The sequence below is a fragment of the Grampus griseus genome, assembly GCF_964374135.1.
Source record: "Grampus griseus genome assembly, chromosome: 5".
NCBI classification, from domain to species: domain Eukaryota; kingdom Metazoa; phylum Chordata; class Mammalia; order Artiodactyla; family Delphinidae; genus Grampus; species Grampus griseus.
This window is the reverse complement of record NC_138998.1, coordinates 25,595,180-25,733,257: the sequence shown is the minus strand read 5'-3', so window position 1 is coordinate 25,733,257 and position 138,078 is coordinate 25,595,180. Positions and strand designations below refer to the sequence as shown.

At 44.4% G+C, this 138,078-nt stretch overlaps 2 protein-coding genes across 7 annotated transcripts in view; both read left to right on the top strand.

Moving 5' to 3' along the window:
• The first annotated feature begins 16,903 nt into the window (after nt 1-16,903).
• Nucleotides 16,904-92,936, top strand: ZBTB38 (zinc finger and BTB domain containing 38). 4 transcript variants are annotated; one of them, XM_082654924.1, is made up of 5 exons: nt 16,904-17,169; nt 18,380-18,451; nt 36,404-36,469; nt 51,091-51,195; nt 86,368-92,936. In XM_082654924.1, the coding sequence occupies exon 5, from the start codon at nt 86,368-86,370 to the stop codon at nt 89,959-89,961; it is 3,594 nt and encodes a 1,197-aa protein (XP_082511050.1). In that variant the 5' UTR covers nt 16,904-17,169; nt 18,380-18,451; nt 36,404-36,469; nt 51,091-51,195; the 3' UTR covers nt 89,962-92,936. The 4 variants fall into 4 exon arrangements, with proteins under 4 accessions (XP_082511050.1, XP_082511049.1, XP_082511051.1 ...); XM_082654923.1 differs by lacking the exons at nt 16,904-17,169; nt 18,380-18,451; nt 36,404-36,469 and adding an exon at nt 49,561-49,669; XM_082654925.1 differs by lacking the exons at nt 16,904-17,169; nt 18,380-18,451; nt 36,404-36,469 and adding an exon at nt 50,112-50,317.
• Nucleotides 92,937-125,974: 33,038 nt separating this feature from the next.
• The window catches only part of RASA2 (RAS p21 protein activator 2), a gene marked incomplete at its 5' end in the record, with an annotated part of 116,869 nt that continues 104,765 nt past the window's right edge, over nt 125,975-138,078 (top strand). For all 3 annotated transcript variants that reach the window (XM_082654515.1, XM_082654514.1, XM_082654516.1), the window contains one exon: nt 125,975-126,098. In XM_082654515.1, coding sequence (XP_082510641.1) covers nt 125,975-126,098 — 124 coding nt within the window. The remainder of the gene's footprint in view (nt 126,099-138,078) is intronic.

Sequence of the window (138,078 nt, the reverse complement as noted above, 5' to 3'; positions counted from 1 at the left end):
ACAAGAGCGATTTCAGTTTTCCAGTGGGTGGGGATGGTGAGGAAGGGAGAGGGGGAAGAAGGAAAGAGAGAACAGTGGCTCTGAGCTACCATCATTCCTGTGCATGTCTGTCTCATTCTTGGAGTCTGCACCTTCCATAGCGCCTTAGTGCATATGAATACCTGAATGAAGGAGTGCATTTGAGTGAATGAGTGAATGAGCAAGGTCACATGCAAAATCAGACAGTGCAGTGAGGTTGCTCCCAAGTGCCACTTACTCACCTTTAGCTGGGGTGGTTTCTCGGAAGCTGTGCTGGACTCCAGCAATTGTCTCCAGGGACACTCTCTTTATTCCTCCTTCAAGTGTGGTCTTGCAGAACAACATGGTCATCAGCCAACTTCCGCAGTTTCTCATGACCACCTTATGAAGTTAACACTGGGGCACTTGGTCTTAGGCTAGTCCTCAGGTTTCTCCAACCCAGACCCTCCTGATTGGACTTGTTGATTTCCTAAATCAACAATCCCTTTACTCTCCTTTACTAATAGTACGGATTAAGTCACATCAAGGAATAAACCTCTTTAGAAGTTCTATGCACAACACACACAATGCTTGCGTCTCAAAGTCAACTTTTTTTTTTTTTTTGAATACCAGGGGCATCATTACAAAAAAATCGCTACTAACCCAGAGAACCTCTAACACTTGGCATCTCTCATGAGAGCTGCCTGCTAATCCACCTTAAACTCTGCTTTCATCATATAATTCTCGTGCTGGAAACTTAACCACCTCATGTCTGAACTCTGCTGCCCAGCATTGAAAGCCATCCACGATCTGGTCCCACCCTCCAGATCGAACTCCTGTGTTCCCCTGTTACTCCCAACATCACCGTCTATCTCACAACCAAGCAGTGAGCATTCTCACCTCTGTCCCTTTTTCAAGTCCCTGGAAACTTCTCCTTCCCTTTCACCTCTCTCTTCCAGCCAACTGAAATCAGGAAACTGGATGGGACAAGGGTTTCCTCCCAGGACGCCTCCTCCAGGGAGACTTCCCTGACTCATCCAGTCTTTGTGGCTTCCCTGGGCTCCCTGTGTTTTACCTATCACCTCGGCCCCATTCTGCATTTCATGGCCCATAGTCTTATATCTCCAATGAGCTGGTGCTTTTTTCCTGGAAGGACCATATCTTTAACTTCTCTGTATCCGCAGAGTGCGTACCACATTGCCTTTTTGTGCAGTGAGTGTTAATTTAAAACTCTGACTCAAAGGAACTAAATCCCTTTGTGTAGGGACTTGCAGTTCATCCAGTTGTCCCCAGCTGTACCTCCTGGGCAGTGGGAGAGTTACTAGTGTCATCAAGATCTAGGTCTAGGCTGGTGTCCCCAATTCCAGACCCCATTTTCATGATTCTTCTCACTCTCTTTTTATTTTTTTTGACCGCGCCGCGCAGCATGCGGGATTTTAGTTCCCGACCAGGGATAGAACCAAGGCCCCCTGCATTGGGAGCGTGGAGTCTTACCCAATGGACCAACAGGGAAGTCCCCTGCATGTTGTTTAGACAAGAGAGAATTTCTAAGAGGTGAAGATTATGATCAGAGGAAGGAGTTAAGGAAGCTCTGGTCAAAATGTAGGAGCCCCTCTCATTCCAAGGGGAAATTCCACAGATTACATTTTAGAGAGAAATGCAGGTGACAGGTAAGAATTGCTCCACCATATCCAGGTGCAAAGGATGCTACATTTTTCTATTTCTCTAAAATCAAATTCAACTTGGCTTCAAATTTCTTACTCACCAAGGTTGGGGAAGAGTCCAATATCATGGTTATTGGGTCTCCCTGTCCCTGGCTCCCAGACTCTCACAGGCCCGGGAAAGAGGGGATATCCTGATTCGTAGGCCATGGAGGGCGCCATGGTTACCACTGCTTCTTCTGCAACCCCATGTGCTGGCCTTTTCTGGCTTGGAGGACCATGGAGAGGCTTCTTGTTGCTATGTTCCTCTTGCCACTGGCTACAGGTATCCATGGAAACCCCCATCCAGGTTCTCAAAGCAGGAGTGTGTGGTGTCCAACCCCCGCTGGCTTTCAGGTAGCCTCTCACCTGAGTTCCTACAGGGATGGTGGGACACAGACCCTCCTGCCACCCTGGAAACCTGCACCCACTACCTCTACACATGCACATGCGCGCGTGCGCGCACACACACACACACACACACACTTCTCCATCTCAGGGAAGCCACCAATAAGCCTGGGCCAAATATCCCTCCTTTCAAAACAGCAACTGTTTCCGCCATCCTGAAAAATTCTTCTTAATATGACTGGTTTCCAACCGAAGATCTGAGTGAAGGACCTTCACCTGGGACCTAGAAATATCTCTGTTTAAGACTCCGAAGCACAAAGGACTATTTCTTTTCCCCTGAGGAAGACAAGCCCAGAACTTAAAACCGAAGGCTGAGATGAAAATTACCTTATCATTCTTTTTCACTGATAAGGGCACAACAGTAAAAAGGATAAGACACCGATTGACTTCTCCGTCACTCTCTGTTTCATGGGTGAACACTGAGCCTGTGTGTGTGTGGGGGGGGGGTGTTTGTGTGTGTGCTGGGGGGAGCGGTGAAGTGGCTAAAAGCATTAACGCAGGACATTGGGACTCCTGATGAAATCTCAAAGGGCAGCTTAGCAGGAGCAGCCAGGAAAGAAACCCAAGCCAGTGTCTGCAGCATTAACTGTAGCAGGTGCCACTGTGTCCTGTGACCATTCGAAATGAGGAAACGGCAATTTGCAAAGATTTCCTGTGCAGCCGTTGGTCTAGGGCTGGTGTGAGGAAAAGGGCTGCTAGCATAGTGGCCCGGGGATCAGGAGGGCCTGAAGACCCCCTGTGCTCCACTCACAGAGCCCTGCAGCCTGGCAGGGGGCTGTGCCTGAGGGGACACCCTTTTCTAGCTCATCAAATGTGTTACAGGACTGATAGGGCCCTATTTAGGAAGGACAGTGGGATAAAGGAATATATCAGGCTCAGGAAAAGTCGGCGTACTGGGTGGACCGTAAAGATTATAAACCTCTTTACTGAGACCCAACCTTATATTAAAGCAGGGAAACCAACAGCAGGGAAATGAAAAGCATCCATACAACTGACCCTTGGTCAAGGGAAGCCAGGCAGAAGGAAATTGGGACACAGTAGCTACCCCATCCTCTCTTCCCTCTCTTCCCCGGTCCCTCCCCCACCCTTGCCCCTCCCCACAGAGTCAGTCAGTTGGTTATGCACCATATTAAGAAGAAGCCAGGTAATATGGCTAATATCAGTTCAGGCAAACAAAGGAGAATTTTAAAATTAAATTCTCACTTAAAGAAATAGAGTAGGGCTTTTCAAAACGATTAATCCTGCCAGGGTTCCTTATTCAGTATTGTAAGCAACCTGAAAATTATCTTTAAAAGTGTACTTAGGGGCTTCCCTGGTGGCGCAGCAGTTAAGAATCCGCCTGCCGATGCAGGAGACACGGGTTCGAGCCCTGGTCCAGGAAGATCCCACATGCCGCGGAGCAGCTAAACCCATGAGCCACAACTACTGAGCCTGCGCTCTAGAGCCTTCGAGCCACAGCTACTGAAGCCCATGCTCCTAGAGCCCGTGCTCTGCAACAAGAGAAGCCACCGCAATGAGAAGCCCGTGCACCACAACGAAGAGTAGCCCCCCCCCCCCGCCACAACTAGAGAAAGCCCGCACACAGCAACAGAGACCCAACGCAGAAAGAAAGAAAGAAAGGGAGAAAGGAAAAAGCGTACCCAGTATAAGCCTCTTAGAATGGGGAAATTGGGATAGGAAGGATTTGAGATTTCCTTCATTAACCATCAAGAATGGTTTTTTAAAAGTTGATTTGGGAATTATGAATGTAATACCTGTTCGTGGCGGAAAATAATTAGATCCTACGAAATTGCTCTTTAAAAATTATACATATTAGGGGCTTCCCTGGTGGCGCAGTGGTTGAGAGTCCGCCTGCCGATGCAGGGGACACGGGTTCGTGCCCCGGTCCGGGAAGAACCCACATGCCGTGGAGCGGCTGGGCCCGTGAGCCATGGCCGCTGAGCCTGCACATCCGGAGCCTGTGCTCCGCAACGGGAGAGGCCACAACAGTGAGAGGCCCGCGTACCACACACACACACACACAAAATATACATATTAAAATATATATGCAACACTACTATATGTTTGATCTTTTCCCCATATGCTTGACAGTTATGGATAGTCTCAGTCTTTTCCATGGTGGTCCATCTGACAAGAAAAGACCTTCATTGCATTGTGTCCATTTCCCTGATGCTAACGATGTTGAGCATCTTTCACACACTGTCATTTCTGTTTTTTCTATGAATCACTTGTTCATATTCTTTGCCCTTTTTAATGTGTTGTTTTTTAGTTAGTACTGATATTCATCTTTTAATTATTATAACTCTTGAAAATATCTTCTCAGAGTCTGTCATTTGTCCTTTAACTTTGTTTATGGTATATTTTGCCATCCTGAAGGCTTAGGTTTTTATGGAGAGAAATCCTTTCACTGACTTTTTTTCCCCCATATTTATTTATTATTTATTTATTTTATTTATTTTGACTGCGTCGGGTCTTAGATGCGGCATGCAGGATCTTCATGGAGGCATGCCGGATCTTTCGTTGCGGCATGTGAGCTTCTCTCTAATTGTGGCCCGCAGGCTCCAGGGCACGTGGGCTCTGTAGTTGTGGCATGCGGGTTCCAGAGTGCGTGGGCTCTGTAGTTTGTGGCACGCCGGCTCTAGTTGAGGCACGCGAGCTCAGTAGTTGTGGCACACGGGCTTAGCTGCCCTGCAGCATGTGGGATCTTACTTCCCTGACCAGGGATCGAGCCCTTGTCCCCCACATTGTAAGGTGGATTCTTTACCGCTGGACCACCAGGGAAGCCCCCATCACTGACTTTCTTCATGGCACCTGGGATTTTGTGATTTATTTAGGAAGGTCTCCTCCACCATAGGATTATAAAAAATATTCTCTTTTATTTTTTTAAAGGCTTTTATAGTCTTTAAAAATGTGTGTATAATCAACCTAGCTTTTACTTATGTGGCATATAACACAGGGGTTCATTAACCACCAGACCATTCATTAACACAGACCATTCATTAAAAGCACCTAAGCCCATTTTTCCATGCATCCTGGAGAAAAAGGGAAACGAAGCTCTTTCATCCACCTGAGAGACAGTGGTGAACACTCTGCAAGGGAGGAAAGGATACATAGCACTAGTCTATGTCTGACAGAGATGGTCCGCTCTCGTGGGAAGACTATTAAGGCAACCGCGTAACTTAAACTCTCTGAAATGGTCTTGATTTGCAATATTCTTTCTTCCTGACACATTGTTACCACCCAAATTTTGATTTGGAAACTGTGGAGCTAATACAGTCAATGAGGTTGTGTGTCCATAAGCCTGTAAAAGGGACAGATAAACATGAAGTATGTTGAATTCTGTGAATTCAGAGGAGCAAGGGACAATTCTGCCTGGGAAGATGAGGGAGAACATTTGAACTGGACCTTGAAGGCAAGTTAAATTTTGAGAGACCAAGGTGGTGGGAGAGGTTCTAGGCCTCTAGGCCAAGAGAACATAGCAGCAAAGGCAGAGAAGCAGAAAAGCATGGGTTGTATTTCTGGAACCACTCATGATCTGTTTGATTGTCTGCCTTATAGGGAAGTAGTGAAGGATTAAGTTAGATGGTAGTTTGAGGCTGGAGGATGGTAAGCCTTGAATACCAAGGTAATGAATTCATGCTTTATTCTCTAGGTAATGGATGACCACTGAAGGTTTTATTTTTTTAAATAGCTTTACTGAGATATAATTCATATACCATACACTTTAGCCACTTAAAGTATACAGTTCAATGTTTTTTAGTGTATTCACAAATATGTACAACCATCATCATAGTCAATTTTAGAACATTTTCATCACCTCAGAAAGAAATCTTATACCCTTTGTCTGTCGCCCTCTAACCCTCCATTCCCATCCTAGACCTAAGAAACTACTAATCTATTTTCTGTCCCTATAGATTTCCCTGTTCTGGACATTTCATATGAAAGGAGTCATATAATATGGGGTCTTCTGTAACTAGCTTCTTTTGCTTGGTATAATATTACCAGTGATGGTGTAAGCAACAGAATTCTCCAATCAAAGTGGCTCTAGAGAGAATGTTCTAGATGCAGGATGGTAGAAGGGGGCTGGAAGGCCAAGGAGAGCCATTATGAGACCATAAAAGTAAGTAGCTGTTATGGGGTCATGTGAGTGCTCCGTAAGGAAGCTTTGGGCTGCAAGTAAGAAGACACTGAACTATAAATGGCTTAAGTAACAGGGACATATTATCTTACTCACAGGAAATCTGGAGATGGGAGTTTCTAGATTTGATCCATGGCTTACCAGTGTTGCCAAGGACCCACATTCTTCCATCTTTCTATCATCTTAGTGTAGTGGCTTTTGCGCTCTGACTTTTCTCCTCATTGTTGCAAGATGCCTTGTTGCTCTTTAAGGTGTCACCTCTTCATATAGTTGCTTATAAAATATGCATCTTTGTTTTATAAGAGAGCAAACTTTTTCCCTGTAGCCCACCCAAAAGACTTTCCCTCATGGACCACTGGACAAGACCACAGCATATACCTGTGCCTTAGCTTAGGTAGGCCGAAGATGTGCCTATGTGACATTATCATCTTCTGTGATGGGTGGTGGTCTCTGCCAGCAAGAAGGAAGGGAGATGGAGGTGCTCTTGGGTAGGCAAACAATGATGTTTGCTATAAGGGCCAAAGAAGAGTCAGGATAGACCAGCATCTTTAGTCCAACAAAGGACAGTGGAGATGGGAGTGACCAGTAGGGTCAAATGCCACAGTGAGGGCAAGAAGGATCAAACCAAGAAAAAGGTGATGGAATTGGTTAGTAGTTGGTTACTGGTAACCTTTAATTACTATCTTCCAGTAACAGGAAAGAAGAAGATAGTAAATTAGAGTTTTGAGAAGACAGGAGATAAATGGCAAAAAAGAATGGGACCTTTTAAAGAGAAAGCAGGAGAGAAATCGGGCAACACGATCAAATGAAAAGTGTTTTTAAAGATGGGAAGATTCCTGTGGATAACAAGATAACTTATTGAGACGCTAATTTGTGGTTTTTGTTCTCACTACCATAGGTCATGATCATGGAGATTTAAATAGTGGAGTAAAATAAATAATTAAAAATATATTTCCAAATTAGGAGTACATTTGTTTAACATTAAAAACAAAAGGGATCTTAGGCAAGAAATGAAACACAGAAGCCATAAAGGAAAGTGTTTGACTACATACAGATTTAAATGTGTTGTATATGTAAATATATACAACACACAAAGTCAAAAGACCAATGATAGGGCTTCCCTGGTGGCACAGTGGTTGAGAGTCCGCCTGCCGATGCAGGGGACACGGGTTCGTGCCCCGGTCCGGGAAGATCCCACATGCCGCGGATCGGCTGGGCCCGTGAGCCATGGCCGCTGAGCCTGCGCGTCCGGAGCCTGTGCTCCGCAACGGGAGAGGCCACAACAGTGAGAGGCCCGCGTACCGCAAAAAAAAAAAAAAAAAAAAAAGGACCAATGATAGAGAAAAGTGCATATTTGCAACACACAGCTAATATGTGCCTAAAGATACCTATATTAGGTATCAAAGAGCACCTACAAATTGATAAGAAAATGACAAACAAATCAACAGAAAAATAGGCAAAGCATATGGAAAGGCAATTCACAAAAGAGACATAAAAATGGTCAATAAACTTACTATAAGTTATTCAAACTCACCCATAATACTAACCCCTATACAGTGCTCATTATAAGCCAGACACTTTTCAGAGAGCTTTACATATATTTACTCACATAATCCTCATAGCAACCCTGTAAGGGGGTACTTCGATTATCTCCATTTGACAGATGTGAAAAGTATCTTAAGACTCTTGATTAAGGGAATACAGCCATTAAGTGTCAATATTTGGGCTTCAGACTCTGCTTTTAACCACTATACTTAGAGTCAGGGAAATGCAAATTAAAACAAAAGCAAGATGCCAATTTTTACCCATCAGATTGGTAAAACTTAAAAAGAGTGATAATACACAGTGATGGCAAAGATGTGAGAGAATGTTCAGTCTCATATACTGCTGGTAGGAGTATGACTTGCTTCAGCTTTTTTGAAAACCATCTGGAAATATCTATAAAATTAAAAATACACACGAAAAAATTGAGTCAACAATCTCACTTTGGACAATCTATTCCGTAGGAATAAAATATGAAAGTATAAGTGCAAGGATATTTATTGCAGCGTTACTCTAATGGCAAAACAAACAAATGAACAAAAATATCTGGAAGAAAAACCTCTTTGTCTATCAGAATGAGTGAGCAACATATGATTGGCCATACCAAGAGTTAGATCACTGTTTCCCAAACTTGAAAGGAGTTATATTATCATATATATATATAGAGAGAGAGAGAGAGAGAGAGAAAGAGAGAGAGAGAGAGGCAGAGAGAGAGGCAGAGAGACACACAGAGAGAGAGAATTTATTATAAGGAATTGGTCACAGAATTATGGGGGCTGAGAAATCCCATGTTCCACCATCTGCAAGGTGCAGCCCCAGGAAAGCCAGTGGTATAGTCCTGAGAACCAGGAAAGCCCACAGTATAGGTCTCAGTCCAAGGGCAGGAGAATATCGATGACCCAGCTCAAGCAGAAAGTCAGAGAGAGGCCAGATTCTCCCTGCCTCTGCCTTCGTGTACTATTCAGGCCCTCAACAGATTGTCTGATACTCACCCACACTGGGGAAGGCCATCTGCTTTACTCAGTCTACCAATTCAAATGCTAATGCTAATTTCATCCAGAAACGTTCTCACAGACACACCCAGAAATAATGTTTAGCCAGATATCTGGGCACCCTTCACCCTGTGATCCGGTGAAGCTGGCACATAAAGTTGACCAGTACGTGGGAATTTGTTATGAAATGAAGTTTTTATAGCACCAGAGTCAATAGAAAACCAATATTACTTGCTGTAACTAGGAAGTATCTATAATAATTAATACGACAACAACAAAAGGATGTTATTCATTTCTAGTTAGATAGCATGGCCTACAGAAGATCTTAATGCTGAGCCCAGCTCTCTACAGAACAGTGAACTCTCAAGTGTCAGAGAGATAGTAAAGACACACACCACGTGACGCAGTGTCATTAAATGCCCTTTTATAGGCCATCTAATCTCCTTGGAGCCCACAGTAGCGAGCATCCCCACTTCTGGAAACATAGAGGAGATCCTTATCTGAAGGCTCTGAAGAGAGATTCACAATTTACTAAATTAAAAAAAAAAAGCAAGTTGTTGTCAATTCCAGCTTTTGTACAACAAGCAAAGTTAAAAGAACCCTCCGTATATGGATTGAAGTTTGTCGTGGTAAGCACATGGAGAAGTGGATGAATATCATTTTTTTAAATATGATTTTTTAAAAGAGCTTTTATTTATTTATTTATTTTGGCCTCTCAGCATGCGGGATCTTAGTTCCCTGACCAGGGATCGAACCTGTGCCCCCTGCAGTGCCCCCTGTGCCCCTGGAGGCATGGAGTCTTAACCACCGGACCGCCAGGGAAGTCCCATGAATATCTTAAGTATTACCACAGGACCTTGCCATTTTTGTAAGTCAAAAATGATCTAAAGCTGGCATTTTAATATAGTCCCACCTAATAAACCACTAAGGATGTTAACATTGATTATGTGCAGTGATCGAAAATCTTTTATTACATTTGCTTTTAATGATAAGCGTGTATTGCTTTTGAATTTTTCTCAATTCTAATAAAAACGCTTTAAAAGGAATGAATGAGAGCACTTAGCCTGAGCTGTCAAAAGCTGTGAATAAGCTGCAAGTCTTTGTTTATGTGTCAATTATATCTCAATACAGCTGGGGCGGGGCGGTGGGTGGGGGGAGGAAAAAATGCAAGTTCTTGGGAGGGTCACACCATTTCTCTAATCCACCTCAGCACTATTGACATTTGGGGCTGGATAATTCTTTATTGGGGGTATGGGGGAGCTGTCCTGCATATTGTAGGCGTTTAGCAGCATCCCTGGCTTCTACGTATCCCTGACAGTAACATCCCCCCAGCCCCAACCAAAAAACAGCCAAAAATGTCTACAGACGTTGCCAAATGTCCCTTGGGGGCAGAATGACCCTGGATGAGAATCACTGCTCTAGTCCTCAATTTCTCATCAGTGACGGGAGATCTTGAACCAAGTGCTCTCCACGCTCCCTTGAAGCACCAGCATTCCCTGATGGCATCAACATGGATGGAATCTAGAAATGTGCTTTCCAGAAGCTGTTTTCCTCCAGAGCCACTAGGGGGAGCACTCTGCAATACAAAGGCCAAAACAGAGCCTGGGGGAACTTGTTTGCCCCTCCTCCTTGGACTTTGCTGTCGGTTCCCAACGCCCCAGCCTTTAATAAATAGCCTTTGATGTTGAGAGTGATAACCCTTAACCACGAGGCATGAAGAGCTATTTGTCTTGTGATTTGAGCCATAAAAGTCGTTGTTTTAGATACGGTGGAAGAGTGCAAAATGTTCTTTACTTTTTCAACATTCTTTGTAAGGCAGTTAGATGAATCATACCACAAAAAAGAAGCTGTGCCTCTCCATGAGGAGAGTCTGTGGAACAACGAGGCTAAAAGGTGAAAGATCTAGTTCTCTTCCTGGTCCTGCCACTTCCAGGCTGTGTGATGTTGGCCAAGTCTCTTAACCTTTCTGGTTATATATAAGAGAGCTGAGGAGATAGGCTGAGAAGTTACTTACTTAAGGTTAAATACTGAGTTAAATGGTCAAGCATGGATTTGGATCTGACCTGTCGACTTCATGGAATAGTGGTGAGAATCAAATGAGATGGAGTAGGTGAAAGAGTTCTGAAAAATAGAAACCACCATGCACGTTCAGGGTGTGGATTTGCAGATACTGTGGGAGTGAGAAGAGGTGATAGCTAAGAGATAGCCTGGTGGGGGTGGAGGATGGGGGGAGGGAACTGGGTGAAGGTAGGTCCAAACAGGTTACAGAAGATATTCCTCCATCAAAGTGTTATAAATGACAGGAAAAGCCCTCAATGTCCCCAAATCTTTTACTACTGACAGGACATAAGGTTTCAATCCCCATCAAAATGAACAGGCCACTTGGAGGGGTGTTACTTTACGCTCTTATGAGATATTTAAACACCTTAATGAAAGTGAAAAATCTATTCCAGGGGACTTCCCTGGTGGCGCAGTGGTTAAGAATCCGCCTGCCAATTCAGGGGACACGGGTTCGAGCCCTGGTCCGGGTAGATCCCACATGCCACGGAGCAACTAAGCCCACGTGCCACAACTACTGAAGCCCGCGCACCTAGAGCCCGTGCTCCACAGCAAGAGAAGCCACCACCATGAGAAGCCCACGCACCACAACAAAGAGTAGCCCCTGCTCCCTGCAACTAGGGAAAGCCCGCGCATAGCAACGAAGACCCAATGCAGCCAAAAATTACTTAATTAATTAATTAAAAAAGAAATCTACTCCAACACTGATTTTTAAACTTTGTAAAAACCCTGAACCACAGTAAGAAATAGGTTTCGCAGAGAGACCCAGCTCACACACGTTATAAAACTGAAACAGAAGTCTTACGTGTAATGCACTTGGAAATTTTCTATTCTGTTTTCTTTTATTCTGTCACTGGAAACCAATGCTCGTTTTGACACAATAGACAGTGGGTCTTGACTTCCAGTTTTAAAAGCATTGTACCAGAAGTTTTCATGGGAGAAGAGGAGGAAACATAGGGTCCTGGTGCTGGGTAAGGGAAGAAATAGAGATATGGCCCCCAAACATGACTCAGGGAGCCTCAAAGATGAACTTTTTACATTTTTCTAGGGCCTGATTCTTTGAGGAGGAAGAAAAAAGAGCAAAAATCCCAAATTCACCTAAATGAGTGAGGATGGGCCACTGAGCAGTAGCCTCCAGGCTTGATTCTCAGAGGTCCTGATCTAAACCCCATACCATTAACCTTTATTGAGCCCTTCTTATACATCAGACATTGCACTAAACACTTTATATAAGTGATGGGACAAAAATTAAGCTTGAGTTCTCCCTGATTTTCCTTTCTTCCTGCTCACTAAGAAGAGTTCTGGCTTTGCCTGTTCAGTTTGTTTTCCTGCCCCATCAGAAGAAGAACTGGACAGAAGTAGAGGGACTGGAAGAACACTGGTTAGGGCTGGAGAAAAAGCTTTGTAGGGAGCTTGGGAGAAAGAAGGGGAGGCTAATGCTGTGGGGTATAAAGGGCTTGGATATGAGGGGGAAAAGGCTGTTAAGAAGAATTGCAAGGGCCTCTGTATGATATTTGAGAAATGCAAGTATTGAATATAAGTTAACTTGAAGTTACTTTTTGGTGACTGGGCTGGATTTCTCAGACTATAACATCATCCTGACACTGGCCCAGGTGGGTCATGGACTTAATAGGGTTACATAAGCACTATCTTATTTAATCTGCATTACAAACCCATGAGGTGTTGGTGTTTTTTGGTTTTGGGTTTTTTCTTTTTTTCAGACTAGAAAAGGAGGCTGGTATAGGCTAAGTAACATTAAACTCATATAGCTAATAAATTTGGGAATATACTCCCCAAGTTGATCTATAGGTAGAACACGATCTCCATCAAAATCCTAGCTGGATTTTTTTGCAGAAATTGAAAAGATAATCCTGAAAATCATATGGAAATGCAAGGGATCCAGAATAGCCAAAATAACTGTGAAAAAGAATAAAGTTGGTAGACTCATACTTCTGAATTTCCAAACTTTTTATGAAGCTACAGTAATCAAAACAGTGTGGTGCTGGTGTAAGAACAGACATCTAGATCAGTGGAACAGAATTAAGTGTCCAGAAATAAACTAATATTTGTGGTCAGTTGAGATTTGACAAAGGGGTCAAGACAATTCGTTGGGGGAAAGAATAGACTATATTTAAATAACTTTTAAAATTCTAGATCTGTTTTAGATATACAGAATTCTTGTGAGAATAGTCTTTTCAGCAAATGGTTCTGGAACAACTGGATATCCATGGGCAAAGAATGAATTTGGATCCCTACCTTACATAAAAATTAACTTCAAGTGAATCATAGACCTAAATGTAAGAACTAAAACTATAAAACTCTTAGAAAACTCAGGTGTAAATCTTTATGACCTTGGGTTAGACAACAGTTTCTCAGATGTGACACCAAAAGCACAAATGATAAAAGAGAGGATAGATAAGTTGGACTTCATCAAAGTTAAAATTTTTTTCTCCGTCAAAGACTACTATAAAGAAAATGAAATACCTAGAGACAGGGAGACGTATTTGTAAAACATATAACTGACAAAGGCTTTGTATCCAGAATATATAAAGAACCCCTACAAGTAAAAAATAAAAAGACAAATAATTTAATTAAAAAATTAATAAAGGATTTGAATTGTCTAATTCTCCAAGGAAGATATACAAATGGCCAATACGTTCATGGAAAGATACTCAACATCATTAGTCATTAGGGTAATGCAAATCGAAACCTAAATGAGATACTACATCACACCTAGTAGGATGGCTAGAATCTAAAACACAGACAATAAGATTGTTGGTGAGGATGTGAAGAAATCAGAGCTCTCACACATCACTGATGGGAATGTGAAATGGTACAGCTCTTTGGAAAACAGTTTGACAGTTTTTCAAAATGTTAAACATAGAGTTACCTTATGACCCAGCAATTCCACTCCTTGGTATCCACCCAAGAGACATGAAAGCATATGTCCACTTGTACTCAAATGGTCATGGAAACACTATTTGTAACAGCCAAAAATGAAAATAATGTGTTCATCAACTGATGTATGGATAAACAAAATGTGGTTATAGCTACACAATGGAATATTATTTAGGCATAAAAAGGAATGAAGTACTGATATACTCTACAACATGGGCAAACCTTAAGAACATTATGCTGAATGAAAGAAGCCAGACACAAAAGGCCACAAACTGCATGATTCCATTTATATGAAGTGTCCAGAAGAGGCAAATCTACAGAGACAGAGAGAAGATTAATGTTTGCCCAGGACTGCTGGGAGGTGTAGGCAAATGAGGAATGACTGCTGGTGGGCACAAGGGTTCTTTCTGGGGTGATAAAAATGTTCCAACATGAAGTTATGGATCACACACTTCTACAAATAGACTAAAATCCATTGACTTGTACACTGTAAGTAGGTTAACTTTAGGGCATATAAATTATACCATAATAATAAATTGTTTTTTAAAAAGTGATTGAGATGAGAAAAATTGGAGGCAGCAAGTACAGACAAGTCTTCTAAGTTTTTCTTGTTTTTTAACTTGCCAGTATATAACTGCATTTGTTGTACCAAAGAGGAGGGTTCTCCAGATGGCGTAGAGGTTAGGGGTGTCACTGTACTTACATCTCTGTGTCCTCAAATAGATGTTTTGCCCAGTTCTCTGATTTTATCCTCACTGTTAGAATCAACCCCAGAGCATACAGTGCAAGGAGCTGCATCTCACTTAAGCTTATTCGTCATTTCTCCTTTGCTTTATCTTTCTCCTCACATTATCCTGGTCCCACAAGGTAGACTGAAAAAGAATCAGACTCCGTTGGTCTAATGAGAGAAATAAATACCCGTGTATATGAAGCAAGCAAGGCCATGGAGCCTTTGGGGAAACAGCAGGGAGGTGCCCAGGGGCATTTTCTGCAGAGAGAAGAAAAGCATCAAAAAGCCTTTGCCAGAAATGCCTGGAACTTAAAGCGCTCTCCTCAGCCCAAGGTCAGGCTCTGTGCGGACATTGACAGTGACCCGGGTTGCTGCTGCCCTGATCCAAAGCACGTGGCTTTCTCTCTTCTGAAAGTCGCCTCTGCTAATTCCTCCTGCCTGGGGAGTCAGACTCCACAGCACAAGTGTAAGTCCTCAGAGCGGCAACTGGCAGCAGTTCCAGGAACAAAGTAACGGCGTCCCCAACGATCAGAGGGATTGATTTCCTGAGCCCAGGAGAGGGATCCCGTGACCAGACACCCTGCCCCACAGCGGAAAGGAGAGCCGCGGAGTGGCATCATTGAGGAGGCCAGAACCTCTCTGCCCACTGCCACAAGGAGCTGGAAAGTCCTGGCTTTTATCTTCCTCTTGGAATCATGGAAAAGTACAAACCACAGAATCATGAACCACAGGGGGAGAAGGTACCTCCAAGGTCATTCTTATCCAGGGCCCAGATACCCCCATAAATGGATGTTCTCTTGCTGCCAGCCCTCCTCGCCTTGGCTTGAGTACAGCCACTGATGGGACTCTCACTCCGTCCCAGAAAGGCAGCTGATTCTTGGTAGGGCGGCGCTCAGGGCAGTGACTGCTGTTGTCACGTCCAGCTCCGTTTCCTGTCACTTCCAGCCCCTCCTGGTGCTTTGAAACCACGTGGCAGTTCCAGCTCTTTCTCCAAGTCTCGGGGTCTTTGAGAACGCTCTCGTGTCTTTCTTCCCCGTTGTCTTCATGTCTGCCGCAGGCTTGTACCTTTAGCTGCACTCACCCTCCCACCCACACTCCTGAGGCCAGGGGGCAATAAAGACAAGTCTGGGCCTGGCTCCTCTGAGCTTCTCTGTCCACTGTGCTCTCAGACACTGCATCCACCACGCACCACCGGACCTCCCTAGCTTTGTCTTCTGGTTCTAGCTCCTGACCGCCGCTTGAACCCGACCAGACCTGCCCGCCCCCTGCCCCATCCCCCTGGCCACTCTGAGTTATCCAAGCTTCAGACATCGTATTGACCCATCAAAAGAGCTTGAGGCCTACTACCCTAAACAGATCATCCCTAATTGCTCTGCTATTTCCTCATAGGATTTGGTTTCAAGCCCCATCATTACCCTCATTTCCCCTCACCTGGACAGGCTACTTCTGGTCAATATTCATTCGTTCACTCAGCCACTCAGCATCATGGTTGAGAACACAGGATTTGAGATCAGATGATGCAGACTCCGCCACTAACTAGCTATGAGACTTTAGAGAAGTGTCTTAATCTCTCTGAGCACCTCATCTGTAGAACTAGGAATAATAATAGTACCTACTTCATAGCTTTGTCATGATAAAAATAAACGAAATAATCTCTAAAGCACTTAGCACAGAGGCTCTAACATTCACTGCAAGTATTCGATACATGTTCTTTACTATTTTATTTTAAAATGATCATTCACTTATACATCATGTGTTTACTGTGCCCCGTGGCAGGCACTGGGATATAAATACCCCTCTTAAAGAGAGGGCTTCCCCTTCAATCCAGGATGTACAAGCTCACACTGCTAGCCAGGGAGCAGAGCGCGGAGGCCCAGTGTCATGGTACGAAGACAGAGAATAGACACTGAGCTCTGCTTGCTGCCCAGGGTGGGTGACAAGAGCACTTGCTACCTTTCCAGATCTCTCTGAGTACCACGGCAACTCCCTGCGTAAGGTGGTACCACAGGGAAGCGGGGTGGGGGGGGATGCTGGAGGGTGAGGTGAGAAATCCCCAGAGAAATACCCTCCCCTGCTTCTTCTTTGGCAGAGAGCGGCCATGCCTCTGCCATGCAGGAGGGCGATGTCCCCTGGGGAGGCCTTGCTGAATCTGCCTGGGATGGTTCCGGAAGTAGGAAGGGCGGCCGGGGGTGGGGAGGCGGCAGGAATGTTCTGGCCTGCTGCTCGTCCAGGCGAGTGTCCCGAGAGGAGGGCCTCTGGACATCAAAGATTCCTTTTGTCCCCTTCCGAGTGGCAGGGCAAACCGGCCACTGGCGATGACTCAGGCCTGGCCCTGACGTCACCCACACCCGGCCACTGGCCTCCCTCTGCAGCCAGGAAACTGGCTGGGGAGTGGCACTCGCAGGCTGCAGCAAATCTCAAAATAAGGAGGCAACTGCCTCTCTCCTCCTCCTCTCCATCGCCCCACAGCACACCTTTCTTTTCTTTTCTGCTGCTGCTTTTTTTTTTTTTTTTTGAAGCCTCACGGAAGGTTTTACTTATAGATCAACTTTCAAAATGTAGGAAGTCAGAATGGGTGACATCATCAGAAAGATATGTGGAGCTGATCTCGACAAGAAGTGAAGAACCCAGAGCAAGAAGGCGGTTATAACTCCTGAGTCCAGGCAGTTGGCAGCGTCTGGGTTTCAGAGGAGCCAGCGCCTCCGAGTAAGTGAAGGCCACCCCCAGACCCCCTCACTCAGCACCCTTCACTGTGGGGCGCCATCTTGTTCCCTGACACCTGTGTCTGGCAGGCCCCAGCCCGGAGGGGGGGATGAGGGCTGCATCTGGGAGACCCTCCAAATACGGCACCAAAGGGATCTCTCTGATCTTTTTCTTCTCCACAGGACCAGACAAGAATGCGTTTCCTCTCAGAAGAAAAAAAAAAAAATACATATATATATATATATACACACACACACACACATATATATATATCTGTGTGTGTGTGTATCTGTGTACACACACACACACACACACACACACACACACTAAGGCTGAATTCTGGGGAAAATGGCCCACGTCGTGCCTCCCACCCCGTCACTGCTCTTGTTTTGTTTCCTCTTCCTCCTTCTGCCCTAGTGCTCTGTTTTGGACAGCCAGAATGTTTGTTCAGTTCTGAACTATTTGCTTCCTGGATCTTATACCAAGTAATCCGACACAAAAATAAACCCTGTTCTAGGCAAATACGTGCCCTATGCCGTCAAATGGTATTTTCGCACCTAACCTGTTAAAAGATGGCAGCTCTGGTAAGAAAACGACCACAAGCAGCTGCCTTTACCCAGCGTGTTTCTGGTTGCCTGTGGTTGTTCTGGTGTGTACACCTCCACTGTCTCACTGCCCCGTTTACAGAGAGCTTATTTTCATTTCTACGTGTGCCATCGCATCTGGGATGATATTAAGCACAAAGACAGATTATATTGTATCTTTGGTGTCTGTTTTAATTTCACCTAAAGAAATCTTAAGTTTTTGCATAGCCTATAATTTTACAAGCTCTGGAAGTTTCTACCCAAGAGAGTTAAATTCCCGAGAGAAAAGTTTTAACGTGTACATAAGAACTGCAGAGCACACAGAGATAGAAATCATGCCCAGTTCTGGCTTCCAAAGTCATCTCCTGAGTCATTATCTAGTCTTTGTACAGCTTACTTAGCAGAGGAGAATTGTTCTTTATAAATTCAGTTTTATAATGATGGGGTGGGAGGGTATTTTAAAATGTATCTTATGTTATGAATGCAATAGGGAAGCTCGTTGCTTACTGAAAAAGAGTGGCAGATTCCTTTACAAACTGAAAACACTCTTTGGAAATGAACCACGGCACACCAATATATCTGTTTTGTAGGTCTTACATTTTACTTTTTGTTTTATTTTCGTATATCAGGTTGTCTTGAAGTGAGGCTCTGCTAAACCACTCTTCTGGCTGTAAGAGCTGAATGCTGTGACCATTAATTTGGTGAGTGTCATTTGTCCCTAATGGCTGCTTAGTTTACTAAATCTATTCTTTTGCTTTGCAGTAAGGTTTAAGGAAAGGGGAGAAGGCACAGGGACTTCTGCACACAGTGATAACAGCTGTATCAAAGAGGGTAATAGGAATAGTTAAGATAGGCTAATTGCTGTAATAGACCGAAAAATGTATAATGACTCAAACATAATAGTTTATTTCTTGGTCTTGTAACAGTAGAGGTTAGTGGGGCAACTCTCTTTCATGCATTCATTCAGAGACATGGGTTGAGAGAGGCTCCACCTTCTGCAGTATGTGGTTTCCAAGGTCACCTGGGACTGTTTCCACTTCCCAGTGGAGGAAGAAAAAAAGAGTGTGAAAAGGTGCACATGGAGACTTTCATGGCCCCTGCCTAGAAGTGGTGCACAACACTTCTACTCATACTCTATTGGCTAAAATGCCAGTCACATGACCACATCAGACTGCAAAGAGGTCTGGGAAATGTAGTCCCTGGGGTGGGGAGCAGCCCCTTGCCAGTGACAGCTCAGGAGAACTTCTGGAGAAAAGAGGTAGTCCTCTCTGGCAGAGCATAATAAGGAACTTAGAGATGCTCAAGGATAGGACAGCAGAATGAAGCAGTGGGAGAAATAAACAGTGATCAGGTATTTAGAATTCTCTAACAGACACTCTTAGGTAAAGAGTGGGCAAGGAGCAGTGGGTGAGATTTTTCAAGATGCCTCGGTCCATTCTGACCCTAAGCATTTACATGAGCACCATCAGGCCACCAGTGGCCAGTGAACCACGAAGGACATTCTTCCCCCCTTTTCCCCCCCACAAGGTCCTCTTAGTCTAGGACCATTCTGGCTCAGTTTCCTGGTCCTGGGTCTAGTCATGGTTGTTTGAATTGTCCAACAGAATTCTGTTCCACCAGTGGTCACTAGGAAAGCTCATGGTTTCTTTAACTCATGGTTCTGTCTGCTCTTGGGGGTGTTGGGAAGCTACCCTCCTCCAGATCTTGGCATGCTTTTTAATATTGGGAGGTAGTGGAGGGAATTCCTGACAAGATGGGATCTTCAACTCAAGTTATTAGAGAAACATGTAAAAGCAGAAATGGCTCTGGCTGGGGAGATTAATGCTCCCCAAAGGATTTGATATATAATTCTAGCTTTTTCTTTTCAGGAAAAGTTGCAAAACATTTACTGAAATAATGAGTGGTAAGGTTATAAGCCCTGTCTGAAGAGCCCTGAACTAATTTGATATTTTATGTAGCCTTTCACCACTGTTGGTCTTAGTGCAATATCCCCCTCACTGGTAAATATCAGAAACCATATGGTGGTGCCTTTATGATGTTCCCAAGGCATCATAAAGACCTCCAATAAAAATAGACTATATGAGCTCACTTCAACAGCACACACACTGTAAAAATGGACTCCAGTCCTTGCCTGAGCTGCCTGGTACCTACTTCTCTAGTTTTGTTGTCAATATCTGACTGGACAGTCCGGTTTCTGATTATATTTTACCCCTGGACTTGACATTTCTGGCACTCACACCCACACCCTGAAGAATATACATTGTCCATTGTGCGGGAAGACCAGCTACTGGCTGGTTTAACACAGCTCTCAGGCTCTCATGCAGCCTAACGTCTGGCCTCATCTCCTATTACTGCTGCCTCGCCTCCGCCCAGCCCCCTCACATCTGGAGCAGGCTAAGGAGGAGTGGAATAGAAAAACAAGTTACGTATTGCAAAAGTGCTTCAACCTTTGAAAGTCCATTTTCTTGGTTTGGTGGGTCCCAGAAGTGTCTACTGAGCAGAGAGAGCTGGCTGGGCTAGCGGAGTAAACTAAAGATAAGACCAGCTTGAACGGGAGAGTACAGTGCCTGTAACAAGGGAGCAGCCAGGAGGAGTAAGTTGAGAACAAGTACCAGGTTTCAAAAGCTGGAGCCAAGTGGGGACGATCTGTTGCTGCATGTACAAGCCTAAAGGAGTCTGCTAGGAAGGGCAGGGCCAAAGGCCATGGTCAAGGAGGAAAAGGAGTCAGGGTCCATTCACTGGGGAGACTCTTTAGTCATCGCTTGTTAATTTCAACTGCCATGTGATAATGACTCCTCAAAGCACTAAGTATGCAGGAATTGACAAACAACCTGCTGATTTTTAATGTCTAGCTGCCTAGCATGGCAGAGAGAGGAGTGTGGCCGCCAAATCAAAATTTCACTGCCGCCAACACGAACCCTCCACAGGGAACTGGTACAGCACACTGGGTGACACCACGGACCCACCAGCAAGGCAGGGGTAACAAATACACACTTTGTAAATATTTTGATCTTTGACATTTTCAAAAAAGCGTCAAAGTAGACATTATGGGGAAAGTTAGACTTTCTTGAGCTTCCTTAACTTATAATTTTATATTTTATTTTATTAAAAAATATTTTTGTTGAAGTATAATTAATTTACAGTGTTGGGTTAGTTTCTGGTGTATAGAAAAGTGATTCAGTTTTATCTATATAAAAATTTTTTTTTTTCCGTTCTTAATTCCATAGGAGGGGTAGAATTCAAATCTGGGGTCATAGTCTTTTAGGAGCTTAGGTCATCCCTGTTGATTTGTCATACGCAGATGTGGTCTGGGCACAACTGGCTGACGTAGGCAGTGCCTGGACCAGTTGGTTATTTTTAACCCCAGAGGTTTTATACTTTTCATGGCACAGAAGTACAAGCTCCCCTCTTGCTCTGGGTCAGCATTATGAATGTCCTGTTACTCCCTTTGGAGGATTTTGCAATCAGGCCACGTCACAGACACCAAAGCGAAGAATTCACGGTAATGGGGCTTCGTAATTTCTCATGCTGAAATCCCCTGACTTCTTGTCAAGAACGCAGTTGGAAAACACCACACTGAAGACTTCAGGGTTTTGTTTTTAACTCAAGCCTCTGGTTTTCATCAGAACTTTACAGCTTCCTCCCGCTTCCGAAATGGTATTTTTAAAAAATGTAAAACTGAGATTCTGTCAGAATAAGTAAGGTAATATATGTGAAATGGTTTGGGCAACTTAGGAAAATGTGTGGCAAGTCAAGATGTTGATGAAAACAAGTACCATAGTTATGGTCAGCATTGGCGTTTGGCTTTTGATATTGCTATTAATATTGTAAGTATCATCATTTTTATTTATTTCTTTTTTTGGTCTCTCTAAATTGACTTTCATCTGAAATCCTTAGCACCACTTCCTTTATATATATATATATATATATATATATATATATATATATATATATATATGTTATTTATTTATGTTTGGCTGTGTTGGGTCTTCGTTGCTGCACGCGGGCTTTCTCTAGTTGCGGTGAGCGGGGGCTACTCTTCGTTGCGGTGTGTGGGCTTCTCATTGCGGTGGCTTCTCTTGTTGCGGAGCACGGGCTCTAGGCGCGCGGGATTCAGTAGTTGTGGCACACGGGCTCAGCAACTGTGGCTCACAGGCTCTAGAGCGCAGTCTCAGTAATTGTGGCGCACGGGCTTAGTTGCTCCACGGCATGTGGGATCTTCCCAGACCAGGGACCAAACCCATGTCCCTGCACTGGCAGGCAGATTCGGATTCTTAACCACTGCACCACCAGGGAAGTCCCCACACCACTTCCTAACTAGCCAAAGCATGTGGTGTAAAAATTTCAAGGACATTTGAAAAGCTTTGACTCTAGGCCAGAGGCCTAACCGCGAAGCTTCTAATCTTATTCAGAGACATTTGACCTGGGACTCACTAAGATCCATGAGGGAGGGTAGATTTGAGCCATCTCTCTGCCAAAAAAAAGATGCTTCCTGGCATTCGATGGGGCTCCCAGTGCATTGGCCAGAGGAGATTTTGAAAGCACTCCACAGAAGCACTGGCCCTGGGTGGCATCTCCCAAGCCGGAATAGAGCCCATCATCTGTCCAGAAGCCCCTAAGCAGAGTGCAGTCTCTCTGCTTGGTGTTCTGGGTAGGGGCCAGGGGGATTACACACAGAGGCAACAAGCATGAGGTCAACCCAAGAGCAGTAAAGATGTTGTGGAAACTGAATTCCCTTCCACATTCCAGTTCCTATAGTCTGTTATCTTCAAATGCAGCAGGAAAGTAGTATCTAGTGAAAAGGACTTTCTCATTGACCCAAATTCCTTGGCATCGACTATATCAAGGTACTTTGCAAAAGAGAATGTAGCTTAAAATTCACCCCAGCACCGGACTCAGTCTATCTGTCTTCCAAGTCCTCTTGCAGCAGCGAGGCCATGGCTGGGCTGGGCTCCCAAGAGGCCTCTCTTCCCTCTCTTTTCACTCTACATGAGGTAAATTCCTTTTCTTTACTTTTAAAAAATTTGTAAAAAGACCCATAACATAGTCACTATACAAAATCTAAATCTGGAAAATACAGAAAAATATCAAGAAGCAACCAACAATCTCTAGTAATCCAACAACCAAGCAACAATTCAATATTAACATGTCAATGTATTTCTTTTCAATTTTTCATATATATTCTTTTCTTCTTTTAAACATTTCTGAAATGGTATTTTATATGCTTTTTTTCACCCCACTTAACGTTATGTTGTAAACATTTTTTCAAGTCACTAAATGATTTTGAAAATTCGATTTTTTTTTTTTTCAGTACACAGGCCTCTCACTGTTGTGGCCTCTCCTGTTGCGGAGCACAGGCTCCGGACGTGCAGGCTCAGAGGCCATGGCTCATGGGCCCAGCTGCTCCGCAGCATGTGGGATCTTCCCGGACTGGGGCACGAACCCGTGTCCCCTGCATTGGCAGGCAGACTCTCAACCACTGCGTCACCAGGGAAGCCCGAAAATTTCATTTTTAATGGCTGTGTTTCCATTGCATGGATATATCTTAATTTATCCATTCTTTTTTTATGTACATTTTTATTGCCTCTAGTGTTCTGCTATTATAAACACAAAAACATTCTTGTAGATAAATCTTGGTGGACACCTTAGGCAAAATTCCAAGAATTGAATCAGTAGGTCAAATGACCTATTTTTAAAGTTCCTAATGCATATTGATAAATTAGCCTCTAAAAAATTACCGAAGTCTATTTCAAAACCTAAGTCCCCTTCAGTTTCTCATATTAAAATGCATGCTCCTAGGCCCCAGTGGCATCAAAAGCTCCAAGGAGGCGGCCTAGGAATATGCATTTTAATATACCCTCCCAATCCTTATGCACATTAAGGCCTGAGAATTATTGTTAATGCTGCATTCAATTCAATAAACATTCATTTTCAGCAACACTTATTAGACAGAAAATAGATAACCCTACCTAAGCTAATATATCTAAACCAGAATTTAACTTAAAGGCTCTTTTTGGCTTCTGAATTTTAATTTCTCCTTAATCGTGGTTTGGTATAGTTGAAAGATTATCAGCTAGGGAGTTAGGAAACCTTACCGTAAATACAAGGTAACTGAGCCCCAGAATGGTTAATTTACTCACTTATGGTTGTTACCCAAAGATTTAGTGGCAAAGGTAGAACTAGAACTTGAATAAACAAAGGGCCCGGATCCACCCAACCTCTGGGTAGTGTTACCAAGTCCAAGCTCAGTAGTAGTAGCAGTAGCTCGCCACACGACAGGCCAGTAAATCGAGAGACGAGGTGCTGGGGCAAAGGGATAGTGACTTTATTCAGAAAGCCAGCAGACTGAGAAGATGGTGGACTAGTGTCCCAAACAACCAGCCTACCAGAGTTAGAATTCAGGCATCTTTTATACTAAAAGGGGAGGAGATGTGGCTAGTTGTTGCAAACTTCTTGGTGCCGCAATCCTTTGGTCCTGCAGCTGTCCACGTAGGTCTGGTCACAATGTTCCCATAAACCTCCAACAAGACAAATGTTATTCTCTGTTCTGCAACTTTTTATCTCTATGTGAATGGAGAAGTGTTATACCTTTAAAGGTCAGAGCCTTGAGAATGGGCTATCACATATATTTCAGGCTATCGGCAACATTGTTTTACAAAAGGTGCAGAGCCAGCATGACTAAGCACAGGCCACAGAGCACAAAGGTTAGAGCTAAAGGAATAGATCCACTATGGAGTCAGGTTTGTTCTTCTCTGTTACAATAGCGGAGACAAGGCGCCGAGAGAAGACTGACTCCTGAAGTGAGCACCTGCTTCCACCAGGGAATTTTTATCTGCTTTCTGATAGGCAGGGCATACCTCCGGACATGTGTGGGCAGCCCAGACCCTGCAAGGGTCACCTCATGAGACCACTCTGGGCCCTGAACCCTGAGGTGGTAACACTTAGACCAAGGAGGACATAGGATAGCCACACGGATCCAGACCATGAGGGCTGAGTAGGAGGTCGGGTCCAGAATCAGAAGCCAAGAGAACAGAGCAGGGGCAGGCAAGGGCAAGACTCATACTGTGGCAAAAGTTAGGTCGCAGCAGCGTGAGTTGAAAAGACCAAGCCAGAGCTGGGGGGAGCTGCCGTGCGTTCAGCCTGGAGGATGGAGTCTCATTACCCAACTTCACAGTCAGGCAAGGTACTGCCCCAGTCTGCGCCTGCCTCATTATATCCGAAAGGTGCTGTGGGCTGGGCTGCCTTCTGACAGCATATAAGTAGGGGCACCTGGGTGAACGAGGACAATGGGCCACAGAAGAGGTACCCAAGAATGGAAACTTGGAAAATTCTGTTACACCAGAGAACATAGTGAACAAACAAAAACCAAATTTGAAAATTCTCACCACCTTCGGAGAGGAAGTGTGACTATCCACCCTGTCTGTATATCTCTGCTCAAAGCCATCAGACCATACCCACTGGTCACCTGATGGTATCTGGCTGCCCTTCCACTTGTTTTATCAATACTACGTCAACTTCTGGAGGGCCACTATCGTATCGTTTGACTTTTGGGTTCAGCCTCCACAGTCTGCTCAGCCCCCAACAGTCCCCAGTTCACGGGCAGGTTCTATATATCACCATTTAGGTTCTTCCATGCCCAAGTTCACGTCCACGTCCTGTGAATGCACCAGGTAAAGCACAAGAGACAAAAGCCAAAGGAGAACCTTCGTTCACTGCACCCACCCTGCACACAGAAGCATGAAGGAATTTGCCTAGGATCACAGAGCTTCCCTGCCTCTGTGCGTGATCTCCATGATCTCTTGGCTGTCCCCATGCAGGACCACTGCCCACCTGATTCTTGGCCTCCTGGTCCAAACCTGTGGAGCCAAGGTCATGACGGGTATGGATTCTGGGAAGGTCCACAGCCTCCCTTGAATCCGGGGTACAGCAGATGGAAGGTGACTTTCCAGACATGGCTGGGCCAACTCGAGTCATCACAATGACATTGGCCCTTCACAAAACCCATTTCCCTGGTGTCCTGAACAACTTCCCTGGCTGAGACACCTTCTGCTATGCACACAGAATTCTAATTGCTGGCAGGACCTGGATCCCTAGGCTAGGAAGATCCATGGGGTGGTGACAGCAGTGCCTGCAGATCTAACTCCCAGGAGGTGGAAGTCAGATTTCCATGACATCCAGACAAAGTGTCCACATGCTGCTGGAGAGTCTTGAGTGGTCAACAGAGTAGGAGGTCCAAGGGCAAGAAGTGTTCAGTGTGGCCTGTGACATCTGACAAGTGCCACTGGTGGTCCCATCCTTACCTGTCTGTGCTAACTCCATGTCCCCCCCGGCCAGCCGGAACAAACACACATGCTGCTAATAAGTTACCAACTTTAGGAATAAAAAGCACTTATACAGTCTCTGGCCAAAGCTGCAGGAGGACGCCAGCCCAGGCAAAGTCTGTCACTGCCCCTTGACTGTCATATCATGGCCTTATTACCCCATGGGAGCGAGTATCACTGATCTCAAGTCTGCCTGCTGGACCAAGAGGTACTGCCTCAAAGAAGCCCAGCATTCCCAGATGGCAATGTCCCACCACTGCCGTCAAGAGGAACCAGACAAACCTGAAACCTCACCCCATATCAAGAGCCCCATTTTCCATCATCGCAATGCCAGACAGTCCACATTGCTGGCATCGAAATGCCAGACAGCCCACCATCAAAAGGAGCCCCTGTGCCTCTGTCAGGATGGCTAACATAAAACATACTGATGTTACCAAATGCTGGCGAGGATGTAGAGAAACCGGATTGCACATACACTGCCGGTGGGAGTATAAATGGTTCAGCCACTCTGGAAAACAGTTTGATCGCTTTTAATAAAGTTACACATACACTTACCATACATTCCCACTCCTGGGTATTTACAGACGAGAAATGAAAGCTTAGGTTCACACAAAAACCTGTACATGAATATTCATAGCTGTTTTATCTGTTATAGCTTAAAACTGGACACCTATCAAGTGTCCTTCAGTGGATAACAAACTGTGGTACCTCCATACCATGGATTGCTATTCAGCAGTAAAAAGGCACATCCAACATGGATGGATCATAAGGGCATTCTGCTGGGTGAAAGCAAGCCAGTTCCAAAGGGTTACAGACTGCATGATTGCACTTACATAACATTCTTAAAGGGACCAAATTACAGTGTTGGAGAACAGATCAGTGCCAGGGGTTAGGGCTGGTGGAAGGTGTGACTATGGTGGGGTAGCACAGGGGTTTCTTTGTGGTGATGGAATATCTTGATTGTGTTGATGGCTTCCCTAATCTCCACATGTGATAAAATTTCATAGAGCTCTAGACACACAGACACACACACACACAGCATGCATGTAAAAACTGGTGAAATCTGAAGTAGTAGTCTGTACCTGAGTTAACTGTGTCGTACCAATATTACTTTCTTGGTTTAGAGAATGTACTGCAGCAGTATAAGATAATACCATTCTGGGAAGACGGATGACATCATACAGTTACTGTACTATTTTTGCAACTTCTTGTGAATCTTCAACTCTTTCCCCAAAAATTATTCAAAGCAACTTTTTAAAAGTTTTATTTTAGGTTTAAAAAAAGGGGGAGGTTGTTCCTCACCCCAAGGAAGGGGCATTCAGCCACTCCACTGGCTTCTCTTTCATGAGCAACTCCTATTGTTTACTTTGCCGCTTTCTAATTTATGGTTAGGCGTCTACGGCGGCATCCTGGTGGCTTTGGCCTCACCCTCTGCTTCTCAGAGTTAATCAGAGTCAGCCCATCTCAGACCCAATCACAGCTCGTCTTCCAGCACTGAGTGTGAATGTTCTCCCCTCCTCCACCCTGAGACTGTAACTTCAAAGACTCAGATCTAAGAAATGGTCTCACGGTGAAAAATCTAGGACAAATCATCATTCTCACCCTTGCACGGTAATTTCTTTTCTGGAATGGCTCTTTGTCTTCCCTGCTCTTCATACCGATTATTCTCTTCACCTTCACCAAATGGCCCCTCCTCTAATGGAAGGAGATTAACCCTTCTCTGCCCCCTCTCAATCTCATTCCGCTGAGGGCTTTCTCTCTCCAGCTCTGCTCTCTCCGGGCCCCATGCCGCAGCTGAACGCTCCAATGTGAGACGGCTGCCTTCCCTTTGAAGCATTTAGGCCTCTGTCAAACACCTTTTTGCCAGACTTGGCCCTGGGAAGACAGTTTTGAAATTAAACTTATCGTGAGCCCCCTGGGTTTGCAGTATGGAATTGCACAAGGCCCTGGGCATTTAGGTCGAGGGGTACCCGCTGTGCTCGCTACCTTCAGGACCTCATCCTAGTGAAATTCTAGCATTATTTATTCCCTTGTTTTGTGGAGGGGTCCCTAGTACCACCTAAGATTGAGGCTGTGCGTATGGGGCTGATGTCTATGCGGCATCCTGTCCGGATATGACAAGACACACACACACAAGCCACTGTCTCCCAGGACTGGCCTCAGTCCCTAATTTCCTGCCGTGCCTTATTCATTAGGGGCAGCCATCTCAAGAGACCATGGTGAGAGGGACATAGGTGTATGTGTCTTAGGCCTGGTTGTGAGCTGTCATCAGGTTGCTGCGCCAGAAAGGGGACTATTCGAATTGTTGATCTTCAGTGGGCGTTGGTGAATCTCCTAGTTTTGCACCTTCTGGTTTCAAAACCATACTGAACAACAGAAAATGAAACCTGCAACTTATTTTTAGCTGCTTATGCTAACTCATGAGATTTTTCTTTGCAAACCAAATAGGATAAAAGCCTACTTCAGCCGGCTGAACTTAATCTGATTGACTTAATATAGCAATCAAGCCTATCACGTCTGATACTTCTCAAATAACACTTGGTCCCAGGTGATATGTTGCTTAATGTTTACTATTTTGCTAAAAATTATATTTTTAAAAAATTAAGTATTCTATAACATTTTCTTCTGAGAGGAACTGGGCAAGAAGTTATAAACCCTCTATACTGGAATCTATTCATTAGTTCACTTATTCTATAACCATTTGTCAGGCACCTATTTAGGTGAAAAGTGGATTTTTGTTTTTTAATTGAGCCAGTGTGTTGAATCCCAAAGAGTAGAATACTAGGAATTAAGGAATACGGCTTTTATCCTGGTTGCTGAGGTCTTCAGATATCACACTCTCTTTGAATCTGATGTTCTCCTCCCTCAGAGAAAGGGTTCAGGGGCTTCCCTGGTGGCGCAGTGGTTAAGAATCCACCTGCCAACGCAGGGGACACGGGTTCGAGCACTGGTCCGGGAAGAAGATCCCACATGCCGCGGAGCAACTAAGCCCATGCGCCACAACTACTGAGCCTGTGCTCTAGAGCGTGCAAGCCACAACTACTGAAGCCCACGCGCCTAGAGCCCGTGCTCTGCAACAAGAGAAGCCACCGCAATGAGAAGCCCGCGCACCGCAACGAAGAGTAGCCCCTGCTCACCGCAACTAGAGGAAGCCTGCGCGCAGCAATGAAGACCCAACGCGGCCAAAAATAAATAAATAAATAAATGAAATTTATTTTTAAAAAGAAAAAGAAAGAAGGGGTTCAGATGGCATCATCTGAAGTGCCTTGCCTATCCTATAATACTGTGAAATGGGCTATGCCATTGAGAGCCCGAGGAGACGTTGAGGCACATTTTGGAGGCAGTGGTGTGGTCGTCGAGCCACCCTTATTTCTGTGTCCCCTTTCCCTGTTCTAGGAGGGACAGATGTAAACAAAGCCTGTGGTCTGCTGGCCAGACAACTTGTCCCCCCACCCCACCCCCCGACTTGGTAAACAAGTGATTAAGAACTTGAAAGACTTCCATAGGTATTTTTAGTCTCCAGATCCGTTCCTTAACTCATGGAACAAGTTCTCTAATTTTAGGAAGTGGTTTCAAAGGACAAAGCTGAAGATTCCACTGGTAGTGGTGGGAGCAGAGAAAGGACCCCTAATCTGGCGTTGGTTAATCAAGATCCTACCCATATAAGCCCCTCCATTGCACCTGGCAATGCTCTAGGTGCTGTGGGAGATACAGAGATCTCACAGGATCCCAGCCAGAGACGTGAGTAAAGGCAGGTAATTCAACACGACAAAAACATATTGTGCTTTTGTCTTTAGTCCAAAGGAAGTGGAGATTCACTGAGGTTTGTTAGGCTGCTCTGGTGAGAAGAGGTTCATGGTTGTGACCTTTCCGAACTACAAATTCATTCATCCGAGAGAAGAGAAAGCAAATGAATTTGTTCCCAGGTTGTCTTGGAATATCTGCTGCCCAGGATGAAGAAAGATATGAGGAGAGGATTATGGTCTCACATGGGGTAGATTTTACCCATCTGTAAGAATTCTTCCTTCTCCACTTTCATTGACGTCACCACCTTCCCTCTTCAACCTAGTTGCCTGCTAATCTCTCTAGAAAGAAGAAACTCAGCCTTCTTGCTGAATGTCTTTTGCCAGTTCAGGATCTAGAAGACCCTGCTGTTTCATTTGCTCTCCATCTGGGGAGTGGCAAACAGTGATGGCTGCAAATGAACGTGTGACTAGAGATGCAGGAATGCTCTTGATCTCCGTGGGCACGCAAGGTCTTTATTAGTGCCATATTTCCAATGCACTGCAAAATGAAAGCAGGGGCTATTCTGCTGCTAAAGCTGAGGTAGTGACATCGAAAATGGTGGTGAGCCATGCTGAGGACGTTCCCATGGGAGAGTCTGAGCTGAATTAGCTTGGGGTGGGATGTTGTCTACCACAGTCTCCCGGGCAACCCTAAGTCACATACCACTTTTTCTCGGTTGAAAACCACATGGTTCACATTTCCCTTCTCCCTCCAACTCTTTCCTCGAGGGTAACCTCAGTTTGGTCCCCAAGGCTTGCTGCCTGGCCCTTGCCGTCAAGTGTGTACTGCTTGCCCTCATCTTACACAAGTGCTAATGGATGGAAGTGAGAAACCTCATGTCTAAGAATTGGAGCAGGCTTCCTGGAGCTCAAACTCCTCACCCATGATCATTCACCCAAGCCTTTGTTCTACTGCCTCAGGACCACCGAGAGAGATAATCCTCCTCTCATATTCTGAGCAGGGTGGAGCTGATGGAGTTGATTTGAAAGCCCCCTTTGCAAGCCATCTGGCTGGCATTTAAAATTACTGCCAATGAGCGAGACAGTCATCTGGTCACCTAGCCAGGAGGCAGGAGACTTGGAGTCCAGCTCTTGGCCTAACCAACCTAGAAAGCAAGCAAGTGGGGCTGGATTGTTTAGAATCACAAACCTTCAGAGCTGGAAGGGATCTTAAATGGGGGCAGAATGTACAGATGTTCACATAGAGAGGCAATCATTAAAATGATGCATTTGAAACACTAAGCTTGGAAAATCTCTTACTCAAAAGTTAGGCTTTTCAAAAGTCCATTTTTAAAATATGTTGGGGAAGGAACTCATCATATGGACTTAAGTTGTCTGTTCAGGACAGAAACACTATTTGTGAGTAGAAACCAGGTCAGTCTTTTTTTTTTTAATTTATTTTTTTAACATCTTTATTGGAGTATAATTGCTTTACAATGGTGTGTTAGTTTCTGCTTTATAACAAAGTGAATCAGCTATACATATACATATATCCCCATATCTCCTCCCTCATGCGTCTCCCTCCCACCCTCCCTATCCCACCCCTCTAGGTGGCCACAAAGCACCCAGCTGATCTCCCTGTGCCATGCGGCTGCTTCCCACTAGCTATCGATTTTACATTTGGTAGTGTATATATGTCCATGCCACTCTCTCACTTTGTCCCAGCTTACCCTTCCCCCTCCCCGTGTCCTCAAGTCCATTCTCTAGTAGGTCTGCGTCTTTATTCCCGTCCTGCCCCCAGTTTCTTCACGGCCATTTTTTTTTTTAGATTCCATATATATGTTAGCATACAGTACTTGAAACCAGGTCAGTCTTGATTGTTATACTGAGTTTTCTTTGATTATTTATTTATTTATTTGTTTGTTTGTTTATTTATTTTTTGGCCGCACGGCATGTAGGATCTTAGTTCCCCGACCAGGTATCAAACCTGTGCCCCCTGAAATAGTAGCTCAGAGTCTTAACCACTGGACCACCAGGGAAATCCCTCTTTGATAATTTAGATTAGAATAATCTAACAACTGGATAACAAATTTATCCACAAATGCAGGCTTGTAGAAGAGTTTTAATACAGCAAATGGGTAAACTCACTAAGTGTGTGATCTTGGGCAAATATCTAGATCTCTCATGGTCTCAAGTTTCCTCATCTGTACCATGAAAAGACTGGACTTCATTAGGTGAAGTAGTTTGCTCAGATGGATGTGTAAGCTTTTCCACTTATTTCGCCTGATAAAACATTTCCAAATTATGACAAATCTCTGACCAAAACTGTTATCCTGTTTTCTATCCTTAACTTTCCAACATGGTCCAGTTAATTCCTCTTCTGTTATTCTTTTCCACCTGCTGGTCCAAACTGTCTCCAGTTGGTACCCACAATTCCCAGGGCTTGGAGAGTTGAGGCTGGTTCATCTAAACAGGGGTAGTCCTGGCTCCAGGGAGTAGGGTTCCCCTCTACCAGGAGTCTGCACAATCAGAAGATTCCTATCGATACATCAGGACAATGTGGATGGAGGAGGTTTTATCCTTTTAGGATTGGTGGAAAGACCCAGACTTTGGAATCAATTGGACTGGGTTTGAATCCTAGCTCTGCTATGTGTGACTGGTAATCTCAGTTAGTTCCTCACTTAAAGTTGATGATAACTAATACCCACCTTGCAGGATTATTGGGTTAGAATTAAATAATATAGCTAAAATATTGAGTACATAGTAGGTTTTCAATAAATGGTAGCTACTATAGACTTAGCTCTGATCAAAGTAGAAAGCAGAAGCCCCTGCCCTGATATCTAGGCAAAATGTAGATGTTCAAAGTAGCATTGGACTTTCCTAAAACTTTAGGCTAAAATATCATTCAGAGGCATTTTTAGTCATTGATAAATTAAGTCACCATATTGTTTCCATGAATATCCTGCAAACAAATGTAATAACCAACCTCATAAAAATGTTTAAACTTTTTAAATTCTAAGAACTTAAACAAAAATGTTACATCTGGTAAACATTTTATTTTTAAAAGTCGAGATTAGGAAAAAAAAAATCAAGATTATAGTAGCCGAACCTGATAACAAATTTTACCCACAAATGTTGAATATCTGTATTAGGTATAAACGGAAACCAGCTGTAGTTTTTAATGCAGTGAATGGAGCAAAGAAATGTGCAAACCAATCCAAATGTTTATAAACCAAGGACTCCTCGGGGACTCAGTGCCCTGACTTTATGTTTTTTTTAAACAGAGAGTCAAGCTTTGTTCATACTTGAATTATGTACTTTGCATAAGTCATGCAATTTAACTTTAACCCACAGGACTGAAAAGAGAATGAGCTCAGACTGACTGCAGAAGGAGACTGTAAGCAAGTAAGGGCATTAATCAAAGCGAAAGAGGCAGCCCTTACTGCTAGCTCTGTCCTTCTCCAGGCTGCTCCTGCCGATTACTTTGGGTTCCTTGTGCTTGACTCATCAAAGAGGCAAAAACAGGTTAAAATTTTCATCACAGAAAAGGGATTTGTCTGTTAAATGCACGTTTGTGCCTATGCCCTGAGGAGGTTGATGAGCACACAATTTTTAAAAATCATAAGTGAGTGCATACCCTTGCCACTTGTAATCATGACAAAGCTTAAGTAATTCAGGCATGACCATGGTTTTTTTTTTTTTTTTTATGTGCAAAACAGGATTTACTAGTCGAGAATGTCTGTCTAAACAAGTTCATCCATGTAAATGCTTTCAGCTACAGCTCAAATTTGTTTAATACAAGCAGGTTCGGTAAACAAGCCACATTTGCTTGCTGAATGTTTTGGAACATCACAAAATAAACCGATAACGTGGCTTTTAGGCTCAATTTGACAGACGGTAGACAGAGAACCCCACTGGGAGGTTTGGAAACCACTTGCCCTGGCATCCGGCTTACAAGCACCAGTAAGGGACCTGACCGCATTCACCATCCTGCCCCTGCAAAGCGGACATAACACTCTTCACTCATTCTGTGGGAGCCTGATCTGGATTACTGTCCTTGTCACTGTCATTTATTATCTCAGGCAGAGGAGGCAGCGACTTCATTCTATGTGGTCAGAGTAGATTCCGTATCGTGTATATTTAGCTTGCATGATAATAATTTGTGAGTATTTTAATGTGAATGTCTAACTTTCAAGTGTTACTAATGAGGACTATCTGGACAGACACCAAGGGCATCAAATGTCTGTGTTCACCTCAACCTCCTCCAGCCCCGCTTTAAGGACCCTGCTTTATAGATGACCATATATTAAATTGGTACCTTGCAACTGAGCGTTATAGGCTCACTAATTCTCAACCTCCATGGTGAAGGAGGAATTAGCCTAGGGATACTCCATCCTAATTTTCCGTCGCTGTCAATGCTAACCAGAGCTCATAGAGCAATGATGGTGGGGGCGGGGAAGATGGGTCCACCATCGGGGTTAGACCAGGAGCTACTGTTTCCGTTAAAGCCACGTTTATTTCTGGAATAGTTGTGGGAGAGAGATGTGCTCCAAAGCGAAGAGGGCTCGGAGTGGTTCAGGTATGACCGACCATCTGGACAACCCAGCTCAGAGACTCTAAAGTGTACGGGATAGAGGTGGGCTGGATACTTTCCACACATTGAGCTAAAAAATCACTTGGGTTCGGTGGAAGGAGACAGAATGAGAGCTAGAAACAAAAGATCCGGCTGTGAAACCTAGTACTTAAGTTCAGATGTTCAAATACATTTTCTCCTTTAAAAATATTCTGGGCAACTTAAATGTTTTGCTAACCTGATTATTTGCAGCCAGTTCTTATAGAAGAGAGAGACAACCCCAGAAAAGATTAATTCATTTTTGCACGTGTTAAAATTAATTAACATTAGCATATTTAGTGATGCAATAGGCAATTAAAGACTTTTGGAGAAATAAGAAGAAGAAAAACGTACGTATTATATATTCAAAATCAGTCTCATAACATTTTCTAAAAATGTTGGCTTATGTCCAGGATCTAAGGCTGGGGGTGGGTATGGTTTCTTTGTAGCTGAAGAAAGAGTAGAAAAGAATCTGTTCCATTTCCTTAAAAATAAAAGACTTCATGTTTTATACAGCATGGTAAATGAAATGCTTTTCTGATTTTTACCTGCCGGCAGGATCTGGAGGAAATTTTGCTAGCAGGCTATTCTGTTTTCCTCTCTTTGGCAACATGGTGACACTGGTTTTGTAGCAAAACAGTCTTTGCTTATTAGGCATTTCTTCAAAATCCTGAATAAGCAGCTCTTTCCACATTTTTTTGTTCCACATGTTAAACATTTCATTGCAATTTGAGCTTCGTCTGTGTGTGTGTGTGCATGTGTGTGCGTGTGTGTGTGTGTGTGTGTGTGTTGATAGGAAAGATTGAAAGGGGATGTATAAGAATTCTTGAAGGTTTTTTGTTTAAAAAATTAATTCCTACGATTATGTATTGGAGTCTCTACAGAAGGTGATTCCAATTTATTACATACAGCCAAAGTAAAGCCCATCAATCCTGAGCAGCGGCAGTAGGGAGGGGATATTGAAGAAGACATGAAATTCGGTGTTTGAGTAGATGAGATTTAATTTTCGGAAAACATTTCACTCATAAAACAGATAGCACCCCAGTGTCAGCCCTGACCTCCGTGATGTCAATGTCATCGTGGGAGCGTAGCTAAGCCTCAAAGTAAAACAAAGAAACATTGCATGTCAGCTCAACACCATTTCTTCCCTTACACTATGTACAATATATATACACAAAGCCTTTTGGTATTCCTGTGAACGGCTTGTTACTTTACGTTCTAGCTTTTGGAGGGGGAGGAAGGAGAAAAATCATTGTGCATTTCCTAGGTTCTGAGCAAGTACAGTATGCTGTTGCAAGACTTAACATTATTTAGGTCAGCGTCGTAAGGACAGCTTTTATTTTATCGTTCGTGATGGTCAGCTATACATCGAAAGGAACTCAGCATCAGTTTATTTTTCTGTAAGTGCTTTTATTCTGCTTTTAAGTTTAAGCAAATTCATTCACATTTTAATACCATTCCGACTGGGGAGGTATCTGCCGTTCTGTACAGCAGATACATTTAGCAGAATACATTTACATGGCTTGTGGTTAGAGGTTATAGCACGGATACAGACAGCTGATCATGCGTTCTTCTACAAGCCTGCCGGCACCATTTAGGATTCTGAAAAATAACCTAGAAATGCTACACCCTTTATAATATTATTCTTTACTTTGCAGTAGCTTAAAAGGTTTGTGTTTGTCATTGTTGCTAGCCATTCTATGAAATTAGCAGTCTATAAAATGCATCCCGAACCAGATACATACTGTATTGAAAGCTTTCTTCAAGAAGAAGATGTGACAGTATTCGTTCCAGCTTATTTTCTTCCTTAGCAAAAGGATTGTCTGATTCTTAGAAGCAGAAGGGCACATTCATTGTGCAGCAGCTCTGCTGAACTGTATGAAATGCCTTCTACTGTCTGGTTGCAGAATTTGGAGTTTGCTAAACAGTGTTTAGTGATTGGGCTCATCTTGCATCACCAGTTGATGACATTTTTCTTTGTTCCCTCCTACCCAGTTGAACCAAGACTCTGAGGCTGATATGCAATGTCACTTACAACATTAATCAGACACTGCATTTAAGGTGAGCTGTCCTTTGCCTCCTCCTTCCCCAGTGCTCGTGTGCTGCCTGCAGTGCGTATCTTGCTTCTGCGAGCCTAAGATGGCAGGCAGGATTAGCCGTGCTTGTGCTGTGTGTGTGCATGCTGTGTATAGAATTCATTACACGTTGCCTAGTATTTCAGATGTGAGTATGTAAATGCTCGGGATGCCATATCATCTGGTAGCGAAGACTTGTTTTTGCCTCATTACAGCCTTAGCTATTTCAGCATCACCTTTCAGCTCCGATTCATTTGCTTCCGGATGTTTGCTTTTCATCACATTCAAAATAGAATTTTACCTTTTTTTTTTTTTAACAAAGGCAAAAAAAAAAAACCCACTAAAAACAAAAACAACAACAAAACTCTGCTACCAGATGGTGTCTCCCCTTTCTTCTTGCATTTGCTGTCTTTTAAATAATGTATGTTGTATTGTTAATTAATGTGAATATCAAATTAAACACTTGAAACTTACATGTTTATTATGCGGGTAGGAGGCAAGGTGGAATCTATTTTTAACTCTTATGCACTCCATGGTGTACAAACAACTTGGTTCTCAAATTTGTATTTTCAGTACTGGTATCAGTGGTTTGATTTTCAGCAGATGTGACAGTGGCCTTTGCAGTGGTCAGCTCCAGGCTTTGAACTCTCAGAGGAGGAAGGGAAAAAAATTCAACACGCTACTTCCTTGGTTGCAGCCTCAGAGAAACCTTGGATGAGAAACTTCTTTTTTCAAACCTGTTTTCCTGTTGATAAATTCAGTTCTCGTGATCACAGTACATTCAAGCTGTTCTGCGTATGGTTTTGTGTGTGTGTGACAATTGCATCTAAAACTTGAGAGCAAGAAGACGGAGAAATCAGTTGGTCTCCATCGCTTTACATAAAAATGGCTGAATGTCTTGTGATGCTAGCACTGCATTAAGTGATACATACAGGTAGGTTGAAATTTGCATGTTTTATAGATTTTTTTTTGAGCCATGTAGCAAGAACATTAAATAGATTAAAATATGACTTTTAAAACAAATTAAATAAGACAGTTGTAATTGGGAGGGGAGGGTATTCAGTTGGATGGCCTTTCCTATTCAGATACTATACAAATATATAGCTTTTATAAACTTGTAAAATGATTCTGCTATAAAAGTGAGATGATTCCTCCTAAAAAATCATATATATGATAGGTGTGGCGCCATTAGACCACAAAAGAATTTTTTGAAAAGTCTGTGGATTCAGCTCCATTTTAGCTTGAAACTAAAAATAAATGGGTTTCTGGAGATAATTTTGAACAGCGCAAATAAGCTTAATAAGAAACATTTAAAATATTTAAATTTTAAGAAGCGGTCTTTAAACGTGTTATATGAGAGATGAAAATAAAAACTTAGAGGCTTCCAAGATCAATTTTAGATAATGTACAAGAATAAATGTATTATTTGTATATCTATTATTTGGGAAGATGAGGAATCACAATTTTAAAGGGGGAACTATTAAATATAGATGGCTCTGTTAGAAGAAAAATAGCCTCACTGAATGAAAGAGTCCCTAGAATGGTTCATTGCAAACCATACAGCTGTGGTTCTGTAAGCACCAAATTCTAGCACTTTTCAAAATAAATTCATGGGTTCTTTCCTTTGAGCTCAACTTCTCAAATAGATTTTAGTTTCAAATTAACACTGGGCCAGAACCTGTTTCTTTAGTAACCACATCTTATTTTAAAATGCAGTAACAGATATGCAAAAGATAGTCTTTAAAAAAAAATGTTTCATGAAAATTTTGCAGTTCTTTTTCCTCTTGTGTAGAGTCTGAACTGGTTTTAGACATTTATAAATGCGGTCTTCAAGCCTTAAAAATTAAGCCATATTTCTATACATAGAAACCTTGCACAGTAAGAGCTTTTTCTTTTCCCCTTTGTGCTCAGCACTTTCAAAATTCAGGTTTTCTTTGTCATGTGCTCCAGAATGCTGGTCAAGGCTTGTTGTGCAAAGGTGTAGTTTCATTATCACGAGTTCAGCAGCGCCACTGAAACAATAGATATCTCAGAAATTCTGAGAATCAGAAAATGCTTATGCTATTGTTTTTGCCTGATCCCTCCATTGGTAACCTCCGAGCTCTCAGTAGAGAAGGACCCAAACCCAAGCCCACCCCAGCCCCAACTATAAGTGCACATGGAGCCTCTGTGCAACCATCTTTGTAGGTGTGTTAGGAGGGAGATGCTGCCAAACCCAAAACCTCCCTGAGGTTTGCTCCAGTATGTAGAACATTGAGCTGCAGAACCATCTGTGTAAATAGTTGCTTTATCTTAGCAGTCTGTCTAATATTCCAAAGCACTGTCTATCAAATCAAACCTCTAATGGGCTAAAGATTTGTTGTTGTTGTTGTATTGTTGTTTTGAGGCCAACTTAAATATTTTGCTTGGAGTTTTTTCTCTGGTTCAATATATTAGAACATGATTCATCTCACGGTGATTTTGTTCTCTGGGCTTGCCATGAAATATCCTTCCTGCAATACCTTTTTTTTTTTTTTTTTTTTTTGCTGTTTGGGAGCCATTTTCCTTCTTGCCTGTGACTTAAAAAGACTAAGTACATTTTGCATATAGCATCAATCAGAGGATCGTAAACGGAAGGGAAATGTCGGAACCCTGATTCAGCATTGCCTGTTTATTTCAGTATCAGTAGCATTAACAGTTGCAGTAGGATCAAGCTAATTGTCACTCGTTCTTGAGCAAATAATGAGCCCAGCATTTGTAATTAAAACACTGTTGCTGTTCGGAAAGATTACAACTCAATGTCTTCTATTTTGATAGGCCGGTACAAATTAATCATTTTGAACCCATTTGAATCTTAATCACAAGATTAGATGGATTCAATGGAATTGTTTTACCCTACAGTTGAATGCCTGAGAGATTCAACAGTGTATTTCTTCTCTGTAAAATGTCGATCCTTTTGTTTTTAACTCAAGCGTGGTTGTGTTACCTTATAGGTTTTCATACCTCATGATTTTTTGTGGCATTATTCATTTATGTTGCTCTTGGCCTCTCCTAAAAGAATTTTAAACACAAGTCAAGGAGCTTGAAAGCCAAATAAGACTGTTGGGAAGTATACTGTACCACTGTCGTTGTAATTCATAGACCAGTGAAAGGAAGAAGAATTATCATTTATTACGTTGTTGTGTTTCGCCTTAATGCTTTGCCTTCATATTTCACCAGGCACAAAGCTTTTCTAAACTTACCCATTCACAATTATCATTGGATTTCCTGCCGGTTGTAGAGGATGGCACTTATCCCTTCTCATTGTTGGAAAGGCAGTGCTTGACCCATTTGTACTTTTTGGCTAAGGTGTTTACACTGGGCAGGCCAGAGCAGGTGCGACAGGAAGAACGTGCAAACAACTGCCTTGTTCCCACCAAAACAAAATGGGCAAATCTGTGGTTTTCTGCCTGAATGATTGGTAGTCTAAAATTCTCAACTCTTTTTTCGGAGAATAGGAATTGTTTTTCCGAGCCTTAACACAGTGAGATTACCAAGATGGCATCTCTTGCTACTAGAGGGATGTTGATCTACCTCAGCGATTTCCATGGATCCCCCATAGAGGAGATGGGTACACAGACCACATCTTAGGGCTGGTTGATATGGGGAGATGGATCTAGAAAGACGATCTTCTCTTTAATACGCTAAGCCTTTGAGTTCCTTGGTACCATATGGTTCATTCTAGCAGCTCCCCTCCAAGGGAAATGCTGTTCTTAATGTCTTTCTTGGTAATTAAACATTCAACAAATATATTGAGTACGTACTACATACCAGGCATATTCCGGAGGCTAGAAATATAGTAATGAGCAGGAGAGACCAGGGCCTGCCTCTCATAGACCCACCCCTAGTGTGGTGGAGTGGTAGGGGCCAGGGGCACAAAAATAAATATGTAAACAATTAATTGGAGAAGACAAGTGCAAAGGAGAAAGAGAAGATAAAATTTAAAAAAACAAGGGTGTGTTGTTGGGAGGCGAAGAGCCACTTTATTTTATTTTATTTTTTTTGCGGTACGCGGGCCTCTCACCGCTGTGGCCTCTCCCGTTGCGGAGCACAGGCTCCGGACGCGCAGGCTCAGCGGCCATGGCTCACGGGCCCAGCCGCTCCGCGGCACGTGGGATCTTCGCGGACCGGGCACGAACCCGCGTCCCTTTTATCTGCAGGCGGACTCTCAACCACTGCGCCACCAGGGAAGCCCGAAGAGCAACTTTAGAATGGTTGGCCAGGGAACTCCTTCCGGAGGAGTGGTATTTAGGTGGAGACCTGGATGGTGACATGGATGCAGACAGGGGAAGGGCTGATGGAGAGCGTTACCAGGAAGCGGGGTGCTCATGCTCAGACCACAAAACTCCTTTCTACGAGTAACTGCCGTTATATTGGAGCCAGCTCTGAGGACTTGGTGCGTTGAGCCTGACTTAGGTAAGCTGCCCCCGAAGCGAGACGGTGGGCCAGGCCCGCATGGCTGGTTTTAGTCAGATTCCCAGGACTCAGTGCCAGCAGAGTCATTGCCTTTGACCCAGACCCACCGCAACACGGCCTCAGAAGGTGCAGTGAAGTTCTGGACTTTGCAGTCCTAGGTGGTATTGAAATTTGGGCACAGATTCAGTGCTAGCCCAAGAAATCCACGGAAGAAAGGAATCCCGGAGCAAGGAAATTTCTGGGAAGCCTGTTGCTTTATTTTTCTTAAGAACTCCAGAACTTCAATTTGTGGCAAAACATTGCGAGAGCCACTTCCTTTAATTTTTGTTTTCAAAGGCAAGAGGTGGAAGGGTCTGTCCCACCTTGCCAGTAAATTGTCTTTGACCTCTGACACCTCCAACGCTTCAGTTTCTGCAGAACTCTGTTGGTGGCTTTCTAAAGACCTCACTGCTTGGAGTGTTCTTTCGCTACTTGAACAAATAATACTAAGGAAATTCTTCGGAACCAGAACTCTTTCATGCCTTTTAGGTTCGTCTGCTCATGAAGCTCCAAGAACAAAGGGATAGGTTTGCTCTACACCTTAGAAACCATAAGACCCTTCAGAGTCTTCTCAATGTTTCAGAAGCACCTTCTAACCCTGATTCACAATTTAGTGGGCTTTGCTTATCACAAGTTAGAAGTGGCCTGGCTGACTCCCTACACTTTGTTTGGTTTTGACTAGCCATAAAACATTCCACTGCATGAAGAATGTTCTAGTTCTTTGTAGTAGAATATTGCCCATCAGTGGGGAGGGGCTTCAACTGTTCAGTTCACTTCTTCAAATATTTGTTGAGCATCTGCTGTGTGACAAGCACCACTACAACCCAGGCAGAATGGAAATGTGACACGAAATTCCCTGTGAAGCTCATGTCCACTTTCACAAGGCTAGGGACAGGTACAATTGTATATCCTCTCTGTTCCAGAAAGAGATGAATGGCATGCTGCTCTCTTCGTGGCCTTTTATACTGTTTCCTGAAGGCTAGCCTTCAGTTTGGAGGCATCTCAACCAATGGAAAAGATGGTTCTTCCCTGGGACTCTGTGTCTCATCCTCAATCACCTTCCCAAAATGTCCTGGTTCTAATAAGCCACCGTATGTCTGGCTGCCCTTCTCCAAGCTGGTCTGCCTGGCCTAGCAGGTGACCTCCATAACGGTTGCCACTCTTTCGCGTTCATGAGCAGATGTTAAGTTGAGAAGGCCTTGAATGCAAAAATGTGAATTCGTGATGCAGGCAAGACGCTTCTGCTTTTTCACCTTCCCTGACAGACAGTGGGGGTTTCCCTGCTGGCTGTTCTGCTTCTGTGGGAAGCAGGTAAATCAAAGACCAATTGCCAAAGCCCTTGTCTTTGTTAGGTGATCCCAGCATGGCACTGCCATGGCCCAAACATCTCATTGACCAGAAAATGGCTCTTTTGATCTTGTCATTCATTTTGCATCTTTTCCTTTAATGACTTTCTTGCTTCTGCAGCTATTCCTGTTCAGGGCTTGAGACTAGCATTTGGCTCTGCAGTCACTATATTTGGCCTGTGGAGGAAGTTTGTTTTCTGGTTCGGTTTTGTTTTTAAAATGTCAGTATAAATATTTTTTCTGCGTTCATAGAATGCTGTGAAGACTTTCATGATTTTTTTTTTATGTGATTAAACAAACCTCTTACTTTACCCCGTGGTTATTGCCGCCAAATAGATATTTTGAAATTCTTTTTTTTTTTTTTTCCTGCTCAAATCTTCTACCCTGTCTGAGGCCTTACTCTAATTAAGGCCTCACAGTCCTGCCCATCTTCCCCAGCACTGAGCATGACGTAGAGTCCCTGCCCCGAGGGCCTTACAAGTCAGTGAGATGAGAAAACAAAAGCCACCAGCTGAGAATGTGGTTAAATCCCAGAAGGGCAGTGCCCTTGTAATGTTTTCCCCTTTTCTCTTGTTTCTTGAGCTGTGGAAGGGAAGCGGGGGGACCTTTAGTAGGGAAAGAGAGGGGCATCACTGAAAGATCAGAAAATGCAGGATATTCGGGAAACACTGTGGAAGGGCCATCTAGGAGGCAAAGTGGGGAGAGGGCAGCAAGGAGGCGGGGAGGGGTGTGTGGAAAATCAGAAGGAGGGAACAAAGCGGGCAGTCAGGAGGCAGGCTGCTGTGCTGCACCCCGAAGATGGGGGCGTGGGGTACATGGGAGGAGTGGGAGGGGTTGCAACGAGTAAAAGGAGGCTGGGAGAGCCCCCGAGATGCAGGCTGCGGGCCTGCTGTGTAGGGACTGGGTGCTCTCATGTTCTGTCTGGTTCGTCGGCAATGTTGGCCTTAGGGCTTAACTGTCCCACGTTGACTGTTATGAAAAGCCCGCAGATTGGCATCCTTAAGGGTGATTTATCCCAGAAGCTTATGAAGTTTCTATCCCAAGGCTCCTATTCTACATGCTGAGGATGCCAGAGACCACCCCCCAGCCCTGCTGCCGTCACTTGACCAGAGCTGGGTTAAACTTTAAATGAGCAGATTTTTACATGGGTTGTGACCAAATGCTTTTGGTTTTCCACAAAGCTCAGCCTGGAGATAGACCCCAAATACCCATTTTTAGCAGCAGACTTTAGAAACTCTTTTGCCCAAAGTCACGTTGCCCTCACAGGTGTGCTGCTCTGCTTTTGGAGCCCCCAAAGCCTGTCTTCCTTGCTCTTCACCCACCTTTCCAGGCCCTGGTCTGAGTGCCCGGTAAACCATAACCAGTGGATATTCTGATTGTTTGAATTCCTTGGTCTCCAGGAGCACCGCCCCTGCTGGCACACCAGCGCGTAATGCCGCCATCATCCGGTACTTCTTTTTTTTTTTACATCTTTATTGGAGTATAATTGCTTTACAATGGTGTGTTAGTTTCTGCTTTATAACAAAGTGAACCAGTTATACATATACATATGTTCCCATATCGCCTCCGTCTTGCATCTCCCTCACTCCCACCCTCCCTATCCCACCCCTCTGGTGGTCACAAAGCACCAAGCTGATCTCCCCATGCCAGGCGGCTGCTTCCCACTAGCTATCTATTTTACGTTTGGTAGTGTATATATGTCCATGTCACTCTCTCACTTTGTGCCAGCTGACCCTTCCCCCTGCCCGTATCCTCAAGTCCATTCTCTACTAGGTCTGTGTCTTTATTCCCGTCTTACCCCTAGGTTCTTCATGACCTTTTTCTTTTCTTTCTTAGATTCCACATATTTGTGTTAGCATACGGTGTTTGTTTTTCTCTTTCTGACTTACTTCACTCTGTATGACAGACTCTAGGTCCATCCACCTCACTACAAATAACTCAGTTTCGTTTCTTTTTATGGCTGAGTCACATATATACAATGGAATATTACTCAGCCGGTACTTCTTGCTTAGCTCTTACGGGAACGTGAAGCACAGACTTCAGTTGCTGTGTGAAACTTAGACTCACTTTATTCTGTCATTGAGGGAACTGTGGCCTGGAGAAGTTCTGATTTCTCCAGGTCACTCAGAGAGTTAAGTGGCCACGCCTAACTCCCAGTCCAGTGCACTTTCTGCTAAACCAAGGTGCTTTTAGGTCACGTGGGAAGCCCAGTTCTAAGCCAGAGGTTGGCAGGCTTTTTCCGTAAAGGGCCAGATAGTAAATATTTTAGGCTCTGTGGATCAAGGCAAAAGTGAGGATGATATGTAGGTATTTATATAACAACAAAGAAAATAAATTTCTATGAACTCTTTATTGATGAAATTAAAAACATACTAATATATAATATGAAGTATAATAATAATTATATATATTTTATATATATACACACATAGTGCCATAGATACAGAAATGATTGGCTGTGCCTGTGTCCCAGTAAAATTTCACTTATGGACAATGAAATTTGAATTTCATTTAATTTTCATGTCATGAAATATTATTTTACTATTGGTTTATTTTTTCAGTCATTTAAAGATGTCAAAACCATCCTCATCTTGAAGGTTGTACAAAAACAGGTGACAAGCAAAATTGGCCTGTAGGACGTAGTTTGCGGACCCATTTTCTAAGACAAAAGCTGCAAACTGGGGGCCCATTGGTCAGTCCAACCCATATATGTACTTTGTTTGACTTCTAACAAGAATTTTAATTGAATCCATTGCCAACTTTCTGTTTTCTATTTTTTGAATTGTATTTTTTACTTCTAATTATAAAAGTAATATATATCTACTTTGAATTAATTCGGAATGTTAACATTTTGGCGTGCATTCCTTCAGTCCTTTATCTATGCCTGGCGATTTTTTTAATAGTTGAGATAATATAGACAATTTTGTATCTTCTTTTTATTTACTTAATATCATATCATAAGCATTTTATATCATTTTAAAGTCTCTCATTAACATAATCTTTTAAAACTTTATCGTGAAAATCTTAAACACGCGTACAATATGAAAAAGCTAGTTTAATGAACCCCTGTACAGTCCTCGCCCAGCTTCAACAGTTCTCAATGGCTGGCCAATCTTGTTTCATGTAAATCCTCTCCTGTATTATTTTAAAGCAAATCCCAGATCCTATCGCTTTATTGCTAAATATTTTAGTATGATTCTCTAAAAGACAAGGATACTAAGAGAAGACGCTTTTTTTTTTTTGAGGAAATAAATGCTAAAGTATTTAGGTGTGGAAGAGAATGTTTGCAACTTACAAATGATTCAAGAATAAAAATAGCTAAAAAGATATGATTGGAGTGTATATAGTTTTTTGGTACTATTCTTGCAACTCTTCTATAACTTTGAAATAGTTCTAAATAAAAAGTTTTAAAAATATGGAATCCTAAAAAAAATATTGATTAGTAAGAAAGAAAAATAACCACATGATATTGCTTTACAAATGAACTTATTTACAAAACAGAAACAGACTCACAGAGAACTTACAGTTACCAGGGAGGAAGGGTTGGGGTAGGGAGAGTTACGGAGTTTGGGATTGACATGTACACACTTGCTATATAAAAAAAAAAAAAAGGAAGATAAAGAAAAAGAACCACAGCATCATTATCACACCAAAAAATAACAGTAATTCTTTAATAACTTCAAATATCATAGTCAGCATTCAGATTTGTCCAGTTAGGTCATTTAAAAAAAAAACAAAAAAAAAAACTTGTTCAAAGCACAATTCCAAATGAGGTCCATACAGTCCAATTAATGTTCCCTTAAATTTCACTTAATCTATAGGTTTCCTTCCCTCTCTTTCTTTCATCCTTGCTATTGTCATAAAAATTTTGTTGAAGAAACAATTTGACTCATAGAGTTTCCCAAAATCGGAAATTTCAGATTACATTCCTTGGTGCTGTTTTTTGTTGTTTTTAAATTTAATTTTATTTGTTTATTTTTTATACAGCAGGTTCTTATTAGTTATCTATTTTATACATATTAGTGTATATATGTCAATCCCAATCTCCCATTTCATCCCACCACCCGTCCCCCAACTGCTTTACATGTTCCTCTGTCTCAGAGACTTTCTGTAAAATGGTCGTTACAGCTAGAGACCTGATCAAGACACAGAATATATTTTATATAAAAATCCTGATTTGGGCTTCATTGGAAAATTCTGCAGATCTGGCATTACCACCTGGCAACAATTGGTCTGGGGCTGGGTAGTGACAACCCCATTCCCCATTTAGGTGGGACATGAATGATCCTGTAGGCCCCAGTTCCTACTACTTCCTGCCTGGCTCCCAGGGGCGGGAAGCTGCCACCTGCATTCTACACACTGCCTCTGCAAGGCCCTTGGTAGACTTCTCAACACGACATCACAGGACGCTTTTCAGGAATGTAGTGGAGATTAGAGAAGATGATTTGGACAGGGACTTTCTTAAAATGCTTAAAGGGAAAGAGAGAAGCAGCCATATAAGAGGGAGCCAAGCGACAGAACTTGGTGAGTACCCAGGATGAGGGGAAGAGAGAAGTAAAACAATAAATTAAATTAATAGTGCGTGAAGAATGGGAGGCAGAACGAGTTACAGATTCCTAACCCATGGTGGGAAACAAAGGAAGCAAGGGGGTTTCAAAGGGACACACTTCAGATTTTTTCCTATGTAATGATAACATTGAAATCTTAAAAAAGAGAAAGAAGGGGGGCAGTAAATAAATTGGCCAAGAGTCTTAAATCAGAAAGCTGAAACAGGCAGTTGTAACATAACAGAAATCATGTGGGGATTAAATGAAATGAGGTACAAATCAAGGACAGCTTCCTAGAAAAGGCCGCTAGAAAAGGATCAGGGGCCATGCTGTGGAGATGTTGAAGAACTAGTAGAAATTTAAGAGAGGAGAGAATCTTAAAAGTCTTAGGATATTTTTTTCTTATTTGCAAATGCATTGAAATGACAAATATTATAAGGATATAAAAATATATCACATTTAGTTGTTTTGAAAGGAATACATTTTTACAGAAAAGAATAAAATTATGACAAGTTGGGACGTTCTTGGAAATTTCCAGATAATTCCCCATACTAAGAAGAATGATTAAGAGAGAGAATCTGTGACCGGTTATGAGGAAGGGTGGAAAATTTTGAAGGACAGTCTGATTATGTAAGTTTTAGGCTGTGGTGTTTAAAACTGTTGCCGTGATATTTTAGTTATTAATAACAATTTAGGGGAAATCTACTCACTTTTGGAGAAACATTTGGCCCTAGTGAGAAAGAAATGCCACTGTTTATGAATTCCAAAGTGGATGTAAGGAGCCATTCACTTGCTAAGCCTCTTAGGAAAGCCAGAGCCGATTTCACCCTTAGCAAGCTGTTGACAGCATCTGATCAAGGTATCAGCTGAAACATGTTAGCAGCACAGAAAGTGAAGTCAGACCTATATTTAAAATCCCTTTATGTCACTCCCCATGTGACCCTGGCAGCCTACCCATGGAAAATTTCCATGGTATAAAAGTTGCTTTACATATGGGAACTACGATTCTTACTGGTTGGATGGTAGGAACTTTGAATACTTGACCTCAAGCACCGACAGCCGTATGCAGATGCTTCACGCGTGTTATCCCATTTAACTGTCAAAAAGCCCTATGAGGTAAGCGTAATATGAAAATCAGCCCCATTTTACAGATGAGCAAGCCAAGGCTCAGGGAGGTTAAATAATTTGCCTAAAGTCACACAGTGAGTAGCTTTGTAATTGACAAAGCTGGGCTTTAAACCCAGGCAGGCAGAATCCAAAGGCCAAATTGCCTCACTCTTCCACCTCCCACCTTCCAACCGCTGGGCAGCACAGAGAACAGCACCTCATACTGGCACTTCCCAACTAGAAGTTCCTAATCCCTATGCCTTAGTTTTCCCAAAAGCCTCAGTGGAAACACATCAACTTGCAATCAGACCACAGAGTTCCTTAGTTTGGAATCCATGATTAACAACGTGTTCGCTCAGGTTTTGTAGCTGATTGGCAATTACGTATACAAAAACATTGCAGGATTGTTGGGTTTTTTTAAGTGCGAAGATGAATCCTCAGTTAATAAATGCAGTTTAGTGGAATAGCTCTTTCTGAACGTGACCCACGGAGAAAGAATAAAGGGCACTGGATTTGAGGAGGTTGCGACCTGCTAGTGTACGTGTGTGTGCAGGTTGCCCAGTCTATCAACCTTCAAAACCCTGTCTTTATTTTTAAATTACATGATGCTTTAATTTGACTTTAAGTCAGTATATTTCTCTGTGATTATTAAAATGTTTTAACCGCTTTGTATGCAATATTGGAATCTCCTTTATTCATCAGAATGATCACAATCTTAAAACGTGATCAGGAACTAGGATGCAGAATTGTGTACGCTGTATTCCAAGCTAAAAACAGGATGTAAGGCGTGCAAAGAACCTACTTCTTATCCTTGATAAATTGTAACCTGGGAATGAATCTTTTCAAAAGAAACTTTTAAAATAAGACTCATACTACCAAAAGGCAGGGAACATGGATGGTTTTGTAGAAAACAAACAAAACCTGTACATTAGAGCACTAGGCTGTTAGCTCCTCCGCAGGGCGAGTTTGTGGCAGGCCTCAGTAAATACTTTCTCAATGAGCAGTCCCTGAATCTTGGACGAGAGATCCTAGCAGGCAGTCAGTGCGCTTTATTTCAGGCAGAGGCCCGGGTCTTTTGCGTGAACTAGCTTTTATAGCACGTTAGGAAAATCAATCTAGGCCTCTCCTGTCAGCCGTGGGAAAGCGCAGGTGACACTCGATTCCTGAGAATTTAAATTAAAACTGCAGTTGACTTCTCTGAAGCCTGACTCTTAAATGTGCAAAGGTTAGATGTTCTCTGGAATCTGGTTGCAGAACCCAGGGACCCCTCTGCGGACCCAGGCCTGGTTCTGATGGTGACTAGGCTCTGTGGCCGTAAAGCCCCTAACTCGGCTGCCCTCGCGGCAGGTTCTGAATTGTGTTCTCCCCCATGAGAGGGAGGCGGAGGCCGCTGCTCCCTTCCTGGCGTTTGGGGCCGTCGTGGGTTCCCCCCACCCCGCCCCGGCCTGAGGCCTCGCGGGGTCGTAGTACGTCCCGAGGCCGGGTCCTGGGCGCGTTGACGCTCCGACATCCGGCCCGCGGCTAAGGCCGGGGAGCCCTCTTCCCGGCCAGGCTGCGTCCCCAACCCCACGCCGGGGGCGGGCCGGGCCGGCCGAGCCGAGCCGCCGGCGTCCATTTTCTGGGCGGTGCTGCGAGACGCCGCGGCCTGACTCGCGGGTCCGGAAGCGCCATGGACCCCCGGGGAACGCGCTCGCGGGGCAGCGGCCGAGCCCTGTAAGTGCCACCGCAGGGGCCGTATGCGGGGCGGGTGGGCGAGACGCGGCCGGCCCGCCCCCTCTTCTCTCAGGAGGGAGCCTCGAAACCCGGCAGGGGAACGCTGGCGCAGGGCTGGGAGCTCCGCGGACGTCGGAGAGCCGAGCTGCTACGGCGACCCGGCGCCCGCAGGTGCCGGGACGCCCGGGCCCGCGCCCTGGGGGAGGGGGTCTAGCCGCAGGGTCGGGCACGTTACGCCGCAGCGAGTGGCCCATCTGCGCGGCTGTGCTGGAAGGCGGGGGGCCGGGGACAAATGCGCACCCAAGGGCTGGGGACGTGACGGGCGCCAGTCCAGCAGGCTTGGGAACTGCGCTAACAGCCGCATCTCCCCTCTCCGGGACTGCGACTCGGACCCCGGTCCTGACCCATCGGGAACCTGAGCATTTCCTTGGTCGAACACCAGAGCCCCTGGAATTGAAGGGGACGTGCAAAGGCAGGGCCCTGCCCCCAGGGGCTTGCAATCTCAGCCTTCTACTTCGGCAGTAGTTAAGTCTCTTCTATTGGTACAACATGACCGCCCGCTGTTAGCCACTTCTTTGCAGGGTATATTATAAATCACCTGAGATTTTAGTCTGTCCGCGGTGCCACTTTATAACTCCTCTGCTATAGGTAAGTGACTAATTCCATTCTGGACTTTGGCCCAAATTGAATATCTCTTCTCAGGATCCATTATGGATGATACGTATTACGGTGCTTTATACATATTTTAAAGGTTAAAGAGTTTTCTCCTAATTATCAAGCTCAACTGCTCGGTCAGGTTCTCATGGTTAAAAAGCGTAGGATTAAGTCCGCGGTTTCAGAGAAACTTCTGGTGAGGTACTATCTCTGAGTGTAGTGTTTTTCCAACAAGAGTAGAGACCCATTAGAAGATTGTGAAATCAGTTTAGTGGGTTACTACCGGATTTTTTTGAAGATATAGAATATATAATGCAATATAAAAAATAATAGAGTAGACTAGAAAATATCAGAGTGCATTGCACATAATAAGAGTAAGCATTGTTTTTTAGGCTTTGGGGTTTCATTTTATATAATATGATTTTTAAAAATGGTGGGTCACTGTCAAAGTTTCTAAACCCTGACTAACAGGTTAATAACCCAGGGTTTGGAATCAGTTGAACCTGCATTTAAGTCCCAGGTCTAACATAAACTAGCTCTGTGACCTTGAATAGATTCCGTGACCTTTCAGAGCCTCTTTATGTAGCTGTAAAAATGGGGGAATGTCTCCTGTGAGGACTATATGAAGTCGCATGTGTCAATCACTTTGCCCAGTGCTTTACTTACAGTAGGTGTTCAGTGCACAGGCTAATTGCAATCACTTTTGTTGCTGATATATTCAGTCCTGGCACCCAGTTATGGGACACTGCTTTTTTTCTTCTTTTTAGATCTCGATGCGGTGGAGATGGAAGACTCAGAACCAAGGATTTCCAAGTGATTTCTTCCAAAGCACGAGAAACTAACTCTGTTAAGCCTGCTCTGTTCTAACTGAGGTAACTGAATTTACATCTCTCCGTACTCTACGTGAAATAGGAAATGTTTTTTCTGAGGGACTGAACCACTCCCAAGGAGCTTATGATTTGCTGCCAGCGATCCACCAGGTTTGGGGATTACAAAGTGACAATGACATTTAGGCGAGCTGTTGTTAAGGAGACATGAAGGGGGAACTAAGGGCTTCTCATTCCAGTTCTGTCAGTGACTGTCGTGGGAGGTTCTGTAGGTCTCTTCTTCAGGCCGGAAGGACCCACAGACGTCACTGAGGCCCAGAGAGGTTAAATGACTTTTCAGAGAGACCCAGTGGGCTGGGTGGGGAAAGGCCTGGGGCTCGCATCTCGATCGCTCAGTCATACAGTCAGCTTCTGGGCCTGCTGCAGGGTGACCACCGTGCTAGGCACTGAGGATACAAGCGTGAAGAGCCCGTCCCCAGGACACACACTGTTTGCATAGATGAGTATTGACAGCCCAGAACACTAAACTTCACCTTTGAGGCATAGACAGGGCCCCAGATAGTGATAATAACAACTATCATTTATCAAGCACTTTTGTGTGTGAGTGCAAGGCAGTGTGTTAAGGGCTTTAAGTGCTGTGTTTTTACTCACTCCTCACAATAACCCTGTGAAGTAAGGAAGAAGAGATGTGAAGGCTTGAAATGTGAAAATGCAGGCAGGTCGTAGAGGGCTTTGCATCTCAGACCACACTTAGGATGCACATTCGGTATGTAAAGCACAATGCTAGCGCCGTGAAGTTCAAGGGAAAGTGCTTGCCCTCTAGGACCTTATAACCTTAACTCCAGAGAGGTGGAGTCAGGTGGGCAATGCCTGACATTAGCTTCTCCCCCCTTCACCTGCTTCCCCGGCAGTCAGTTGGAGCGGATCCGGAAGAGACCAGAGTAGTTGATACATCATACTTCTGGCCCTTCAATGCAAGTTTTCATTTTATTCAAATGTAACATACCTTTCCATCCACTTGTGAATACATACGCTTTTAATTTATAAACAATAGTAAGGGCTTCTCTGAATTCATTTGTTTATTTGTTCATGCAACAAATGTTTATTGAGCTCCTACAAGGCACTTACTTGGGTATTCAAGACCAAACATATGACTGTGTTTTTACAGTCATGATAACGGTCATGCGCATTCTCTTAGCAAGGAATTATCGTTCAACTATTAGAATTTTCCTGTTAACATGCTAGAATATTGGCTGCAAGGATGTTGGAGATTAACCCATAAATAGGATTCCAACTGGATAAGTAGGAAAATCTTTTTTAAAATCTTAAAATCTTCAGAAAGGAATTTCTTTTAATTTTTTGATTCTGCTGTTACTGTCACCTTTACATAGAGGCCTTTTCTTTGTCCACTTAACCTATCGGCAGAGGAAAAAGCAGTTTGGCGAGGGGGCTTTCCTTGACTTGAAATGCTCTCCTCTTTTAGCTTGTAGGCCGCACAAGACACTGAATGTTCAGAAGTAAAGCAATTTAAGAGCTACTTTAATTTACAAGGTACAAAGTTAGAGGTAGCTCCAGTGATTGCATTAAGTAACAGAAATCAGGCTGTAAGCCTTGAATGCTACTTGTAATAAACTTAAGCTTCAAGTGGAAAACGTTTGAAACTCCAAAAGGAGATGTTGAGTATGAATGTGCTTTGCAAACTTCTAGGAGTTCTATAAATGTTACAGCGAATACTTATCGAGTACCTACTATGAGATCGGAAGGAAAGGCAGAAACCAGAGACCGGGAGACCAGTTAAGACAAGGACCACAGTCCACCAAGGAAAAGGCAGGGTTGGGGGGAACTCAGGGAAGACCGGAAATGGGTGATAGCCGTGAAACAGGAAAGGAACAGACACGAAGGGAAAAATTGACACAATCTGTTATCTGATTTCCAGTCTACTCAATTGGAAATCTTAAGTAGAGAAGAAATAGCTAAAGTTGACACTGAGATATCCAAAGCAGCGGCACCCATGAAGATACTTGGAGGGAGGTGAGGGGCTGCATTTTAGAGGGGCTGAGTTTGAAGTGTTGAGGTATGATGTCCCCCAGACGATCAGCGACTTTGTACCCCGGAGGAAGGCCAGGGCTAGTTTGGGAGACACTGGGTTGTGAGAAAAAGTCGAGAGGTGAGAGAGGAGATTTTTCCGGTGGGAGACTCTAGGGAAGCAAAGCTTGAGGGTGGAGCCTTATGAGAAAAGAAGGACCCAGGGAGGACCTAGAGAAAAGTCAGGCAAGAGAGTGAGGAAGAAGGGCTTCCCTGGTGGCGCAGTGGTTGAGAGTCCGCCTGCCGATGCAGGGGACACCGTTTCGTGCCCCGATCTGGGAAGATCCCACCTGCCGCGGAGTGGCTGGGCCCGTGAGCCGTGGCCGCTGAGCCTGCGCGTCCGGAGCCTGTGCTCCGCCACGGGAGAGGCCACAGCAGTGAGAGGCCCGCATACCGCAAAAAAAAAGAGAGTGAGGAAGAACAAGAGAACAGGGCTCCAGAAGCCAGAGCAGGGTGTTTCCCAGAGGAGGGAGCCTGGAGTATTAGACGCAGGAGGAGGAGGGTTGAGGCCCAGGAGGGCCATTGGTTTGACAAGCGCTAGATCACGTTTGTTGGTGTTCTCCTTTCCTTTGTTGGTGTTTTCCTTGCAGAATGAATATCAAGTGGTTTCATTTGCAAAAAATTCGTAGTTTGCGCAAATGAAGAGTCACTGTTAAATTTGATCCTCGCAAGCCCCAAAACACATTTCTGATTACGAAAATTCAGGCTGTTAAATGTGGTTTTAATGGTAGTCATCCACTTTATTCTGTTATCAACAGATTGACCAAAGACGATCCGTTGATAGAAAGCTTTTTAAAAACTACATTTCTGTTGACGCAAAGGTTTCTAACAGTAATTAAATTTGTATTTTGCCTTTTACCATATGGCTGTTGTATGACATGAGAGAGAGAGAGAGAGAGAGTGTGTGTGTGTGTGTGTGTGTGTGTGTGTGTGTGTGTGTGTGTGTAAGTGAGAGTGTGTGTGTGTTTTCATGGGCATATGAGCTTAGTACAATGGAATGAGAAGGCTGGGGTCAGATAAATCTAGTTTCACAACCTAGCTGGGCCATTTTCCAGGGTTGTGACTTCAGAAAAGTTACTCTCTAAGCCTAACTTTTTCCATCCATAACTCAAATAGGATTATTTTGAAGATTGAGTAATATATAATTTGCTCAGGATCTATACTATAGTAGGCAATTAATAAATGCTGATTCCCTTCCCCTTAAAACTTTTTTTAGGTATATATATTTTTGCATAATATTCATCTATACACAAAGCCTTAGTTTTGTCATGGAAAGAGCATACCTCCCACGATAGCTAACCTATCCTGTGAGAGTTCAAGTGACCAGTAGTTTAGTACGGATAAGAATCCACTTGGGGAATTTATTAAAATGTAGGTTCCCAGGTCCCTAGCACAGAGATTCGAATTCAGTAAATTTCAGGTGGGACCCCTGAGAATCTTCATTTTAAACAAGCACTGCTGTGATGAAGGTTAACAAATGCCAGTTTCTAGGAAGCAGAGGAAGGGTGTAAACCTGAGACTTGATAGGCTGATTTCAATTCCATGAAGATATGCCTGTGCTCGAAATTCTTACATTTGTGTTATTCATGTTTACGGATTATATTTGCAATGAGATAAAAACACATGGATCCCAGATGTGAAGGAACGGTGGTCTTATCGCACCTCACTATCGCCATCCACGGTATATCCACGGCAGTACTGGGTGACATACAGCCCCCAAATCATCTTCTTTTCCCTGCAGAGTAAGTGGTGACACCCTGTCGCTATGCCCAGAGTTTGCAAAACCAGCGTAACTTTAAATGTTGTTACCAATAATATATTTAATGGCAGTAACGGTGCACAATCACGCCATTAAAATATTTTGATGCATTTGTCTATCTGACTCTGTGTCTTCTGGTTGATAAACATCTGTGTCATTATATATCCTTTGTTCTCCGCATCTTGGAATCATATAATTTTTAGTTCACATTGTTCCCGACCTCATTTTATAGATGAGAGAAAAATTTATCCTTTTTTCCCCTCCTAGTCCCAGCTCTCTTCTTTGCTTATTCACAGGAAAGGATTGAGACATATAAACATGCTTGGTGTTAAGCTATGTATGGAGAATATAAAACACATTTGACTTGTGTATATTAAATTGCACTTTACGTTCCTTGTACGTAATTTACAAATCAGATGACTCAGTGGGGATATGTTTATTAAAAAACAATACTGAGTCATTTTATAACTGTTGTTGGCATTCCATTGATGGTTTGCTTCTTTTGGAACAGGATGCCAATGTCCTGGAGCCTTGCCTAGAATCAGGGTTTCTCCGTCTATACCCATAGCCCTTGAGGAGAGAAGAGAGAACGGAATTTCATGAAGTCCATTCTATACCTTACGTGCATTATCTCAGCCATCTTATTAGAATCTCCACATAACCCGGTGTGGTAGAAATTGAGGCAAAGAGGTTCAGTAATGCGGCAGATGTTGTAGAGATGAGATTTTCGCGCCCTGGGCTCTTATCTGGCTCCAAAGTCCAGCCTCCTCTCTCCACACCCCGCGTAGTTTCCCCAGCCACATAGTGAGACTATGAAATAGATCATTGTTCCTGATTGTGGCTTAGAGACCCTTGTCCCTGGTATTACAGTAACCTCAGAATTTTTGACAAGAAGCAAATGGACGAAGGTAATGTGCAAACTTGAGTTAGTTCAACAAATATAAACTATGTGCCAGGTACCAGATCAGGACTCCACCCTCGTGGGCCCTATCTTTGTCACCTATTCTTATCTACCATCCAAGTGCTGCTGCAGGCTTTTCTTTTAGAGTGAAAACACCAATGGATTTCTGCACTGATAAGATCAAGATTTGTGTCTTGCTATAGCTGTGCCGGTCCTTGTGTGGGGCTAAGTGTTCCCAGAGTTGCTCTGTCACTTCGAAAGTTTAAAACAGTTCCTTAGGGGATTGCCCGGAGGTGCACAATAAGTGTTGTTGATTACCCTCTGAGACCCTGAGGAAGTCTACAGGGGGCCAGGGAAGGAGCCTAGAGCCCTGCAGAGGGGGTCTGGGGAGAGGTCAAAAGACCACCGTGTATGAGACAGGACTGGAGGCTTGGCAGTTCTTCCCGTGACCCACTGTGCAACCTTGGGAAAGAAAGTCACATAACTTTGCAGGCTTGATTTCCTCAGCTGTAACTGGAGAAGGTTTGGCTCAGTGATGGCAAAGGCCCCTAAACAGAGGTGCTGAAGCGAGCATATGGCAACTTCACGTCTGAGGCATGCCAGGGGTCCCGGATTGCAGAGCTTCCTCCAACTGTCCACGAAGGGATACTAGTACTGGCCAGACCTCAGGTTCTGCCTTTACCCCATACGCTTTTGAGGAAAGTGCATGAATTTAAGAGTGAGAGAGATTGTCTGCTTTGGAGGAAATAAGGATTTTTACTGGCTGGCAATCAATCAAAAGGTGACAAAATGGGAGGTAGGGAATCACGGTTTGAAATTTTATGGCTAGGAAGAACCTTAGAAACTAGCCCAACCTCTTTGCATTCCAGATAAGGGAACGGAAGTGCAGGGAAGTCATAGGATTTGCTCAGGGTCACACCGCTAGTGGCAAACTGGGAACAGAAGCCAGTGTCCCTTGCCCGTCCAGTACGCTGTCTGCAGATACAGGTAGGTCCTGTCCTAAGGCAGATTATCAGGAGAGCAGGAGGTGGCAGTCAGTAAGCAAAGCCTAAGGAGGCACTGGCACTCCACAACTATTCTGTTGGGGAGAGCAGCCTATCATGCCTGCTGGGCTTCTCACAGACATTGCTAAAAGGACACTACGGTGCACACTTTCTGACCCATCGAAGCCCTGGGCTTCTTGTCAACTAAGATAATGAAGAACATTTCTTTTTAATCTGGGAGAGGCAGAAGGCTGTCTCCTGTTTTTTAAAGCACTTTCCCTCTCTTACGTAAATGAAAATTACTAAGGTCTACAATAATGTAGTTTCAAGAGGAATGAAACATTTTCTCAGGGAGTATGAAGAGGAAGACCCAGCTCACACACCCCACGTTGCTGGCCACGCCTATGTGCGTGTTCATCACAGGGTGCCCCGTTGTCACGAGAAATCCAGTGGCTGTACAAATGCTACAGGGACATCCTGGGGTTATTTCAGTAACCCCTGAAGGCCGGCTTTGTGCCAGGTGAGATAGATAGGAGCTGCCACTTCCTGCTTTGTGAGTTGGATGTTGTTTCTAGGTCCCGTTTTGTTTGTGTTAGTTTTCCTGTGCGTGTGTTAGAACAACTTCTGACTATTTGCAGAGTTGATTACCACTAGATAATAAGACCAGCGATTCAGTAAAAACAAAGCTGAATTTATTATCTTCCCAGACAAGAGAGACTGGCGTTCAGAGTCAGTCTCCCCAAACGTATAAGCGTTTTTCATGCAAGCATGGAGATTTCTGATTAGTTCTGATGGAATGCTGATTCGCTTCTAGACCAAAGTGAGGATTTTCTGTTTCCAAACCTACTCGGCATTCTGGTCTGTCCCTGCGTAGGCCTATTTATTCTGGTCTTGTGGTCCTTGACCCGAACTCGGAGAGCAGGGGTGCTGGGGTCTCGGGTGGCCCTTGGTGCTCATGGGGGTAGGCAGTAGCCAGTCGTAGCAGCTGCGTCCCGGGTGCCTGCTGCCGATTCCTCCTGTTGTGTGTTCTGCCCTTTCCTTTGCACTAATGCACGTTCCACCTTTGCTTTAAAACGGGAAGGGGTGGGAGGACCACTTTGAGGAAGCAGAAGGCGCTGGGATACATGGAAAAAGGGATGACGTGGCAGTGAAATGAAGCCCCGAATGGGGTTTTTCTCAGATGTTAGAGAACTGGCCTACCCCGGGTGCTGTGCTAAATCAGGTTTAAAAAAAAAAAAAAAGAAAAAGCCTGACCTTTAAAGTTTTTCCTGTCAAGGTCTAGCAATTCTGGAGTTCCTTTAGCCCCTGTACCCTGCAAGTTGACTTTTTGCACAGAAAAAGAGTGAAATGTTCTCTCAGAAATTGCCTGGGAGAACGTGTTTTTCTCTAAATGAATATGCACTGCGAAGTGAGTTCTTACCTTGTTTTGTTGTCTATTTAATATTCTTAATGTTCATCTTTGTTTTTTGACGTTTTTTCAGGAAACCACTCAGGAGCTTTGTACCATGTTCGAATGATCTGTGTTAAGACTTTCTTTTCTATTTAATGATAGGCATTTCCAATATGATTTGCGCGTCTCTCTATTTTAGGAAATACTTTTCAAGGCCTTTAATTGTTTCTCTTTTATGAATCTTAAACGGGAGTCTTACATCCAATCCTAGCAGCTACCTTCCATTAAACATGACCTATTTTTCCCCCCATGAGGTTTCCTGACTCAGGGAGGAAAATAAAAGTCGGGTGATTAGTCATTGTGGCGTTCAGCAAACAAATACTTTGGAGGCCATGATTTATGTTGCTGGTCGGAAAAAGAGGCTATATCTGCCTTTAGACAATGACTCTTGTGAAAGGTAAGTGCCCTGTGTTCCCAGAAGGTCCCCAGAGTGCCCCTGTTTGTTGCGTTCAGGTTTCTAAAACCCGGTGGCCATTTTCTGTGAGTTTGAATCCCTGTGTTAAACTCCTCCCCCTGTGGAGTCTATGAGCATTTGTTTTCTAAAATGAAAGCACAGGCAGAAACTCGAGCTGTTCTACAGAACAGCCTGTTCTTTAGATGTTTTGTTTTTTTTTTTAGATCAGTGTATCTAAAGCATAATTTTTCTAAACAGTCTATTGTGGGTTTTTATCTACAGTGGGTTTGTGTTTGTTCGGGGAATTTTACTTTTTTTTAAATGCAGACAACATATTTATTGATGTAATTGCTCCCTGTTCCCCTCACCCCCAGATAATTTCACTCTGAAACAGGTGAGCAGGGGAACTATTTGGATATCTACTGCCAGAAACCTTCATTTAGTTTTAATCAAATTTCTTTGGGGGTAAAATTGGCAAAAGTCAACTGGAACTTAGTTCCTTTCGTACTCTTCCCTGCCCCCCCCCCGCCCCCCATCCCCGCCCAGCAGTTTTCCCCAGTCAGTTTCTTTTGTCTAAACCATCGTGCATCCATTTGTGTGTCTGGCCAGAGTTTTTGTAGCATTTCCGCAGTACAGAAAAGCTTCTTTGCCTCTGATTGTACGTCAGACTGGCCGGTGGGCTTGCCTGACGGCCCTGCCGGTCACCTGCATCTCCTGAATCCTAGTTTGCGGTGACTTTCACAATCCCATGCTGCCTCAGAGATCTGTGCTGTCATGGCTGGCCTCTTTCCAGAGATTGCGGTATTGCCAGCAGTGGCTTCAAACTGGAAAAGTGGGAGGTGGAAGAGAAGTGATGGAAAACATGGGAGGAAGGATTGTGGAAAACAGAAGAGAAGGAAATGTGTGTGCAAGGAAAGTATGTACATGGACTCAACTAAATATCTGGGAGCCCAGGTCTATAAAAGTGGTCTCTGTGCCTTGGCATTTTGTGTCTGGATCCAGGTGGGGAACCACTGTGAATGTGGGGCTGTCCGTTGATGGTGGGGAAGAGGCATGGCAGAGCTGGGCAAGAACACCAGAGGCTCGGGACCTCCCTGGCGGTCCAGTGGTTAAGACTCCTTGCTTCCACTGCAGGGGGCGTGGGTGGGATCCCTGGTCTGGGAACTGAAATCCTGCATGCCGTGTGGCGTGGCCAAGAAGGAAATAAAATAAAAGAATAAAGTATAGCTTTAAAAAAAAAAAGCATCAGCAGCTCTTCTCCAGGAGGTCCCCCCAGCATGACAGATGCTTAGACCGCTCCCCAGACCAAGTGGGTCGGCTCTGCACCAGCCCCCTCGACATCCCTAGAGCGGAGTTTGCTTCCTGGGCGTGACCGCCATTGTCCCATGGAATGCTTCTCTGAGATTCCCCGAGGACACTTGTGATCTTGCTGGGTATGCTCTATTGTGTTGACCCCATTGTTTGACCTCCAGGCTTCATTTCTGTGATCTAGTTTCTAGACTTCTTGTTGTCTCTGTGACGCTGTGATGGGGCATGATATCAATTCAGAATACCCTGACCCGCTAAGCCGCTATGCATTCTCAGCAGTTATTGCTTCCCTTATTACATCACCTGCGTACGATGACTATGGAACCGAACGCTCTATTAAAATGGAGAGCTGGGTGCCTCTGAGAGTGAGAGTCTGATTCTGTGGAGGGCTGATTAGGAGTTATCATCTCCTTCTCGAAGCCTGAGCAGACTGTATCATTAAAATGATTTTAGGGAATTCCCTGGCGGTCCAGTGGTTAGGACTCGGTGCTTTTACTGCCAGGGCCCAGGTTCAATCCCTGGTCAGGAACTAAGATCCTGCAAGCCGTGCGGCACAGCCAAAAAAATAAATAAATATTTTTTTAAAATTTGACTTTGAAGCAAAGTGGAGAGTTTGATACCTGCCCCTTTGTCCCCCAGGACGCAGTAGGAAATTTCCCACATGGGAATGAACAAACTGGAGGGATCCTGAAGAAATATTATGTGACCCAAATGTATTCCATGTTAAGGCTTCTCACCACCCCTTCTTCATGAAGATGGAGTACTTTGGTAGTTTTGAAAGCTTGAATACTGATATCTCACCATTTAAATTTTAGGAGGGCTGGGAATCACTGTATGGAGGTTGATATATTACAGGCTTAAGTGATCTATCCTTATGTTATAGTTTAGGGTCTAAAATTCAGATACATCCAGGGACAGGAGGGTAATATAAATGTTCGACGTGGGCTGGGTATAGGAAGATAAGAATGGTTAGATCATGGCAAACTGGAGGGCATTAAAACATTTTAAAATACTCTGGGGTTGAATGAAACGGGTCTGCAGGCCGAGTTCAGCTTCTGGACTGCTGCTCTGCACGGCAGTTATAGAGCTACACCATCTGACTCCATCCACCAGGCTGGGTTTCCTCAATGGCAGCTTGCCCAGTCTTCCTGCAGAGCATTGGGCGTGGAGCTCTCCGAGACCCAGCCCAAGAAAAATTCATGGCTGTTGAACCTTCTCCACGTCACAGCAAATAAAGGAGCTACTCTGGATATGAAGTGTGTCCATGTCATACAGGCAAAGTGATTTGCAGCAGCAGAACACAGCTTGTATGTCGGAGGACATCTGGAGAGGCATCAGACAGAGCAGCCTTGACTAAGCTGCCCAGCGCTCAGTGTGCCCATTTCAGGACGGAACAGAAAGGACCCACCAGTGGAAGCCCCGCCTTACCCGGCCATGTCACTCCCAGGGCAGCTGAATGGAGCCAGGCCTGCAGAGGCTAACCTGGATGGCACTGGGCCATGGGGTGACAGCAGAGGACAGCGGGCATATCTTGATATACCTGGTCTCTGATATTGACCTCTTGGCCCAAGGATGCTTTCTGAAATATCAGGCAGTTAGCAACTTCCTAACTCGTCCTGGGCTGGGACAATGTGAGAATTGTCCTCTCTCTCTGTTGACACTCTGTTGACCTTCCGCACATCCTGGAATTTATAACGTCTTCCCTTTTTTTTTAACAGCTTTTAATCACTCTCGTTTTCGTCAGCTCTCTTGGCGCTAAGTGAGTCATAATGCCTGCAAAGCACTTAGCACAGGGCCTGGCATGTAGAAAGTGCTCAGTAAACATTAGTTTTTATTGTCACTGGCATCATCTCCGCCATTATAACTCTTGTCATTTCCCCAGTGGATACGGAAACTTGGTTTCCTTAAACCTTAGACTTGGTTGTGTACCTCTGCCACCAGCACCCTGACATAAAGGAAGATGGACCACACATACATAACCCACTGTGTCAGAAAATGCACTTCCCATGATCCCCAGCTCACTCCTGTGCACTGATGTTTGGGGAGCACTGCTCTAGACACCGTGGTGAAGTACAGACACAGGCTTGCATAGAGATTGGTCCCTGTGGACTTGCTAACTAGGCGGTACTTTGGGACAGTCTTAGGGGTGGACGCTGGGGAGGGATGTGCCTTTGACATTATACAGTAGGGATGTATGACGGGGTGGTTTTGACCACACTAAGAATCTGATTCTGAAGGCTTCAGTCCCCTGGCTGTGACCTTAACCTCAACAAAGTACCTGATTCCTCCCCCAACCCTGTTGACCTTCTGGCCATGCAAACCCTGTTGCCAAGAAGGGAAATTCCTATATTAGAGGACAGACAACCTTTGTGCATCAGGGAGCCGACACAAATAGAAAAATGTAGAACTTTAAAGGTAGAACATTTATTGGTGTAAAAATGAGGGGCAAGCCAGTCTCAGTGAAGATTTTGGGACCCTGGTAGGTGATGAGAAGGGAGGTATAGCTGAACGTTTTTTTGTTTGTTTGTTTGTTTTTTTGCGGTACGCGGGCCTCTCACTGTTGTGGCCTCTCCCGTTGCGGAGCACAGGCTCCGGATGCGCAGGCTCAGCGGCCATGGCTCACGGGCCCAGCCGCTCCGCGGCATGTGGGATCTTCCCGGACGGGGGCACGAACCTGTGTCCCCTGCATCGGCAGGCGGACTCTCAACCACTGCGCCGCCAGGGAAGCCCACTGAACGTTTTTTAATGTTGGTGACCGAGAGTATTGCCTGCTTCTAAGAAATATTTTGAAAAGTAGAAATAACCGATCCCATGCTGCCATGGTGGCATATTGTTTGGACCGGAAACTACTAAGGTGGTGAGGAGAAAATGGCCACAGTACCTTAGAGATGAAATCCTAGCTTCATATCAAATTCATTTAGTTTAGGAAGTGAATTAACTAAAAGCCTTTTCAGCCCCTCAAAGCTCTCGCCTGTATTTTGAGGGTAATGTGGTCTAGTATTTTGTTAATTTATGATTGTGGTGATTTTTTTCCTTTCTGTACTGTACTTTCAGATGGCCTGAGGCACTGGACACTTAGTGGCCTGGGCTCCTTAGGGCTACATGAGACTCGGAAGTGGAACTGTATACTTAGCAGTTCCTGAAATGGCTCTCTCTTTCTTTCTTCCACCTCTTCCTGCCACTGTTGGGGAACTTAGCTTGGAGATCTGGCCCCCAGTCCCCTCTCCCATCCACCCAGATGAGTTATTGCTGTGGCGTCTGGTAGCCTCCCAGAAGCTATGTCTAAATCCCCAAAGCTACGTCTAAATACCCAAAGCTACATCTAAATCCCCAAAGCTGTGAATGTGACCTTTTTTGGAATAAAAGGTCTTTGCAGATGGAAATTTTTTAAGGCTCTTGAGATGAGTTCATCCTGGGTTATCAGGTGGGCCCTGAATCCAATGACAAGTGTCCTTATAAGAGACACAGAAGAGGGACACATAAAGAGGAGAGGGCCATGTGAAGATGAAGGTAGAGATTGGAGTTATGCAGCCACAAGCCAAGGAACCCTGGAACCATCATAAGCTGGAAGAGTCAAAGAAGGACTCTCCTCCCTGGAGCCTTCAGAGAGAGCTCAGCCCTGCCAACACCTTGATTTTGGACCTCTGGCCTCCAGAACTGTGAGAGAATAAATTTCTCTTGTGTTAAGTCCCCAGGTTTGTGGTAGTTTGTTACGGCAGTGTTTGGAAATGGATACAGTGTCAAGCCTAGCCTTGATTCAGAAGTGCCTGGGACCTTGTGAAAAATCAGTTCCTCGGGTCTTACCCTGTGGCTGTTCCGATGCAGTCAGTCTGGGGTGGCACCAGGAAACTGAATTTTTAGTAAGATCCTCCAGGTGATCTGATAGATCCATTTACCCTCTCAGTATTGGTAGTCCTCGAGTTCCTCCTTTTGCCCTATTTCCCTTTTACCCGCTTTCCTTGGGCATTGTCCATGCTTGTGTGTGCAGCCACCTCCTGTGTGTCAGTGCACTGCACAGCTGAACCTTCAGCCCAGCTTCCTTTCATCATCAAAGTCCGTCATGGAGGCCCGTTGTTGGAGAGTGCCAGCTGCGTCTTCCACAGGCTCCTCAGAGGGAACACAGACCTCATCCTCTTTCCAAACCAGCTCTTTGGTCTGGTTCCTTACCTGTTAATGGCACGTGTAGGCAACAGAACCGGTGTGTCAACCTTCATTCTTCCCTCTTTTTTTCTCCTCCAAGGTCCAACTAGTTGATGCTTCCATCCAAATAGCTTTCACTTCTTTCTCTCCTTGTCATCCCCACCTGTCTCCTTACCTTCTTTCTAGATCCCCTCCAGGCATCCTTCTCATCAAACTCTTCCCAGAATGACGTGTCTGCAAATGTGTCAAATGATTCTTGCTTCACATCTCGTAAATGACTCACCGTTGTGCAGGCTGCACGTTAGAATCACCTGGAGAGTTGTTTGTTTCTCTTTTTAATCCCAATACCTAGCATCCACCCAAGACCAAACAAACCAGAATCTCGAGTTGGAGCCCAACTGTTGGTATGTTTTCAGGTTCCCATAGGTGATTCCAATGTGCAGGTAAGGGTTGAGACCTACTGGGCTAGAGGATCAGGTCCAAAGTCAATGCTTTCTTCACGACTGGGTCCCTGCCAGTCTCTCGCCCTCCATCTCCCACCCAGCCCTGCCCACACACCCCATGCCACAGACATCCCACCTCCTTGCCCTTCCCCAGATGCGTCATTCCATTTCCTGTTTCTTTGCCGTTGCTTGACCTTTCCCTAGAATAGAATGCCTTTTTCCCTCTTGGATTCCAAAAAAATGCTCCATATCTCTCAAGACTCAGTTCCACCTCACCCTCCCTGACTCGCCTTCCGCAAACCCAGCCTAAGGCTGCCTGCTCCAGAACCCTGGGTGTGCTCACTAGAGCACTGCCATCATCATGGAGGAGCTGTTGGTCTGCATGTCTTGTCTCCTCCATTGGACTGTGGGCTCCAGGAGGCTGCTGAAAAGGGAAAGAAAGAAAGGATTAAACAAGGCCGAGGAGACAAAATCATTTTTCTGTTTCTCTGAATCATTGTATCCACGCTGCCTTCTGGTTCATCAGGCACTTTTTAGAAAACAAAACTACTTGGTTTTAATGAACGTAATGAAGTTGTAGCAGTAGTGGTGGTGGTAGTAGTATGTAATACCATTAAGTGAACACTTGCTAGCCGAGGTCTCTGTAGTCATTGCCTCGTTTAACTCTCATGGTAATCATCTCAGGTATCATTCCCACTTTACAGAATGAATTAAACAAGATGCTGTGTGGTCAGGTAATGCAGAATGGCAGAGAATATGAAGGGGAAGGTGTAGATGACCACTTGGTCAGCAGTATGTCTGGTATATCGACTGATCAGGAAAAACTGGTTTTATTGGCAAAAATAGCTAATGTGTAGTTTTTTGAGTGGCAAGTACACATTCGATGCTGAATTTGGCATAGAAAAGACACAACCACTAAACGTATCAATCATAAATGAGATGGTGGTTTATGTTTACTAACATTTGGAATCGCATAAATATAGTCTTCCTTTTAAGTGTGCTGGAAGGAAGTTGTGACCCAGAGTCACAAGATCAGGGTTGAAAACCCAGCCTTGCCAAGTTACAGGCCATGTGGTGTTGGGATTTTGGCTTAATTTTTCTGAGCATTAGCATCTTCATCTTTGAAATGGAAATATTATTTCACAGCCCACAGGGGTGTTATGAGAAAGGAGAGGAGATGGTGTGTATGAAAGTGATTTGTAAATGATACAGGGCTAAACAGGACTAAGGGGAGGAGTTCTTGTCTCTGTGCTGCGTTTGGGTCCAGAAAGTTGGCGTTTGGGAACAGTCAGGACAGGGAAGGCGGTGTTTTTCTGGGTGAGCGGATATGGGCACTGGAACAGCTGCGGGCTGGCTGAATTCCCCGGTGCGGCAGGGTCTGAGGATGCTGGGATGGGTAAAAACAAGTGGCCCAGGCTAGTTAGGGAGAATGTGGAAGGAGAAGGATGGTTGGAAATTAGAGTCTTGCTGTGCTTATTGATACAATGGAGCTGAGAGAATGTAACGGTCAGGGTTTTGCGTTGGGTCACCTGTAACCAAGGACCAACCCAGAGACCACAGATCAGCTCCAGGGGCTTGATGTCTTGTTCTTTTACTCGTAGGTTACTCCCAGCAATTTCAACCCCAGCAGCTCTGAGGTTTTCTGGGTCTCAGAGCAAAAGCTCACCTACCCTGAGGTCCTAGCATCTCCATTCCAAACATATTAATGTATTAAGACGCCGGAGTTTCTCTTCACAGGGTCAAGGTGACTTGGTGACTGTGTGGCTTCAACCTCCTTCCTCTTTAAAGATGAAGCCGCGGCTTTATCTCTTTTATTCTAATAGACTGAAGAATATTTTCTAAGTCGTCATCGGTATAACAGTTCTGAACTTGAATCCCATTCTGCCACTCTCCAGAGGAGAGCATAGCAAACAGCTTTTTTGTCACAGACGTCACCACCCTAAACTTATCTGAAAGTTCCTGGAGCGGGAGTCAGCATATCATTTTTCAGGAATCAGTAGGTATATTTTAAGATGGAACTGTTCTAAAATATTCCAACAGATTAGAGATAATGGACCAAGTGAACACCATTAAATTTGACCCGAATAAGTGAGTTTTTGGGTATCAGTTAAAAGAATTCAGTCCTGGAAGTTGGCAAGCCAAAGAGGAAGAACACGAGGACAGAAAGAAGAACTCCATGCCCAAAAAAATTCTGTATATTATAAATAAAATCAGTTATCGCGCACGTGCCATTTGCTGTTCACTTGCACTGACTGGGTGTTCCTATACTCGTTGAATCCCCCCAGCACCCCAGGAGGTGTGTATGATTTGCTCCATTTTATATGTGAAGAGACTGAGGCTTAGGGAGGTCAGGTGCTTTGTAAAGTCCTGCTGTCAGTGAGCGGGTCCCAGCAGCTGCCAGTTGAGGAGTATGGTGCATTTTAAGGCGTGCGGAGCCAGAAGTGTGGAAACCTGTTTTGGTCACACCAGGAGACCTTAGGCAAGTCATTCTACTTCTCCGTCCCTCCATTTTCTCATATCTAAAATAGGAGCGTTGGACTAAACAATCTAAAGTTCCTCATCTTATAAAATTCTCTTTGCTAGGGCATAGTTGAAGGAATGGGAGATGCTTAGCCCAGGAAAGGGACATGCAAACCTTCCAAGGGCTGTCGCGTGGCAGAGTTGACAACTGAGGGCTCCCCGTGAGGACTGCTCCCCTAAGGAGGAAATTCCCACACTGGGTGGAGTGGTCCTTACCCCTGGTCTGCAGAATCTCTAGAATCCATCTGTGGCAAATTAGGAAGGAGTTGGAAGGCACGCTCCACTAAGAAGCTTGCTCCCTTTGCTTTTTGTTATCCAGAACACCCAAGGTCTGTTTATTTTGAAGGGAGGCTCCCTCATCTGACATTTTGAGAAAGGTTTGGGGGACTAGATTCCCAGTTACTCAAGACCCAAGAGCATCTCTTTGTGTGGACTCAGCACCATCTTGTGGACATGGTTCTGTGAACTGGGAATGGACTCTGGTCATCAAATGTAAAGGAACCTCAGGACACAGTCCTGAAAGAGTTGCTGCCTGGGAAAGGCTCTGTCTAGGGATCATGTTTTGAAGAGGGGCTGCCTGCTTTCAGAGGTAGGATCTTCCTTGGGGAATTTACTTTTATGACTCTAACCCTATTATTATGCCCATGACACCTGGGAGAGCAGAGTGGACAGGCTCAGTGACACAGTAAGCCGGACCTTCCCAGAGTTGTGGTACAGTACAGCCAGGGTCCTGTTTCCGGGGCGGGGGATAGAGGGCATCAGTACAGAGGCCTCCTCAAGAGGGAGCCCCGAGCCGCTTCCCCTCTGGCCTCCTTCCCCTTGTATCCTGCATCCGGCCTCACGTCTCCAGGTCTAGGACTCTGCCCTGCCCCCTCTCCTTCTTGCTGGTACTGATTGCCACTCAGAGCATAACTTACCTTATAGTGCTTAAAGGCCCCCTTCCCCAAGCGGTGAGGATGGAACAGATTGAAGGTGTGAAGGGAACAGAGCACTCGGGCTGAAAAATGCTTTGCCTTCCCCCACCCTGTCTCCTAATGCTGGTGAGGCTAGCCACATCCATGTTCTTGCTATTTCTGTGTGGGAAGAAACTGAGTAATAATCTCATCCAGGGCTAAGATGACGGTCGAGGGCAGCCTTGCTCAGTGCCTTTACCAGACTGGAAAGAGCAACCTGTGGCCCTAGAGAGGCCGCTCGAGGGTAGAAGCTCTCTCTGGATGTTCAGAACCCTAGCCTCTTCTTTTCTGCTTATCCTTCACAGTGGGGTTGGTAGGGGGTTGGGGGAATATGTGTAAAGGCATGCAGGGCTCCCCCAAATAATGAGTCCCCGATTTTGCATTTGTTAACGCACAGTTTTTGGCTCTGTTGACACTCTGTTACATCGTGATGCACGTACCTGTTCTTTAAAAGTGAGGTATTTGTTCTTTCAATTACATTTCTGTACCCATATTAACATATTCTCCCAAGACCTTAGTACAGGAATGCTTAATGAATTACCCACAGTCCCTTATTTTGCTAAATATTTATTTTTGCACTTACCTTCCATGATTATGTTCTTCTAACTTCCCTCCTTTTGGGGTCAGCCTGGCCTGAGCCCCACAGCTCCTAACCGTCCAGCCTGCCCAGAGCTAAGTTGCCCGGGCTCCCTGGAAGCCCTGGAAGCCGGGGACTCTCCAGGCCACTCATCTCTCCACTTCAGCCCCAGGGAAATCCCCACTTACAAAATGATCCCTGCTTCCAACATCCTTTCAACCAACAAGCGTTAAATTGGTTGCTATTATCATAATGAGGTGGGCCAGAGAAAAGGGTTGTAGGAATTGTTTTGTTTTCTGGAATTTTCATGGGAAATTATCAGGGCGAAAAAGAGCAATAGAATGAGATACTACATTTTATCTGGACTGTCTCTTCTAATCCTATTAAGAATTAAGTTGCACTATTATATCCATTTTATAGATTTAAAAAAAACAAGTCTTGAGATGCTAATTAACTTGTTAAAATTCATACAGCTACTAAGTGGCAGAACTGGAGTTTGAACCCAGGAGTATGTAAGCAGGGGCCCTGCTCTACCCTCTGAGGATAAAGATGTCTCTATATCTTTAGGGGGAGAAAGGATGGCCCCCGGGAACAGGAAGGGGAAAGCTCGGAACAATTGACTACCTCTGACAGTTGTCAAAAATTTTCATCAGGGACTTCAGTGGAAGCTTGAACCAGAATCCAAAATCAGCACATAAATGTGCAAAACCCCAGACTGAACCCAAATTAAAAACATTTTTTTTTACTGAATCAGCCACAACCTAATGAATCCATTAAACTGAGACATAAACTAAAAAGACTTTTAAATCAAAAAACTGAAACATCAGAATGTTCTCTAAAATAAATCATAACCAAACTGACCTGTCATTAGGTTCCTAGTTTAAAAGAAGAGAGAGGAGGTCTCAAGACTTCATCCCCACAAAACCTTGGTGTGAGGGCAAAGGAGCAAATGTGGTCTGCCAGGAGTCTAAAGAGACAGGAGAGGTGACGAAGCAGATCCCAGGGGAGGCTTTCTTGTGAAATAAAAGAATATCGCCATCGAAAATAGGAACGTGACCCCACAAGCAGCCAGCGCCTGGCCGTGTTTATACAGCCAGATTTGAGTGACCTTCTGACCTGAAAGGACAAGTGCACAGACTGGAAATGTATAGATGATTTAAGTATTTGTGTTAAACATTATTTTAGTTTCCTTTCTATCAAGCTTTTTACTGGAATTGCTAATAAGTTGCCAATAGCCAACATGAATCATTTCTATTTAAAATTTTAATGCCTTCTTCCATAGGCTTAGAAGAAGTGCTAACAGATGATGCAACTGAAAAAAGCAAATCATTTCAATGATACTTGTAACTAAGTGCCCACATGTGAGCTAAGGCTCAGATGTAATAACTGCTCTCTGCATTAAAGAAGAATGATAAGTTAATGAGCCCCTCTGGGGTATTAAACATTAGGGTGGGGACTGGGGAACCCTGGGTGCACAGTGAAATAGAATACTTGTCCCTGCCATTGAGGAATTTCATGTGCCCTAGATTTGGGGCCTGGGGGCCAAGACTTGGTAGTATTTGCTCCGGCTGACATTTACCACTAATAATAATTAATTGGTAATGGTAATACTAATAATAGCTAATGTTTATTAAGCTTGATTTCGTGTCAGACATTAAGCCAGGCACTTTATAGGTATTATCATTTAATCCTCACGTTAACCTGGTAGATTCTGTTATTAGCTCCATTTTGCAGATGAAGAAGCTGAGGTGCAGAGTTTAAGAAACTTGCCCACACAACCAGAATGTGACGAGAGCCACTTGACACCAGAGTTCAGGCTCTTAGCCATGGTGCCAGACTGGACATGGGCTGCCTTGTCCCAGATTATCCTTCGGGGGAGCCCTGTTTCAGGAGTGGACTAATACAGTGCTCTGGGGTCCCTCAGCTCTCTTAGTTCAGTAGCTTTAATCTCCCCCCTCTGCCCCTTCTGTGCCCACTTCTCGTGGTAGCCCCTGTGTTACACTCAATAACTGGTGGGTGGTAAGGCATTCGATAAATATTACCTTCAAATGGAAGTGGAGCAAAATGATAATATTTATGAGTGCCAGCTATTACTTTGAAGTTTACTTTTCTTGAGAAAGTAAAAGTAGAAATTTATGGAAAATTCTGAATTTCCCTGAAGTGTTCACCCCAGGGCCATCTGGTGGTCCATATGGAGTCTTTGTGCATATCGGGGAAATGGCTTCTCCTGGCAGGGGGATGCAGCCCTCACCCAGGTTACATGCCTGGCCAAGCAGAGCGCGGACTGGCTCTCAGCCCCGCCCTTTACCCTCACAATGTACCACAGGACATGACCTGTCCCCCTGCACATGGCAGCCCTGCTCAAGTCCAGGCTACCGATTGCCAAAGCACTCACACACCGGTAGGTAGGCTGGGGTCGTGAGCATAGGAGCCTTTGATACCAAGAAAGAGCTGGAAAAGCTAAGTGTTTTCTTTCTTGGTGCTCCTGAATCTGCAGTGAAGAGTGTGGTTTGGGGGGCATCCTGCCCGGTTTTTAATCCCAACTCTACCACTCACTGGCTAAATAACCTTGGTCGAGTTACAAGGTCTCTCTGAGTCTCCGTTTTCTCATCTGCAAAATAAGGTTGCTGTGAGGTTTCATCGGGATGGTGTATACGGAGTGTGTAGAGCAGTGCCGGGCACAGGGATGCGCTTGTCTGGTGTTGGGGGCATGGCACGTGGCTGGCGTATTTAGGTGAACTTCTTCCTTCACAGAATGAGTCGAGTTGGGGATGTTGGCTCATTTGTGGCGGGATGTCGATGTCACTTTAAAGCAGCCCTCAGGAAGGCTGCCCAGAGGGGCTCCAACACAAGCAGGGGACACAGTGACCTGATTCTTCAAAATGTAATTAGAAGTCGTGGACCAGCTCGTGTGCATAACATACCTGGGTAATTTTCAGCAGGATGCAACAAGCCTGCCTGCCCAGACCCTGTTCCCGAAACTGATTCAGTGTCAACAGTGTCACCTGGCACGTATTCTTCTTGAGGTTCCACAGGTGAGCCTGAGGTGCAGCTCCACCGAGACCCACCATTATAAGCTCACATTACGATGCCTTTTCCATCTTACTGTTGGTTGCCTGATGGGGGAAGAGGGCTTGTGTATGCCTTTGGAGTGGGTCACAGACTGGTGTACCAGGAAGCACAAGCATCCACAGTTTGGGGACCCAGAAGCAGGCCACAAGCCCAGCTGTGCTTCCCTTAGCCCAGAACCTTCTCCAGATCAGCTTCTCATGAGAGGAAGCTGAGTGAGGGAAACATCGGAAGGAACTGAAAAGTGGTTACAGAGAGTGGACACCTCTGGGAGTGCTTGAAGGGAGGACAGATACAGAAACAGGGTCCTTACAAACACCCAGCACCAGGGCCTTATGCTATACCCACATATTGACAACTTTAAATTTTTAGTATTTAAAAAAACAGTTAACTTTTTAAAGGTTTGTTGCTAATTCCATCCAAGCACTCAGTAGACAAAAGGCCAAATCCCTGGAGCTTAAAGGCAAAAGAACAAAATTCAACGGAGTACATTTTAAAGATCTTACTGGCTTTATATTTAGTGATTCATGAGTCAGGCAGCAGGCAGTCTAGCAGATAGAATGGAGCTCCAAAGAGCTGTACAAGGTGAGAGATTTTACTGGAGGAAGGGAACAGAACAAGGAAATTATACTAGGCAAAAAGGTGGGTTGGTTATGGCAAGGTTCCTTTCCTTATAGGGGATGACAGGGGTTGTCAGGCAGATTACCTAACTAGTACTGATCAGTCTATTCCTGGTTTAAGCTGACACCTAGTTTAGGGTTGTTTTGCCGGAAGAGCCAAAACTTTAAGTTTCCGTTTGGTGACATGGGGCTTAGCATAAGCAACTCCATTTTGGGCCTGTTGTTTTGTCTTTAACAGAACAAAGCATATCATTAGAGCTTAAAGGAGTGTTCTTTTCCTGTCTTTGAGCCAAAGTAATAATAGTAAGCAGTTTCAGTGTTTCAAAGCTATGTTTCATTGTTTTAACTTGTGTGAGCAGTAAATACTTTGTAGCAGTGGATGGCCCTGGCTTGTCTTATCCAGCCCAGCTTTAGGCCAGCAGGGTTGATATGTGTGTGTGTGTGGTTTTTTTTCTTGTTTCCTTTTACAATGTCAGAACAGACTTTTCGATTTTTTTAATGTTCAACAAAGGTGTTTCTCCCTTTTAGCATAGGTGACAAATAGTAGGGAAGTTCGCGTTGACCTAATGCTGGATCCAGAAAGCTTGGTAATAGTGCCAGGTGTGGTGGGCTCTAGAGAGCTTACTGTTTGGGTGGTTTGCTGTTTTTGCATTTATTTCATAAAGGTTTATCAGCACTGTTATGTGCCAAGTGTGGTGCTAGGAGCTAGGCGGGAGACTGTGGTAAACAGCCTCACAGCCCTCACAGAATTTATACTCTTGCGGTAAAGCACACATTTGTCAAATAATACTTAATTACAATAGTAGTAAGGACTGTGAAAGAAGAGTATGCTGAGAGTCTAGGACAGATGAACCTGATTGAGGGGGAAGGGATTGTTGGATAGAGATCAGGATAGGCTGCTGCCTAGGCTGCAGAGGCATTCTAGGCTTCAGAAGCAGCATGTGCAAACGCCCTGAGGTGGGAAGATCCTCACACATTTAAGGAACAGAAGGGAGGCCGGTGTGGGTTGGAGTGGCAGGAAGTGAGGTCAAATCACAGAGGACCTTCTGTGCCTCAGTAAAGATACTGGAATTTGGGCTTAGGGTTTTAATGAGCCTCACTGGCCATGTCTCAGCTCCGTGTCGGCCAGGAGACTCTTTTCTCTGTCATGGAGAAGGCTCGCTCCCAAAGCTGGCCCCACCCTGGAGATTTTCTTCCTCTAGAGCTGCCCTGATGCTTCATACCCACTGGTCTCATGCTTTATCCTGCCTGACAAGTCCCCAGCATGAGCCTTATGATCCCTGAGACCGTATCATCCCCAGGCCCATAATGAAAGGATTAAATCTAAGTACTCGCGGTGGGTGAGTACCCAAATGAAATGAAAGTGAAAGCTCATCTTCCTGATGCATTCGCTTCAGATTAGTAAATCCTGGCAGTGCACATCCTTGGCTTTTGTCTCTCGAGTGCTTGGACTGAATTGGCAACAAACTTTTAAAAATCATATTTTTTTTAATACTACAGATTTTAAGTTGGCAACGTGTGAGTATAGCGTAAAGGCCTTGGCGTTGGGTGTTTAGCACATTCTGGGCTGTGGGGCAAACACCACGGCTGACTCCGTGTTCGTCTGGCACCTTGAAAACGCCTTTTTCCCCGTCACTGTACACCCGGCCGGCCGTGATGGGCCCCAAGCCCCTGGCGCGTCATCTGCCTATGCTCAGGTTGCCCCGGGAACCTGCCGCCCGTGGCCAGGAGTCTGATTGCCTGAACTCTGATCCTCAGCTGCCCTTTTTGGGGACCCCTCTGGCAGATTCTGCTTCATGTCAGGCAACATTTCCCAGTGGCTTCTCGGCACGGGACCCAGGCAGGCTGCCCCCGATGGCCTTAGCTCTTAAATCTCACCTGGGCCTGTTCCCGGCCACGGGCTTCTGCAGTGGTGATCCTGTACCACCGGCCTGCAGCCTGAACTTGGGGCAGAGCCATTGTGTGCTGGAGACAGCGAGTCAGCTGTTCTGACTTCCCTCCTGCTATGTGTGTGCGCACGCTCCTGACGCAGCAGAGTGCAGGAGGCCGGGCACGGTGCCGCCCTCAGAAATTACAACTCTGCTGTAAGCGAGGCACTCCTCCGGGTTCAGTTTCCACATCTATACCGTGGGCATGAGAGTAACAGCTTCCATATGGTGAGCCCTGACTCTGTTAATTCATTTAACCCTGTGAGTTCGTCGTAGTGTCTCCATTTTCTGCGCCTTCCTCGCAGGATTATGGAGGGGATTAAGTTAACGTGAAGTGCTTTGCAACCTGAAATGTATCAGATGAAAGTAATTTTATTCAAAATGGATTGGGGCAGTTCACACAGATGAAAATTGTAATTCGCAGTACTCACAGTGCCTGTCCGTCTATAGTGCTGATTCACAAACGTGTATCTGTTTCTAGTACAGGTCGTTCATTTAGTACATGAATATGTACTGAGGGCCTGCGATGTATCAGGCACTGTTCTAGGTGCTTAATATACGTCAGTACAGAAAATCAAAGATTGCTGCCCTCGTGATGCTTAAGTTCTAGCAGGCAGATGGATAATGAATAATGAGCACATTGTGTAGTGTATGGGGATGTTATGAGTGCTGTGCACGAGAAACAGGCAGAACAGATAAGGGGGGCCAGGAGTGCAGGTCGCTTTTCTCATCAGGGTGAGTCTCTCTGCTTTCAAATATTTCCCGAGTGCCTGCCGTGCCCTGTGGCCTGGAGACACAGCAGTGAATGGGACGAATAAGGTCCTTTCCGTCCTGGAGTTTACTTTCTGGCAGGTACAGTGGACAGTTAACAAGCAGACAAGTACATGTGATAATTGCAGGTTGAGGTGTGTGACATGAAGGAAATAAACCAGGTGATGCGAGAGCAAGTAAAGCTGGGAGCAAATAGAGAGATGGGGTGGGCCTCTGAGTTGACATTTGAGCTGGGCCTGAAGTATGAGTGAGCCAGCCCCGGGGCGGGACCGGAACCAGGGCCAGGAGAGACTCGGAAGGTGGAGTCAGCCCAGGGAGGCCTGAGTGTGAGCACAGAGAGCGGGGCAGAAGGACCGGTGAGTCTGGGGAGAGTGGCTGGGACCCGTGGGCAGTGCAGGGCCTCGCAGCCCACAGCGAAGGGTCTGGATTCTACCCTAACATCTGGGGATGGCCACTGAAGGGATCTAAGTAGGGCCTGACTTGGATCTCCTTTGTGCTGTTAAAAGGCCGCCCTGCGCACTGTGTGCCTAAGCAGTCCTCCCCGTAGTCACACGTGAGGAGGACACAGTCAGTTCTCACGCTGATTCCCGCCCACATTCATCAAACCCCTGCTGTGTGCCAAGCATTGTGTGTGGTGCTTTTCATGGGCATTTCTTGGTTCACTCCTCTCTGCCCAATTTCTGATTTGTCCAGAAAGAGTCCATGCAAACTGTGATTCATTGTCTTGCAGGAGTCCCCCAAAAGCTGGGGTGCAGGGGGACCCTGGGGTGGAGAACAAGGGTGCAATGGCAGGTGGATTTAGGTGGTTTAACACCAAAGCAGCAGTTGGTCTCTGTCCTTTTTTAGGATAACCCATCCTGTGACCCGCAGGAGGTTCATTGTTGTTCAGAAGCCAGAATGTACAACAGTTCTTCCCTCCACCCTCCCTGACAGGTAGAGGTCAACTGAGAGGAACAGGCCCGTTCAGTCAGCTGGCCCTTTAAGAAAATGGTATTTGGCTTTTGAAACCAACTCTAGATGATAAGCTCACCCCTAAAATGAGAAGTTCCAGGGGATAAGACCCCTGTCCCGGTCGTTCTGGTAACTCAGTTCGCACAGCATTCCAATTTAAAATGCCTTTTCACATTAGCATCTCTAAATGTCAGTGGAATTTGGTGGAGACAAGAAATGGACGCAGCACTTCAGGGCCTCAGAGATAGACTCTCTAAGCCCATTTGCCAGCTTCCTTAAGCAAGCAGGTGTCCAGGCAAGGTTGATGGTGAGATGACCCCAAGGGCTACCCTAAACATTGCTGTGTTTCAAAAAGAAAAAAAGAAAGCACCTTTTCCCCCTTTCACCTTCCAAACTAGCAACTGGAAATATTTAACTGGGCACATTGCATCACCTGCGAATCTGATAATACTCGTTCTCACAGTCTGTGTGCACGCAACGGCAAGTCTGGAGACCAAACATTTACCTATTCAAAATAAGGTATTCAGTAAAGGTGTTTCAAGTCAATCCCCCTCTCTGTTGGATGGACTCTAGTAGCTTCCTGAAGTTAGTCTTTCCAACCACCTGAATTTCAGATGAAAAACAAACCTCCTTTGTTATACTACACCTTCTTGAATCTGATAGCTTAAATGCATGAAAGTCTGATAAATGCAGCTCTTCTCTTCTCCTTTTGGGCTGCATTTAGAAGGCAAATCAAGAGGATTTTCCTTTTCTTAGACGTAGCTGAACTCTATAAAGGGCTTCTGTTTTGTAATCTGTTTTCGAGATCTGATGCGTGTGTTTCTAACACCCCATCACGTGAGGAGGTCTGACGTAGCCACCCAACATGACTATGAGAAAATGCACTGCAAAGATGTGTGTGGGATGGTGGAGCCAGATCACTGAAGCAGTGTCCTTTGTCAGAACACTTTCTGCAGAGAATAGCAGATCCATGCAGTAGATTCCACTTCAGTATGGGGCCTGCGCTGGCCCAAAATGGACTGTGAGTTTGACTTTTGCAGGATTCCAGGTCAGTATCCTAATATAGCGTGTTCTTTTTTAGTTGGGTTTTATTTCTAAGTGTCTTTTTATAGAAGACTTGTAGTAGAAAGAGGAGAAAGTTGCTCTGTTGATTTAGTTTCGTTATTATGTACGTTAGGAATTGAGCGGCCAAGGTGCTGCAAGAGGGCTCTTGGCTTTTTCTCTGATCAGAAGATACAGAAAAGTGGGAATCAGTCTGGCCCTGGAGAGTGGCCTTGAATAAGTGACTTCGAATTCTCACTAAGAATGCAGACTGGACAGGGTTACTTCACTTTCCATCTGTCATGTCTTGAAGATTTGCTAATAAAAGTACACCAGATTTCATTAACAAGGTCTATAAAGTTCTATATAATAGTTACACTGGTTAAACAACTTGAGGTTTATCAATTTTTTTTTTTTTGGTTGACATTGTGAGAGTTAAAATTTTTATGGAAACTATCATTTTTAAGTTTTTTGACTTCTCTGTATTTCAGTAAAATTGCCTTGTCAAATTTGGGGAGAGAAGATTTAATTAAGGTGGAAATACTGGAATTTGTTGGTTGGATCATTGTCAGGAATTGTTTCCTTTGATTTCAAGTTCAAAACCAGGAAGAGTATCCAGGATATAATGGGGAGGGGCTCATTTAGTAGATGAATGGATAGAATTGTAAGGGCAAACGGAATGCTGTGACCAAGCTGACCTTTGAGATTTGGAAGGCAAGGATTCAAGCAATGATAGATTGTGCAAACAGAATCTAGGCAGCAGCCCTGCGTACCAAGGAACAATTTTCACCTGAGTGTGTAGTGGGGAAGGCCCACACTAGGCAAATTGGTCCACCTGTTTTTCAGCCCTGTTCAAACTCAAGTGATAGATAGCAATCGCTTCACGCTTGGAAAATTAAAGACAGCTGTAGAGGGTGTGTATCTGTGTGACTGTAGGTGTGTCTGTTTCTCTATCCCTTGGATTTTCCTTCTGTCTCCTGGGCGTTTCTGCTTTGTATTTCAACACACTTTCATTTATTTTGTCTTTAGTTCCTTTAGGCTTATAGATGATTCATTTTATTGAGTAAAATAATTTCTAAATAGTTTCTTTAAAAATGATTTTGAGCATTGTCTTATAGGTTAGAGAAGTGGTTCTCAAACTTTTTATTCCCAGGACCCCCTTACACTCTTATAAATCTTTAAGGACCCAAAGAGCTTTCGTTTATCTGAATTATATCTATCAATATTTATCATATTCAAAAATTTAAATGAGAATTTTAAAACTATTAACTTAAGAAAATTAACTGTGATAAACCCAGTTACATGATAAAATGATGTATTTTAAAATATGTATTTTAAAATGTATTTTAAAAATAACTATTTTCTAAAGCAAAAAATATAGTGAGAGACTTCCCTGGCGGTCCAGTGGTTAAGACTTCACCTTCCAGTGCAGGGGGTGTGGGTTTGATCCCTGGTCAGGGAACTAAGATCCCACATGCCTCTTGGCCAAAAAACCAAAACATAAAAAACAGAAGCGATATTGTAACAAATTCAATAAAGACTTCAAAAATGGTCCACATGAAAAATATCTTATATATATATATCTGTATATAGTGAGAAGAATGGTATTGTTTTATGTTTTTGCAAATACAGTTGATGCTTGAACAGCACAGGGGTTAGGGGCGCAGACCTTCCATGTGGTCGAAAATTCGCATAGTCTCCCTTCCTTCATATCCACAGTTCTGCATCTGTGGATTCAGCCAATCGCGGATCGTGTAGTACTATAGTACGTACTTAGTGAAAACCATTAGCATATAAGTGGATCTGAGTGGTTCAAACCTGTATTGTTCAAGGGTACACTGTATCTTTAATATCTGACTTCAGAGAAAGACGGTTGGATTTTCACATCTGCTTCTGGATTCAGCTGCAACGTGTTGTTTTAGTTGAGTTATACGAAGAAAATCCAGCCTCACCCAACTAGGTAATTGGAAAAGGGAGAAGTTTTTTAATAATCTTTTCAGTTAATGGTGGATATTCTTTGATACTACACCAGAACTTACCAGTGGGAATTTCTTAAAGGTTAATTGCAACATGGAATCCATATCAATGAACTTTCTATACTTTGTTACATTTAAATCCACTGCTCTCTCTCACACCTTTTAGCCCCTGCATGATTTTTTTGGTAATATGCATTGGTCATTTGGAAAATGTCGGTTCACTGAGCCATGCATAGTATCCAGAAACCACTTTCATTACATCACCACCAACATCATCAGAAAAATCATTATGTACTGAGGAGTGTTGAGCTCATTGTGGTAGATGCAGGTTTTCCAAAATTCTGTTTCTGCTTCAGAGTCTTTTGTTACTGGCAACAAAATGGCTACTTGAAATGACAGACTCACTTAGTTCATTTTCAAGGAAGTGTTTGCCCAAATACCCGTATTTGAATAGCCATGGTTTGTCTTATCATTTTTTTCAAGTAAAAATGGTGTTCCATGAAAAAAAAAAAATTGGCTAGTTCAACTCAGAACTCAAAGAAACACCCAAGTACTTTTTCTCAAGGCAGTGTGTACCTCCCATTTTATCACACAACAGTAAGAAGACGTACAGTCAAGGGTCAAGATTTAATAAAATGAATAATTTTTACTCCTTAATCCAAGTGTTACTGGCTTGATGTTTGTTAAGTTGCCGGAAGTTTTCCCCATCTTTGCTTTTGCACCATTAATGCACATGTCAGCATGATAAAAAAGATGAATGACATCTTAGTGTTGTCATGAAAATAGTTTTTTTTTTAATGTCTTTATTGGAGTATAATTGCTCTACAGTGGTGTGTTAGTTTCTGCTTTATAACAGAGCGAATCAGCTATACATATACACATATCTCCATATCTCCTCCCTCTTGCATCTCCCTCCCTCCCACCCTCCCTATCCCACCCCTCTAGGTGGTCACAAAGCACCAAGCTGATCTCCCTGTGCTATGCGGCTGCTTCCCACTAGCTATCGATTTTACGTTTGGTAGTGTATATATGTCCATGCCACTCTCTCACTTGGTCCCAGCTTACCCTTCCCCCTCCCCGTGTCCACAAGTCCATTCTATACATCTGCGTCTTTATTCCTGTCCTGCCCCTATGAAAACAGTTTTGACCTCAAGAGCTTGCCGATAGGGTCTTGGGAGACCCAGAGGTCCATGAAACATACTTTGAGAACCGCCAGGTTAGAAGGAAGCTGGGGGGGTGGGGGGAAGAACAGGAATTTATTTTTATTTTCCTGGTAATTTTGCTTTCTCTAGAGTAGCATTTGGGTTTACCTAGGTCTAATTTTTAAAGCTTTAAACCAGAAAGCTTTCTAAGCACAGTATGTTATTTAAGGCATTTGCTGCCCGGGGTCTGAGGAGCCACTGCGTTTCTGCTCACTGTCGACATCAACAGTGTGTTGTACCCGCCCTGCGGGCGCAGAGGGTACCAAGATGAGCTCGGTTGTCCCTGCGCTCAAGGAGCAAACAGGGAAAGATAGAGATGTGGACAGACGCACAGCATTACATGCGACTATGAAGGTAGGAACCCCAAATTAGGAATCCGTGAGGAAGGAGGCTGACCAGAGGAGGTGTCATCTGAGATGAGTGAATGATAGGAATTGCCCGGCACCGGAGCTAGGGGCGAGGATAGAAGAAGAACCTCAAGAAGAAATACAGTTTTTCTTCTAAAGCTTCATACAGAGCGTAGAAATCCTCCCGAGTGATGAGGAAAGGACCCGTATAGGGAGTCCCTGTGCTGCCTGTGCTGTGGGTGTACTGAGGAGGCTGGCGTGGGGAGGGGGCCTTCTGCCTTGTACCTTAATCCACCTCTCTACTGTTGGCATATTTTACCATCAGCATAGATTTATTTTACTTTTCTAAAACGTTAATTCTACAAGTAAGTGAAGAAAAGTCATTTTAGTCATCAAAAGCATCTTATTTAAGTGCCCACCTTTGCATGAGATGAATGTGTATTGTATAAGGCTGGAATATGGCAGGAGACAAAAGCAGCAGCAGATTCTAAATATGCTAATTAAGTAGAATTTCCCAGTGGCATTTATATGAAGTATAATTATAAAGTATGTTTATCATATATGTATAAAATTCTTAAAAGCATTTACATATTTATAAAGTATACTTTATGTAAATGTACATATATGTAATTATAACTTTAGAATTTTATATTTAATCTATATAGAGATACATATTTTGTTTATATATTTATGTATATGAAAACAGGATGATCATTCATCCTCACTTCCCAGGGCACAGTCCCAATGTATACCTGTTGCCCTGGCATGGTTATTAGTTGCACCCCCTTTCTCTCGCAAGTATCCGGTTTTTTATTTTTTCTTCTTTTAAATTTATTTATTTTATTTTTGGCTGCATTGGGTCTTCGTTGCTGCACACGGGCTTTCTCAAGTTGCGGCGAGCGGGGGCTCCTCTTCGTTGCGGTGCACAGGCTTCTCATTGCGGTGGCTTCTCTTGTTGTGGAGCACGGGCTCTAGACGCGCAGGCTTCAGTAGTTGTGGCACGCGGGCTCAGTAGTTGTGGCGCACAGGCTTAGTTGCTCCTCAACATGTGGGATCTTCCCAGGCCAGGGCTCGAACCTGTGTCCCCTGCGTTGGCAGGCGGATTCTTAACCACTGCGCCACCAGGGAAGTCCAAGTATCCTGTTTTTTAGATGCTGAATTAAAAGTTCATCCTGTTTGATGTGCTTATAAAATATATTTACATACAGCATATGTTCATATAGTTATATAGTCATAGATTTATTGGTATGTGCACATGGATATATATGTATGTGTATTTATGTGTTTAGAAGGTGTATGTTAAAAGCTATTAGCTAAAATACCAACTCAGGGAAATAGTAACATAAGTCAGATGACCACAGTTACCTAATTACAAATTAGTTTATTTTTTTTAAATATTGGCTTACCAAAATGTTTGCATCTACATCATTTTTGTTAGCCTTTTTCGTGCTTATTTATTCCATCTCAGCAGTACTACTGAAAATAATAAATATACTGCACGAAACTTGCTTTTTTGAACACGTTTTAGAAAATTACGTGTAAACTGAATTTCATCTGCTTTCCAACTTCTGTTTCTTTTTCTGAAGTCTGTTGTGGGCTTTCCATTGGCAGGAACTCCTGAGACTTCTGTTTTCATTTACTCTCAAAGAAGAAATATAACAGAGAAGATCACTTTAATTTTTCTTAAGTCAAAGAATACTATTTTTGGTGAGAATGACTGCCTCCCCCCACGAGCTCATTTATGTCTTAATTCTAATTTTAGGGATATCATTAAGTATGTCTGTTCAGAACTGTGGGTGCAAAGTGATTCTGCTTAATGTTCTCATCAGTTGCACAAACCAAACTGCCTGAAGGGGCCAGGCTGGGCTTTTTACTGAGAGAAGCCGCTTGGCGGTAAGTACTTGGACAGGTAGCACGTGCGTGCAGGTGACAGTGACACAGGGACACAGCCACGCGGTTGCCAGGCAGCCAACACCCCCTTCGCTGTCCAGTCTTCCTGTTTTTCAAGAAAAGATATGTTGATTTTTACGTTAAATCTTACTGGTTTTCAACGTGAGCTCAGTTTTTCAAAACCATGGTTCCAAAAACCATGGGAGTCAAACATAGCGTGTGGGGACCAGGTGTGCTTGTGGCCTACGATGGGTCCCCTCTGGCCTACAGACTTCTAACTTATTTCTTTGTTGCATGTTGGACAGGCAGAATATGGCTTGGAATTGCATCTTCAACAACTTTCACCGCTTTTTCACTTCGCATTTGCGGATTTGGATTCTTTGTCCTAAACTGTTACACTGGGAATTCCCTGGTGGTCCAGTGGTTAGGACTCCACGCTGTCACTGCTGAGGGCCCAGGTTCAATACCTGGTCGGGGAGCTAAGATCCCGCAAGCCGCATGGTGTGGCAAACAACAAAAAGCAAACAACAGCAACAACAAAATAAAAATAAAGTGTTACACCGACTCCTAGATCACAAGCTTCTTGAGGGCGTAAAACTCTCGACTGTGCCTTTTTCTGACTGAAATTCCTTTTCCTCAGCTTTGTCCATATCTGCAAGGTTTTGCTGGGCTCACACCCGTTCCCAAGCCCCTCTCCCCCCGACCCCTGAAACCTTCTCCCAGCGCTCTTGACCCTTCACCTTCCCTGGGAATCTGTGTTTTACGGCTTTTCATGAGCACATCTTATTTTCCCTGCTGTACCACAGACCTTTGGGGGCAGTATTTTTGTTCCTCTAGCGGCCCTGGCTTTTAGTGTCAGCCCCCAGGCCTGCTTCTGCCTGGTTGATATAAAACCACCTGAAGAGCCTCTGAGACAATGTGGGAAGGAGGCTTGTCAGTGTTTACTCGGTGTGCCTTTCCAACTTGTTATCATATGAATGTATTACTTCTTCACGAAATAAGGTACAAAAGTACATATGGATTCCGGGGTCTCACCCCAGCTGTTCCAAACCAGAATCTCTGCAGGGGCGGAGTAGGGGGAATCTGTAAACCTGTACTGTTTTAAAGCTTCCCAGCTGATTTTGATGCCTAGCCAGGTTTGGGAACTACTGTCCCAAAGCATGAAGTAGGTATTCAGTAAACATCTGTTCAACGGAGAGATGAACTATTATCTTCCTGTAGCACTTAGCCTGATGCCTTGTACTTAGCAGTTGCTCAATAAATATTGGTCGAGGGAATTAAAAGTAAATTTTGAGTTCAGATACTAACTCCCCCGGCCTCACTTTCTTAGGTGTGGGTGGAGCCATCACTCCTTCCCAGGTTCCCGCTCTGTCTGGGGTGGATGGATTAATTCTTACCTGGACCACTAGGACGGCCTCGCTAGCTGGTTTGCAACCAGCTGGCCTCCCTCGGATCCTTTCCACACTCTGCAGCCTAAGTGGTCCTGAGTGATTTTTTTTTTTTAACTCAAATCTGATGATAACTTTTAATGATAACTAGTACTGGCAATACAAAACTTGCTGTGGGGAGTCCTCTAGAGCCCATTATGGTCTGGTCTGACCCTTCCAAACAGGAGAAGGTACGAGTCAGGAGAGAAAGTAGATCCTACAGGGGCCCGGAACAGAGAGACCTCAAGGAAGGCCAAACAAGCACCAGCCAAGTATGTTATTGATCTGTAAGCCAGTGAAGGGTAGACTGCTGCTATCCATTCAGGGTGAACCTTTCTCCCTTCAGGGCACAGAGGAAGCCATAAAGATCCCCTTTTTTTTAAGTTTATATTCTTTATTTTTTTGGCTGCATTGGGTCTTAGTTGTGGTATGCGACATCTTCATTGCGGCACTCGGGCTTCTCTCTAGTTGTGGCGTGCAGGCTTCTCTCAAGTTGTGGCATGCGGGTTTTCTCTTCTCTAGTTATGGCATGCAGGCTCCAGGGTGGGTGGGCTCTGTAGTTGTGGCACGTGGACTCCAGAGCACGGGGGCTCTGTACTCTAATTGAGACGTGTGAGCTCAGTATTTGTGGCGCTCGGGCTTAGTTGCCCCGTGGCATGTGGAATCTTAGTTCCCCGACCAGGGATCGAACCCGAGTCCCCTACATTGGAAGTTGGATTCTTTGCCCCTGGACCACCGGGGAAGTCCCAGAGATCCCTTTTCATTTAATTTTATTTAAAGATTTAATCCCCCACATCCCTAGAAAAGATTCATGGAAGGTTCCACTTAAAGGCAGGGAAAACAAGAGTAAAAGAGCTCTCACTAAATCAAGAAAGTGAGACAGTAGTCACATCAGAAACCCAGGCTCACAGTGGCTACAACAGTCAATGGTAAACGTTAGTTCTAAGCATCCTCGTCTCGAGAATTAAGAGAGAATAAACGTGGTGAGTACATTGTTCTCATTATCTGAATAATGAAGAATTTGTTAGTAGAAATGCTCTTTTTCCAATGGCTGAATGAGATAAAAAGAAGTTATCGAATGGATTCTTGTATAAAGGACTGTCTAAATAACATAATGGGCAGAGCTTATAATCCTTACAAAAAGGTGAAAAGAGATCCTTTATGTGGCCATCTGGTCTTTTCCAATTGAATAAATGCCGTGGGCTAAACATTATACTCCAGTGCTAGGAATACATTGCCACTGGGAGTTAAAGAAATAGCAGCAAGGTACATGGCTTTCTGGACATCATGTGATTAGAGGTGGACTTGATGAATAGCTGGGTAGTATATCCTTTAGACCAAAGCGGGTATTTGGGGGGGGTACAGATTAAGTGCAGGAGTGATCCATTAGTGTGTAGTGGAATTAGTTTGGTGAGTTGCTGTTAGCATTTTTTAAGTGAAAGAGAATAGGACAGAACAGACTGCATCACACATAGTAAGGGTAAGTTTTAGTTTCATTTCTGTCTTAAGTCACTGTGTACCATGTATTTTTTACTGTGGGTAACTATGAAAGCCACTGCTTTGGATTGTCCCTCACTAGAATATTAGTGGGTTGGCTCTGGCCATTCTAGGCTCATTATAGAACATAGAGGATAACAAGACCTGAGCTCTGGGAACAATGGAGGTAGCATCCTCAGACCAGAACAAGAGCCATAGTGCCTTTAAATTGTGCTAATTTAGGAACCTGTGACTAGACACGGTATTGTAAACTCAGAAATATACTTTACTTGTTTTGTTTTGTTTCCTTTTTGATTGAACACCCCAGTCTACTTTGGCTGTGATAAAAGCGAAATCAGAAGGAACGGGATGGGTCCCCACAAGGAAGGGCCAGAGGGCAGAGTGCCCCTAGTGGTCAGACTTGGTCATGCAGACTGAGACTACACTGAGAAACCCTTCGGAGCCACAAATCAGGAATGGCTCCTCCAGTTCTTGCTTCTTTCCCGAGCAGCCAATGCCTTTACTCACAGGTACTGCTTACTTAGGGAAAACTTTTAAAAAATCATTTTCCTGCTTCATGAATTACGTTTGGATCAGATCATCAGGGCCATCTTCTGAAATAGATAAGGAGGCTTGTGGTAGGACCATGGCATTGCCCGACTCTAAGAGTTCAGTGCAGCAGCCCTGCGTGATGATGAGACCTTTAACATTTGGCCGGGGAACCTTTCTCCAAGCTACAACTTTGGAGAAAGAAGGAGAAAAAGTTCTGGGAGGATTTCCAACTATAACAACTATTAGCAGTGGTATGAGGAACAGGCTGGGGCAAGATAAAGATTAAACTTCTAAGGTTGACTGCAAGTCTTGGGAGCAGCAACAGAATGAGATTTAAAAAAAAAAAACAATTATTTTCATACAAAAAACGTTTTTCAAAGAAATTGAAAACGGCCTACAAATAAAGGAGCTCCTTGTGGCAGCGTCTCTGACCATTTCTCTCCTCTTGTTTCAGATGACAGTCATGTCCCTTTCCAGGGACCTCAAGGACGACTTTCACAGCGACACAGTGCTCTCAATCTTGAATGAGCAGCGCATTCGGGGCATTTTATGTGATGTCACTATCATTGTGGAAGACACCAAATTTAAAGCCCACAGCAATGTCCTGGCTGCTTCAAGCCTTTATTTCAAAAATATCTTTTGGAGTCACACCATCTGTATTTCCAGCCACGTCCTGGAGCTGGATGATCTCAAAGCCGAAGTGTTTACAGAAATCCTTAATTATATCTACAGCTCCACAGTCGTCGTCAAGAGACAAGAAACAGTCACTGATCTTGCAGCTGCAGGAAAAAAGCTGGGAATATCCTTCTTGGAAGATCTTACCGATCGCAACTTTTCAAATTCCCCAGGTCCTTATGTATTCTGCATTACCGAAAAGGGAGTGGTTAAAGAAGAAAAAAATGAAAAAAGGCATGAAGAACCAGCCATCACTAATGGGCCAAGGATCACAAATGCATTTTCCATCATCGAAACGGAAAATAGTAATAACATGTTTTCTCCACTGGACTTGAGGGCAAGTTTCAAAAAGGTCTCCGACTCCATGAGAACCACCAGCCTTTGCCTGGAGAGGACTGACGTCTGCCACGAGGTGGAGCCCGTGCACACCCTCGCCGAGCACTCCTACGCCGTGTCTTCCGTGACTGAGGCTTACAGAAGTCTGCCTGTACGGGAACGGGACAGCAGTTCACCTGGGAAAACAGGTAAAGAAAACTGCGAAGCGGTTGCAGCAAAACCGAAAACATGCCGAAAGCCAAAGACAATCTCCGCACCCCAGGATTCGGATTCACCTCCAGAAAATATACCCCCCCCTCCAGCAACCAACTTGGAAATGAATCAAGAAGGAAGTCCACAGCCAGCTGCAATTCTTTCCCTTTCAAAATCTCCCAGCAACAACGAAGGAGAGGTCCATTTTCCCAGGGCAGAGGAAAATAAATCCTCCGATGCCCCCACACTGCCAGCCACAGAGGTGCCGCCTCTCATTTACAATTGTAGCTGTTGTTCCAAATCCTTCGACAGCAGCACTTTGCTCAGCGCCCACATGCAGCTTCACAAGCCAACCCAGGAGCCCTTGGTGTGCAAGCATTGCAACAAACAGTTCAGCACCCTCAACAGACTGGATCGGCACGAGCAGATCTGCATGAGGTCAAGCCACATGCCCGTTCCTGGAGGGAATCAGCGCTTCTTAGAAAACTATCCCACCATTGGGCAGAATGGAGGTGCGTTCACAGGTCCAGAGCCTTTATTATCTGAGAATAGGATTGGTGAATTTTCCAGTCCCGGAAGTACCTTGCCAGAAACAGAACACATGGTTAAATTTGTTAACGGGCAAATGCTCTACAGCTGCGTAGTATGCAAACGTAGTTATGTGACTTTATCCAGCCTCCGAAGACATGCCAATGTTCACTCGTGGAGAAGAACGTATCCTTGCCATTACTGCAACAAAGTATTTGCATTGGCTGAGTATAGGACAAGACATGAGATTTGGCACACGGGAGAAAGGAGGTATCAGTGCATTTTCTGCCTGGAAACGTTCATGACCTACTATATACTCAAAAACCACCAGAAGTCTTTCCATGCCATCGATCATAGACTTTCCATCAGTAAAAAAACAGCAAACGGGGGCTTGAAGCCTAGTGTCTATCCATATAAGCTTTATAGGCTCCTGCCCATGAAATGCAAGAGGGCTCCTTACAAGAGCTACCGACATTCTTCCTATGAAAATACTCGAGAAAACAGTCAGATGAACGAGTCTGCACCTGGTCCCTATGTTATTCAGAATCCACACGGCTCTGAATTGCCTACTCTGAATTTCCAAAACAGTGTAAACACCTTGACCAGCAGTCCAGCCATCCCACTGGAAACACCAGCACGTCAGGATGTACCCACTTCCACCAGTGCACAAAACGCAGAGGGTACCAAATGGGGAGAGAGGGGAGAGTTGAAAGTTGATCTGGACAGTAACTTTTATTCAACAGAGGTGTCAGTTTCTTCTGCTGAAAATGCCGTCAGTTCGGGCCTCCGGGCGGGGGACGCGCCCGTTTTGTCTGTGAGTAACGGCAGTGAGAACTCCACCTCTGTGATCAGCTACAGTGGCTCAGCCCCCTCGGTCATCGTGCACAGCAGCCAGTTTTCATCGGTGATAATGCACAGCAATGCCGTTGCTGCCACAAGCAGCCACAACCCTGCAGCCCCTTCAGACCTGGCTGGCAGTCAGAGCCCGAAAGACGATGGCAAACCCGAGCCAGACAAAGTGGGGAGGGTTGTCAGCAGACCCAAGAGCATGAAGGAGAAAAAGAAAACCATCCTGTGTAACAGGGGAGAAGTACCAGAGGAGTCCAGATACATTGCTGATCCTGGAGGGTCATTGAGCAAAACCACAAATATCATTAAAGAAACTAGTAAAATTGAAACTTACATCGCAAAGCCTGCTCTCCCGGGAACCTCCACAAACAGCAACGTCGCGCCCCTTTGCCAGATAACGGTGAAAATCGGGAACGAAGCCATCGTGAAAAGGCACATCCTAGGATCTAAATTGTTCTATAAAAGAGGGAGGAGGCCCAAGTACCAAATGCAGGAGGAGACTCCGCCACGAGAGAGTGAACAGGAAACCAACAGAGACAGCCCGATCGGTCTCTGCCAGTCCGAGTGCGTGGAGATGAGTGAGATGTTTGACGATGCCAGTGACCAGGATTCCACGGATAAACCGTGGCGCCCTTACTACAACTACAAACCCAAAAAGAAATCCAGACAGTTGAGAAAAATGAGGAAAGCCAACTGGAGGAAGGAGCATGAAAACAGGAGCCCGAGCAGCAAATGTAAATACCCGGCCGAACTGGACTGCGCAGTGGGGAAGGCTCCCCAGGAGAAGGCCTTCGAGGAAGAAGAAAATAAAGAGATGCCCAAGTTGCAGTGTGAACTCTGTGACGGAGACAAAGCCTCGGGGGCCGGGAATCAAGGGAGGCCCCACCGGCATCTCACGGCCAGGCCTTATGCGTGTGAGCTCTGCTCCAAGCAGTTCCAGAGCCCCTCCACCCTGAAGATGCACATGAGGTGTCACACGGGAGAGAAGCCGTACCAGTGCAAGACCTGCGGACGGTGCTTCTCGGTGCAAGGCAACCTACAGAAACACGAGCGCATCCACCTGGGCGTGAAGGAGTTCGTCTGTCAGTATTGCAACAAGGCCTTCACGTTGAATGAGACCCTCAAAATCCACGAAAGAATCCACACTGGCGAAAAGCGATACCACTGTCAGTTCTGCTTTCAGAGTTTTTTGTATCTCTCCACGAAAAGGAATCATGAGCAGAGGCATATCCGAGAGCATAATGGGAAGGGCTATGCCTGCTTCCAGTGCCCCAAAATTTGCAAAACAGCTGCTGCCCTTGGAATGCACCAGAAGAAACACTTATTCAAAAGCCCAAGTCAGCGGGAGAAAACAGAAGGTGACACGGGCCACGAGAACTCAAATCCCCTGGAGAATCCACATTTCATTGATTCAGAAGACAGTGACCAAAAGGATAATGGACAAACCGTTGTTGATAATGTCCTTTGAATGGTGATACTTGGAAAAATCTTCGAAACTATAAGTTGGTGGGTTTGGGTTTTTCGGGTTTTTTTTTGTTTTTTTTTTTAAGTTAGCCGTTTTCTTTTGTTTCTGTTTAATTTTGTTCACATAACAGTCATGAAGGAGTGAAATGTAACAAAGAAAATCTCATTTGTGAAAATTCCAGGAAAAGGATCCTAATATCTGCTTTGGGTTTTAGCATTAACTTCATGCAAAGTACACAAAAACAAAGTACCTGAATCTTCCAGTATCCCAAGCGACCTGTGAAAGTTTGTGAAGTTCTCAGCTATGATATTTCTGCCAGTCGGGGGAAAGAAAAGAGTTTAATTTTAGCGTAATTTAAAACTTTCTAATAAGTGCTAATAGGAACTGGCTGCTGAACTGTCTTTAGTCACTGGAGAAAATAAGGGTCAGATGTCATGAAAATGTCATCTTCATAAATAAGTTCAAAGGTAAATGAGCTATGACAGTCATTATTCCCAACCAGCTTCTATTAAAATTGTTTAAATTAATGGATACCTACGAAATAATATAGTTGAAAATACGTGTGAAATGAGTAACCCGAGTAGGACATTCATACATTATCTAGAAGTACTTTTCTGCAACACAAACCTTGTAAAATACATATATAAATCACTCTAACTTTTAACTGTCCATGTCCCCTGTAGTGAATTATAATGATGAGCAATAGATCTGCAAATAATGAGGACTGATGTAAAAATCAGTAGAAAGCATTTTGAATATTACTTAAGAGCATGTGTATGCTTTTAGATGGAATGCTGTTCTCTTGAAGTTATGGCTGAGCTGTTATTAGAACTGGTCTACTCAAGTCACAGAAAACATAGGTCATGCCTTATCCATGGGGGAGAGCCTTCCCAGAAGTTACCTGTGGTTACCTGTGCTGTGCTGTATATTACTTTTTAGTGGCCTCACTTCAGAAAATGAAGAAAGGTCAGATTCTTCTGAAACTCCCTGCAGTCTTCCATCCATCACAAGGCCATGGACATGGAGGTCTTTCCAGGTAGATTTAACCAGTCTCAAGGGTTCAAGTGAAACCTGACGCCTTCCGTGCCACTGAAGGAGTGTCCAGGAAATGTAGCGCAAAGCATGTGTACGGTGGTGAATTCCCAGGCGCTTGAAAGTGACAGAAAGCCCAATCCCTACAATTGTTAGCCTTCTTGGAGATCATGCAGCCCACAAGCACATACTATTTAAAAAAAAAAAAAAGGACAAGAGAAACACACACCCCCGCCCCACCCATTAATGACTTGAGGGGGCAGAGGGAGTGATGATCTTCCTTGCCTCGAACAGAGCTTTGTCTTTGGGGGGTGGGGAGATAGAATGTGGAGTGACAAGGTTCCGTCACTTACTGATATGACTCAGAAATACATCCACAAACCAGATGCCTTGTCTTAATGTTTGCAGACATCTAGCCCGCTTGCTAAAAACCACTTCCGTTTTTAATGTTCTTTTATGCTGACCCACACCATCAGCACTGCCCTCAAAATCTAACTGCCCTATAGGCTATTCCGTCATGTGGACTAGGTTCCTGGGAGGCTGGAAGTCATGAGTCTTACTTTTTAAACTGCCAGAATAGGACAGAGAGAGAGAAAACGTTCTTACCCTTTGATGACCAGTATGAGCAGAATCTGGGACCCGGTTCAAGGATGACCTGCGGCCATTCATGTTCACGGGATGTGATAGCTGGAAACCCAAGATGACCCAAGGTTGCAAGGTTACCATTGTGAAGAAGTAGCTCAAAGGACTCCAGATCCTCTCTCCAAGCGTTGTGATACCTCCATGAAGAAGACTTAATAAGGATTGGGGTGGGCAAGAAAGCATTTAAACACCCAGAAAAGGACATGATCAAAGCTGACCTTTTTATACTGTAGTACTTTGCTGTTAAATAACCCCAGTATTGTATTTGCATTTATCTTTTGTTCATCTGCTTTCACTTACAAACAGTATTATGTAATAGAGGAAAATGGAAAAATGCAAACGAGTCCAACTTTATTTTATACATTGTATATATGTATACCTGCACTATTCATTTGGGTTTTGTTAAAAAGATAGTTGCAAAGGGCCTAAGAAATTTTGAATTGATGATTAGAAAATTGAATAAGCAATCCTGTGATCTACTAATTTGTTTTATCTCAATTAGGCTTATGGATCAAGGAGAATTACTGTGTGTTTCAGTCACTTTGATTTGAGGTAACTCCAAATACAAAATGATTACATGTACTGATGTCTCCCAGCCCTTCCATGTGGATACTTTTTAAGTGGACTTGTATGCTGATAATTCTAGACCAAAGTAAATATGGCAGAATATTTATACATGAAAAAAATAATTTTGCAAATATTTTCTATAATTGTATTATTCGTTGAAAATGTTGATAGCTTGTGTTAGTTTCAGGGAGGGGTGTATATTTTGATAAAAAAAATACTTGACTTTGTAATCCTGTATATTCTATACAATTTATAGCAGAGCCGTTTTAAGACAGCCTTGTCGCATTTTTTGTTAATTGTGAAAATTTTATTCTAAGTGATGTTTATGCATTGAGTACATAACGACCAACTAGAATTAAAGTAAGTGTGAACAGTGAACATACTGTATGCTGTACAAGATATATTGTAATTTGCTGTTTTAGCATCTGTATTTTGGTTAGAAGATATTATTAAATACAGATGTTAAGGGTTGGAAAAGTCTAATTTTATTTTTAGAACTAATTGATACAAAATTGTTTTTGCTTGATTAAAATAGCTTATTCCTATGTTGTCTCTTCTTAAACGTTTTAGTGTTAATTATTTTGTGCAGCCAAGCAGCTATTTCATCTGTGTGAGTCACAGCATTGTTTCACATATGAGTCATTCAATATATTTCTGTTTCCTTTCTTGTTTACATTCCATGGTACCTGCTTACATGCTTAGGACTCAAATGGAATATGACATTAAAAAAAGCAGAATAAAAGAGACTGAACTCTTGTTATCATTTAGTGCTTTGGATAGGCCGATCTTACGATAAATCAGAGCGTTGGAAGTATTCTGCTCTGGACATCCACAGAAAACAAATTACACTTATTAACTATCAGGTATTCGGCAGCGTTCTTTCCGTGGGCTATTTCATTCAGTCCTTTCCCGACAACCTTAGGAAGTAGACCTCATTATCTGCACTTTATAGTGACATTGAGCAGATCCCACAGCCAGACAGTGCCAGGATCGCAACCCAGGGCTGCCTGACTCCAGAGCCCATGTTTTTGTTCCTTCTCAGCATCTTAGAGGGAAATGCTTAACGTAAACTCAACGGAGAGTGAGGAAAAGAGCTTGTGATGCAGCTTGTGATGGTAGTTGTCACAATGACAGCTGTAAAGAGGCTCAGCCTCCCTGGACTCTCATTTGCTCACTGAGGCCTCAGTACTTTGGGCGTTTGGTTTCTCTGATATTTGAGGATATTGCCCTATGAACTCAGTTTGTAAGAGTTTGTCCACTTTTTTTTTTTGAATACAGGGTGAAATTATAATGCTATTATAAACTAGTCATTTTTCACATAAAGAAAAAATCTGTCCCGTCATCACTTGCAACCTTAGCTAATTATCTGCGAATACAGGCAGTCACAATGGGTGATGTGACAGGAGGGCCAGTGGCTCAGGCAGCACAACCCATCAGCAGCACAGGGAAAATAACTCAAATTTCCAGCCCTAATGGCTGGCCCATAGCATCAATTTTGTATTTGAAGAGCAACCCAAACTGAATTCTCCAAAAATTCTCTTTAACTCCTCTCTGCTAAAAGGAACTTAATTATCTATCAAAACAACAGAATTAATATTGAAAGAATTCGTAACAGTTGGGAAACAACTGGATTAAAAGCATAAAAACATCACGCAAAGCGGTCCTATTTGTACATATTCTTTGAATGATTTCAGGTCTTCTCGTTCCTATCGCTCACCTTCCTCTTTCTTCATCCCTTATTGACTGATTTGGTTCCACTTCCTGTCTCTTATCAGTTCCTTTTTGCAGGGGCAGCTCTTCTTCCATTTCAAGTTCCTCCTTACCTAAGAACTCACCTCCCACCCCCCATCCTGGACATCTGTTAATCAAGCTCCTTTGACCCCTCCCTCCCTCCCCAGTTTGCATCCTTTGACCCTGATTCTTCAAGCAAGATGGTCAAGGGAGCAGGCAGGTTGACTCGGTGTGCAATTTTTAAAACCTTAAAACTCAGCACTCCAAATTTAGACAACTAAAGAAGACAACTAAAGAAGAACCGTTTATAACAGAAACGTGATTACATTTTTATTATTTCATTCTTGACATCTGAGATATCAAGTAATTCTATTTAGAATATTATACTGAGAAGTCAGAAGCATGTTTTTCAATCATCTTTGATGACTTCTGTGTAATGATGAGTATTTTGTTCCTGTTCCAAGAAACTTTGGTACGTATATTTAAAAGATGTAACATGCTAACTTACAAAGAATTTTATTCATTTACTCAAAATGTGCTGAATTTTAAGTGTCGGGCATTTTGTCAAGCCTACAGAGATAGAAGAGGTAGCCTGTGACTTCAAGGAACTTGAGTCCGGGGAAGGAGGCAATAGATGATTACAAGATAAGCCCTGAGCTCCTAGGGGCTCAGAACCAAAGCTCCTAGCTGGGGCTGATGGAACCTGGGCTTCCCAGTCAGGACAGGTCCAGGTAGCTGTGACTAAAACAAAGAAACCACAAGTGAGTGTAGACCCCGCAAGCCTGGGGTGTGGGGTGGTGAGACAGGAGAGGCGTGTTAAGGACACATCACCAGGGCCTCGGGGGCGTGCTCTCTAGCCTGAGAATAGAAGGACCATAGCAGGGGTTGGGGGGAGAGCATGAGGGGCTGAGTGCCAGGAGATGAGGTCAGAGAGGTGTGCCACAGGTCCAAGCAAGATGAGCCATTGTAGGGCTTAAGCAGAGAGGAAACCATCTGATGTGTTTAAAGAATCTCGCTCACTGCAGTGTAGAGACCACAGTACGAGGCAAGGGTGGGTGGGGAGATCAGATGGGAGGCTGGGACCGTACAGGTGAGAGATGACAGTGGTTTGGTTAAGAGTGGGTGTAACGAAAGCGATAAGACTAGGTCACGTTCTGGATAGATGATTTTTAAGTCTTTAAAGAAATTCAAACATGCAAAAGTAGAATAGTACGATGGACCCCAGTGAACCCGTCATCCAACTTCAACAATCAACCATTCACAGCCAATTTTGTTTTATCTGTACCCTCACCTGCTTCCTCTGTACTGTGTTATTTTGAAGTAGATCTCAGACATCATACCGTTTCGTCTGTAAATACGTTCACATTTCAGAATGTACCTTTGTTAAAAAGTAAGCGTTTTCGGGCTTCCCTGGTGGCGCAGTGGTTGAGAGTCCGCCTGCCGATGCAGGGGACACGGGTTCGTGCCCCGGTCCGGGAAGATCCCACATGCCGCGGTGCGGCTGGGCCCGTGAGCCATGGCCGCTGAGCCTTCGCGTCCGGAGCCTGTGCTCCGCAATGAGAGAGGCCACAACAGTGAGAGGCCCGCGTACCGCAAAAAAAAAAAAGCTAAATAATTAACAACTGCAATAGACGCTGTGAAGAGTTACATGGTGCTATAAGAACATCTAATGGGGGGACCTAACCGAGTCTGGGAGTCCAAGGGACATGCTTGAGGCAGTAACTTCTGAGCTGAGAGCTAAGGGATGAATGAGAGTTGAAAGGGGAGAGGGTTTCCAGGTGGAGGGAAGAGCATGTACAAAAAGTCTGCTTCTAGAGGGAATACAGTGCCCTGGAATCAGTGGTGCAAGAGAGATAGGTCTGAGATGAGACTGGAGGATAGGAGCCAGGCTATGCCGGCCTCCCAGGTCATGCTAAGGACTTGGATCTTATACTGAGAGCAACAGAAAGCCACTGAATTGTTTCAAGCAGATTAGGACACAAAGAGGTATTTTCATCAGTTTTGTATTGTGAAAAATCACTGTTGCTGAAATGTAGAGAATGAACTGGAGGACGGTAGTAGCCGGGAGTAGAGCAGTTAGGAAGCTCCTGCAGGCTGGAGATGATGGTGGTGTGGACTGCATACAGGCAGTGAATATAGAGAGAAGGGGGAGGATTTGAGAGCTATTTAAAAAATCAGCAGGACTTGATATTGGATTGACATGGGAAGGAGGGCTAGGAAAGGTCCAGGATGACCTTTTGGTTTCAGAATTGTTGAAACTATGGGAATGTAAGATGTCCTCTACGAAGCTTGTATAGGAAAAGAAGACAGAATCCCGGAAAACACCAATTTTTGAAAGATGAGTTAAATAAAAGCCTTTAAAGGCTGAGGCAGAGAAGGGGCCGAGAGGTCAGAGGAAAATGGGGGGCGTGGCAGCCTAGGAAGCCAGAGATGAAGAACCTCTAAGAGAGGAGAGAATGATCAGTTGTGTCGAGCGGAGATACAGCCAAGTAAGGAAAGTCTGGGAAATGCCCTTTCGCCCTCAGCAGCTGGAAGGTGACTGGTAGTGAGGTGCTGGTAAATGGTTAACCCCAGCTCTGTAGGGGGAGAAAGCCTTATTTATAGTGTGTGCCAGTGTCTGTGATGTGAATACTCCCACCCTGGATGATTTTAAGCCACCAACATGGTGTCAGTAAACAGGAAGTTGGGAAGAGAGGCATCCAGTGGGCTCGTGAGAGCCGGTAGGAGCCTGCTCTAGTGACTCAACTGGTGACCTTGGCACGAGTGGCTCCAGGTGATGGTGCAGGTGGGAACTGAGGGGTGGGTGTGAGAGTGGAGGTGGAGATAGTGAGGGAGACTCTTCTTTCAAGAAGCTTAGCTCTGAAGGGGAGAAGAAAGACAGACAAAGGCAACCAGGGTTTGAAGGTTGGGATTCCACCTGGTGGAACAGGGCGGAACAGAGGATGAGGCGGCAAGGGAGTTGAGAGTACTAGCGAGAGACGGGTTGTAGCCAAGAATTGTGGAGCCTGGGTTTAATTTAAGGAAGTGCAGACCTCAATCTCCGACAGACACAAATGGAGGGTCAGACATGAGGTGTCTCAGGAAAGGCTAAAGAATCTATGTTCCACATAGTGAAGGCTTACATTGCCGCGGTTTCCAGGTTCTAGTATTTATCTAGGTGTTTCTTCACTGCTGTGTCTCCAGTGCTTAGAACATGGTCTTAAAAGTTCTCATCACAAGAAAAAAGAAATTATAACTGTGTATGGTGGTGGATTGTAACTAGATTTATCGTGGTGATCATTTTGCAATATACACTGCTGGGCTCAGGACAGGCCATCCCAAAATATGCCACAGTGGCATATTGATTATTTCGAATTAAAGTTACTTAAGAAGTGACCAGTGCAACCTGTTCTTATATGGCCTCCCGTGCAGTTGTAGTCAGATGCTGGTGGGGTGGAGTCAACTAAGGGCTTGACTGCACTGGGCATCAAAGTAGTCACAGCCAGCCCAGATCCAAGAGGGGTGAGGAATGGAGTCCACTTCTCGATAGGGGAGTGGCGGGCACATACGGGGAGGGAAGGGATTGATGGCAGGCATCTTTTTTTTTTTTTTAATATCTATTTATTTATTTGGCCGCACTGGGTTTTACCTGCGGCATGAGGGATCTTCGTTGCGGCGTGAGGGATCTTCAGTTGCGGCATGCGTGCGGGATCTAGTTCCCTGACCCGGGATCGAACCCGGGCCCCCTGCATTGGGAGCGCAGAGTTTTAACCACTGGACCACCAGGGAAGTCCCATGGCAGGCATCTTTAGAGACAAGCTACTGCAAGGGATAATTCCCTTGAGAAAACCATGGCACAGAGAAGTTAGATAACTGACCCAAGGTCCTACAGCTTCGCCACTGTGGAGTTAATCCCAGGCATCTGAGTTCCAGAGCCTGATAGGAGAGGCAAAAGGGTCCTAGAGCCCAAGAGCACAGCACAACCTCTCATAGCAAAGTTGTGGTGGTTAAGAGAACAGCATTATCCATAGTAGAACCAGAGAGTTCCTGGGGTTCTATCAGGAGTTTGGGAGAGAGGAAGAAATTCTAAAAATACTATGAATGGAAAGAAATGAGGAGAGTACAAACTGGACCAAATTTCAAGGATGATCTAAACAAGGCTGTTTTTATGTTGGGGGTGAAAATACGGCCTTGTGTGCCCCAAGGCAAATGGAAGACTTCATACTTTTGCTTGTCTCTCTCCAATCAGGAAATGGAATTGTGTGTGTGTGCGCACGTGTGTGTGTGTTGTTTTTCCTATAAGTAATTAAAATCTAAAACTTTTAGACATCTGCTCAAAAGGGTCAGACGTGGGGGGAGCCTATAGCTGGACCAGAAGAGGTCGAACTGAGGTGTAGAGCAGCCTCAGAGAGGTTTTTCAAGCTCCTTCAGCGCCCCCTGCTGTACAATGTCATAGCCCTGAAAGTCTGGGTCGTCGCTTACTTTAGGCAGGTCCTGGCCCTCTACGGAAGGACAAGGAAAGGACGTCCCTACTTCAAAAAGCTTACTCACTTCACTGGAGCAATGGGGTGTTGCCAGAGAGAAGCTGACTCGTTCCCAAGTGGCCTGCTTCCCTCACCCTGACAACCTGAGAGAGTATATAGTTTAGGTCCTATTAATTTCTAGCTTCTCAGTTTTACTGGGTCAAAAGGCCAGGTCCCGCACATTGACTTGGATGTGCCCAGCTCCCGTGTACATGTGGTGAATGGGAAGAGTGGCGGGCCATTTCCCACGTATTTCCCCTCCTAAAGAGCAAAGGTGAAAATTCGGGGCCACGCTTTCTGTCGTCTCTCATCACAGTGAGAACCAGCCTCCTGTTCTGCTATTGCTCGTGCTGATATGACAACGTTCCAGCCACTGGGAACAGCTCACCACTCAGCATCATTCTGACACCAAGTGAGAGGGCCCTGCCCTGGCCTCCTCTAGAGGTCCCCTCCCCTCGGGACAAAGAGTCTGCAGGGCCAGCAGAGATGGGCCCACCCAGAATCTGCGTCATTCCCCAGACCGCAGTCAGAGTACCCAGGACCTGAGAATTCCCTGTCTGCTTCCAGGGCCTGCTCAGGCCTCTTCTCTGCCAGTGTCACTCTGCCAGGTCCCAGGGATGGCAAGGAGCAGCTGTTTGAAGGGGATTTGGACAGAGTTTGGGATATAGTTTCCGGGTCCACATGAGGGCCCTGGCAACGTGGGGAGGAGCAGAGCTGAGGGTAGGAAGGTATGGGAGGTAGACCAGGGGCCAGCCCTTCCTGTGCTGCCTCATTCCAGCCCAGAGCACCAAAGAGATGGGAATTCCACATTCAAACCTGGCCTTTCAGATCATTATGAAAGTATGTTTGTCAAGGGAGGAGAGTAGAGCGTTTTTGTTTTTTTGTTTTTTTGTTTTTTTTGCAGTATGCGGGCCTCTCACTGTTGTGGCCTCTCCCGTTGCAGAGCACAGGCTCCGGATGCGCAGGCTCAGCGGCCATGGCTCACGGGCCCAGCCGCTCCGCGGCATGTGGGATCTTCCCGGACCGGGGCACGAACCCGTGACCCCTGCATCGACAGGCGGACTCTCAACCACTGCGCCACCAGGGAAGCCCGAGAGTAGAGCGTATTTAATTAAGAACTTGTTAGCCTGATTTATAACTTTTAAATATTTTGATATATGATATATACGCCTCCATCTATGTGCTTTTGCCCTCAACCCTGCAAATGTTTGGGCACTGTTCCTCAGAATGCCTGGCTTTCCATCACACTGTCTGTGTACAAGCTCTGGGCCATATTGAAATGTCCATCCCCACCACCGCCACCCCCCTTATCCACAGGCATAATCATTTCTCAATATCTAGGTCAAAAACCCCAGCCCCTCAGACCTCTGCTGGCCTTCGCCTCAGTCCCACACAGCAATCTGAGATCACTTGTTTTCAATTCCAGCCCTGCTATCAGACAACCTGCCCCTCCAGGCTGAGCGCAGAGCTTGCTCATGTAGCTCTACGTTTCCAGCATCAGAACGTTGCTCTCAAAATGAGGAGCACCAGGTCCCCATTCTAGGGTGACCAGCCATCCCGGTGCACCCAGGAAGGAGGGTCTTCCCGAGATGCAGGACTCGAAGTGCTCAACCAAGACAGTCTTGGGAAAACCGGGATGATTGGTGACCCTCATGGGGAAGAAGCTGTTCAGAAAGAAACAGGGCATCAGCGGCCAGGACACGAGTGGAACAAAGTGGCAATTTCAGTTTGAAACAATTAATGGGACTGTTGACTTTCCACCGTCCACCCCTCAGCCGTGAGGAAACTTCTAGACCACACGTAAATCTAGCCAGGCTGTGCAGGTCTGGGCTGGGAGAATGGAGGCCCAAGCATGGTTAAAGATTCATCTTTATTCATTGGAAGAACCTGGAAAGAAGGTGTTGTTTTCACCGTTTAATACTTAAATTATTCATTTAAATGATTTAATTTAAAGAATTAAAGGATTTTAGTAGGGACAACTCCTACTAAATTTAAGTTTCTAGTCTAGTCTCATTTCTCTGAAGAAACTTCTGGGGAACCCAGCTCATCACACAGCTTCCAGATGCCCACACAAGGCATTTCGTGGAGTCCACTCTAAGGGTAAGTAATGGCCTGTCTCAGTCTTCCCAGCCCTCTCCCCCTCCGCCTCCCACCCCACCCCGAGTCCCCCATCTGTCCTTCCAAGTGGGGTGGATGGGTTTTCCTGCTGAGTCCCTTTCTTTGTTTTTCTTTTTCTTTTTTTCTTTTTTTTTTTTTTTGCTGTACGCGGGCCTCTCACTGTTGTGGCCTCTCCCGTTGCGGAGCACAGGCTCCGGACGCGCAGGCTCAGCGGCCGTGGCTCACGGGCCCAGACGCTCCCCGGCGTGTGGGATCTTCCCGGACCGGGGCACGAACCCGTGTCCCCTGCATCGGCAGGCGGACTCTCAACCACTGCGCCACCAGGGAAGCCCCCCTTTCTATTTTTATCGTTAAAGCACCTGAACTTCCTTTAGAAACCACCCTTCAATCCCGTATTCCTCAACCCTACCTTCAGACCATGTGGGGGGAGCAGCGGGGGCTGGGTGGGTGGGAAATACAAGACTTAGTTTCTAGTACATTGTATGTCTACGTCTCAACACAAGAACAAAGAAACTGAGTCAGGATCTTCTCAATTGCCATAGAGAGAATAGTAGGCTTTAAGCAAAACTGGATCCAAGGGCTCAGGCAAAGTTATATTCTCTCTCTCTCTCTCTCTCTCCCTCCCTCCCTCCCTCCCTCCCTCCCTCCCTCTCTCTCTCTCTCTCTCTCTCTCCCTCCCTCCCTCCCTCCCTCTCTCCCTCCCTCTCTCTCTCCCTCTCTCTCTCTCTCTCTCTCTCTCTCTCTCTCTCTCTCTCTCTCTCTTTCTCTCTCCCTTTTCTCTCTGCTCTACTTTCCTCTGGCTTCAGTCTCAGGCTGGTTCTCTGCAATTGATGGTAAAGATGTCCATGCTGAATGGAATAAAGTTTTCCTCCCCCCCAAAAAGTCTTCAAAAAGAGCAAAGACATTTCTAATAATAACCTCTCCCAACCATCAGAGTCTGGATTCAAACCTAGGACATCCAACATCATGGTTGACACTCGTAATCTCTACTAGTAGGACACTTTGATGTAAAGTCAGTCATAAGCACCGCAAAACAAACAGCATTCAGCTAAAACTGAGCTAGGCGCTGTGTCAGATGCTTTCGTCTCTATTCCTCAGAAGAACCTGAAAAGAAAGTACTGTTTTCACCGTTTAATGGATGCCAAGGTCCAAGTCCAAGGCCTTCACCACTCTGAGCAATGAGAATCGACATAGGAAATGAGAACCCAGCTTCCCGGCAGTTCCTGGACCTCGGATGAAAATTGGAATCAGGAAGCAGAAGCCTTCTGTCTCTCCCCGTCACCTCATCTCTGTGTCCCCTTTGTGTTCACATTTACTCAGTTCTCTCTGTGCTGGCTGGCCTTCTCTGCCTCTCCCTGCCCACAATGGAAGACGCTGGCCATCTCTACAGGACAGGCAAAGTCTCTATCAGAGACTGACTGCCATGCCTGTGTCCTAATTGCCAATTTCTGGAAAAGAAAATCTGATTCCCACCCTCCCCAACTCCCCACTGAAGGGATTGGTTCCCCTCAGTCAGTTTACTCCTGGTCCAATGAACTCTGGTTAAAGGGACAGAGCCCTGTTAGAAGATGGCTGCAGAGACCCGACCTTGAGGGCAAACCATGATCCATAATCAGAGGTGGCAGGTGGGCTGGGAGAGGCCCTCAAGTGCCCATCACGTGGTCCCATGGGGACAAGAGATGCTTAGTCAGTAACTGCATCAGTGTGACCCTGAAAACCTGTCATGGTGGCCTCGACTTTGCTGCCCAGCTCTCTACCCCAGTCTCCCACTGCAGTTGTATCCAGGCAGTTATAAAAAAGTCTCCTGGGACTTCCCGGGTGGCGCAGTGGTTAAGAATCTGCCTGCCAATGCAGGGGACATGGGTTCGAGCCCTGGTCCGGGAAGATTCCAAGTGCAGCGGAGCAACTAAGCCCGTGCACCACAACTACTGAGCCTGCGCTCTAGAGCCTGCGAGCCACAACTACTGAGCCTGTGTGCCACAACTACTGAGGCTGCGCTCTAGAGCCCGCGAGCCCCAACTACTGAGCCCGTGCGCCTAGACCCCATGCTCCGCAGCAAAAGAAGCCACCGCAATGAGAAGCCCGCGCACCGCAACAAAGAGCAGCCGCCGCTCGCCTAACTAGAGAAAGCCCGCACATAACAACAGAGACCCAACGCAGCCAAAAAAAAAAAAACAAAAAAAGTCTCCTGGCATGGAGGTGGGCTCAGGCCTTACCAACAGCAGCGTTTCACAGGTCTCTGTGGGTGAGAGGGCGCATGATCATGTGAAGTGTGGGGTTTGGTAGAGGTATTTGTAAAGGACGCCTCATTCTTTACAGAAAAAAGTGAACTTATTTTGACAGAGTGTCTTCACCTCACTTTGTCAAACTGCAAACATGTTATTCTTAAGAAATTTTATACACTGGTTTATGTGAAACCTGTGTTTTTAATGTGTTCTTTTTGAGAAAAGTATTCCTTAAAAAAGAAAGAAAACGTGTTTATATCTGGAAAATGAGTCTTGTAAGCAAGCCATTCACATTTGAGAGAAAGCCAATGGAGGCAGGTTAGTATCCATGCTTAAACTCCTGACTGCTGTGACCGCCAACCCCCTGGTAAAAGTTTTAGCATGAAAACCCAGTCTGCCCTACCCTCTCCGAGATCAATCTTGTGACATCTCTCTGAATACTGAACCAGACACACAGACCTGAAGGAGACTCTAACCCTGTGTGGACTAGAGAGGAAAATCCTGCCAGCAGAGGTCACTGATGCTCCAGCTGGGACCCAGCAGGACAGCCCGTTCCAGTGATGTGCCTGCCCCTCTTCCCTTTCTAGTAACTTGCTCCCCGTTTCACTTATTGAAGGAAATACATGTCGTTGTTGCGCTGACCCAGGGCGTGCATGCTATCAGCCACTTTCTCAGTAGTACCTACATTTTGATATCCCGAACTTCAGGGTTTTTAGATTAACACTAATACTCAGGACAGACAATAACAGGATGTCAGGTTCTGCTTCAAACTTGGGTTGTACCTGACCACCATTCCAGAAACTAGTTACACTTGCTTCTTACCTGGGTGACTGGGAGGTGACCCCACTGCTCATACACACACGCGCGCACACACACACACGGCTGAGGGTATGTGCAAATACCCCCAGAGTAAGGCTGGGTGCCATGGTACGGCGTGGCGTGGTACACCCAGAAGGGTGAAAAGAGAAGGTGCTTGCAGAGAATTAGGAGTATCTATGAGCCCCCTGTGGGCCAAAGAGTAGCCATGGACAATAGCTGCAGACCATGGACCAACTTGCCAGCGCTCTCAAGTGGCCACCAATACAGCAAAGAGATGCCACCACGGGCCATCTACCCATTAAGGGTGGAAAGGAAGAAACTACATTTGTAGGATTGGGGAGGGCATAATAAAGTACCTGAAAGCCACTGAATTGCCAAATGGTAGCACCCGTCTCATATATTGGCCAAGGCTAGGTTGCTGCCAGTCTCAGAGGCCAGGTGAGAAGACCACCTTTGTAAGCCATTAGGATATGTGGACTGTTCCCCACGCAGGCAGCCAGGTAATTGCACCTCACAGCCACTGGCCAATCGACGTGTGATGGTCCCATGAAAGCAGAAGGAAACACAGAGGCATTGTGGCAGCAGGAAACCATCTGGGAAGGGGAGGTAGCTGTCCATTTGGGAAGAGTTCTAAGGAAGAAGCATGTGATCTAGGCCTAGGCTAATCAATGCATTGCATTTCCATGGTCACAGTGATTGGCTCAGCAGTGTGCATGTGACCCACTCAGAGCCAATGAGACTTAGCGACTCCTGGAAATGCTGTAAGAGAGAAGGCATGATTCTCTCCTGACTGGACTTGGAGCTAGGGAGATACACAGTCTGGAGATTCTGCTTCCTCCTTGCCTGGAGCTGAGTGGGGCCACTTTGGACGTCCTGAGATCATGACTATCTCAGTGGAAGAACCTCAAGACAGAGGGAAATTGAGTCCTGATGACACCGAGCCCTGAATCCAGCCACACCTGAAGTCAATGTTACTCCTGGGTTTCCAGCAAGGAAATGGACTCCCCTTGTGCCCATTAGAACTGCACTCCTGTGTCTCCTGAGGTGGGAAAGACGAGGCAGGTGTTCTCTGAGCAGGTTCTGCATCTGATACCCTTAGGATTCCTGATGTGCCGGCAGATCTGAGATAAAGCCAGTCAGCCGGGGCGAGGTGCTCAGGCTCAAAAGGTCACCAGAGGTTGTTCTCTTACAAACATCCAGACCGTCCTGAATCTTGGGGACCATTCCTCACCCCAGAGTGGGAGCCAACAGCTCCAAGGTATGAATTCGAACCCTAAGAGCTACACCAAGAGACCAGCGTTTCTACCGCACATCACCTGTAGAAAACAGCACACACTGAGAAGCGTCTCCTTGAAATTAAAGTTGAAACTTCAACTTAAGTTTTAGAAGGGCTTCCAGCTGGAGAAGGATGATCAATTAATTGGCTTATTCCCATGATTACCAATTTAAATAGGTAAAGTATCATTGATTTTCCTATATTCAAAGTTCTGCCTTTATTTCTTTGTGTGTGTGTGTGTGTGTGTGTGGTGGTAAAAAAAAAAAAATATCTAGGGTCATTTTGTTCTTTTCTGCTTTTCTCTCTTTTCTTTTTGAAAGTCTCACGTGTGCAGCTTGATGGATTTAACGTATGTAGACCAAGTGACTCATCTTCTCTGGGTGTGTGTTCTCATCTGTCAAGTAAGTGAGGCAGCATTTCTAAACTCTCTCCTCAGAGACCTCTTCCAAGCCAGTGACACCCATTCTGCATGTTATTTTAAATAAAGTTTTTTTTAAAATTTTTATTTTATTTTATGGCCGCTCTGCATGTGGGATCTTAGTTTCCCAACCAGGGATCGAACCCGTGCCCCCTGCATTGGAAGCGTGGAGTCTTAACCACTGGACCATCAGGGAAGTCCCCGTTTTACATGTTTTGATGTAATAGCACCTGTATCATGATTGCAGTATGACTTTTACCCCACACCTGACACAGGGGCCCTGCATGATCGAAACGGGATAAATCTTTGTTAGGCTGAGCTCCCGCAAGGGCCGCCTTGACACTGCCTCCAGAAGAGCCCAGCTTTGGGAGCAGGACGCTGTTAACCAAAAGCCCATGGCCTACAGGACTGCCACACTCGTCACAGTGCACGCAGCCCGTGGCTAAGGGAAACCGGGGGACCCCATCATAGCCACGCTGACAAATGCTCACACAAAGGGAATTTAATAGATATTTACTGGATGGATGGATGGATGGATGGATCTCTGTTCCAAATCCTTCAGGGAGAGAAAAAGGACTAAACAAAGAAGAAAGCCAGTTCTGAGGTAAGCAGGCTGTTGTCTTGACAGGAAACGGGATTCCCTGGCCATCCAACCTGATGCTTATTGTTCAAATCAATTTCCAGTTCCTCTGCCATGTAACTGCACAAACTCCCTGGAAATCCTCTGGAGTCCAGCATCTTGCTTTAAGCCATAATGAAACCAGAGTATTTATAAATTGTTTGCTGAAGGGTTATGCCTAATGGTGTTAGAGCCCCTGGTGGGGGGGAAGGCATATGTATCTGTTAAGAGGCTTTGGGTTGCAATCCACAGAAAAAAAAACCAACAAGAAGTCTCAAAGTAGGCACTTCTGAAGTTCAGTTGTGTCAACAAGGACTCAGGCTTTTATTTACATCTGTCAGTGCTGTCCGTAATATCTACCCTCACAGACAGAAGATGGCCAAAGTCAATCCAAGCATCAGACTCTTACACAAGTCCAAGAGCAAAAAGAAAGGGCAGCGTGGCAGGGCTTTTCTCCCTTCCTCGAAGGTCCTCAGCGACCCACAATTTAGACTAATCCTTGGTAAAGAGGAAACAGGTGTTCCCAATAAGTGTTATCCCCTGAACTGGGCTCATGGTCACCAAATGGCTGCATAAAACCTGAGCTCTTTGAGCACAGCAGGAGAAGAGATGAGTTATGAGTGAGCAACCAACGTGGTTGTCATAGCACGGCCACAAGGGCAGACACTGGCCATCATCCAGGTGAATCCAAATGGAACTAAATAAATTATTTTTTAAGTTTAAATAATCCACTTCCGTAGTAAAAGTGGATGACAGCCGTGGACCAGGCAACCAAGGGCTCTGTGTGAAAAGCTCTGGTGGCTTCTGGAAGCTCTCGGTGACAATGAGGGCCTTCTTGCTCTATCACAGCTCCTCTGAGGCAAATGCAGAGACTTGATAAGTGTGCTTGGCCTCTTCCTGGGTAAAGGTCACGGCGCTCGGAGAAAGTGGCTCATTGTATGGCCTTGCAGAACAGTCATCATTTGTTCCTTCTCAGTGAAACTCAGCAGCCTGGGAACAGAACTGAGCTCCCTTCAACTTCCCTGGCCAGTTCTGACTCAAGAGCACACCCACGGGAGCCTGGATAAATGGCCCCGTGAGGGAGGCATTGGGGGGCGGGGTGGGCAATGACCCTGGGAGGGCCAGAGGTTGAGGGCAAGGGGTGATTTCCCAGGAAGTACCAAAAATGCCACCTAAGAGGCTCATGTACTAACAATTCGCCTTTTATTTCCACCCTTTCTCAGCAGTTATGGAGGCCGGACCAAGGCTACCCTTGGTGCAGGGTGTGCGTGCGTGCGTGTGTGTGTGTGTGTGTGTGTGTGTGTGTGTGTGTGTGTGTTAGAGAGAGACCAGGAGCTGGGTATGTGTGTGAATGGGAGGGAAGTGGGCAGGGCCAGAGGGCCAGAGATCCAGTGGCACCTGCTGTAATTAACCCACCCCCCGGGGGTACACTGGGTAGAGTGCCACTCCTTTTTCCTCCCCCACAGGTTTGGGAGGAGTCCATGAGACAAAGTGGGTAGAAGAACAGGTGTATGTCGTGTCCTCTCTGGGCCTCTCTTCTACCTTCATCCATGCTTGGCTTCTACTCTCATCCTTTCCCCTTGTCTGCAGACATGACTGCGGGAGCCAAGAGCCCACTGTCCCAAGAACAGGCTATGTATGTGTGCCACTAGAGGCACCCAAGATTACTTCAGGATAGATGAACATTTTCTAGTTTAATAGATACGCATTTTTTTACTTTTCATTACCAAAAAAAATTGTAAGTTGTATGGTGGTCGTGAGAATTCCACTGGTTCTTGAGCTCTTCCTTCAGGAAAAGAATGTTGAACTCCCCCTAGTGCTGGAGGAAAGCAAGACCCAGATGGAGGGAATTTGAACGAATGGCATCTTGGAGCGTAAAAACAGTGATTTCAGTATTAAACAACCAAGCCTTTGGGCTCCACCACATCATACTTCTGGTAAATATATGTCTCATCTGGAGCACTTTCTATTTTTACATTAACGAAACTCTTGTAAATTACTCAATGGAAATAGCTGCTTTCTAGGGGATCATATAGGAAGCTGGTAATTTCTGGATTGTACCCTGATTTCTAATTCCACTTTCAGCTAAGTCTTTTAATAAATCCCTAAATGTCTGTCTTTTTATTTCCTCATCCAGGAATTTGCAGAACATTACTGAGATTTCAATGAGTTTTTCTTTGTTCGTTTGTTTTTTGTGGTACGCGGGCCTCTCACTGTTGTGGCCTCTCCCGTTGCGGAGCACAGGCTCCGGACGCGCAGGCTCAGCGGCCATGGCTCACGGGCCCAGCCGCTCCACGGCATATGGGATCTTCCCGGACTAGGGCATGAACCTGTGTCCCCTGCATTGGCAGGCGGACCCTCAACCACTGCGCCACCAGGGAAGCCCTCAATGCGTTTTTAGTTAAGAATTTTAAAGGTAATAACCATAGCCTTTCAAAGAAAGTTTCATTGAAATTAAATTTCAGTACCCTGGTGGTCCAGTGGTTAAGACTCCACGCTTACACTGCAGTGGGCACGGGTTTGAGCCCTTGACGGGGAACTAAGATCCCACATGCCACGTGGCCAAAAAAAAAAAAAAAAAATTCAGTACCCCAAATAAAAAGCTACATCATATACAAGATTACAAAGCTCACGTTTCTGTACCATCTTTTAAATAAATTCTTCTTTTCTCATTACAGACTCAAGGTAACTGAGATATCTAGTGTCCAGTCCTAAGAAAAACAAATTTCTACTGACTTTGGGTTTAAAGAATTCACCAAATCCGTTTTATGATAACTGTGAGTAAAACTATTATTCCGCCCCCTGCCCCCAATCGTGGAAAACCTCTTCATGGTGCTTCCTAGACTTAATACTTTTCCAGGTAAAAAATATTTTCATATCACAGAAGCTCAAGAAATGTTTCCCATATTTAGTGTTCTTGTTATAACAAGTATTGCCATCCCCTCAGTACCACCCCATCCTCTTCCAACTTTTTTTTTTTTTTTTTTTTTTGCGGTACGTGGGCCTCTCACTGCTGTGGCCTCTCCCGTTGCAGAGCACAGGCTCCGGACGCGCAGGCTCAGCGGCCATGGCTCACGGGCCCAGCCGCTCCGCGGCATATGGGATCCTCCCGGACCGGGGCATGAAGCCGCGTCCCCTGCATCGACAGACGGACTCTCAACCACTGCGCCACCAGGGAAGCCCTCAGCATCCTTTAAGTCAATATGCATTTCTCCTAAAACGGACAAATAGGCCAAGGTGTGCATATGTGTTTGACATACAATGTTTGAAAATATATGTGTCCCTGTAAAGTATAAGTAGTAACATCTTTGGCCAGGATTCCATTAACTGCTATGTTTGCGCGGTTCCAGTGTAATTAACAGGTGTTTACAATAATGACTGAGGAACTGCCTGTTCTTGAAGTTCCCTTTCGATAATCTTTTATTGTGCTGTCACACCATGGCTATAGAATGTATTTCTAGCACAGATATCTGTGTCTTCAAGTCACTCATGCATACACGGCACATAAGGTAATTCTAGACATTGTCCCACTCCCTGACTCCTTTTGTTTAACAGAAATTTTACTACAATTTAATATAGAAGATTCTTTTATCTGAAACATGGAGAATGGAATTAAAGCTACTATTTAATAGAGAAAGAGTAAGAAAACGGTACATTTTGGTGAGGAAATGAAGTCAAATTTTCATTTTATTATTATTAATTTTTTAAATAGATCTTTATTGGAGTATAATTGCTTCACAATACCGTGTTAGTTTCAGTGGCACAACAAAGCGAATCAGCCATATGCATACACATTTCCCCATATCCCCTCCCTCTATTTATTTTTATTTTATTTTTTGGCCTTGCCGCAGGGCACGCAGGGTATTAGTTCCCCCACCAGGGATCAAACCCGTGCCCCCTGTAGTGAAAGCGCGGAGCTTAACCACTGGACTGCCAGGGAAGTCCCGAAGCCAAAGTTTTAAAATGTAAAAAGTTTCAAATGCCAGAGAAGATCCTCAGTCGGCAAAAACTAGATCGGACTACAACGTGTGTATTTGTAAACAGATATGCGATTGAGCAAAAAGCTGGATTTTCTTTTTTCTCCAACAGGTGGCGCTACACTAGCACCCTGCCTCATAAACACAGGCAGGGGAAAGGCCACGGGGAGCCACGAAGCCCACTTCCTGTAGCAGTGATCATGGGATCTATTATTTATGTTTGATTGTGGCCCTCGGCGACCTCCCTCCACAAGACGTAACCTAGCACAGGCCCACACACAGAGAAGCAGTCGGTGAAGTGTGTTTAAGGAGGATGACTCCAGTCATTCTTCCTAAATTCCTTTATTCGTTCACTCATTTACGCAGTCAGTAAATATTTATTGAGTGCCTATCAAATATCGGGTGGGCCCCATGCTTGGGGCTGGAGATAGAATCGTGAAGAAAATACATGGACCCTGTCCCTGTGGTTTAGTGGAGGAAACAGACATTACTGAAATGCTCACGTTAATGAAATAATCGCAAAGTGTGGTAAGTGATCTAAAGGAAACGTACAAGCCATATAACAGTACAGACACCGGGATGCGATGAATCAAGGCAGAAAGGTGGCATAAATATGGACGAACTTCTGTACAGAATGAAAGAGGAATTGTCTAAAATGTTCAAGTCTACCCTGTGACTGCGTATTAAGTTATTAGGAATATATATAGCGCTCTTTAAAATCACCCACCACCCTTGCCATGGTCACCAATAGACACAATAACCAACAGACACAGAAAAAGTGCCCCATTCCTCTCCCACTAAAGATTACACTTCAGCCAAAGTCTGGGATGGTTCCATATTTTCTCTCCTAAATGGCTTTCCTTCCTCTAGCCTCCCTCCCTCAAAATGTAGTAATTCCATCAGAGGCTGCACATAAACTACAACTTAAATTTCCCCAACATGGTTTTCTTCGTGTCAGTTCCCTTCTCATGAAAGAGTCAGAAGGTCTGACTCTCTCAAAGCTGACATTCCAGTTTCTCACCCTGTTACTGAAGGATCTCCATGACATGCTCTAACTTCCTTTCAGTCTGCTTCCCATAGGCCCCTATACAAATCCTGTAGGCATTTCTTAGTATACCTACCACCCTAGAATAGACATTGCCCCTATCTCCCTTCCCTGCCTCTGTTCCATGCCTTTGCTCCATGCCATTCCAGTCATCTGTGTAGCTTTCTTTCTTACCAATAATGATGCCTTCCTTAAAACAAAACCACCAGCTTTTCAGGTGTTAAAGTCCTTTTTAAAAAAATATATTGATGATAGGAATAGGGGTTTCTTTCAAACATACTTGCTTGGCGAAATAAAAAATTGATAACTCACATGTGGAATCTAAAATATGACACATACCACAAAAAAAAAGAATATAATACGACATAAATGAACATATCTAAGAAACAGACAGACACACAGACTTACAGAACAGACTTGTGGTTGCCAAGAGGGGGCGAGGGGAGGGATGGACAGGGAGTTTGGGATTAGCAGATGCAAACTATTATGTACAGGATGGATAAACAACAAGGTCCTACTGTATAGCACAGGGAACTATATTCAATATCCTGGGATAAACCATAATGGAAAAGAATATGAAAAAGAATGTGTATATATGTATAACTGAATCACTTTGCTGTACGGTAGAAATTAACCCAACATAGTAAATCAACTATACTGCAAGAAAATAATTTTTCTTTTAAATTGATAACCCTATGTTAATCTTCCCGTTAAAAACATTTTATTACATTGATCTTTTGAACTGTAGAATCAGGGAAGCACAGTGCTACAAAGAAGTCTCTCTTGCAGGCTCTGGCCTGACTTCATTTGGGAGAGAAAATTAGCCCACACCTGGGAGGGCTGTCCTAGTCCTGAGGCTCTGTGATTCCAGGTCAAGAGACCTCAAGGATGGTAAACAGTTCTCCCGTCTGCTAAGATTTGCCCTCAGGGTTCTGGTTTGCTGTCTGAGCACCTGCATCTTCTTCCGGCCATTCGCTGGACAGACGCAGTCTGCCCACAGGCTGCGGTCTTGGCCTTGCAGGCCTCTATGGAACTACCACGTTAGAACATGACATGGATAGAAAAAATGATCAATGTATATAATGGTGGTAATTTCATTGTGAAATACCCAAACATGCTGCTTTCTTTTTTATTTCCCTGCACTGCCCTTCCCCCTGCCTCGTATTTCCAGCGGTTTCCACTTGCTTCAGGGAGGGTTAGTGTTGTTACAGAGGGACACAAAGAAAAAGAAAAAGAAATTTAAGTATCAGCTTCCAAATAGGATTTTAGTATCTTTCTGCCGGATGATCTTAAAAGCTAGGTTTCATAAGGGAGAGAAAAGATGTTCTAGATTCCTTTATTTCTCTTGTTGGCATATCAAAAGTCAGTTTCATCATAGAGTTTACACAGGGAAGTAGACAAGGAAAAGAAAGAATGCCCACCCCATCCCTGCCGCCCCACTAGTCCTAGGTTGTCAGAGGTGATGCTAATCTCCCTTCTCCTGATTCCACCCAAAGTGGGCAGGTTTGTTAAGTAGGTAGGGGACAGGTTGAGGGCTTCTGAAGCCTTCATCTTTGGGACTCTGGGAGGGGCTTACCTTGCAGGTCAGCTGGCACCCCCCAGGAGTGCCTACATCCCGATTTAACTCAATAGCACAGCACGATTCTGCAGGGAGAGAGGCAGAATCTGATTTCCTGGGCTGCCCCTAGAACCAGCCTGGAATAAATTGGATGAAGGAGTTTCCACCTGGTCCATAGAAGAGGCCTGGAAAGAGGCTGAGTTGAGAGCCAAGAGACGGCCACACCTCAGCCATCGTGAGGGAAAGGTGAGTCGGCAGCAAGATGCAGGGTGAGCGTTCTAGGCAAGAGCCAGATGGAGGATAAGGGGTCTGCAGCAGCAGCCAGAGGAGTGACAGAGTCATCCATGAGCTTCCAAGCCAGGAGGAGCCAGACCCCGGGTACCGTAAATATAGCCTCCACGGCAGGTCCTCACTGAGCTCCCAGGGATGGGTTAGCTACAACCCAGGAGTGCCCAGACCGCTCCCACAGCAGAAAGCAGCAAGGAAGCAGAAGAGGCTGCATGCCTCTCAGGGTTCCATCTCGTGCTCTCTGTCTCTCCAGGGTTTGTTAACCCCAGCAGTTGCCTGAGACACGTAGCATTTTTTTTACCTAAAGAGATGGACCATTTACCTAGAATGTCTATTTAAATGGTGCCGGAATAGTTCTCCTTCTATTTAGTGGTTGGAAGCTGGTAAGAAAGATGAGAACAATTTTGGAGAAATGAAATGCTACATCTTCTTTGCACATTTGTGAGTAGGGTGAAAAAATCTGCAACTCTTCACACATGTGAGTGTCGCCAGCTTTCCTCACCCTCCTCCCCGCTGCTAAATTTGGTGCTGCTGGAGTTGCCCAGTTCCTCTCATCCACCCACACGCAACTGGGGAGAAGAGCTTGGAAGGTCCAGATCGGATCTTTGGAGAATCAGGGGAAAGGAAGAGAGAGAGAGTTGGTGTAAGCCGCACGGGTAGATTCTAAGGGAAAAAAGGGAGAGTAGGGGGCATGAATGTTGTTCAGAGGCATCATGTGGGAGTGTGGGAGGAGGCCACAGAGAGATGTAGGGAGAGAATGGGTGGGTGACAGCTGCTATCCTGGGGAAAGAGGGTGAGAAATGGATGGTTGGATATTAGAGAAAAGGAAAGGTATTTTGATAAGAGCTGCTCTAGATTACATACTGACCCTTATTTATATTCCTTGAGATGAAGAGTAGAAATCCTATCAGGACTTTGCTTCTTTGAACCCCACCCCCTCAGGGACTGGACCACGTGGATCTCAGGTTTGACAGGTCTCTGACTTACACGCACAATGACCCTGCTACTATATAAGAGATGTGTTAATGTAGAGCAGGGGGTGATTTTGCCTCCCAAAGGACATTTGGCAATGTCCGCAGACATTTTTGATTGTCACAACAGGGAAGATGCTAGTGGCATCTAGTGGGTAGAGGCCGGAATGCTGCTAAACATCCTACAATGTGCAGGACAGACCCTATAGCAAAGAATTATCTCAGCCAAAATGTCAATAAGGCCACAGTTGAAAAACTCATACAGAAAAATGGAGGAAACGGGCTGTTGTTTCCTTACATCTTCTCTTCCCAAAGACCAAATGAAAGACAGCATTTTTTTCCATTTTAAACATTTCAAGTTTGTGATATTAATTCTTAAACAGCACTACATACATACAGTAATATCAGCCAAATCATAGAATTCAGGTTCCTGAAAACATTTAAGGTAGGAGAATTTCTATTGAAGAATTCCACACCCTGTGAAAAACTAGAGTTGAATATGAAGGTTTCCAGAAAATTCATGAAAAGCCCTTATACATATTTTTATTCTTAATATAAAAATATAAACCTAGCACACCAAATTAAATAACTATCACATTTAAGACATGATCGTATACCCAGAGAAAACCATAATTCAAAAAAACACATGCACCCCAATGTTCATTGCAGCAGTATTTACAATAGCCAGGACATGGAAGCAACCTAAATGTCCATCAACAGAGGAGTGGATAAAGAAGATGTGGTACATATATACAATGGAATATTACTCAGCTATAAAAAGGAATGAAACTGGGTCATTTGTAGAGATGTGGATAGACCTAGAGAGTGTCATACAGAATGAAGTAAGTCAGAAAGAGAAAAACAAATATCGTATAATAACGCATACATGTGGAATCTTGAAAAATGGTACAGATGATCTTATTTGCAAAGCAGAAATAGAGACATAGACGTAGAGAACAAATGTACGGATACCAAGGGGGAAAGGGGTGGGGAGGGAGGAATTGGGAGACTGGGACTGACACGTATACATTATTGGTACGTTGTATAACATAGACAACTGATGGGAACATACCGTGTAGCACAGGGGACTCTACCTAATGCACTGTGGGGACCTAAATGGGAGGGAAGTTCAAAAGGGAAGGGATATCTGTATGTGTATGGCTGATTCATTTTGTTGTGCAGTGGAGGCTAACACAACATTGTAAAGCAACTATACTCCAATAAAAATTATTTAAAAATCAAAAGATGTGATAAATATGACCAGTCATGGTTACTCTCCATCTTTTGCTCACTACTAGAGAATCCTCAGAATCTAGCTCTCCTCCCATCCCACCGCTCAGCACACTTTCACTGAGATCCTAATAAATTTCTTTTGTGTTGCTCCAGATAAGACATCTAGGAAAATGGATTACTGGGAGTAAGGATGTAGCCACAAGCTGATAAAGCTCCCTGGAGATCTGACCATAGTAACAAGTATGAAAACAACTTGCAACTTTGAAATCAATTTTCCAGCTTCTACAACAACCCACAAAAAAATGGAAGATGGTTAGATCTAGCCCACTACTAGACAACAGTTCATGACCCAGGAGATTCTGCTCTCCTCAGCTACCTCTGCCAAAAATGAGCTGCTTGTGACATACACAGCCCCAGCCCAGGGGAAGGATTGCAAACCCCAGACTCTGCCTCCTTCCCTTCCACCTTCCTCATCTGACTTCGGAGACGTTGCCTTTTCTTTGCATCTAAGCTTTCTGCAAAGCTCAGGCTCAGCCCAGCATGGTTATGTGGTCTGTTCTGGTTTCCCTTGTGGGTTTTAAATTCAGAATTCTGAGCTCATTTATTAGCAGCTTCTCTGAACAGACCATCTCATTCATTTGCTCATTCATTCATTCATTTATTCATTCAGCAATCATTTAATAAGTGCCTTCTGTGTTCTTCCATGTATTCTATGCACAAGAGAGGCAAAGACAAATAAAATATTGTCCAGTTGTAATAGGGAAAAACAAATCTGACTCCATATTGGACAGTTTCTTTTACTTTAAACTTTGTATTCTGTTGCTTTTGCTACAAGTTAAGAATGTTGCCTATAGTCCGAAATATACAGGATAGCCCATTCTCAAGGCTCTGACCTTTAAAGGTATAATACTTTTCCATTCATATAGAGATAAAAAGTTGCAGAACAGAGAATAATATTTGTGTTGTTGGAAGTTTACAGGAACATTGTGACCTAATCTACCTGGACAGCTGCAGGAACAAAGTATTCTGACACCAAGGAGTTTGCAACAACTAGCCACACCCCCTCCCCTTTTAGTATAAAATAAGCCTGAATTCAAATTTGGGTAAGATGTTTCTTTGGGACACTAGTCCACCATCTTCTTTGTCTGCTGGCTTTCTGAATAAAGTCACTATTCCTTGCCCCAATGACTCGGCTCTCGATTTATTGGTCTGTTGTTCAGCGAGCAGTATGAGCTTGGACTTGGTAACACAGTCTTTGAGAATCTTACATAGAGGTGAACAAATGGAAAGGTAAATGTGCTTTGGGCATTACAGTGAATGTACACACAGTGTACTCTAGTGACGCCGAGAAAGAAGAGGCCAGTTCTACAGAGCAGACCAGATGAATCTCCGGTGTTAGGCGTTATTGAAATATTTTCAGTTGAACTTATTATTGAAAGATGTGTTGGTGTGGGGTACAGAATTGGCTGTCTACTCTGAGGCTATTGCTCCCCTTTCTTTCTCACAGCATTAGTTTAGTTCAGGTCTCAGGCAGAAAAGCACTTTGGGAAGGAGAGTCCATCTCCAGATTCAGGGGTATTGATGTTGATCAGGCTAAGACAATTATACCTTCATCATGATTGCAAATGTGATGTTAAGGAGAAGACACCTGGTCTGGGTTGGAGGCAGTGTAATGGTGGGGGTGACTTCCAGAAAAACTGTCTGGGAAGGGTTTTCCCTTCTAATAAAAAAAAGAGAAGGAGAGATACTTTAGGAGAAAATGCTCATTCCTGTCATTGGATGTTGAGATGTTTAGAGCTGCAGCAGTCATCTTGTGCTCATGAGGTCAAAGCCAGGAGAATGGCAAAGAAGCTAACTCAGAAGCTTGATATTGTTGAGTTGAATTAATCATCCTGGGGCTGTGTACCTAAGGACTCCCCCCCAGAAAAAAAATTTTAGGTTAAAGGTTCTGGGTAACTAAAAAATTAAAGGTTCTGGGTAACTAAGAATCTCAAAGAGTCAAGTGGAAAGCTTTTCATCTAAGAACAATACCCAAGTCATACATCTGGTCAACACGCGCAGGCACTGTGGTTTGCACAGGATACAGTAACACAGGCCTCTACTTTTACTGCCTGAGGTCTTTCTGCTCTGCCTTCACCAACAATGTCCTCTCCTTCCTCATATTTCTCTCCTCTGAATTAAAGTCTCTCATGGCTAAAGCTCCCTAGGGGAAACTGAGTCACGTGCATGCGTCCCAGATTCAAGAGAGACTTTGACCTTGAGAAGATGGGACACAATGTTCTGAGGCTCATTCAAATTCAGTAGGAAAGAGTGCTGCGATTGAGTAACAGTGTGTGCCATGGGTATGAGAAAGGGAAATGCGGGAGCGTGTTATGGCCTGAACATCTGCGTTTCCCTGAAATTCATGTTGAAGCCCTAAAATATGTATTGTGGAGTGTGGCTGTGTTTAGAGATAGGGTCTTTTAGGAAGTAATTAAGGTCAAATGAGGTCATAAGAGAGGGGCCCTGATCCAATAGGATTAGTGTCTCCTTACAAGGAGAGCTGCCAGATAGCTCATTCTCTTTCTCCATGTGCAGGCATCAAAGAAAGCCAGGAAGAGAGCGCTTACCAGAAACAGAATGGACCACAACCTTGATTTTGGACTTTCTGGCCTCCAGAACTGTGAGAAAAGAAATTTGTGTTGTTAAAGCCACACAGTCTGTGGTATTTTGTTATGGTACAGAGTTGTAGTACATGTGTCGTATGGTTCCCATCACTGCCTGAAAACCTCCAGTTTGCAACTACTTCATTAAAGATTTTTAAGTAGGAAAATGCAGATTGGCATTTTTGAAAGACAGCTCTGGTGGCAAAAGTGGGTAGGGTGGGGAGAGGGTTAGACAGGAAGTAGAGAGCCTACTTAAGGGTGTCTCAGTAACTCAAGGGAAAGATGATGAGAAGCTGAGCTAAGCAGTGGTAGTAGAAATGGGGAAGAAGACCAGTTTGAAAGGCATTAAAGGGGCAGAATCTATAGGATTTGGTTATTGAACACAAAAGACAAGGAAGAAGAAACAGTGATGACTGCCTAGTTTCTAGCTTAGTCAGTTGGCCAAGTAAAGATGTAATTCACCCAAGCAGAATATGGAAGGAGGAATATGTATGGGGAGACAAAGAAATTCGCTTTTATTAAATATCCAGTATCAGCCCACGAGATACTTGTTCGTGACATGGGAACACAGTGACCTACAGGGCAAATCTGGCAGACACCATCTTAACTAAGAGATCAAAGTTAACATTATCAGTAGTGGGATAGATGGTCACCAGGAGCTTCCTGAAAAGATGTACTGAGAAGAACTCGGCATTGCTTATGTAGTATTCCTACCAAAAGTGCACAGCACACACTGGGGGATAGTCTGCAAAATAACTGGCCTGTACTGATCAGAAATGTCAAGCTTGTGAAAGATAAGGAAAAACTGAAGAACTGTCCCAGATCAAAGATGTATAACAGCTGAATGCAACTCATGATCCGGGACTTTCTTTTTCTGTAAAGATCGTTATTGGGACAGTTGGTGAAATTTGGGTAAAGCCTGTAGATTACCTACTATATCGTATCACTGTTCATTTCCTGATTTTGATCATCGCACTAGGTCACATAAGAGAACTCTTTTTTCTTTAGGGTATACATGGAAGTATTTATGCGTAGAGGTACCACATACTCTGGAATGGTTTCAGGAATGGGTGGAGGGAGGGAGAGAGAGAGAGAGAGAATAAATGGCAAGACCGCAAAGTAAATATTTTAAAATGTTAACATTTAGAGAATTAGGTAAAGGGTATATATAAGCTTAAAATGATATCTGAAGAAAAAGTGTTTTGAAAGAATAGATTTTTTTACTTGACAAGTTAGATATAGGTGCTTGTAGTTATCAAGGTTCAGTGCTTTTTGTGACTGAGTACCATTCCTCCTCCAGTCCTGGAGAGTGAGCCCTCGGCAAATTCATCTCCTGGGTTCAGGTCATCTAACCCTTCACTCTCCCTTCATGCACCTTGTAGGCCTCTCCAGTCTCCCTGGAAGATATACACTAGCAGGCCATCGCTCTACTTTCCCCAGGAGCAGCCAGTCATTCAGATTCTGAGACTCTATGTGCCCTGGGGCTGAGAGTCCCCTGGACCTAGGGCCTCCTGAAGGGAGCATCCTTCCCCTGCTGTCTGCAGTTTGCAGGAGCAGTCTGGGGTATGATGACTTCCTGGGTCAGTCTCAGGGTTCCAGTGCCGTCAAGCCCATCATCGCTTGTGCCTCACCCTTTCGGACTATCCTCCTCTCTCCAAGTCAGAGAGGGTCTCTGGACCACTCCCTCCCAATAGCTGGGAGGCCTTCCCCAGCCGGTCTCCTTTAAGGTCCATCATTTTCCTCTGTGGTCTGGGTGTGATGAGTGGCGTGATTAGCCTCTCCCATCTCACTTTCCTGGTGTGACAGGACAGTACTCACAGCCTGATATGAGAGGCCAGACCTCCTATGCAGGATCTGCAAGCGTCTGGGGGAGCCATTCCATGGGCCGGCTTTAGCCATCTTTCACTCTGGTCTATAACAGGAAGAGGGTGGAAAAGTCTTCCAGAAAGAGTTGTTACTGTGCTATGGCCCTTCTCCATGCCCCTCTTGTGGGCAAAGGCAAAGAGGGTGTTTCTCATCAAGACAAGTGAAAGTGACCTCCAAGGGACTCCTCATTGCACCTGGGGGTGTCCCTGGAGTGTGACAGACCTGAGAAATCTAAAGGCAAGAAGCTGAGGCTACTGCCCTGAGGTAGCAGAAGAGCAGAGCAAAAGTGAGAGAGAAGGACGGAGCAGGAACAAGGTAGAGTGGGAGGGAGCTTCCCGTCCACTGAGAGGGCGCACGATTCCCAGGAGGGACTGACTGGAGACATCACTTAAGGACCTTCATCCAAAGTGGAAGGTGCCAGATGGATTGATCCAGCAGAGGGGTGGGCTGAGGAAATCTAGGGGCCAAATGTTTGGAGTTATCAGCTGCTGGCTGGAGGTGACATGGCTAGAGTTGAGATTCAGAACAGAGAATCTCCAGGAAACCCACCTAAGTGGTCCATGAAAGAAAGGCAGCTGTGAGCATCGTCAGACTCAGAGCGCAGCAATGCCCCATCATGCCGGGAAGGCCGTCTAAGGCGGTGTCATTCCCCATGCCCTCTTCCCCTGGACCCTGCCTATCCCCAAGGTGTCAGCAACCTCACTGAGTGCAGAAGGAGCCCAGAAAAAAGGCAAGAAGTCAACGTCATCATGCCCTCCTCCTGTAAACCCTCCAGCCTGGGACAGGTCTAAATCTGGACAGAGGAGAAGGCTTAACTTTGAAGTGAGAAGCTTTGATTATTAGTCTGAACTAGACAGTTATATTACTCTCATGAGACATTTTTGGTAACTAAAAGTGACGGGACAAGCAGCGTAACCTGTATGAGACTTCACCGAGGGCTGGGACAGAAGTAGTCGCAGAGCAGGGAGAAAAGGACATGGAGCCAGAAATAAAACCGTTTTGTACCCACAGAATCCTACTTATGTAACCAAACGGCGAGCGCAGGAATTGCTGCCTCCGACCCCCGAGTCAGGCCCCCTCTTTCTGGAGTCCTTTTTGTCTCCAGGAGCAACCTGTTCCCTTCTTTGTTCAAATAAGATTCTCCTATGGTTCTTTTCTGGAGCTGGTGTTGCTGCATTGGGGCTAAGCACCCAAACAGCTTTTGCACCTCCAAAATACCAGGCAAGCTGCTCAGAGGTTCCTTCACCATCAGGAATGACTGGCTGCCTTTCAGAACTGGGCTCCCCCAACCTTTTACGGCCGGGAAAACTGCCCAGTGGTAGGCAGATCCTCCTAGGATGGCACTGCAGTGGCGTGATCGGGAGTGTGCACTGTAGTCAGAATTGCATCCGTCCCCCATCCCAGGTATCCTGTTTACTAGCTGTCTGACTTTTTAAACCTTTCTGTGCTCAGAGACATAGAATAACTACAACAAAAAAAGCAACAATAAACAACCATAATATCAACGCGTATGGGTCCATGTGAAGAGACTGGCACAAATAAGTGCTCAATACAGGGCACTATTAGTTTCTGTGTTTTGCCAGAAGATAGAGATACTTTTCAGAGAGGTTGCTCTTGGGCTTGTGTTATTGAATCTCTCTCCTTATGGATGTTTTCCCCACCATTGACTTTTGCTGCTGAGGTTTTGGGCCATTCTGTAGCCAGCTCCTTTCTAGTTCCATCCAAGGCTCCTTTTCTCCTCCTTCAGAGTCTGGAAGAACTCAAGGGTATCATCTATCCAAGCACCACTCCATTATTCTCCCTTGGCCCTGGGGAGGGAACGGGGTGGGGGATGACATTTATCTCCAACCTGCCATGAGTATAGCCAGGTGGGTCTCTAGCCCCATCCTCCTTTGAATGACCGCTGAAGGTACAAACTCAAATGTGTACCAAGCAGGCAAGTGATGGGGTTCTTGGCCTCAGAAGACCTTAGCTATGCCTTCAGAGCATGAAAATCAGGTGGGCCCTGGTCCGGTTCTTGCCAGCTGGATGGAGCATGTCTCCAGGATTCATGACAAATGGACAACTCTGACCAGAAAAATACAGAAATTTCTTGAGTACAGAGTAAGAGATGAAACGAGTGCATGATTGTCCAACTTTCCCGTTTTCTTTTCAGACTGATTAGTGCATCAGTCTAAAATAACAAGAAAAGTGCAGTGGTGGCATAGTGGATATACCATCACAGTGTAAAAGGAGGGAGGCTGAGAAACAACTGAAGTCAGGAAGGCCTAAGGGCATAGACTGTCCCATGCTCCAATATTCAGGCTTTCAATGTCCTGTTCCAGGAGTTGAGCAAATTTGAAAATATTTTTAATGGAGGAGCTGGAAGAAGGCTTTAGGATAAAAACGTATGAGTATTTTTGAAGACATCCCCATTATGGCTCTGTTTGATCTTGAGGTGAACAGTTAAAAGTACATTTTGAGGGACTTCCCAGGTGGCACAGTGCTTAGGAATCCACCTGCCAATGCAGGGGACACGGGTTCGAGCCCCGTCCGGGAAGATCCCACATGCTGCGGAGCAACTGAGCCCGTGCGCCACAACTACTGAGCCTGCGCTCTAGAGGCCTCGTGCCACCAGTACTGAGGGCTACGCACCTGGAGCCTGTGCTCCGCAACAAGAGAAGCCACCGCAATGAGAAGCCCTCGCACTGCAAGTGGAGAAAGCACACATGCAGCAACGAAGAGCCAACACAGGCAAAAAAAAAAAAAAAAGTACATTTTGAATATTCTGCAAAGTATTCTGAATATTTAAGGTCTTACCTCATCTTCCACTACCCTAACTTATCAAAAAGAAAAATGCTGATTGGATGTAGAGGCTAATTGTACAATGTAACTGAGTGTGTAATGCCTGAGATACAAACAGTACTCTAATGAGATGAATGGGAAACCAAGTCATGAATGACCAAAGGAACTTGCCTCCCCATCAGTTCTGCTTCTTGTGTGTAAAGCCCTATGGAAACGATCTACATTTAAATATTGAAAAGCAAGCACATTTCTCTTCCCCTGACTCACCAGGAAGAAGGCGAATAAATAACTCAGGGCCAGGAGATAGCCCTTTATAGTGCCAAGTTATAGGTTGGTGTGTGCTATTGTTGATTCAAAACAATGCTGTATAACTGTCATGTTCTGGGATTAGTTTCTAGCTGCGGGACATATTTTATTAAGAGTTTCCCTACCTTGGCCACCACGAAGCCAGCCAAGTTATGGTGAAAGACTGAACAGGTTAAAAACTGGTGAAGAAATAGGAGAAGACAAAGTAGTGAATGGAGCGGGTAGAGATAGGAGTGAGGGCCTTTAAACACATTCATTAATAATTTGAGGAAGGAAGTGAAGGGCAAGTTTGTGTATGATGCAATATTGTTCCAGTTACTAAACATCATGAAGAAATGAGAGGAACTCTAGTTGAATTTAAAACACAATGCAAGGGCGATTAAGGGAGGGGGATGCCACAGCCTTCTTGTCATAGTGAGTAAATCTTTTGAGTCTTTACAAAGCCTTATTTCCCAAATATTTTACATTAAGGAAACATTGACTCTGCTAAAAATCTCTGCAAAGCAGATCAGTACCAGCAAAAGAATATTAATGTCCTTAAACATTTATTCAGAATTAGAGTAATTAGGAATGAATTTGGATGAAGAAAAAAATGAAGTTTCTGAGTTTTAGTGAAATAGTATGATAATTCTGAAATCTGCAACAGGAAGGCTGCCTGGGAGGAAAAGTGTGTAATTTTACACTTCATGTAAAACTGTTTTCAAACAATTTAGTGATAGAGTTATGGACCTGGGGTTAAGCTAGTGAAAAGAAAGGAAACTAGGAGAATCTGTACAGATGTTATTTTAAAGAAAGGAAGAAACCTTTAAAAACTAGCTTTTAATTTTAAATTATAGGTTGTTATTAAGGTTTCCCATTCCTATTTTAACCATTTGGACAGGTATGAAAATGAATAATAAATACAAATCAGAATTTCCCAAACAGGAAAATTTCGAGTCTGCAGAGGAGAGGAAGTGAGCTAATATGATTCAAATCATTCATTCAGCAGATATTTATTGGAAGAGTTTAAAAAAATGAATTTAGAAGAAGAGATAAACAAGTACACAGGTAACATAACACCAGGCAGAAAGTGATAAATGCCATAAACAGGTACAGATCAGAACCTCTGTCTGGGAGAGAAAAAGAGAGATGGATGGGGCAGCATTTGGTCTGGGAGGAGGAAGGGCCCTCCTAACAGAGTCCAGCTGGTGGGAAAAGTGGCTCAGTGTGGCCGGAGATAAGAGGAGTCAGGTAGGCTGGGTCCAGGACCAACCCTGAAAGCTCGCCCAAGGAATGTGAACTTTACTCTTCATCGTTTCTAGTACTGTTCATGACCTGTACTGTGTAGCTTGCTGCCGGCTTAAGGGATGAATGAAGCCATTGATGCTTTTTTGAGCAGACAAGTGACAAACTCCAATTTTTGCTTTAGAAAGCTTAAGTGATGTGTGGGAGGAAGGACAGGGATGGGAGACCTGTTCTAAGAGTTCTAGTCAAGAGCAGGAGGTGATGTTTACTGAGTTAAACCTGCTACCTGCCCCGCATTCCACTAGATGCTTCACACACACTCTCAAGAATGATTTCATCCTGAGAATCACCCTTTGAGGAGGGAAGAGTAAGTATAGAATTCCCATTTTACGGTTTAAAACCAGGTTCAGAAAGACTGCGTAACTTGCCCAAACATCACACGTGTAAAAGTGATAGCATTAGGCTCAGACCCAAGTCAGTCTCATAAGCTCTCTCTTTTTGAAACAAAACACACACAAAATACTATGATATGTTGACACTACTCAAATGAGGATGGTTTTAATAAGGACAATGACAGGGAATGGAAAGGAAGGAAGAGAGAGGAGAGATTTTGGCAGAGTCAGAAGGATGTGGCAACTGAAAACTGTATGGGGACAAGGGATTCAAAAAAGAGTCAAAGTTTCTAGCCCTGATAACAGAATATGGCTGTGAACTCAGATTTGGAAATGAAGGTAGGGAATTAAGCTTTGGACCTATTTTTGAAACGACAGCAAAACATTCATATAGGAGGAGTAGGTTCACTTTCTCCAACATGTGTAAAAATCACATAGTGGTCACTGGCAACACACACAAAATTGGTAGTGCCACTCCTCGGCCATAGACACATACCAAGGCCATTCTCTCTGGCTGTCCAGCCTTTGCCCAAGCGGCTTCTGCTCCTTGGCCCCTTTCCACCTCTCCCCCTTTGTCTTCAGTTTATCCTGCAGTACATTTCGCAGGAAGGTCTCCCATGACTCCCCAGTTTAATCATCTTAGTTCTTTTCTCCCAGTGCCTCTGCCCTTCTCTGTGTCCTCTCCTAGACTGAGCTGCTGGAGAGCTGGGGCTGTCTTCCCCTTGACGTTGTGCAGTCTCTGAAGCTATCATTTGTTAAGTCTGACCCTCAAAAAATATTTGTTGACAGACTGATTCCTATTGTTGCCCTAGAAAACAACTACCCTGCCCTATTAAGTCACAGTTTCTTCCTTCTTAGGGCATTGCAGTTAACCTCAAGACTAGGAAATCATCTTCCTCCTCACATACCAGGGTATTATTCATGCAGTTTACTCACTGCAAAAAGTTCCCTTGGAAAAAAAGCTAACAAACTAGTCAAAGATTTACGAATTTCCTAGTGTCAATCAACTTTTCAACAAGCTCACTTATGGGCGGGGGGATGGGAGATGCGACCCGACCCTTCTTTGCTCTTTGTTTCCCAAGTACCCAAGCGGTGGTAGAGGCTTCAACATTTCTCTATGGGAGGGTCTCCGGCGCTGCACTGAGGTTGAGATTGGGGGGAGGGACCTTTTTTTGAACCAGCTTTTGCGGAACGAACAGTGTTCTGACTTAAAAGTAAGAATCTGTGTGTGTGTGGCGTCTGGCTTGAGGGTGAGGGCATGTGGACATTACTGCGGGAGTCTCTAAGGCACCTGGGCTCCTTCTGAATAAGGTAGTTTGGAGGTCCACGCAACTGTCAAATTCCATTCTCTTTTCTTCCCACAGGGAGTTCCCTTGAGCGTTAGATGTGGAAATCCGCGGACGGCGGCAGGGGGGAGTAATTCCCAGGAAGATTTGGGGAATCTCGGGAGGGCCGGTGTTTTCTCAGTGGGGTTTTGAGGCTGCTCATAGCCACGACTCAGAGCCACACTTGGCTAGAGCCTGGGCTTTGACGGGGCCAAGAGGAGGAAAGCCAAGAGGTGGGTTCGCGCCTGGCTGCCCGGGTTCGGGGGAGCGGGGGCGGCGTCTGCGGGGCCCCTGGTGGGGCGGGGGCAGGGCGGAGCGGGGCGGGGCGGGGCGAGACCGGCCGCGGCCCGGGGGGCGGGGCCAGGCGCGGCTCGCCCTAGCGGAGGCCGCGGCTGGGCTCCGCCTCGCCCCGCTACGCAGGCGGCGAGGCTGCGGTACAGGCCGGGCGGCACCATGGCGGCGGCGGCGCCTGCTGCTGCGGCTTCTTCCGATGCGGCGACTGCGACGGCAGAGCCGGAGGCCGGGGACGAGGACAGTCGCGAGGTCCGAGTGCTGCAGAGCCTGCGGGGCAAGATCTGTAAGCTGGGGCCGGGGTGAGGGAACCCACCCGGCGGCGGCGCCGCCGCCGGCGGCCGCGGGACTAAGGGGGCGGCGGGCGCGTGGGGGTGGCGGCGCCGAGCCGCGCTGGGACCCCGGGGCCGAGAGGGGCCTGGGCGGGGGTCGGGCGAGGCGCGCGGGGAGGACCGGCCCGGGGAGGCTGGAAGGGGGGTGTGTTGGGGGAGGCGTCTCCCGGACGGGGCGGCGTGGGCTGAGGCTGCCCCAGTCCGGAGCGAGTGGAGAGCCGGGAATTTGCCGGGGACCGGGGGGGGGCCGTTTGCGGGGGCAGCGCCGGCGTGAGGGGCTTGGCTTTGGGGCGCGGCCTGGACGCTGGGACGCCCCGGCCCGGGCTGCGGCTGGGGGCGTGAGCTGGGGGCGTGAGGAGCTTCCGGCTGCCCTCCTACGCAGGCCTGCGGGCGGCTGCTGGCGTCGGGAGCGGCCCGGCGGTGGGAGCCGGGCGGTAATTACCGGGAGGCGCGGCCGGAGGAGGAGGAGGAGGGCGGGGAACTGAGGCTGGCCCGAGGGGAGGGGGCTGCCTGTTTTCTGGGTTCACGAGCCGGGGCGAGGGTGGAAAAGGCGCCCAGGGCTGGGGAAACGGTCCGCCCTGGGACTCGAGTGGCCACCGTACGGGTGCTCGCGAGTGAGCGCTCCGGGAGGGGCTGGGGCCGGACACCTGTACTCGCCCCACCTCGCTGCGGCGGGGACTTGAATCGAGAGACAGCGTGACTGACAGGGACTTAAGGCAGGATGTAGTGGCTTCCTGTGAGCAGGTCTCAAAACAGTCATCCAGCCCGCACTTAACCCACTTAATTCCTTTCTTTCTTATGCCTTTAATTGTTATTCGTGAGTGAGCCATCCTAGTTGCCTTCACGTTTTTACTCAGAGGCCCTGAGCATTACTGTAGACAGACCATTTGAATTCAGTCATTTGGACATTTATTTTTTTTAAAAATGACCCTTTGGCGTCAGATTGCCAATTTTTTCACAGTACTGTAGTTTATTCAGAGGAAACACTTTTTTTTTTGGCTATTTGTAAGATAAGATATGTCAATACAGTTTATTTTTGCTCTGGTTGAAAATTAGTTTTGCTTTCTTGATTGCGTATCCTCAGATTGGAAACGTGCTACATGCTTCATGTTTCCTGTAAATAGCCCTTAGTCATTAGGAGTACTTTTTACTCTGTATGAAGAAAATCGAATTGCATTAAAATGGTTAACAATGCTCTTTCTTGCACAGGATGTAAAATTTTCCTCTTCCTGAATAGTGATATTATTAAGTGAGGTTGGATTTCCCCACTTGCCTTTTTCAAGTTGATCCCCCTTTCAAGTATTTGGGATTTTATTAAACCTCAGAAGCAGACATATTAAATTCTCTCACCTTTTTATTTCCAGAAGTAGTGCTGGGGTTCTTAAGAGAGTACAGTTCTTAAAACCTGGAAAAATGACACCAGAGAAGGAGATCTTGTCTGTGTCTAAGATCCCAGCACAACCTACTAGGGTATAAAATCTTTTCAGTATTCAAATTAAGTCTTATGCTTAATATTTGCATATATCTAATTTAATATTTGGGAAAACTATAAATGAATGGGCCAGAGCACCCCCCCACTGATCTGATTTTTCAGATTTTCACTGCTTTACATTTCAGTGTCACTTCATGCTAGGCAGTGTCTATTGGAGCCTCGCTGATTTACATAGCTGCGGGTTGTACCATGGAACTACATATACACATATCTTGGAATTGAGAGTTAGGGTTGGGCTGTTTCCAGAAGGACTTAGCTGCCCTGCACTTTCACCTGCTCCATGGCAAAGATAGCACAGTAAGTGATATCACTGTGAGTGGAACTTGGGCCTACAAATAAAAAAACTCAACTTTGTTTCTATGGGAGAGCAACCCCACTACCCAGACTTGGAGATTGAACATCCAGCTGCTGGGAATGATATTACCTCTTTAACCATAGTCGAAGTACTACATCTGTTATCGCAGTCAGCTTCTTGGTTTTTGAATTGCTCAGCTTATAGCTCAGGTCATGGAGTGTCTGTTTCATAGAAAAAACGTATTAGGAAACTTATATACGAAGCTTCCCCCCATCTCCCTCTCCGTTTCTGTGCCCTCCTTTTAGCTGGTGTAATCTAGAGTTGGTTGACCTTCAGAACCCTGTGAAGAGATGCTGTTTTCTGTTTCCCTGAAACTGACATGTGGGTTTTGCAGGCTGGGGGCTGGGGGGCTGGAAGTGTCATTATTAGCAGGTGCTAAAGTCACAGAAATGGGATGATAGCGGTTCTGACTGTGCAGATATTAAGCAGCTTGGGGGTGTGGGTAACTGTGTCAGCTTTCTTTTTCACCATGCTGGGAGAGAGACCTCGGAGGAAAGCGTGATGTGCCCACCAGCCTGGAGATGTGCTGGCAGATTCCAACTGCTGATTGAGAGCCTTTGACTTGGGGAATTATAGATTCTTAGGTCTGAAAGTGAGCCTGAAAGGAAATGTTCTTTCTCCTGGACTTGGGTAGGACCCTTCAACTCCAGATTATTCCAGCAGATAGTGGGAGGGTTGGATTTATATCTCTCTAAAGTTCTAGAATAGTAGTCCACAGCCTTCTTTAGGCGTATCACTCCAGTATTTATTAAATTTCCCATATATTTCCATATATCCCATATATTCCCCGTATACTTCACAAGGTGAAATGACATTCTGTGGTCACTTTCAAACAATCAACTGACATTAGCTAATCCAGTGTTGCTACAGTATTTGAGTTTATGTGCGGACCCTTAATTCCTTGAAGTCATATTAGTGCAGTAGGAAACCATGGCAGCTCCAAATATTAATATTCAAGAGCCAGGTTTAGTTGTTGGATGTCTTAGAGTTGTATGAACCTTTCATCAAGGAAAGCAAGGTTGTACTGCAGACTCCATCCTTTGGTCTGAACTCCTGTGCAGTGAGTGGCCGGTATGTTAGTCCTCTTGAAGCACTTTGACATTGGCCCCATACCCCTAAAAATCCCATACACAAGTGAAAGATGGGGGTTGGGGCTTTCTCCTTTATACTTTCAGGCTTCATGCTGTTATTTTGTCATGTCCTCCTTTTTGGTTACTGCTTTTTGTTAAGTTTGCTCTCATCCAGTTAAATCATGTTGTAAAAATGTTGCTCAAAGAGCCCAGACCACCTTATGCATGGGTTGACCTGCTCAAGGGAGACCGGATTGATAAGGGAGCCAATGAGGATTTGTGTGAACGTTGAGATGTGTGGTACAGTACAAGATCTGTGGGACCACGATATGTCCCAGAACTCACGTGGTCTCCCTGTGTAGGATCCGTGGGATATGGTTAAGTGCTTGAGTTTAGAGGCTTGGTCAAGTTAGTCACCTGGGTTTGATTCTTCACTTAATTTCTGACTTTTGTTAACCTCTGTGTGTCTCTCTGTTCTTGTGTGTAAAGTGGGGGTAGTTAAAACACCTCTATCTCACAGGCTTGATTTGAGGATTAAATAAATCCCCTCCCCAATCATTCTCTTCATCCCCTCAGGAACTGAATCAGATATGGGCCATCTCTTAGGAAGAAGTAATAAAGTAGTAGCTAAAAACTTTATTTTATGTTCTGGTCCAACATGTGCTGGCATTTCCTGGTGTACAAAGCTGATTAAAATCAGGAGACTTGAATTCTGTTTTATACGTTGTTAATTATTATTCATGTGACTTTAGGCAGCTCACTTACCTTTGAGCTTGTCTTCCTCACCTTTAAAATGGGAATAATGCCTCATCACTAGCCATTTTGTACATGTTGTTCCCTCTGCTTGGGCGTGTCTTCTCCTTTCTTCCACCCCATATTTATGCCAGGGAACTCCTACTCATCCTTCAGAAGCCTGCTCCATGTGATCCCCTGACCAAAGCCGTGTGTGCGGGACACTGCTACCCTCATTCCTGGAGAGAATGTGGTAGGCCTTTGTACTGCTGGGGGATCACAAGTTGTTGTTGATTTCCTTGTAACACATTGTATAGAAATCATTTCTTTCCCCCATTAGACTGTGAGTTCTTCCAAGGTAGAATTCATTCTTGTTTCTTGTTTTTTGTTTTTAATGTCCAGTTGTCAGCATGGTGGCTAGAACAAAATAGGCCTTTAGAAAATGTCTTACCTCTCACTATGTTATCCTGAGGAGGATTTGAGATATGTACTGTATGTGAAAGTGTTCTGTAAATTTTACAGCTAAACAAACTAGAAGATGATAGTATTATTAAAGACAAACTACATGGGTCCGTGGCAGGAAGTTCATCCCTTTCAAAATCACAGTTCCAACTGAGCTTAGGTTTGAATTGATGCCAAAGTTGCCGTATTAGGAAAAGGATTAAATTTATCTAAATGCTCTGATTGCTTATTATTAGGGGTTGAATATTATTACCTGACTGTATTCCATGAATATTGTTACTAATTGGTCCTGAGCCTGTAAGAGAAAAATCTAATAATCCCACCTTACACATTAAATATTTTTATTTGTCATGGGAGGTTTCAATTTTTTGGTAATAAAATATAAATCAAAACATTTTATTGACCAATGCGATCGAATTGAGAGGGAGAAATTAAAAAGAGTTTATTCATGCTGAGAATTCATTATTATCAGACATTTGAAATGAGATGTTATTTAATAAATTAATAGAGAGAGATTTAGAAAGGGTTTGTTCATGCTAAGAACTCATTATTGTCAGAAATTTGAAATGAGATGATGAGTTATTTAAGATGGAGGAAGAATCCATCTTTCAGATGGATCGAAATGAGAGAAAAGGGTTCTTTGTAAAAGTTCACAGAGCAGTCCGCTAATCATTTGCTCTGAGGAAGACAGGAGTTAAACCTCAATGAGTTCATAGAATTTTTCTTTTTTAACTTAGAACTCTTTGAATAGACTCTTAAGAGACTGGAACTAACGTAGCTGAAATAAAACTGTCGTTTTATCCTTTAATCACAGATACTAATCCTATTTCTTGCTAATGTGCTTTGTGAAATTATTTGACAATAATAGCAGATTATGTTTTATCTACTAATGAAATTCTGTTTGCTTTTGAGTGCTGCTATCAGTTTTGTTGTATAGTAATCAATTAATGTAAATTAAGAAACTTTTTATGTATATTAAGAAATTTCTACATCTTTAGTTTTGTATGTCATTATTTTCACCAAAATCCCTAGCCAAAATAATATACTTTATAAGGCTATACCAGTAGACATGCAAACATGAATGAACAGTACTTGACAAATTTGTTACAGTGATATTAGTTCTAAGAATATCATTAATGACAGAATGACTTTGGGCAAATTCTTTAACTTTGCTGAGCTTCTGTTTTCTTACTTGTAAAGTGAAGGGTTTGGTTGTGGTCTTTAACATCCCGCCCAGCACTGAGTCTTTGATTGTTGCCTTTTAACTTGAAACATTTATTAATACTTTAAGACAGTACATTGGATGCTTTTATTTTAATGCTTAAATGTGTTTAGTATACTTATTGTGTGTAATATGCACTAAGATTTATTAGATAATATTGTTTGAATCCTAACGAGTTTTTTTTTGTTTTTTTTTGTGACATTACTTTATGCAGCAGTACACAATACATATCTGAATGTGTGTTAGGGCACCAGCCTACTGGGCTGTGAAATGGGCCTAAGCAGTGAATGAGATGAAAAAGGTTCTTACTAGTTTATCCTAAAGCAATAGTTGCTTTTAGACACCTGTATTCTTAGAGAATTATAAAAGTTTAGAGCTGGAAGGTAGAGAACTTACCTTGTTCAGTCCCCTCATTTTGCAAATGAAGAAGTTGACACTCAGAGACTCCACTGTCATACAGTTAATGGCCTGTTGGGCACTAGTCCACTACTATCAAAGTTTTTACTAAAATGCTACATAGGATGAACTCATTAGTATGAGTGTTGCAAAAGTACTGTGTTTAATATATGAAGATTACACTGCCTATCTTAATGATAATATCCAGAAGTAGTAATAGATTTTCACTGTGCCAGCTACATCCTCTCATCTGTTCCTCTTTAAGAACTTTGTGAAGTAGTTAGGATTAGTGATGAAACTGTGGTTGTAATCTAGGTGGAGCCTGAGCCTGGATGTTTACCTTTTTTTGTTATGCTCTAACTCAGCTGTTTTTAGACCTGACTGCCCATCAGTGTCACCTGTGAACTTAAAAAGTTCTGATGCCCAGGCTTTACTCCAGACCTACTAAATCAGAATTTCTGGGGTGGTACCTGGACACCTGTAGGTTTAAAACATTCCACAGGGTTTGTTAATGGGCAGCTAGGATGGTGAGCCTCAGCTTTTGCCCATTGAACAGACTAGCCACCAACTACCTGAATGTTAGCAACCTGCTGTGCGTGACCATTTAAAGGGCACCAGCGACTTCCCTGGCGGTCCAGTGGTTAAGACTCTGCGTTCCCAATGTAGGGGGCACGGGTTCAATCCCTGATCGGAGAAGATCCTGCGTGCCGCGTGGCATGGCAAAAACAAAAAACGAAAAAAACAAAAAAAGAATAAAGGGTACCAGTAGAAAGTTTGGTGTGATCACAGGGAGGTTTTCAATTGATTATTTTTAAAGGTTTATTTGTTCATTTGATTAGATAGTACAAATACTTGGTACAAAATTCAAAAGGTACATAAGGTATACATTAAAAAGTTAATTTTTCTAACTTCTTTTATTCCTCTAGCTATTCCCTCTTCAGAAGCAAGCATTACCAATTAATTTCTTTCGTATGCATACAGAGATTATTTAAGCATTTATACTTAAATGTGTGAGTATTAACATCTCTGTCTCACCAATATACATATCATAACAAAATATACACATTGTTTGCATCTTGCCTTTTTACACTTAATAGTAGTAGCTTGACGATTTTTCATAAATATATGTGTGTATATATGGGGGGAGGGGGGGAGGGAGGGGGAGGGAGGGGAACTGCCTCATTTTTTTAACAGCTGCATAAAATTTCGTCATCTCTATATACCACAGTTTATTTAGCCAGTCCCCTGGACTGGACATTTAGATTATTTCCAGTTTTTGCTATTACAAACATTACTGCAATAAATAATTTTGTAGGTATTTTATTTTTCATATGAATGCATGTGTCTGTAGGATAAATTCCTAGATGTTAAATTGATGAATTGAGTGGTATGTGCATTTTTATGCTCAAAGGACAGTGGCAAATTGCTTTTCATAGAAACTATAACAGTTTATGCTCCCAGCAGCAATATATGAATGCCTGTTTCTTTACACCCCCATAGTGTGTATTTTAAAACTTCTTGATCTTTACTGGTCTGTAAGATGAAAAGGAACACCTAGTATTTAGTCTTAATTTGCACTTCTAAATGAGGTTGAGGATTTCTTAATAATTTTTAAAATAAATTTATTTATTTTTGGCTGTGTTGGGTCTTTGTTGCTGCGCGCGGGCTTTCTCTAGTTGCGGTGAGCGGGGGCTACTCTTCGTTGTGGTGCGTGGGCTGCTTATTGTGGTGGCTTCTCTTGTTGCGGAGCACGGGCTCTAGGCACACGGGCTTCAGTAGTTGTGGCTCACGGGCTCTAGAGAGCAGGCTCAGTAGTTGTGGCGCAGGGGCTTAGTTGCTCCGTGGCATGTGGGATCTTCCCGGACCAGGGCTCGAACACTACCCTGCATTGGCAGGCGGATTCTTAACCATTGCACCACCAGGGAAGCCCCTTTCTTCATATTTTTAAGAGCTATTTTTTTCCCCATTTTTTGGTGTTTATTTGGTTTGCCTTTTTCCCTGCTCCTTTATCAGTCATCTTACTGATTTGTGGGAATGCTTTATGCAGTAAGGAAGTTAGCTATCTTTTTAGCGGAAAGATTTTTTTAAATTTAGATCCTTTGGCTGATGTCTCTGTTTATTCTTGAGGAGAAGTTGGTTATGAGATCCAGTGAGGGCAGTCTTTTGTTTCATCTACGTATATAATTTTCTGATATTAGAATAGAGATGGAAAAAGAATTGTTTGAGGAAAGGTAAATGAAGACTTAACTATAAACAGGAGCTAAAAGATAAACAATAGATCGGGGGAAGATACTGGCAGCAAATCTTAGAGGAAAAAGAAAACACTTATATAACACTTATACTGTGCCAGGCACTGTTTTAAAGCACTTTAAGTCCAATAAAGATGTTTGAAAAAAAAAAAAGATAAAGCACTTTAAGTATATTAACTAACTTAATCCTCATGACTCTATAAGTACAGTTATTATCCATATTTTTACAGATGAGGAAACTGAGGTGCGGAGACCTTAGTGTAACTGAGCCTTAGTTTAACTGAGGCTAAACTAAGTAACTTGTCAAGATGAGACAGTGAGTGAGCCGTGGGCAGACTGGCTCTGTTACTCTTAACCTGCTATCTATACTCCTTATTTGTTAGTGTCCAGAGTATATAAAAAGTTCATCCAAATTTTAAAAAGGAAAAGGCCATTAGAAAAATAAAGGATATGAATAGGCATTCCACAGAAAAGAAGATACAAAAGGCCAGTAAACATAAGAAAATACTGGAAAGGTTTAACAAAAATTAATCAGAGAAATACAGATTTTAAAAAGTCATCAGTTTGTGAAAAAAAGAAGAGCTCATTGCTTTCAGTATTTGGTGAGGGTTTAGGGAAACAGGTACTTTCTTCACTGTTGCTTGAATTTAAACTGGAAAGCAGTGTTGGAGAGCATTTTGGGAATATCTGTTAAAAATTTAAGTGTGTATACCCTATTCATTTCTACTTCTACATATCTGCCCTACAGAAACACACGGTTGCAGAAGAGGTATATACAAACATGTTTAATATTACCTTGTTGGTAAAACAATACAGAGGCAATTTAAGTGTCCATCAGTAGGATGATGGCTAAGTAGTATGTTCATAAACATATTTTATAACACACACACACACCCCATTTACCTGCACCTGTGTGGGTGCAACTTCTTTATATCTAGGTGCCACTTTTGTTTTTTTTTGAAAAACTCTGGATCATGACTGAGTTTTGGATTCCTGGATGCCGTTATCAGAAATAGTAGCCTTATCCCATATATGGCTAAAAAGAATGAGATGTATCTATAGTATGAAAGGAAAGAACTTCAAGAGGTATCGTTGAATAAGAAAGAAGCCAGTTGTTAGGGTGGTATGTATAGTTATATGTGACTTCTGTATATGTATATGGAAAAATGCACAGAAAGGTGTTTGAAAAGATAAACAACATTGGTTATGTCAGTGGTGGACAAAGGGAATTGGCCTTATAAAGGTTTACTTTTCTGGAGAGTGTATTTATGTATGAGGTATGTTATCAAAAAATGACTATTTGTATAAGTGAGTTTGATACAATATTTGTCTTATTCTGTGAGAGCCTCTCTTTCTCTAACTGTTGAAGACTATCCTATCTGCAAAAATAAGGGCAACCAAATGTTAGGTTGGGTAACATTTTGAGTGCACATAGAAATAAAGTCAATTTTTCTGTCAATTTTTTGGGTAACTTTTAATTTTGATATAACTGCACACACACAAAACTGTAAGAGTAATACAGTGAATTCCCATATGCTCTGCCTGTTTTCACCAATTGTTTGTATTCAGAAAGTTGACTTTAAAAAAATTCAGTATTTTGTTTCAGAGGAATATAGTAAAAAGAATAATTTTGATCCCTTAAAATATTTTTAACATTTGTGTGAGTAGTACGGAACCTCTTCGTTTTGAATTTGGGCAGTTTTAATTTTTTATTTTATTAAATGTTTATTTATTTGGTTGTGCTGGGACTTAGCTGTGGCTCACGGGCTCCTTAATTGCGGCACATGGCCTTCTTAGTTGTGGCATGCCAACTCTTAGTTGCCGCATGCATATGGGATCTCGTTCCCTGACCAGGGGTCGAACCCAGGCCCCCTGCATTGGGAGTTCGAAGTCTTAACCACTGTGCCACCAGGGAAGTCCCTGGACAGTTTTATTTTATAAAAAAATTTTCTTGGTAGATGGGGGAAGTGAACTAACATTTATTGAGTATTTACTCTTTTCCAGGTACTCTGTTAGGATACTTTGTAAATTATTTCATTTAATCCAATTTCATGAAGAAATTTGTTATTAATTCCTATTTTAGCAAAGAAGCAGATGGAAAGGCTCAGGGTTCAAAGGGGCAGGGGCAGGTATTCAGAAGGTCTTTAAGATGCCAAGGTCCATGTCCTTTTCTCTACCAAGTTGCCTGTGAGTTGGTATATTGGGAAGAACTGATGAGTACATTTCTGTTGTCAAGAAGTTAATAATTATCCCTAAATTGGTTATGGTCTAATGTCAATAAAATTAGAACGTTGGAATGCTATAAAAATTTATCTTTAGTACTGTTTTTGGGTTTCACAAAAAATGTTATTCTTCTGTCTGCTTGGCTGTGCTCATGTGGGTTTGTGCATGTTAACGGTTCTCTTAGAAAACACACCCGTGCACACACACACACCCCATATACATGCACCTGTGTGGGTGCTACTTCTTTATATCTAGGTGCCACTTTTTTTTTTTTTTCTTTTTGAAAAACTCTGGATCATGACTGAGTCCCATTTTGGCTTCCTGGATGCTGTTATCAGAAATAGTAGCCTTATCCCATATATGGCCTGTCCATGTAGCCCTTAGTTCTGTCACCACCTGGCTTTGGGCCTTTCATTTGCTTGCCATGCTAGTCTCTCTTGGTCAGCTTAGGAGCCTTTAAGTTTCTTGTAGCTGTAGGGACCATTGGCCTATCCTAGGAGAGATTTCTGCCATATGTGCTTCAGAGTTTGGTTTGCTACTTGAGAAGGGGGCTGTAGGGAGCTTAGGGATCAGCACACGTTCAAAACTGAAACCGGAAGTGGGCAAGGCAAACCACAGGAAGATCCTGCCTGCAACTTGGTGACGTCTCTCTATAACCCATGGAGGTTTCCTGGCAATACCTTGCGAAACTTGCCTTTTCATGTACAGTAGTTTCCTAACTTCTTGCTCTGGCCTAAGCTTCAGTCGGAGGTGATTAATATGATAGCAATATAGATAACTGTATGATAATTATTATGCACATGACTTGTGTAAAACAATTGGCCCCTAACTATGTTCTGTAGACTTTCACACTGAGGAGCTGCATCTTACCTAGTAGGGCATTTTTGAGGAGTTGCCATGGAATTCATGCTTTAACCTTGACTTTATGCCTTGTCAAGAGTTGTACTTTATGTTGTTCAGGTTTTATAACCACAAGACAGTTCTTTGCTCACTGAGTTTAGGCTAACCACCTAAACTATACTGGATTCCTGGAGTCCTTTGCCCACTCAAGTGCTCACTCAGTGCTATTACCTCGTTTATGTTTTACTGGTGATTGCACAGTACCTTATTTCCGTGATGGAGTAGGAGTGCAGTGTTAGTGAAACTTTATTATTCCCTGTTTCTTTAACCTCCAGGTCCCAGGTTGATATCATAGTGCCTGTTCTTCCATAGAACCAGATTTCTGCTAGAAATTATGTAATGTGTTGATTTTTTTTAAGATGACCAGTTGAGTGGGATTATAGAATCTCAGATTATATTTTTAAAGGTAATTTATCATTTATTGGGAGTAAGAAAAGTTGCTTGACAATCTAGTTATCTGATTATGTTAATTTATGCATTGGAAAACGCTACTTACTAGTAGATATTCCAGCAGTCACCATATGCCTATTGGTGTCTCATTCTCTGCCTCAATAGTATCACAAATATAAATGTATAACTTCCCAGTGGTGCTTTCGAGGTGACAACTAGAGAGCGAAATAACAGCTATGTAACTTTTTTCTCTTCAGTGGTTCTTAGGTACCCCCCCTCCTTTTTTGTTACTGTACACCTGGGGCAATCCGACATACTCTGAAGAGGGTGAATAGGAAAACTTTTGGAAGGTCATGTGTGATTACGGCAGTTTTTCTCTTCCTTTCTCCATTGAGAACTGTAAAAAATGAACAAGAGAGAGCTCTTCTGTAAGATTTCTTTAT

Coding starts and splice junctions, on each gene's coding strand:
- ZBTB38 (XM_082654924.1), top strand. CDS start 86,368: ATGACAGTCATGTCCCTTTCCAGGGACCTCAAGGACGACTTTCACAGC.